The sequence below is a fragment of the Ursus arctos genome, unplaced genomic scaffold, assembly GCF_023065955.2.
Source record: "Ursus arctos isolate Adak ecotype North America unplaced genomic scaffold, UrsArc2.0 scaffold_12, whole genome shotgun sequence".
In the NCBI taxonomy this organism is placed as follows: Eukaryota; Metazoa; Chordata; class Mammalia; order Carnivora; family Ursidae; genus Ursus; species Ursus arctos.
In genome coordinates this window covers 50,848,619-50,992,797 of record NW_026622786.1, presented here as the reverse complement: position 1 = coordinate 50,992,797, position 144,179 = coordinate 50,848,619, and the positions used below count along the sequence as shown (strand labels likewise).

The 144,179-nt window shown below is 39.4% G+C and overlaps 2 protein-coding genes across 11 annotated transcripts; one reads left to right on the top strand and one right to left on the bottom strand.

The window, feature by feature from the left end:
• Positions 1-27,265: 27,265 nt before the first annotated feature.
• Positions 27,266-108,299, top strand: IL12RB2 (interleukin 12 receptor subunit beta 2). 7 transcript variants are annotated; one of them, XM_057310575.1, is made up of 17 exons: positions 27,277-27,390; positions 28,856-28,954; positions 38,820-38,931; positions 40,460-40,747; positions 47,602-47,716; positions 48,658-48,842; positions 50,066-50,208; positions 51,525-51,675; positions 61,091-61,170; positions 78,484-78,703; positions 86,474-86,674; positions 91,126-91,224; positions 91,315-91,473; positions 95,835-95,972; positions 98,762-98,852; positions 101,268-101,367; positions 106,364-107,288. In XM_057310575.1, exons 3-17 carry the CDS (start codon positions 38,856-38,858, stop codon positions 106,904-106,906), a joined length of 2,589 nt encoding a protein of 862 aa, XP_057166558.1. In that variant the 5' UTR covers positions 27,277-27,390; positions 28,856-28,954; positions 38,820-38,855; the 3' UTR covers positions 106,907-107,288. The 7 variants fall into 7 exon arrangements, with proteins under 7 accessions (XP_057166561.1, XP_057166562.1, XP_057166560.1 ...); XM_057310577.1 differs by lacking the exon at positions 28,856-28,954 and having other exon boundaries at positions 27,272-27,390; positions 105,279-108,299; XM_026497847.4 differs by lacking the exon at positions 28,856-28,954.
• Positions 108,300-116,998: 8,699 nt separating this feature from the next.
• Positions 116,999-133,559, bottom strand: SERBP1 (SERPINE1 mRNA binding protein 1). Of its 4 annotated transcripts, none has more exons than XM_026497850.4 (8): positions 132,502-133,559; positions 128,636-128,786; positions 127,621-127,761; positions 127,419-127,508; positions 126,757-126,831; positions 123,915-124,092; positions 120,536-120,709; positions 116,999-119,223 (listed from the first exon to the last, which is right to left on the bottom strand). In XM_026497850.4, the coding sequence occupies exons 1-8, from the start codon at positions 132,812-132,814 to the stop codon at positions 119,167-119,169; spliced, it is 1,179 nt and encodes a 392-aa protein (XP_026353635.1). In that variant the 5' UTR covers positions 132,815-133,559; the 3' UTR covers positions 116,999-119,166. The 4 variants fall into 4 exon arrangements, with proteins under 4 accessions (XP_026353635.1, XP_026353633.1, XP_026353634.1 ...); XM_026497848.3 differs by having other exon boundaries at positions 126,757-126,876; positions 132,502-132,942; XM_026497849.3 differs by having other exon boundaries at positions 126,757-126,876; positions 127,419-127,490; positions 132,502-132,942.
• Between the last annotated feature and the right edge of the window lie 10,620 nt (positions 133,560-144,179).

Below are 144,179 nucleotides of genomic sequence, written 5' to 3'. Positions count from 1 at the left end.
AATGAGGAGATTAGGATTTTAAGAAGCTGCCAGCTGCCACGTATTTGCAGGTTCTTCTTTCCTTTTTTAGTATTCATTGCACATTCCCCTCAATGTGCTACTTTGAAGATTGCATTTGATTGAACAGAGGCGGCCTATGCAGAACCCTGTGAGGGACTGGAGGGAGCTTGCTGAAGCCCAGAGCAATGCAGAAAAGCAATTGTAATGCAAAAAAAAAAAAAAGACAAACCCAGAAGCGCTTTGGAAACACAATACATGATAGATTCAACCTATCTTCATCACTTCAATGAAATGTTCATTTTTAAAAGCCCTCTTTAAAACTCTCCTGTTTCTTAATTTCCATTTTGTTTCTTTTGTTTTACTAAGCAATGGAAATCCTCATTTAGCAAAAAATTTGCCAAAAGGAATATAGAACTACAAATATACCTGCTGTTGCAAATAGGTGGACTAAACTTTCTTCTTTTATTTTCCCTTTAAGTGCTTGGATTAAGTTCAATCAGGGCTTTTGAATTTCAGATCTACCCCATGCCAACTGTGTAGACCTTGGGCAATCACTGGAATTTCGGGTGTTCTCTCCTTGTCCTATTTTCTGGGACAGGGATACTGACCTTGGTGTACCTTGCTAAAAATTACTTGATTAGCTGACCCTCTCTGCTTCCTGCAATACTTTCTTCACTTCACTCCAAGGATACCACAAGCCCATGACCTCTTTCTCTGACCATTCATTTTCAGCCTCCTTTCCTGCTTTCCCCTAGTATCTCTGTCACATAAACATTGGAGACCCCACAGCTCAGACCTTAGTTTCTCCTTTGGTGATCTCCTCAATTCTTGTGGCTTTAAGCACTATCTATCTACACATAATGAAAACAGATTAGTCCAGCCTCTATTCTGAACTCCACTCATTCAACTGTCTGTCTGACATATCCCTTTACACATCCTCATTGCCTGAAACACCCATATGAGATGACCTCCCAAGCCTTCTGTTCTCAAAGACAACCCCATCTCAGTAAATAGTACTGCCGTTTTTCCAATGCTTACAAATCTAGGTATTATCCTTGACTTTTTTTGTTGCTGTTGTTCCCACTCTTCATGTCTACTCTATCAGGAAAGCCTATCCACCCTACCTTCAAAACATATCCAGAAATTAAATCACTTCTTACTACCTCAACTTGATCACCCTACTTTAATCACTGTTATCACTTCCCTGGGTTATTGCAAAAGTCTCCCTAAGGTTCATCTTCAACAACACAACTGTATGTACCTAGATAATCCTGCTAAAACAATACTTGTCTATTTAAAACCTGCCAGCAGCTTCCTATCCCACAAACAACAGCAGTCATAGTCACTATAGTGATCTATGAGGCCCTACCTAGTTTGCCTCTGTCTCACTGGCCACCTAGTAAGCATCTCAGGGCCTTTGCTCTTGCTATTCCTTCTTCCTGGAATGCTCTTCCCCTGTATCGTTGCACTGCTCACGAACACACTACCTTTAGGCCTTCCCTGATCACTCTATCTAAAATTGCAAGCTCCCACCTCCAGCCCATATTTCCTACCCTCCTTTGCTTTTCCTTTGTCAAAGCACTTGCCACCACCTAAAATTAAGTACGCTGCACTTTTTAGACATTAATCTGTTCACTGTCACCTACTACAATATAAGATCCAGGAGGGCAGGAATTTTGTCTTCTTTTTCTTCCCATAAATCTTTAATGCTTAGTACGGTGCCTGCCGCATAGTGGGGTGCTCAACAAATGTTTGTTAAAAGAATGAATAAATAAACAATGGTCTGATCTATTAACTCCATCTGCTTCACATGAGAAGGAAATCAATATTACACGAAGGTGTCCAAGAACTTCCAGACCTCAGTGTATTTTCTGAGGCTCTTCCATAACACTCTATTATTTTATCACCATCATGGTTGGTTCTCTCTAAACCGCCACTGTGTTAATTGATGAGAAGGCAATAATACAACGTAAACATAAACATTTTTCCTTTCAACTGTGAAGTTTTCTTTTATTCCTTAGATCATTTCAACATGACAGTTTTTTCAACCACCTTTTTTACTTTTGACCAAAACTGTTATTTCAGAGATGCATATGGCAAAGTTAACAACACCTCAGTGTGCAAACAGTGTCTTTCATTTCTTCAGGAGGAAAGGTTTCGAGCCACCACACTAATTAGACAGCTCTCTGGCTGCTAATCGGGGCCAGATGAATTGTGTGATGTATTAAAGAAAATGAGCAAACAGGGGTTTCACCTTACAGAACATTAATTAAATAGCTTACTCCTAAAAAACAACAGCTGAATTCCAAAAGATTGGGTAGTCTCATAGTTGCTAGGAACTTTGGCTTAAGGAAATGTCAGTAAATTCTACCTAAAGTAGTCAACTAGAGATAATGCATAGAATGTACTTATTCACTTATTTGTTGTTTCAAATGCTATCTAATTGTGTTTCAATATAGAAAATCTTCATTATCTAAATGAAGCTGGGGTTGGCTTGGTGTGTGCAGGGGGCAATTCTCACTTTCCTGACTCCTAGTCCAGATCTCTTTTACAACCTACAGCAAATTAGCTGTTTAGAAATGGACCAGTGGTTCTCATTTACCTAAACATTAGAATCACCTGGAGAACTTCAACAACAAAAAAACACCAGAGCCTGCTCAACATGCCAGCCTCATCGATACTTTTTCATCAGGGGTATTTTATGCACTGTCAGGGTTGAGAACCACCCACTTAATTGTTCCTCCTTATGAAAAGAAACTTTTTGCCTTTGTTCATTATTACTTACCAGCAATTCTTCCATCACCTCCTCTTCTCAGAGACAACAGATGTGGATCAATGGAAGCCCCTCCACCTCACTATACCCCATTTACAAACTTGCATTCACCCATCTTCTCTCCTTAGTTCCACAAAAAAAAAAAAAAAAGAGGTACATGTTTTCCTTGGCAGGCTGATGTCTCCACCTAGCATTGGACTCCTCCCCTCATCTTGTGGCTCCTTAGGGACTGGCTATGGGTATCGATTTACATATCATACTCATCTTGTTCCCATTTACCAGAATCTGTCTCATTGTAAATGTGGTAGAGACTTCGACTTGTCTATTCAACACCCATTCTCACATTCTCACTTACGAACAGCACTCCTCCAGTAATGAAGCAACAATGCACCCCCCTAAAAGACACATTTTCCAGCCTCCTTTGCCCCTAGATGTGGCCATTTGACTCAGTTCTGGTCAATGAAATATACATAGAAGCTGTTAGAAGGATTTCCAGGAAGATTTTTTTAAAGGGGGAGGCAGAAAAATGGATAAATCTTTTCCCCTCCCACCTCCCCCTTCCTCCTTTCTGACTGGAAATTGGGCATAATAGCTAGAGCTCCAGCAGCCATCTGGGACAATTAGGTGACCTGGAAATAGAAGCCCTACACTGGGGATAGTGGAGCAGAAAGGTGGAAGAAGGCCGTGTCCCAGATGATTTTGAGGAGCTGTCCTGGAGCACTTATCTCTTACTTTCAGATGAGACTAATATTTTTATTTATGTGTTCATTTATTTAAAGATTTATTTATTTATTTAAGTAATCTCTACACTGAACGTGGGGCTCAAACTCACAACCCCGAGGTCAAAAGTTACATGCTCCTCCAACTGAGGCAGCCAGGTCCCCTGAGAGTAATGTTTTTAAGTGACTATAATATTGTTGGTCCTGCTATCCATATCTGAATTAATCATAATGGATGCAATAAGCCATCAGAAATTATTTTTTCAAAGAATGGATGGAGTACAGCCCTATGGTGGTCATATATGCCCTCCCCAGTTCCCCTTTTCTGGAAACGACCCCTTTCCTTCTCCATGTGTTCCTTTGCTGTCAGCATGGTCAGCTGGCTGCAGTTGATTGGTGTGAGCTATTGCCATCCAGTGTGGATGAGTCCTGCCCCAGGACTCGCCTCTGGTCATAATAGTTGGGCTACAGGTGCACACCTTACCTAAGCAGGACCAATCAAAGGCTCTCCTCAGGAATTTTGGAAAAAACAGAGACTCTCTCCAGTGACGGAATTTTAGATTTAAAGTTCAGAAGCTGTTGTCAGTCATGTTCTTCTCTGTGTGGTCAGAATAAAAGGAAGATGTTCTGCAGATATAGAGCAAAAAGAATAAACCAATGAACAGAAAAGGGCAAAGAGGAGACATGGAATGGGAACCCTAAATGCACCTGAATCCCTGGTTTTAATTGTTAATAAGGTTCAATCACCTTCATGACTTATATGAGAAACCTTTATCATAGTCTTTTTCTTAAGCTTCTTAGAGTTGTATTTCTGTTACTTATGATTGAGAGTCATATTATAATCCCCTAGAATTAAAAAGAAAAAAGCTTTGTATTTTGCTCCTAGAATCTATATCACTTTCCTTTAATAATGACTAGCAATGATGGCATTTGTTTTATCTTGTACGCTAATTTACCTGATATTGAATAGGGACTATTGCACAAAGATGTATTTGATGTTTTCAGTAAATTGATACTGGGGTGAAATCTCAAGCCGTCCTGAAAACTTCTCCCTACATCAATTTCTTTGCAATTACAGACAGGGGAATTGGCAATAAATGCAATTCAGCAGAAAGAAAACACCATAAATTTTAAAAGCCTGTGAAGGACCACTGGATTGCATTATCACCTCATTACACACCCTATAATATCCTATAAACTATAGGATAAACCTATATACATCCTATACATCCTATAAACTAAAATAGAAGTCAAGTTCTAATGTTTTTGTTTTTATAAATGTATATAATTGTTATCTTTCCATCTCAGTAATTATGTCTGGATAAAGATATTGGACGTTATCTGAGAAGAGGAAAATCCCTTTAAATTACATGACTGAGTTTCAGAATATAAGTAAAGAATGGCTAACCAAAATGTTCAGGTGAAGTGATGCAAATTTCCTTTTCTATGCCGACATAAACAAAAATCTTTTGCACGGAACCAAGTTTTATGTGGTATAACATGTAAAAGAGAAAGCACTTTATCTGTGTTTGCATAGGAACCAGGTAACTTTGTCATAAACTGGGGAAGAAATGACCTAAGTGTCACCACCCACGTCTTCTGGTGTGAATAGACTTAAGGGCTACTAGCTGCCATAAAACTAAATCTCAGTGCACAAATTGAAAAAAAAAAAAAAAAGTAGCTGCCGTAAATGAGTTCTACAAATTCATACCGGGCACTTCCCATGCCTTACTTAACTTCCCAACAACTTGTGAGGCATTATCATCACCATTTTACAGCTGAGGAGACTGAGTCAGACTGAACATAGGTCACCTCACTCCCACCACGTCCCTCACTTAGCACTGTGTCCTACTGTGAATTCCTCAAGATATGGGAGGTGTTGTTTAAATTGTTTCTTTAACATTTGTCATGCAAGGCTAGAATCTTCTTCTTGGTAATAATAATGTGTACAGCACCAAGAATATAGCAGTTACTCCAAGAATATATTAAAGTCAGCAGGTATGTGTGAAAGAGGAATTACAAAAGGCACACTTGTGAAATATTTTCAGATTCACCAATAATAATCATTTAAAATCTAGGCTTGACCACCAAATGCATCACATGATTCTGAATTGAATCCTGTACCAAAGGCAAGTAAGAGGCGAGATTTGTTGTCAAGATTATTAATTAGAACATTCAACAAAATCTTAATACAAACTGTAGATTATTTTTTAAATGCTGTATCAATGTTAAATTTCCTGCATTTGATACCTGTACTGTGAATACTTAAAAATGTATCTTTATCTATATGAAAACACACTGGAGTATACCTAAGGGACATAATATATGCAAACAACCTGTCTTAAATGGCTTAGCAAAGAAGTTATAACAAACAGGCTTCCAGTTATGGAATGAATAAATCATGGGAATAAAAGGCAGAACACAGGGAATATAATTCGTGATGTTGTAATAGCGTTGTATGGTAACACACGGTAGCTACACTTGTGAACATAGCATAATATACACAGAAGGGCAATTACTATATTGTGTACTTGAAACTAATATAACATTCTGTGTCAACTATACTCAGATAATGTTTTGGGGTTTTTTTGTTGTTTTTTTTTTAAACGAGAGAAATTGCATCAAGAAAAAGAGGAAGGGAGGGAGAGGATGAGAAAAAAGTGACAAAATGTTAAAAATAATTTAGTAAAAGGTATATAGGAATTCTTTGTATGTATTGTTTTCATGATTTTTCTGTAAGTTTGAAATTATTTCAAAATATAAGGTTAATAAAAGAGCACTAGGTTTTGACCTAGAGTCCTGGATAGAGGCTCGGGTTTCCTGTTACCCACCTGAGTAGCATCTGTCATTTCACATAACCTCTCTGGACCGTGCAAAACACAGAAGTTCTGTTTTCAATGTGGATTGGCTTTCCATTATAGGAAATAGCTCATCTATTCCCCTACTTTCAGTAGTTTTGACTTTTTCGCTATTACTAACAGTGCCGCAGTGAGCAGCCATATACATGGTTCCTTGTGCTCATGTACAAGCTTGTACATGTACAATCCACATGTATCAACAGGCATAAACTCAAGAATATAAGAATGAGTGAAAAAAAAGCACACTGCAAAAGGATACATTGATACGATTCCATTTATAAAAATGTTCAGACATTAAAATACATCATAAAAGTATAAAAACATACACTGGGTTGATAGACACCAACTTCACCATACAGCTTACCTAGAGGGGAGGGCAAAGGGAGGGAACGGTAGGGTGGGCTTCAGTTCTATCTATAATGTTTTATTTCTTAGAGACAGACAGGGGGAGAGAGAGGGAGGAAGAGGGAAAGAGAGAGGGATAGAAAGGGACTCAAGGAGGGAGGAAGGGAGAGACAGAGGGAGACAGGCAGGCAGGAGAGAGAGAATGTAATAAAAGGGTTCAGCTAAATAATCGCAGTCCCTTCCAGCTCTAATGATCTATATTCAAGTTAGTTTTGTTACCTTAACAAACCTTATAAACTTTAGCCTGTTTATGAGTGTGTATAGACTTAATATAACAGAATTCAAAGAGCACATATTGAGAAAATACTTTATGCAAGGCATTGAGCTACCTACAAGGTAGTCAGAGATAAATAAATTTAGTTTGGAATGTTTTGAAGGAAAAAATAAATATCTGATATTGTATTAAAGGAAAAATGTTGGTTAATCATTTCCTTGAGATAGTAGAACTCAAGCTACAATTAAAGGTGAAAAAGAATAGGGGTGGGAGGAAGGGCAGGCATTGGAGAAATGCTTTTAGCCATGTATTCCTGATGTAAAAACAGGAGCTTTTCATTCTTAGCATTGTTGGCTCAGCTAACTGCCCAAGGAAGTTACAGCCCAAAAGAAAACATGTTATTACACATTGAAATTGACTGGTCATTTATTAATGGCTACAATTGAAAGGCATGTTTTGAAACAGCAGAAAAACATAAGCAAAGAAAAAATATTTTTGATCCAAGACTGGTATCACTTAAAGTAAAATGAAAGGGAAATTTGGTAATTATCCACTGAATTTCTATAACTTGATAACCAACCTGGATAGTTCAAGTAAAAAATGCACCTACTGGTGTGTGTGTGTGTGTGTGTGTGTGTGTGTGTGTGTGTGTGAAAAAAATGGGCAAGGCAGGGTAGGCAAATTGGAGTAAGTTTAGAATTGGGATAGTTGGAATAATTTCAGTGGGCTCTGGGCAATAAGGGTAGTGTTTAGTTGTCTGGTACTGGGACATGAGATGGTTTAAGGCAGGGGAAATACTGTCTTAACGTGTGGGAATTAGATAAAATTATGTTTGGAGATATGGGCTTTGGATTAATTGGTGTTATGGACTGAATGTTTGTTCCTCCCCCACTCCAAATCTGTAGGTTGAAGCCTTAATCCCCAATGTGATGGTGTTTGGAGGTAGGAGCTTTGGAAAGTAATTAGATTTAGATTAAGTCAGAAAGGGGGACCTACATGATGGAATAAGTGCCCTCATAGGAAGAGGAGCGAGAGAGAGAGAGATTTTTCTACACACACACACACACACACACACACACACACACACACGGAGGAAAGGCCATGTGAGCACACAATGATAATGTAGCCATAAACAAACCAGGAAGAGAGTTCTCACCAGGACTGGAATCTGTTGGCACCTTGATCTTAAATTTCCAATCCTCCAGAACTCTGAGAAATAGATGTCTGTTTTTAAGCCGTCCAGCCTGTAGTATTTTGTTATAGCAGCCTGAGCTGACAAAGACAGTTGGTTTGTACATGAAAGGAATGTTTTTAGGCAGGTTGTTTACTATCTCAGGAATCAGTTAGTTCTGGGAGGGTCAGTCTCTCCCTGGATCCCCAGGCCCCCAAATGCCAAAGTAATGTAAGATACAGAAAATGAAATACATGATTAATGCATACAGAGAGAAGTTCCCAGAAGCTAAAGCAGTAGAGAGAAGTTGAGAGAGAAGGAGACAGAATCTGAAGTTATCTTCTTTCTTTTCAGAACCAAATTTATTAAAAGAATAATAAATTTCTTGATTATTTCTCGTTTACCCCTCAGCAACTACAATTTGATTTTTTCCCTTACTTAAATCTAAAAAATTCCTCTTATGCTGATTACTGACTTCCTTGATGCCAAATCCAATTGAAACTTTCATTTACATCACCTTCTCTGCTAATCCTTTCCTTTCCCCTTGCCCTCCACAGGTAGACTTGTGTTGGTGCTCTTTTTGTACCTTATGGAAATTTTGATCAAGCACCTTAAATATTTCATCACACATATTTGCTTGTGTATGTACTCTCTCTATTAGAATGTAAGCTGCCAAACTTTGAGTTTCTATTCTTAATGTTTACAACTGCTTCTATTTTTTTTTTATCTAAAGATTTTATGAGAGAGAGAGAGAACAAGCAGGGAGAGCAGCAGGCAGAGGGAAAGGGAGAAGCAAGCCCCCCACAGAGCAAGGAGCCTGATGTGGGACTTGATCCCAGGACACTGGGATCATGATCTGAACCCAAGGCAGACACCTAACCGACTGAGCCACCCAGGTTTCCCTACAACTGCTTCTATTCTTAATGTTTAGAACCTAACACAAACTAATCTTAACTTAGAACTTAACACAGACTTAACCTTTTACACATGAATTTAATGACTAAAGGTATTCCTTTGAAACAGAACTTAGCATTTTGGATGTTCCTTTCCTTCTAGCTAGTTCCTCTCTCAGTTTCCACGGTCTAATTCTCTGCCCCTACCTCTCACTTCTTCTTGTCTATCTCATATTTTCACATCCTTTATTTTAAAAAAAAATTCATTTATTTATTTTAGAGAGAGAGAGAGACAGCAAAGGGAAGGCCAGAGGAAAGGGAAAGAATCCTCAAGCAGACTCCCTGCTGAGCACAGAGCCCAACACTGAGCTCAAATCCAGGACCCTGAGATCATGACCTAAGCTGAAATCAAGAGTCAGATACTTAACCTACTCAGCCACCCAGGTATCCCACATTTCCACATCCTTTAAAGGCTAGGTCCCAAGAACTTTATAAAATCCCTGGATGATCTCATATACTTTCATGTTTTCAATCACTACCTTCATGATGATGACCTTAATATCTTAAATATTAGCTAGATCTCTCCTCAAAGTTTCAGGCTTGTATAGCCAGCTGCCAACTAGACATCCCCCATCATACCCTCAAACGGTCTCAAACTCATCATCTCCAAAGATGAACTCAGGTTTCTTAATCTCCCAAGCTATCTTAGACTCATTATTTTCTGTGACATTCCATGATGTCCTGGTCAAGTCTTAGAGTATGTTCCTAAATGTCTCTTAATTCCGTCCTCTCCTCTGCATCTCTCTACCAGACTTGCAGAGTACTCATTCTCTCCTTCCTTCAAGTCATTCTCCTCTCTATTTATCTTAAAATGTAGTGACTTAAAAAGAGGATGAGGTCAATGTTTTCAGTCCCTCAACAGTGTCTATATACTTCAGGATAATTACACTTCCCTAAACATAACATACCCTTCCTTTATCCTCTCTCTGAAAGACCCTTCCCATATTATCAGCCTGCCAGTCTCTTGTCCATGTAATCCTTCAATTATCTTTGATGAGTGCTCTTCATGTGCAAAACACTGGGATCTATCTCCGCTTTTCACAAGATGGCCACTTTCATAGAATTTATTTATAGGTCTCTTTTTTTCCTCAGCTTTACTGAGGTATAATTGAGAAATAAAAGATATTTAAAGTATACAACATGATGATTTGATACAAATATGCATTGTGAAAGGATCCCCCCACCATCAAGTTAATTAATACATATATCATCTCACATATTTATCTTTGTGGGTGTGAGAACATTTAAGTTTACTCTCCAAGCAAATTTCATTATGTGTCTCTTATCTCTTCCTTGTGGGTTTATCATAATCTTCAACCTATACCAGGCATTGAACAAATTGTTACTAATGGAATGGATGGATGAATCTTTCATGGGTCCTCACAAAGGACAAATGAGTATCTTCCCAATCTGACTCACCTTATATTTCAGCTCATTTCCCAGCACCCTAACTCATGAATCTTATTTCACAGAAATATTTCAAACCTTCCCAAGCTCAACGTGCACTTTGACTCCTTATTCTAACCATCCTATTCCATCTCCATGGATGGTCTCTCCACACTCCTTGGGCCTACAAAGTTCCTATTCATCCTTCTAGACCCACCTCAAGTGTTACATCCTGTGCAACTCTATTTTTGATCCCTTCAAAATGAGTTAGATACTCTTCTGATTATTCCCATAGCAATGCATACATTCTAAAACTTACTCTCGCACATATGTTGTGGGGTCTTTTGTAAATATATCTTTATATCTGTTTTCTTTACCAAAATGAGAAAAGACTGAGGACATGAAATGTTTACATATCTTGGTGTTCTTAGCCATTGGCACTGTAAACCAAATGAATGGTTGCATGGCTAAACAAATGTTCAAACATAGACTTTAGGAAGACTAAATTGGCAAAAGAGTAAATAGAATTAAAATACAAAGACGATAGGGACGCTTGGGTGGCACAGTAGGTTAAGTGTCAGACTCTTGGTTTCAGCTCAGGTTGTGATCTCAGGGTCGTGAGATTGAGCCCTGCATTGGGCTCTGCGCTGAACTCAGAGCCCCCTTAAGATTCTGTCTCCTTCTCCCTCAGCCCCTCTCACTCATTCTCTCTCTCTCTCTCAAGTAAATAAATAAATCTTTAAAAAAAATACGAAGACAATGAAGACCTGAATTAGAATGCTGCTAGTATTGATACAAATACTAAGAATATCAAAGTGTCAAGGTTAAAAGGATTTGACAGTCAAGCAAAAGTTAAGAAGGAGAAAGAAAAACAAAATTAATTGTAGGTCAATTTTAGTCAGTTATGCACCTCCGAAAATCTGAAGAATGCTAAGGGCATTCATTCCTTAAAAAAATGCACATATGTTCATTCACAAACTTTTTTGCACTTTAAATCAGGAGATTCCTTTCCTAAACATACCCCACTCAAGTTCACACATCACTACTTTAAAGTTGTGAGATTAGATGGTTTGGAGAATGGTGACACAATTAACTAACCTACAAACAACTTGAAAAATAGCTGGTTAGAGGAGTGGAGGGGAAGTTGGGTTTTGAGAAAACAGAAGACCTTAGAGTTTGCACGGTTTTGACACCCTTGGGGAGACCCTTATGGAGCATGTGTAATTTCTAAGAATGCTGAAGCTTATTTGAATCCTGAGGCACTGCAATATAACAGCAAGTTACTTAGAAGTTAACCCAACTGAGCACCTAGCTAATAAAACTTAACTTTTTTATGCACCTTCCCCAACAAAGTGAAAAAGATCAGCTTGTAGAATATGCAAAAGAAAATCATTACTTTAAAGGCTAATTTAAATTATGAATCCAAATAAGCATTTCTTTATGAGAGAATTGGTAGATACATTCCTTCATCTTGAATATCAGGGTTTACTGTGTTGAGTTTTAAATGCTAATGGGCTGCAGAGGCAAGGACGTTCATTAGATAGTTGAAATAATTATTAGAAAAGAAACTGAAATTGAGATACAGATTTGAGTGTCATTCCTGCTGAGGAATGAATTTCACATACCTAAGTATGAGATTACCAAGTGTGATAGGCAGAATTCTACAATGGCCCCATGGTTCCCGCTCCCTTGTATTCACACTTTTGTGTAATCCTCTCTCCTTGGGTGGAGCCTGTGACCTATTTCTAACCAATAAAACATGGTAGAAGTGATAGGTTATCATTCCTATAATTATGTCACCTTATATGGCAAATGTGAAAATATTTTGCAGATGTAATTAAGGTCCAAAATCAGTTAACTTTGAATTAATCAAAAGGGAGATTATCTTGGATAGACCTAACCTAATGAGATAAACCCTTTCAACGAGGTACTGAAGCCCTTCCTGAGTTCAAAGAAATTCTCTCCTGCTGGCCTTGAAGAAGCAAGCCATCATGAGTTCTACAGCTGCATGGAAATTAATCCCACCAACAATGCTGTAAGCTTGGAAGAGGACCCCAAGTCTCAGATTATACCACAGCCCTGGTCAACACTTTGGCTGCAGCCTGTGAGAACCCAGCTGAGCTGTACCTAGACTACTCATTCATCACAACTGTAAGGCAAAAAATATCTATTATTTTAAACTGACATCGGTGGCAATTTGTGATGTAACAGTAGAATACTAACACACCAAAGGAAGAAGAATATGGAGAGAACCAAACAGGACTGAAAAAAGTTCTGTCAAATATACCTACATCTGAGTGACTGGGAAAAGAAACAGGGAAACTAATGGCAATTAAAAAGAGGTGGTTGTCTTAATTTGGACTGCTATAACAAGAATATCAAAGACTGGGTGGCTTAAACAACAAATAATTCTCACAATTTTAGAGACTAGAAGTTTGATATCAGGGTATCAGCATAGTCAGATGCTAGTAAGAGTCTTTTTCTTGGTTTTATCACAGTGAGAGAGAGCTTGGTCTCTTCAACCCTTTATAAGGTACCAATCCCATCCTGGAGGCTCCCCTGCAATGGCCTCATCCAAACCTAATTACTTCCCAAAGACCCCACCTCCAAATATGATCACATTGGGGATTAAGGCTTCAACATATGAATCTGGGGTGAGGAAATATAAATATTCCATCCACAGCAGGTGGAGACTTCCAGATAATAATATAGCAGCTGACACAGGTTTGTGTCTCTAAATCTAAACATGCAGAAATTCTAAATATATTTTTTTAATTGTTTAAAATACAGAGCTAGGGGCGCCTGGGTGGCATAGCGGTTAAGCGTCTGCCTTCGGCTCAGGGCGTGATCCCAGCGTTCTGGGATCAAGCCCCACATCAGGCTCCTCTGCTATGAGCCTGCTTCTTCCTCTCCCACTCCCCCTGCTTGTGTTCCCTCTTTCGCTGGCTGTCTCTATCTCTGTCAAATAAATAATAAAATAAAATAATCTTAAAAAAAAAAATAAAAATAAAATAAAATAAAATAAAATAAAATAAAATACAGAGCCAGCAATACCTAATTGGAAAACACAGTCAAAAGATTTCATTTATAATAGCAAGAAACAATAAAGTAAGTTGGAATCAATATAATAAGTAACATCAGGACTTTACGTAGAAAATTTTAAGTAAAAATTATCTATAAAATAACCATAGCATACATATAGTTTGAGATTTTAAAGCACAGAAAGAATGAAATATTATTTAAAAATTCCCTCCCACCCTTCCCTAGCCACTTAATTCCCTTCTCCAGGGGCAACCACTTTTAGTTTCTCATGCATTCTTTCACAGATATCCTAAGCATATACAGGCAAATGTATATTTTTCCTAATTTTGCAAAATGACAGCATAGTAGAATGCTTGGCACCCCACTTTTCTTCACTTATCAATATATCTGAGGATAATTTCATATCCAGACATATGAAATTGCCTCATTCTTTTGAAGTGTACCGTTGTATTCCATTTATACAATCCATTCCCTATAAATGCAAATTGGTACAAACAATGCTGTTGTGAAAAATCTCTGTACCTAAACTGTTTTCCACAATTTCATGTGTAAGAATATCTCAAGTTCAAATTGCTAGAAGAGGAATTGTTAAGTCAAAGGGTATGTGCATTTAAAATTTTGATAAATAAGCCAAATAGCCCTCTGTAGAAGTTACACTAATTCACATTCCCACCAGCAATGTAGGCCTGTGCTTGTTTTCTCCCAATATATTCTCTCCTCAGTGTTTTTTAAAAAATTTTATCTTTGTCAATATGACAGGTGAAAACGGTCTCATGCAAATGGCAACCACAGAGAGATACCACTTCACATACACTAGGATCTAGGTTATAATCAGACAGATAAGAAGTTTTGGTGAAGGACCCTCATACACTGCTGATGGTAGAAATTTTAAATGATGCAACTACCTTAGAAAACACTTTGGCAGTTTCTCAAAAATTTAAACATGGAGTTACTATTAGATCCAGCAATTTTATCCCTAGGAATATGCCCAAGAAAAATGAAAACATATATCTACACAAGAATTTGTATACGAATGCTCATAGCAGCATCATTCCACCAAAAGACATAAACAACCAGAATGTCCATCAGCTGATGAATGGATAAACAAAATGTAGTATAACAATACAAGAGAATAATATTATTCAACCATGAAAAGGAAAAGAAATACGACATGCTACAACACAGATGAACTTTAAAAACATTATGCTAAGTAAAAGAGGCCAGCCACAAAAGACCACATTTGATTCCATTTACATGAAATGTCCAAAATAAGCAAATCCAGAGTTACAGACAGTAAGTAGATAAGTGGTTGCTCAGGGTCAGATGGGATGGAGGGGTTGGAGGGGATGGCTAAAGGTTACAGTGTTTCTTTGGGGAGTGAAGAAAACAGTCTAAAGTTGATTGTGGGGATGGTTGCACAACTCTGTAAATATACTAAAACCACTGAATTATACACTTTAAATGACTAAATTATATGGTACATGAACTATATCTGCATGTATCTCAAATTGTTACCAAAAAATGGTCTCAGCATAGTTTTAATTTGCATTGCTATTATTAAGTGTGAAGTTGAGCATCTCTCCATATATTTGTTTGCCTTTCAGTTATTCTGTGACTTACCTATTTATATCCATTACTAGTTTTCTATTCATTTTTTTCCTAATCAATTTATTGTTCTTTGTACATTTTAGCTACATTGAGATGCTTTACAGATTGGCAAAAATTAGAAAGTTGGTGTGGTAGGCAGAAAAATGCCCCCCAGTCTACATTCTAATCCTCAGAACCTGTGACTGGATTAGGTTAATGGCAAAAGAGAATTAAGGCTGCAGGTGGAATTAAAGTTGTTAATGACTTGATCTTGAGACAGGGAGATTATCCAGGCAGGCCCAATGTAATCACAGTGTCCTTAAATGTAAACAAGGAAGGCATAAGAGAGTGTCAGAGTGATATAATATGAAAAACACTTGACTGGTCACTGCTATCTTTAAAAATGGAAGGCAGCCATGAGCCAAGGAAAGCAAGTAGACCACAGAAGCTGGGAAAGACAAGAAAATGGATTCTCCCTTAGAGTGTCCAGAAGAAAATGCAGCCCTGCCAACACGTTGGTTTTAGCTCAGCAAGACCCATTTTAGACTTTTGACCTCCAGAGCTGTAAAAATTTGTGTTGTTTTAAGCCACCAAGCTTGTAGTAATTTGTTGCAAAGCAATAGGAAAGTAATACAATGACTAATGTAAATTCTGAAAAAGATGAGGAGAAACAGATATCTTCATATATCACTCATGTGAATGGCAACTGGTACAGCCAATTTTGGAGAGCAATGTTGTGGGACTTAGTGCAACTGAAGTGTGTACATCACTTATGACCCAGCACTTCTATTTCTGGGTATACACCTCAGAGAAACATCCACATGCATGCACAAGAGACATACAAAAGGATGTTTATTCTTCGGGTATTATTTGTGGTAGCAAGGAGCTGGAGGCAACCTAGAAGCCCATTAGTACAAGTACGGATGTGGAAATTCGGGTTATACTTTTGATGGAATACCATGCAGCAAACTGAAACAATGCACCAAAGCTACTTGTAACAACATGGATTGATCATAATTTTATTTCTCCTTAAAACATGTTTAAAGAGGAATAAAATTCTTTTTAAAGATATTTAATTAAAAATGGCATAAATTTATAAAATAATACCATTCGCTTAAATTTTAAAATAGAAAAATGTTACATATTTATCACAAATTCATACGCATATAAATAAGCACTAGGAATATAAATTGGAAAGACATTATGTAAATGAGGACATCAATGGGGTGGGAGGGAGAATAGAACGGAGATGGAGGTTAAGAGAGGAAAAAAGGCAACAAAACAAGGGTGCCTGGGTGGCTCAAATGTTTAAGCATCTACCTTCAGCTCAGGTCATGATCCCAGAATGATGGAGCCCCACATCAGGCTCCATGCTCAGCAGGAAGTCTGCTTCTCTCTCTCCCTCGCCCACCACCCCCACCTCATGTTCTCTCTCTCAAAGGAATAAATAAAATCTTTAAACAAATAAAAAGACAAAACAAAAAGTCAAAAGGGGATATGAACAAGTCTTACCAAAAAAAGAAAGAGGACTCAAATGAAATCAGAATGAAAGAGTAGATGTTTCAACTGATACCAAGAAATACAAGGAGAGTGCATCAGTAATCAAAAACCTGCCAACAAAGAAAAGTCCAGGACGAGCTGGCTTCACTGGTGAATTTTAACAAATATTTAAAGAACTAATGCCAGTCTTCAAACTTTTCCAGATAATAAAGAGGAAGCAACATGCCAATCTCATTCTACGAGACTAGCATTACCCTGATACCAAATTCAGACAAGGCCACTACAAGAAAAGAAAATTACAGGCCAATATCCCTGATAAACATAAATGTAAAAATCCTCAAAATACTAGCAAATCAAATTCAACAATACATTAAAAGGATCATAGACATAATCAAGTTGGATTTATTCCAGGGATACATGGGTGGTTCAACATTTACAAATCAATCGATGTGATACACCATATTAACAAATGAAGGATAAAAATCATATGATCATATCTCAATAGATTCAGGAAAAACATTTGACAAAATTCAAGGTCCGTTCATGACAAAAAAAAAAAAAAAACTCTCAACAAAATGAGTATAGAGGGAACATACCTCAACATAATAAAGGCAATATATGACAAGCCCACAACTAACATCATACTCAATGGTGAAAAGCTGGAAGCTATCCTCTAAGATCAGGAACACAATAGGAATGCCCACTATCACCATTTTTATTCAGCATAGTACCAGGAGTCCTAGCCAGAGCAATTATGCAAAAAAAGAAACAAAAGACATCCAAATTGGAAAGGAAGAAGTAAAACTGTCTCTACTTGCAGATATATTATATATATAAAACCCTAAAGACTCCACCACAAAACTGTTAGAAATAATTAATGAATTCAGTAACTTTGCAAGATACAAAATCAATATACAAAATTCAGTTAGGTATCTATACACTAGAGACTCTAAGAAAACAGTCCCACTTACAATTGCATCAAAAAGAATAAAATACCTAGGAGTAAGTTTAATCAAGGAAGTGAAAGACCTGTATACTGAAAATTATGACATGGGTGAAAAAAATTAAAGAAGACATAAATAAGTGGAAAGATATTCTGTGTACATGGATTGGAAGAATTAATATTGTTAATGTCCATACTAACCAAAGCAATCTACAGATTCAAAGCAATCCCTATCAAAATCCCAATGGCATTTTTCACAGTAATAGAACAAACAATCCTAAAATTCTTAAATTTGTGTGGAACCACAAAAGACACCAAATAGCAAAGAAATCTTGAGGAAGAAGAACAAAGCTGGATATATCACACTTTCTAATTTCAAACTATATTACATTATAACAATCAAACATAAATGAATAGCCACACGCAAAAAAAAAAATGAAACAAGACCACTATTTTACTACATGCACAAAAATTAACTCAAAATGGATTAAAAACTTGGACATGAGACCTGAAATTATAAAATTCCTAGAAGAAAACATAGGCAGCAATTTCCTTGATAACAGTCTTGGCAATAATTATTTGGATTTGACACCAAAAGCAAAGGCAACAAAAGCAAAAATAAGTAAATAGGACCACATCAAACTAAAACGCTTCTACAAAAGAAATCATCAAAATAATGATAATGAAAAGGCAACATACTGAATGGGAGAAAATATTTGCAAGTCATATAGCTTATAAGGGGTTAATATCCAAAATATATAAAGAACTTATACAACTCAGTACCAAATTAATAATAATAATAATAATAATAATAATCTGATTAAAAAATTGGCAGAGGATCTGAATAGACAATTTTCCAAAGAAGACAGAGATGCTCAATAGGCACATGAAAAGGTGCTCAACATCACTAATGGTCAGAGAAATGCAAGTCAAACCCATAATGAGATATCACCTCACACACATGTTAGAATGGCTATTAATAAAAAGACAAGAAATAACAAGGGTTGGTGAGAATTGGAGAAAAGGGAACCCTTGTGCACTGTTGGTAGGGATATAAATTTCTACACTATGGAAAATAGTATAGAGTTTCATCAAAAAATTAGAAGTAGAACTAACATATGATCCAGTAATCTTACTTCTGGGTACTTAGCTGAAGGAAACAAAGACACTAACTCAAAAAGATATCTGCACTCCCACGTTCACTGCACCATTTTTTATAATAGCCAAGATACAGAATAGCCAAGATACAGAAGCAACTTAAATGTCCATTGATGGATAAATAGATAAAGAAGTTGTGGTACACAGACATATGCCAGAATATTATTAAGCCACTTGCAACATGGATGGACCTTTAGGGCATTATGCTAAGTGAAATAAGTCACACAGAAAGACAAATACTGTATGATATCACCTACATGTGAAATCTAAAACACAAACAAATACTGAACTCATAGCTACAGAGAACAGACTGGTAGTTGCCAGAGGCCAACAGTGGGTGGTGGGTGAGATGGGTGAAGGGGGTCAAAGGTACAAACTTCCAGTTATGAAATAAACATGTCCTCGGGATATAATATACAGCATGTTAGTGAGTAATAATACTGTATTGTATATTTGAATGTTGCTAAGATAGTAAATCTTATAAGTTCTCATCACAAGAAAAACAAATTTGTAACTATACATGGTGATGGATATTAACTAGATTTATTGTGGTAATTATTTTGCAATATACACATATATTTAGGCATTCATCTTATACATCTAAAATGAATATAATGTTATATGTCAATTATATCTGAATAAAAAATTATAAACATACACTTTCCTTGATGCTGAAATTCTATTTCCAAAATCTTATGAAATAGCCACATGTTCATAAACATATATCTAAGCTATATAAAGAGTTTTTCTTGCATTACCATGTGTAATAATAGAAAACTACAAATAAAATGTCCATTAGAACGGAAACAGTTCATGAATTGTGGCTTATTTGTACCATAGATGTAATGAAATTGCTTAAGAAAAGTATGAGGTAGATTTAAATACCTTGACATGGAAGGAACTCCAAGATGAATAATGCTAATAAAGGAACAATACATAGTGTATGGTCCTAAGTAAACTCACACAAATAAAGGTGTATCTTTGATAATACAATGAATAGAAGTGGTCTAGAGATTAAAAACTGTTAATAGTAGACCCAGGTCAAAGTTGTGTTTGCTTAAAACTTTGCACAAATTGAAAAAACAGAAAGCGTCACTCTCAAAGTATGGTATAAAAGGACTGATAGAGATGATGAGAGAATGAAAATCTCCCTAAACCAAAGGCTTACAATTGATGAGTTTGCGATGGGGATGGGGAACAAAGGGACTTTTCATATTGTCTTTCACTCTTCTGTATTCTTGAATCTTGACCAAAAAAAAGGAGGGGGCTGATGTATTAATTGTAATAAAAGGGGGGGTAGGACTTTAAAAGACAATTGCATGCTGTGTACTTCATATACTAACAATTATACTCAATACAATTCTATACATCTAGGGCAGGGTCACCAAATATTTTCTATAAAGGGCCAGATAGCAAATATTTTAGCCTTTGTAGATCACATAATTTTTACAATCTCTAGGGTTTGGTAAACTAAAATATTAAATGGGCAAAGAAGCACAATTAATGTGATTCCTAAGTAGGAGAAAAATCAGACAATAGAAATAAACCTAGAAATAGCAGAAATGATAGAAATGGAAGACAAGAACTTTACACAACTATTATAAATGTAATTGAGGATTTAAATAATAAGACATTTGGAAGCTTATAAAAACAATCAAATGGAACTTGTAGAGCTGATAAATATTTTGATATCTTATACGAAACTAATTGGATGCATTTAACAGATTTGACACTGCAGATAAAAGAGCAATAAACTTGAAGACATAGCAATAGAAACTATCTGAACTAAAGAAAAGAGAGGGAAAGAAGCTGGAAAAAAAAAGAACAAAGCCTCAGTGAACAATATAAAGCACTCTAAAATTATGTAATTGGAATCTAGGAACACGAACAGAAGAAATATTTGAAGAAATAATGTCTGAAAAATTTTCCAAAGTCAACAAAAACTAAAAAAACTAACCAAACGAACAAAAATACCCCACAGATCTAACAAGCTCAACAAACACTAAGCAGAAACACCAAAGAAACCACACAGGAGCACATCAAAATACAATACTGAAAATCAGTCATAAGAAGATCTCGAAGGGGTTGAGAGAAAGAAAGACATTACATACAACAGAACAAGATGAGAGTTCCACTGACTTATCTTCAGAAACAATGCAAGCCAGAAGACTGTGGAATAGTATCTTTAATGTGCTAGGGAGAAGAAACCTATCATTTCATATACAGTAAAAAATTCTTCAGAAATGAAGGTTAAATAAAAATATTTTTAGACAGACAAAAACAGAAAATTTGTCACTAACATATCTGCACTATAGGAAATGTTAAAGGAATTTCTTTAGAAGTGAAATGATACCTCATGGAAACTTTGATCTCTATAAAGGAATGAAGGGTGGTGGTAATCATAGATATGTGGGAAAAAAAACTTTTGTTTTCTATTTTTAAATTTCTTCTTAAAAGATAAATAGTTAAAACAGAAGTAGTAACAATGTATTGTGGGTTTGTATCATATATGAAAGTAAAATGTACAGTTGAAATAGCACAGAAGATATGAAGATAAAAGTATATTGTAAAGTTCTTAAATTACACACTATTTGAAGGTACACTGAGATAAATTGATAATACATATTTGTAAAAACTACCAGACATATGAAAAGATGTTTGTAGTGAAGTTTAAAATAATGAGATACCATTTCTCATCTGTTAGATTGATAAAAATTACAGAAGATAGATACCATTCACTGTTAGTGATAATGTTGTACACTAGTATGAATGTGAATCACTACAATTTGGATAAAAATCTGGCATAGTCCATTAAAGTGAAAAAGCTCATACTCTTTGATTCAACAAAGCATAAGTGAGATTCTATTACAAACAGAATTCTATTACAAACAGAATCTATCTATTCTATTACAAACACATAAAAGTTCCACATATCTGTGTATGTATATGTATAAAACTATTTTTATTTTGGTGAATATATTATATTCTTATTTGGGGGAAAAGTAAAAAACAAACAAACCCTAAAGATCTATAAATAAGAGAATAGTTAACTAAATCTTAGTACATACACAGTATGGAAAATTATAGCTATTGAAAACAGAATTAGATCAATTATGTATATTATGGAATGAAGTTTATGCCACGTGGTAAAGAAAAACAAAACAAAGACAGGTGGATAGATAGATAGATGAATAACAGCATGGCTCAATTTTTGTTTTAATGTAGGGGGGAAGCATATCATGCTTTTATACACCTATAAAGGCATGAAGAAAAATGTGGAAAGATTCCCACAAACTATTACTTTTGGAGAAGAGACTGGAGGGGAGAGGAGAAATTATTAAAATTTGATATTACTCTATTGTGTATGACTTGCAGAAAAGGACACTTAATTGAGATTCTTCCTGTCTCTGTTTTAGCAGAGATCCTATAGGACAAAATCAAAAATCCTAACACATCGCCCAGTAGATCAGACCAGTGACTTCTGGCATCTCACATGGTTCTTCTTTACAAAGGGGAGCATTCTCTGTTTCTGTTCCAGCACTTCACGTTGTGGGAGGCGTGTGGGGTATAGTATACATGTATTTTGGGATTACAAGCAGAAGGGTCATATCCCACTAGGTAGCCAACGCTGCTCACTTCCGAGAGCTTGGCTCTGAGCTGGTTGCAGTGACAGGACAGGATTTTGGCTGTTTCACTTGGGAAATCAGGGACTATCTTCTATATATGGGAACCACGGAGCGAAGGCATATTTGGAGCCTCAAATAATGAAATACAGAATAGAATGTTAATGCTCACTAAGTGTCCATGTTCCAGAGTGTTCTTTGTTAGGCTTTCATTGAGGAGCTCTATAACTAACTAACTAACTAACCAACCAACTAACTAACTAACTAAAATTATGTGTGGTTTTGTGTAGAAATATTTGCGAGAAATTTGTCCTTTGTGAAACACTCTCCTCTTTATAAGAATGTAAAAAACACTTTCCCTTGGGCCACCAAAGTTCTGCCTCTGTGTTACAAGGCATTATGTTGTGGAATCTGTGACTCCTATATAACTCCTGCGTCTCTTAGATTTAGCTACTGAGAATAGAAGAGCCAGATTGCAAATCAAGTTTACATTGTGTGGGACCTGTGGTTGTCAGTGTTTTAAATTTGCCTCATGTCTCACTTTACTCCTAATCTTTATTTTCATTTAATAAGGCCAATGGCAACCTTGAAACCTCTTGAATATACATTGCTCTTATCCAAGACATGGCATTTTCCAAGTGGTTTGTTCATCTGTAAACAACATCTGTGCTTGCTAAATGTCAATTGTAGAAATGTTGCAACTCTGCATTTTAAGAATCTTTGGGGATTACTAATAATCTAAGAATCTTGCACTACAGTATTTTATTTAAGCCTTTCAACATATGATACTACAAATATGTTTAGGAGCTATATTGAACAGATGAATAATTAAGTGAAAACTTTTAGAAATGAAACTTTTGCAAAGTGAAGCAGCAAGGGTGAATAATTAATCTTAGATTCCGATCCCCTTATTAAAGTAAAAGGTTCAAATACATCAAAACTTTCTTACCAAGTTTAACTGGTACCAGCATTTGCCTGATGCCCTAAATCACTCTGTTGGCAACCATCTCTTAGTACTTATTCTGACAAATGACACACAATTGTCATAGCACTGTATGAGTTAAGTATTTTTAGAACTTTTGGTATCAACAATGAAACAAAATAGATATGAAAAGGAATGGAAAAGTACCAGAAATGGAAACTGAAGTAGTATTTCCTAGAAAAGTCTTTGTCATTGTCACTGTGGTTATTCACTTAATTGAACTTTTGATTTGCAAGTACATTCATCTAACTACAGCTTTACAGAAGGCCATTTCACACCCATAGACTTAACTATCATATTAGGTTGATATTTTGGTTTGTATGTTAGGCTCTTGTTTCATTAGGTTTTCTCCACTACTTAGGGCTTATTCTCAGAAACACAGAAGAAAGATTTTTTTCTAACGACACAAGCAGCCCCTGATAACAGACATGCATCTATTAGGGAAACTCCCAGATACTAAAAGAAAGAGGAGGAGGAAAAGGAAGAGAAAGGAAGAAAGAAAATATAAAGGCCTCTACAGTCTATCAAATAAAGAACAGTTTAAAAAAAAAAAAAGGATGGTTAGATTCTATATGGAAGGGTCACCGGCTTGCTAAGAAAAACTACGTATAATTTTCCAACTACTTTTAACTTGAAAGTTTTGAAGATTCAACACCACTTATAAATTTCGTGAGCAAAGAGAGTGAGATCTCTCTAGAACAAGTCAATTCAGCTCAATAAACATTTGCTGAGCACCTGTCATGTGCCACTCACTATGCCAGGTGCTGAAGAGAAAAGAATAAGCAAGACAAATGTGGACCTTGCACTAATGGAGCTTAAAACACAGGGAGGGAGCATGATGGATGAGACAACTGCTGTTATCAGAAACTATTAGCACAAGTCTTCCCTCACTATTTAACCCTAATTAGATGATATATTTTTCTTAGATGTATAACTTCTTAGACTTAGATGATAACTTCTCTAATAATATTTATGTAAGATTGGTCATCCTGTTTATTTGCATCTAGGGAGAAGAAGAGAATAACGAAGGCCATCATTGTTGCCTGCATCTTATTCTTATAATTTGCTTTGTTTGCTTAACAATCAGATTCAGGGGTGCCTGGGTGGCTCAGTCATTAAGCGTCTGCCTTTGGCTCAGGGCGTGATCCTGGCGTTCTGGGATCGAGCCCCACATCAGGCTCCTCTACTGGGAGCCTGCTTCTTCCTCTCCCACTCCCCCTGCTTGTGTTCCCTCTCTCACTGGCTGTCTCTGTCAAATAAATAAATAAAATCTTTAATAAAAAAAACAACAAAAACAACAATCAGATTCGAGTCCTTTCTCCAATGCCTTCATCCATTCTTTTAAAGAAAATGGCTCAGGTGCATTTGGAACACCATCCTGTATCTGATTTAGCAATTCTGTAACATGACGCAATTAGAATGTTTTACATTGTGCACTCCTTTAAAAAAAGAAAAATTTTATTTATTTGTTTGACAGAGAGAGAGAGAGAGAGAGAGGACAAGCAGGGGGAGCGGCAGGCAGGCAGAGGGAGAGGGAGAAGCCAGCTTCCCAATGAGCAAGGAGCCCAACATGAGGCTCAATCCCAGGACCCCGGAATCATGACCTGAGCTGAAGGCAGACGCTTAACCAACTGAGCCACCCAGGCGCCCCTATATTGTGCATTCCCTAGGGAAAAAAAGGATTGAGAATACATTGCCAATATATGTTTAGCTGTTTTTTTGCTTCCTTATAAATTTTGTATATACATAAATAAATATGTATTGCAAATATATATTTACTATATATATAGTAAAAAGTACACAAAATATAAATTAAACTTTAAAATGAGATAAAGAATAAAATACATTTTGGAATAATTTATTAACTAAATAAAAGCCTTTCTTTTTACTAAAAAAAAATTGAAAAAATAAGCCAATCCATGAATTGTACGAGTTTATTACTAACATTTGGTTACCATAATTTTACTATCTCTGCCTTTGATTAGTTGTCCTTCAGAAACTACTGCATTTTCCTATTTTTTTAACAAATGGGTTTAAAATTTGCTGAACTACTCAACTGAAACACTGAAATAGGATAGCAAATTGTTTCCAAGATTTTTTAAGCATTTATTTTTGTAGGTGACAAACATATAATTTTACTAACCCACCCCCCCCCCCCGGCACACGAAGTAATGGTAACATCTTGAAATATCTGTTTTCAAATGTTCTCTTCATAGCACCTTCTCACTCAGTGTTAAAATGTTATCTTTACCTTGAAGAGACGGTGATTTTTTCAGAAAAATCTCTTCAGTAACATATTACTGAGAGATGCACAACATTACAGAAAAGTTCAGCAAATTTAGAATATTTGTCTTTTTTGGTGAAAAAGATAAATAGCATAAAAAATAACCCAGTTTTTTTTTCATATGGTATTTCTAGTTTAATTTTTTAAAGAGTCTCCATACTGTTTTCCACAGTGACCGCATCAATTTATATTCCCACCAACAGTGCTCACCGAGTACTTTTTTTCCCACACCCTTTTCTTTTTTTTTTTAATAATTTTTGTTATATTAGTCACCATACAGTACATCCCCAGTAAAAATAACCCAGTTTTAACTAAGATAACTCTTTGACTTTCTTGCAAATGATTTTCACAATCATTCACCATCTCACTACACAGTAATGTTAAGATTCTACAACTTAAAGTTTTAATTTTTATCAAATTATTTACGGAGGCAAATTGCTGAAGTGTGTAAACTACAATATGTCACCGTCTCATAAAAACAATCTAGTGTACATTGCTAATTCTAAAATGCACTTTTTTTTTTTTTGTATTTAACATATTCCCAATTTGGGAGTCTGAAGCCTACTGTCCAAACAGTAGGGAGATGTGGTTAGCTCTGCAGAAGCTCAGCAAACGGGTTGGTTTTAGTGGACTGGAAGAATAGCGCGGGGACAATTGGGACACTCTTAAGAAATGCTGCCTTATTAAAGCTCTTCTGTCACTGAGGATGATGCTGGGTGAAACAAAAAAGTGATCAGGAGTGTTGGACTCAATGTGAATGCATCTGAAGAATATTTTAACCGATTTATTCTGCTATTTCCTTTTATGAATGAACAAGAGTGTTAGATAATAAATACGTATTTCTAAATAAACCTAAAAGGGACATTTCAATAACATTTTAATCAAAAGTGTATTAAGTGATAAGAATGCATGTGTCATAGTTTATGTGACAGTTCTTATTTCTTACCGGTACATAAAAATGGTATGTCGCATAGTTCACGAATTCCTGGATTCAATAAATATTGTCATAAGTGAAGGGCACTGCTGTCACCCCCTCTGCATTTTGTGCAGCTTTCCCTCTTCCCTCAAAACCCTACTTACAACATACCGAACGTGGGACTATTTAGGGTCAGTGTCATGCCATCTATTAAATGTTCATGTCTTCTTTTTTTAGATAGTAGACCTAAATACAAGCTCCAGTGTTTTCGCGAGCCCACTGGGGAGAGCGTGGCACCAGCGTGTGGTGAGAGCGGGCAGCCCAGAGCGCGCAGAGGAAGAACCCCTCAGAGGAAAGTTCTCTCTAATAAGCGTCAACAAAGTGGCTCCTCTGTGGCTCTGCAAGCCGAGGACACGGTTTTGTCGTGCTTGTCATACCCTGCACCTAATTCGCCGCGCCAATTCAGTCAGTCCGCGCTCAATCGTACGCGAAAGCTTTACTGTCCGCCTTTTGTGGAGGGGGAAGGCGGGTGCGGAGCGATAATTACCTTGCTCAAGGCGACACTGGGAGCCCACCGGTGGCAGGCCCCGGCCCCGGCCGGCTGGGAGCGCGGCGTGGAAACCGCAGGCGCCGGCGGGGCCGGGCGTCCGGCCGCTGAAGGGTGCGGCCGCATCCCCGGCTCGCCACCACATCCGCGAACCCTGGCGGCGCCGCCGCGCCCACTCTCGGGGTCTACCAGCCGCGCGCCGCGGACCCGGATAGCGCAGGGCGCGCGCTGGCGGCGGGAAGCTCGCAGCGCCTGGGGCTAGCGCGACACGTGCGCCCGGAGCGCCGGGAGCGCCGGCTGAGCCGCCGCCCGCAGACCCGCGACGCGCGGTGAGTGACCAGTGGCTCGGCTGGGGTGGGGGCACCGGGGACCTCGGGACGCGGACCTAGCGGGGTGTCTGAATGCCTGGGGCTTCTGTGCCTCGCTTCTCCCGGGAGGCTTGGCGGCGAGGAGGGCCGGGGGGCGGGGGGCTCTGCTCATCCAGGTGCTCACTCTCTGGGTGCTGATGTGCACGTGAGGGTGCCAGGTTGGAGTTCGGCCGGTTGGAGGGGAGAGGGCGCTCAGACTGAGCCTCCCAGGCGCTCCCTGGGGCAGGACGAAGAATGGTGGGCGCGTGGAGCAGGAGGGCTGGCGTCTGGGAAAGGGCTGAGGGCACCACTCAGGGTTCAGTCTTGGTCCAGGCCCGCAGGCGTGACTCGGGCTAGAAAATAGGCCTTCTCTGACTAGAATACTGGGGAGTCTTAGTCTGGCAGAGGGAGTGTACTGCCCCACAATGGGCAGCACTTTCCTGTGGCCTCTGTAGACAGACGCGGAGTCACTACCTGGCCAGTTAGTTACTAGTGGAATGTTCTGGGGCAAGCCAACTGGCTAGCCACTGGCCAGACTCAATTTTCTTATCTGTGAAATGTCTTTAGGAAGGTCCTTCTCACTTAGTTAAGGGGCGCTAAATATAAGCATTCTAAGAAACTAAGTATCTGCATGATTAGATCGACACCTGAAGCATCTTACTAAAAAGACTTTTCCCAGGTATGTCTAGAGAATAGGACAAAATTAGTCTTTATTCCTTAACTCTGGATAATTGTTATATCCCTTACATGTATATCCTGTGTGGATAAAAGTCTTTGTTGAGCCCCTACTACGTACCTGGCCTTTGGATATATACTGTTGATTCTTTAAAACTGTTGATTCTTTATATGATTCTTTAAAAGTTGGTGAAGTTGTTATTAGTATTCTCATTTTATGGAAACTTTCACACTTTCACAGAGATGGTAAGTTACAGGTTTCTGGCTCCAAACTCTGTGCTTCTTGCCTTTGCACCTCTAGGCTCATAACATTATATCCACTTCCACTTGGACAAACACTACATTTTCATTTCCCATGAACTTTAGAAATGGTACAGTGCCCTATTTGACCAGAGCGGCGAAGAGCTGACACTCTTCTCCCCTATGGTATTGTAAAATCCTCAGTCATTACCAGTACTTTGTTAGGCATGAAAGGCTCTGTAAGAGTCTGCAACATTCCTTTTTGATGTGTCTTGTTTCTTGAATGTCATGATGATTACATGGGATGGTTAATTCCCAAATTTTGGCGAGCTCTGAATCCTGTGTTAGAATGAGTTCTAGGCTGAAAAAAAAAATCTAAAGCATATGTAAGATTTTTATAGAAGAATCCTCTCCGTAGATGTTGCATTATCATTTCTCAAGAGTGGACTTATTTTTACATTACTACACCTGCTTTGTTTTCTGGTTATCTGTCATCTTTGTAATAACACTCAGCACTGCTCTCAACTTCTAGATGTAAATTTGTGCAGACCAACATAAATAGAAAGCCAAATCCCAAAGAAGGCTTGTCCAGTGCCCTTTGCTCTTGGAATCGTGGTGCTCTTTGCTAATGGTAACAATGATTTTTTTAAAGATACAAATATGTATTGAATAGCTATTATGTTCAAGACAGTGTGTGGCACTGTAGTGACTATAAAGAAATGAAAGATGCAGTTCCTGTCCTCAAGATGTTAAAACGGTTTGGGAAGACATTAATTATGAGAACACTTAGTATGTCAAGGATTTTAGGTGGCATGAATTCACCTATTATAAAGGAGGTATGGGATCTAGTCTTGATCAAATTAATCTTTCAGTGATAAGCAGAAGAATAGGCAAAGAGAGGGGTCAAAAAGCAAGACTGTCCCTGAAAAGGAAATGATATTATCCTTTTTCTTATAATAATAATAGCACATAATAATATTTATTGAGCTCTTGTTCTGTACCCATTACTGTAATAAGAGCTTCTTATTTAACCCTCACAATAATCCTGTGAGGGAGGTGCTATTTTTATTCTCATTTTACAGATGAGGAAACTCAAGTATGGAAGGTGGTTCTAATTTATCTAATTTTGAATTTACTTCTGGCTTTTCTTTATTATCTTGGTCAACTTACAGACTTGCCCACCTATAGAATTGAGATACCAGTAGTTACTTTGTATAGCAGATGACCAAATATTAACAACTCAGTTATATGCTTTGCATTGTATTAAATTGCTAAGTAAATGCCTATAAAAGATGATTAAGATTAGAATCTTAATTTACATCTCTTTTACAGTGGTATGCAGAGGAAGAGGTAAACATTGAGTAAAACATCTGGCAGAGATGTTGAGACATGGGGTTGTTTGTGTAGAGACGTCAATTGAATTCTTCATTTATATAAGAAACCTTGAGGAAAATTGTGGGATGATGATCACTTGTCTTAGCTCATCCCACCCCCTGTCACTAGCCTCCAAATATCTTCAGTTGCGAAATTCTTAGAAAATTCCGAAAACAAAGTAATTGTAATGTGTTTTAATATTTTTGATGCCTCATAGCACTTTATGAAAAGACTAGGTGATTGATGCTACAAGATGAAGCAAAACTTGCCAAGATTTCCCAATACCCAAGGTCCAAAGATAAATCTTCCACCTCCTGCCACTGTCCACAAATAGAGACTTCAAGACGGAGGATGTCCAAGGAGAGACACTTCCAATAAACCAGGGAAGAAAATTTTAGTGAAAGAGGTTTAATTTTCTCAATAATTTAATTTTCATTGTCATTTTTCAAACAAGGAAAAGAGGGAAGAAAGAGGGAAGAAAATTTTAGTGAAAGAGGTTTAATTTTCTCAATAATTTAATTTTCATTGTCATTTTTCAAACAAGGAAAAGAGGCTTTGAAATGTGAAGTTACTTATGATGGTGACACAGATAAAAGTAGAAGAACCAGGATGGCACCCAGTTCCTCAGGCCCTAGACACTGTGCTCTTTCTAGTACGTCATCCTTCCTGAAAGTAAATGGCTTATTTTATTTATAGCTCTAGATCAATGCAGAGAGTGAAAATAGAGAAGGTTGGATTGTTAAAACTTAATTGAACAAGTGCTATGAAAATTGTTGGCTTTTGGAGCTAATCCAAGAAAGAGAATAGGAAACATAACAACACTAGTTGATTTGAATGTACCTTGTTTCTTCAAGACTCCATCCGTGTCTTGTTTCTCCTTTCTTTATTTCTTTTTTGCAGTTCTCTTGTGGGAATGCTTATTCAGTTTACAAGATAGTTCACACTACAAATGATTTGAGGGTTGGAATGATATAAGATTCCCTAATGCATTTTAAATGTGATTTGTTTACACACCACATTTCAAAAGCCTATTATGTCCAATGTGATATATCTGAAATGGAAATAAAGACAAGTAGAATTGGCAGAACATTTCAGAAAAATATAAAAGAAGGGGTAAAAGGGTAAGGGAACTTTTGTTAAGAAAAATGATGAAGTAGGGCACCTGGGTGGTTCAGCTGGTTGAGTGTCTGACTTTTGATCTTGGTTCCAGGTCTTGATCTCAGGGTCGAGAGTTCAAGCCCTACATTGGGCTCCGCATGGGCATGGAGCCTACTTTAAAAAAAAAAAAGAAAGAAAAAGAAAAATGATGAAGAGGTCATAAAGAGGGAAAGGAGAAAACCCTTTAACAGAAATTAAAAAAAAAAAAAGACCAAAACTTCAGAAGTCTTGTGATTTCAAGCAAGAAAAGAATGTTTCTACGTATAGGTGAACTTAGGAATACAAATGCTTACCAGTGAGATGAAAGAAAATTCAAGAGAGCCTTAGCAGGTGTGTAAGAAAGGAAAACAGTGTCTGTCCCGTCCAGTTTGGCTCATGTAAAGGGTGTTGCGACTATTGGGTAGAAAAAAGAAAAAGCAGAAAGGGTTGAGGTGATGTTACTTTCCTTGCCCATCACACCACTAACATAACATCATGAAGAGGCTGATTTGATGATTAGGGCCTGACAGGCCAGCATTTGTCCATGTTATGCCTTGTGAAGTTTTTCACCAAATGGTAGACTCAGAAGGAAAAAGGAAATAATGCTTCAGTCAGGAGACTGTTCTTTTTCATGACTTAGCTCATGAAAAGTCATGGAGAAGGTTGGCTCCAATGGCTAGGTGGCAAGTTATCTACTTGGTGGATATGATTACCCTTTCCCATCCTCATAGTGGAATAGATCATTAGAGGTGGTTACATATTGCGTATATAGTTTTTATGTTTGTTTGTTTCATCCTCTTTTGAGAGAGGGAGGAGGGTATCAGAAATAATGATTTACACTGAACTCTACCTCTGAAACTAATAATACACTATATGCTAATTAACTGAATTTAAATTAAAAAAAAAGAATGAGTAGTTAAACTGATTATGAGTGGTATTTGTTGACTAACGGCTTCATTTTAGGGTAAAAATATAAGGAGCACAGCACAGGTTTTAGCATTAGGATTTTTTGGCAGAATAGTTTTGAACTATTTACCAGGTTGCCCTTAATCATCAATATGTCACTTTTTGATAGAACATAACCATATCCTGTTATATATCCATGAAGCAAAGCTACTGTAGATTCAGTAAGCATACAGTCTTTGTTTTTACTCCAGTTTGATATTTTTTAAGCCTCTTACCTCTTATTTGGAGGTGGTTCTCTGCTCTATAATAAATCATATAATCTCAGCAAAAAGAAAAGAAAAGAAATAATGATTCAAGCTTCTGAAAATTAAAGCATCAGACATCATAATTGCTTTACTAGTGGGTATCATAAAGATTGTATTAATGTGCGTTGTGCCGGGAATATAGTAAGAGATCAACAAACTATAGCATTAGTATTAATGGTAGAGTTAGCGTTAGCACTATTTTTAATATTATGCTGCTACTGTTGTTACCGATCAGGAGCAGTCTCACATGCTAGAGGTAATGTTAGATTAGAAATCAGGAAACCTATGTTGTTTTTGTTTTTGTTTCTGTTTTAAAGACGATGTTCTAATTTTCCATTTACTGAGAGATTACTTTTTTTTTAAGATTTTATTTTTTTTGACAGAGAGGGCACAAGCAGGGGCAGTGGCGAGCAGAGGGAGAGGGAGAAGCAGACCGCCCGCTGAGCAGGGAGCCTGATGTGGGGCTCAATCCCAGGGCCCTGGGATCATGACCCGAGCCAAAGGCAGACACTTAACCGACTGAGCCACCCTGGCGACCCAGGAAACCTATGTTCTGATCTGGATTCTGCTATTAATGACCTTTGGCAAGTCCCATCTTTTCTCTAAGCCTCAGTTTATCTATGTGTAAAATGGGGAAGGTAGAAGAGATGACCTCCAAAGTGTTGTCTTTATACTGTCCTGCCACCAGTAAGACATGTCTGTAAGTAGCTTTGCCGGCAGAAGGGAAGGATTTTGTACTCTGCCTCATTGAGTCAACTGGGTAATTAAGGACGTTCATTTGTAAGACAGGAGCCTTAATGCACATCTAGAACAATCATTTGGTGGTTCTGCAGTGGCCCAGACTCAAATGTCAGCTGTTGGGAGGGGAAAGAAAGTAGCAGGACCATGGCAATTAATAGCTAACATTTGAAGTTCCTTCCTCCTCTGCCTTATTAAATTATTTGATAGCTAGGGTTAAGAATAAAGGTAGCCTAACATATGATTTTCTTTTTTACCTAGTTTAACAAAGCATATAATTCCAGTACAGTGAAGGTCATAAGTGATTTTAAAAAGAAATGCAAAAGCAGGACCCAGAAGGGAAAATGGGAGCTAGCCTCAATGGTGTGCCTCCTTAATTCTAGGTATTCTCCTGGGTCCATCCCACTATCATATTAATCTTCCCAATAACTTTGTATAGTTCCATATTACTGTACCCACTGTAAGAAACGGCACTCTTACAGTTAATAGCACACAGTGGGACTGAGATTCACTAGCCTTTTTCTTTTCCATAATACCATGCTGTCCCTTGAACTTAACATGGTGCTACAGAAGAAAAGTAATGTGGAAGTAGAAAGTGCTCCTGCCTGCATGAAATTACCACCTGTGGTAAGGGTTTTTCCTAGCCTAGTAAAATATGATTTTGCAGTAGTGCAGATTTTGTGCTTCTTCCTGGAGCAGTGGGGAAAGAGACTCACTGAGGGGTTGCCTCTGCCTTCCTGCCAGTTGCTATATTTCTGGCTGGTCCTTATTCCCCTCACTGAGACATTGTTTTCACTATTTGGAAACTGTCACAATTTGAGTGATGAGTCAATGACATAGAACACTCTTTGATTTTCTGATTCAAGATGGAGTTGTAGTTTTAATATCAACCCTCTAGGCAGGCTGCCTGAAAGATGTTTACAGTTGATAGGAGGTTTCATTTTATTGGAAGATACCTCATTTACTTGAAGGTCTTTGAGGTTCTGAGTTTCTTATAAAAGGAGAAAGTATTTTACCAGGTATTCAAAGAGAATGAGCAAGTTCATGTTTGGATAAATGTACTATATAAATTGAACTTTATCCTCTATTTTGCCTATTTCATATGGTGTGTGCATGTGTGTGTGTGTGTATATATATATATATATATATATGCGTGTTTCATATATATTTCTTATATACATATTGCATATGTATTTTATATACACATATTTCATATTTATACATTTAAAAATTCTTATAATAACTAATTAAATATTTTGATATTAAATATTTTACTTATTTGGAGAATATCATAGCTCCATAAATTGCAGTGCATATGGAAAGATACCCTGTAGATACCCCTTGTAGTCAGGAAGCAGATGTGTAACTATTCATTCATAATTCAGTTTTCTTCTAGTTATCTTCTAGTTCAATTCATAATTTCCTTTATGCCAGAATATTCCAAATTTTGATGAAGCAACTAAGGAAGCAGTAATAAAGAAAAACTTGCTATTAATGATGTCAACCACAATGTGGCAGAATCAGATTTAATGTAGTTGTAATGTAGTTACATTAAACTAGAAATAAAATAGATAAACACAGAAAAACTATTTAAGTTTTGTTTAGTTCAGCATATGCCTATTATGTGCCATAAATTGTGGGCTCTGCTCATGAGGAGTTTGTAAGCAAATGGAAGAGACAGACGGATACCTAAATAAATTAGTTCTAGTTAATATGGCAGGTGCTAAGATATGAGGATGCCAGGATGCTATACAGGAGGCTTCAGTCTGACCTAAAGACATAGCTAAGGCTTCCTAAGATTTGACGACTTCTTTCCTTCTCTACTGCTGTAACTGTGGTCCACATCATCATTTCTTACTAGGTATCTGCGATTGCTTTCTAACTGGTCTGCTTGCTTCCACTCTGGCCCCCATAATGAAGCCTGACTAATTTTTTTTTTGTTTTTTGCCTTTGCATGTGTATATTTAATGTAATTCATACCTCGTAACACCCCCAATTAAAACTCAGTTAGGTAAATAAATAAAACCTCGAATTAAACATCAGTGATTTCCTGTAGATTTGAGAGTAAAATCCAGGCTCCTTTCCATGGCAAACAAGCCCATAGTAGATCTGGCTCCTGGATTCTTCTCCACTTCATGTCCTACCATTCTCTGATTGCAGTCACTTCCCCTGCCACCCTGATCTTTTTTCTGTGCCTCACCCATAGCCAGCTATTCCTCTGCCTCTAGTCTTCATCCTGAGTCTTCATTTGGTCTGTGCCAGTCTCAGCTCAAGCTTCACTTCCTAGAAATGCCTTCATTGACTAGCTTCTCTCCTCTCCAGACTTCTCTCCCCTTAGCTTCTCTTATGTTTTTCTTTTATCATTGTCTGAATTTATTTGTTATTTATTTCTTTGTTTTCTGTCTCCCTATTCCAGATTGTTGGTTCCATGAGAACTGAAATCCTCTTTGCTCTATCCCTAGTTCCTGGCACATAGCAGCTGCTTAATACATATTTGTTAAATGAATGGCTGAATAAAAGGGTTCTGAGCTGAGTTGGGATGGATGAATAAGACTTAGCCATTCCAAGAACAGTGGAAAAGTAAGAGAATAGAATCGGCAAAGATACAGAAGCATGCGTTGGCGTGAGATATGCAGGGAAAGTAAGCAGCTCAGTGTTACTAGACGATAGAGTGCCAGCAGAGAGTAGAGGTAGATGTAGTTGGTAATAAAGGCAGGAATTAGCTCATGGAGGCCATTGTCTGCCATGACTTTGGACTATATGGTTTAGAGAAAGGAAACTGTCAGATTTCAATTTATATCAGTTTTTCTTAAACATTTTTAACCAAGACCAACAACAAATACATTTCAGGGGCGCCTGGGTGGTTCAGTCAGTCAATGTGTCTGCCTTCGGCTCAGGTCATGATCCCAGGTCCTGGGATGGAACCCTGCGTTGGGCTCCCTGCTCAGTGGGGAGCCTGCTTCTCCCTCTCCCTCTGCCTGCCACTCCCCTGCTTGTGCTCTCTCTCTGCCATATGAATAAATAAAATCTTAAAAAAATATACATTTTATATTTTCTGTAAACTGAGAGCCACCCCCAGATTCTAGAGGCCATCACATTCCTTGGCTCATGGCCCCCTTCGTCCATCTGCAAAGCCGGCAGTGGCAGATCCAGGCCTTCTCATATCACAGCTCTCTGACGGAATTTTTGCCTCCCTCACCTACTTTTAAGGACTCACTTGATTAGATTGGGCCCATTTGGATAATACAGGATAACCTCACCATCTCAGATCCTTACTTGTATTCGCATCTCCAAAGTCCCTTTGTCATGTAATGTAATACATTCACAGGTTCTTAGGGATTAGGCCATGGACATCTTTGGTGGCCATTATTGTGCCTACCACAGGGATGTTTATAGGGAGTTTTTTATAGCTCATCTTCTTCCCCTTCCTCCCTTTTATCTTTCTTTTAATAAGCATTTATTAGGTACTCTTTCCTAGTGCTGATACAGCAGTGAGCAAGACAGCCAGTGTTCCTGCTCTCTTGGTGGCTTAAATTCTAGCACAGAGATAGAGGACAGACAAGTAGTCAAGTAAAAGTAAACACAGTAGTTATAGACTGTACCATAAAGGCAATAAAAAAGGTGATGAGTAGAAAGTAACTGGGCAAGACCACTTTAGCTAGGTGGTCAGAGAGGGGCTGTCTGAGGAAGTGACACATGATCTGAGATCTGAATGGTGTAAGTCAGTCAGCCACTAAGAAACAGAGGAAGAGGATTCTAGCAGAGGAAATGGAAAGTTCAGAGTCTCCGGGCAGCAAAAGACATGTCTTATTCAAGGAACAGTCTGAAAGCCAGTGCAAATGGAGCAGAGTAAGCAAGGCAGAAAAAGTTGAGCAAATGATGGTGGCAAGACAGGAGAAGTGAGGCCATGCAGTGCCTGGAAGATCATGTGCGGTAAGGATTTTGGATTTTATTCTAACAGCAAAGGACATATTAAAGGGTGTTAAATAGTGGTGGTATGAAACAGGTAATGTAATCTGATTTATACTTCTAAAAGGTAGTCACTATGTGAAAATGACTTAGAAAGGGGTAAGGATGGATTGGAGAGATACACTCCGGGACTACTGTAGTCATCTTGAGGAGAGATGACAGTCTTTTGGACTAGAGTGAGGACCGTAGGAATGGAGAGAAGCAGATTGATCTCTGATATATTTTGGAGGTAAAATTGATAGGACTTAGTGATGGTTTGGTTGTAGGGGATGGGAAAGAGAGTGGGATCAAAGATGACTTCTAGGTTTTTGAGCAACTTCAGTTATTTACTGAAATTAAAAAGGCTAGGGAAAGAACCAATTTGGGGAAGGGAGACCAAGAATTCCAACTGATCATGTTAATATTGAGCACTCTACTAGAGGTCTAAGAAGTGATGCAAGGAGACAGATTGGAGCTTAGAGAGATGTCTGAGTAGAAGATATGCATCTGAGAGTCATTAGCATACAAATAATTTCTAGAGCCAGGTGACTGGATGAGATCCCCTAGGGAGGGAGTAGAAATAGAGAAAAAATGTCTTGAGTGAGCTGAGGTCCTCCCAGAGTTGAAGTTCAGGAGGAGGAGGAAGAACAACCAGCAAAGACTATTGAAAAGGTGCTAAATTTTTTTGGAGCTTTCCTGATTAATGGCTAGGCTAGAGGTAGAAACGTCAAAGGAGCAAATGGGGACATTTCTATATACCCACTAGAAGCAGTACTGTTGTATCGCTAGCACTTAACAATGTGCCTGGCACATGAAAGATGTCCTATTGAATGAATGAGTGAATTTTTTTAAAAACGGCCAATATGGTCTGGCTTATCATTTTTTTTTTAGAGAGATTTTATTTATTTATTTGACAGAGAGAGACAGCCAGCGAGAGAGGGAACACAAGCAGGGGGAGTAGGAGAGGAAAAAGCAGGCTCCTAGAGGAGGAGCCTGATGTGGGGCTCGATCCCAGAACACTGGAATCACGCCCTGAGCCGAAAGCAGATGCTTAAGGACTGAGCCACCCAGGCGCCCCAGGTCTGGCTTATCTTTAGGTATGGGAGTAAAAGGTGAACATTTGCATTGGCTGGTTCCCAGTGGCCTAACATCACAGAAATTTCCAGCCTAATTTATGGATTCTTGGCCTACTTTTAATAGAATTTAGAGAATTTCCTAATGAGTAGTAGAGCCATTCCTTAGGTTTAAATTTGGAAACAATCAGAAATCACCAGTTCATATTTTCTGAAACATTCAAGATAGAAATATGTAGTAAAATAAACAACTAGTGAATAAGCAAACAAACAAGTAAAATCGACCTTTTGTAGAAGACTCCAACAACTCCCTTTCTTATGACCAAAGAGATCAGTCTTTTGCTAAGTTCCAGGAGAGGGGTATGAGCCACTTTTTAATTTCCTGTTACTTCTAGAAGCACATGAATAGCTCAGAAATTCTCATTATTCGTGGGATTTAACACCACTATGTTTGACTATGTTGGTACAGCCCTGTTTGGAAGAAAAAAATTTTTGTGTGTGACTGAGGCTCAGAGGTTAAATAACTTGTGCACAGTCTCAAAGTTCATTTTTATTTTTACTATTTTATTTTATTTTACATTATTTTTTTAGGGGGTTGGGCAGAGGGAGAGGAAGAGAGAGAATCTTAAGCAAGCCTCACATCCAGCATAGAGCCCGACGTGGGGCTCAATCTCACAACCCTAAGATCATGACCTGAGCCAAAATCCAGAGTCAGATGCTTAACCTTAACCAATTGAGCCACCCAGGCATCCCACAGTCTCAAAGTTCTTAAACCCAGTTCTAAAGGACTCCAAAGGCCATCTCTCTTCTCCCACCCTTTGCCAACACCAAGAAGCTTAAGCGAATGGGGGTTAGAGGTGGCTAAGATTTTCAATTTACTAGTTTTAAAAGTTACTTCATTAAAAAAATCTTAACAATATAGAGAAATTAAAGGGGCATTTTAAGTCCTGAATGATGTTGGTTCTGGTATTTTCTGAATATATTTAACATGAATGAATTTGTCTTCTTTTACAAGGAAAATTACAGAGGTGTATTCCCGAGTTGACTGTTCATGGCACATACAGTTGGAGGGTGCTCATTGGCACTTATTTTTATCATTGTGTTGTTGTTGGTTAAAGCAAATATAGGTAAGATATTTCTATAATTGAATCTGTAGAAGGATTTGCGGTTTAAACTCTCAGTTACAGATGAAATATGTATTTGTGGGAATTGTTCTGGTAGTTGGTCTTTTGTAGTCAGTCTACTCTCATTTTAAATGGGTAAGTCTGGTTCCTGCTCTATAACTAATATGCATTTTATTTAAATTATGCTAATATATGAGTGCAGTCATATAATTTCTCCTTAAAAAGTGGCTAGGCAACCACACAGCTGGCATTGTGCATTTTACTGAAATGAAAAATGATAGTGTACTTTAACAAAGGGTATGCATGGGTGGATTCAACTATGCTAAAAAAATAATGGCTGACATTTTCCTTGCCTTTTCTTTACTGGGAGCTTACAATTTTACTTCCTAGCTCATTACAGTCAATGAAAATCAAAGAAGCAGAGAACAGACGTATAAGTAGGATGGGAGGCGAGAGTAAAAGAGAGTGACTTAGTTTTAGTTCTGAAAATAAAAAAGACTTTTTTATTTAAAATGAATTTTTAGTATTTCCTTTATTTGATCTAAATAACTTTTTTTACCAATTTCTGTTTAGTGTAGTTAATCAAAATAATCTTGCAATTACCAAAAAAAAAAAGACTTTCAGTGGAGGCTTTCCATCACATCAGAAAATTCAGGGCAAATCTATAATTCTGAGGTTCTTTCATTGGCAGAACTACCAAAAACTGTTCATTTCTAATTAGTTGTCACTTATTTACACAAAAACTTCTAGAGAATAAGAATGACCTCTCTTTTAATTAGTTTAATATGGTATCTGGCAATAAATAAATAAATAAGTAGACTCTTTTAAAAAGAATACATTCATGTAATGTCATATTAGCTGTATCGGGTTATGGTTCATCTAGCTCAGGGTCTTGAATCTTGAAGGAATACCAAAGTGTGGCATGGGGGACCTAGTTTTCATCCTTGATGCCAACCACAAACATACCAGAGCCACTGAATATTTTCTTTTGTTATAAAATAATGTTATAGATTATATATACTTTATACCACTATAGCAAGAGAAAGTAGTATTCCTACATCTACCCCTTAGAGTTTGTAATAGCCTTTTAAATGGTCATTTGTTTTTGTTGTTTGTTGCTTTTTTTTCCTTTTTGCTCTGAGTCTTGAAGTAAGCCTTATAAATCAGAAATGGGGATGGAAGCAAATGTGATTTATTGTGGGAAGTACTTTTCAGTAGTCTGGTGAGTAATTTGCATATAAGCGAGATTGGTTTTTCCTGGTCTTCTGTTCCTGAGTGTTCTTCCAACCCTATTTTCTTAGCACTCTTAGTCTTACTGTTTTAAGAACAATGCATCTTTTAATTAAAATACAGTTAGACTTTAATGTGGTTGCCTTCTGTTCTCATTGTGTATCACCAATATAGCCAGAGCAATGTGGGTTATTTATATTTCCATGATTTGATGGGATTAATTTTACCCTGCTGTTGAGAATCACACAAACCCACCATTTTGAAATGGGTTTCTGACATGCTGACTTGTGTCTTCTTGCAGATGCATGCAAGAGAGGAGATGTGACTGTGGAGCCTTCCCATGTAATTTCACTTGGATCAGCTGTCAATATTTCATGCTCTTTGAAGCCCGAACAAGGCTGCCCACAATATTCCAGTTTAAACAGGTTAATCCTCTACAAGGTTAACGAAAAAATCAATTTGCTGCATGGTCACTTCCTCAGTTCTCAAGTCACAGATCTTCCTCTGGGTACAACAGTGTTTTTCTGCAAACTGGCCTGTAGCAAAAAGAAGGAATTGCGAATATGTGGGGCAGAGATCTCAGTTGGTGGTGAGCATTCCATTCTGAATTCTTAAAAACTAGTCATGTTTTGGTATTTGTCATGTGTTAGACAGACATCCAAATATAGGGCAGTGTTCTTTTTTCTCCTGCCACATGGATATATTTTATCTTGATAGCAATATGAGCACCTCAATGTGAGAAATCCAGAAAGCAATAGAATTGGGATCTCATTTCATAGTGTTCTCTCTCTCTCCCCCCTTTCCTCCCCCATTTTTTTTTTCCCTCTTAAGACCAAGGACTTAATGTCCTTGGACTCCAGTGGCACAAAAGAGAATCTCTACAGCTGAATTGTCATGCCTTCTTGATCTATGAGAATTTGTTCAAAGCTACAGCCTCCTAAAAAGAAAAAAGAGATACCTTTTTTGACTTATGAAGCCCAGGTTGACTACACAAGAATGAGCAATTCTCCTTTCCCTAACTTTATAGTCCTTACATCCACATTCACTCCTGATCACTGGTTATCATACTTAGCAGAGGTTAAAGGAGAACTGGATTTTCTAGAAAACTCCATGAGGCAGAACAGATGCTTTGTCAGAAGAGTTGAGTTATATAGTCTCAGGGAAGCAAGAGTGAGGGAATGAGCCAGAAAGGACCAAAGCAAACACAAGGAGGTCAAATTACGGAGCTGGCCACAGCACAAACAGAAAATACAGCTGGTTGCTTGGTCACTAGGGACATTCCCAGAAAAAAACATATGGGAAGATACAATGACAGGGAGAGAGAACAATTTAACTGTCATTGGTCAAAGTTCACCCATAGGGTATCAACTCCCCTACATGCTGGCTTGCACTGCTGGTCCCTCCAGGAAGCTGCTTGGAAGTAAGAACTAAGACATCAGAGCTGGCATCTATAGCATGAGCCACAGTGCCCCGGGTGAGCCCACAGTATACCTGCCTAAAGCTTGTAGACTGCAGCCCACACCCTTAGCCTTGAAGGCTAGCCAGGCAAGCTAGTGAGCATGCCTGGGCTCTGAGTCATCCCAGGACACTCTGTGCCTCCATGGTTCCAGAGAAGTTCCGGAGTGGCTGGTAAGAGGCCTGGGGAAAGTAGGAGGACTGCAGGCTGACTGACCAAGATGCAAGGACAGAGCCCCTGACATGAAAACATGATACAGAGCTCAATGAGACTCTTTTCAGCAAAGATCCCTCTTTGCTGAACCACTTTTCTGTAACCTATAAGGATATGGTTGGTGCTAAGCAATCTTGCCAGAGAGCCATCAGAAGCTCTGAGCAGAACACCAAGCATACAGCCAAATGAATCATTGGAGGCTAAGGAGACATAAACCAGATCCAGGCCTCCTCTTCCCATTCGTGGCCTCCTATTCACACCACCTATGGGTCATGTATTCTCTGGTCCGACTGCCTGTGGTGTCCTAAAAGGAGCATGGGCTTTGAAGCCAAATCCTCTCACTAACAGTGTACTGATAGGCAGTTTCAATTCTCTGAGCTGCAGTTTCTCTCTCTGTTATCAAGATACTAACACCTACTTCATAAGATGGTTGTAGTGATTAGATGACACCTGGTATGCAAAGTGTTTCATCTAGTACCCAGCACATAGAAGGCACTGAGGTGATAAGCTCTAGGGTGGAGGTTACAGCTGTCTTGGCTCTTCTTCCTGTGTGCAGCATGTTGGGTACGAGTCCATTTCCCTTGAAAGAAAGTACAAGACAGTGATAGACAAATGAAAATTTCTCTAAAACACACCATTGGTCTTCACCTCTTTTGTCCTCAGAACACCTGAATGTTTCACCCAGGTAACTCGCAGTCTTGGTAGACCAATGTTATGTATTTGTGTTGGACGTTCCCAGACCTGTGATGTTAGTTGCTGCTGATGTTTTTGTTCGTATTTATTAGGCTATGATAGCTTTGGAGGTCAGTATTCTTGCACTTGTCCTTAGCCATCCTGTTCCATTTCCTACCTTTTCTCAGGTATGTTAAGAGTGCTGCAACCCCTTTCCATTTGTAAAGTTTCCATCCAGAGGGGCGCCTGGGTGGCTCACTCGGTTAAGCATTGACTCTTGATATCAGCTCAGGTCTTGATATCAGGGTCATGAGTTCAAGCCCCACCTTGGGCTCTGCACTGGGTGTGGAGTCTACTTAAAAAAAATGTTTTTTTCCATCCAGAGTATGGAGATGCATTTGTGACAGTTTGCAGCCACAGAAGACCTAGGGAGATGGTTAAGAGGATCTGTCATGGTGCAGCTCAGTTGGGTGGTACTGTTGGAATGTTGCTTGTCCAGTGCGCTCACGTGGTATCCACACCATCAGTGGCTGCTCTTTGAGCAAGTTTAGCACCTTAGAGGTGAAGGACTGACTGGAAGCAACACCTTTTTCTGAGTATGGCTAGTCATTCCAAGAAAAGACGCAATGAATTTTGGTTTCACCTAGTATAGTAAGCTTAATCTTATCAGTAAGGGAGTAAACAACCCCTTTTCTTTTTTGTGATAGTGGTATCCTTTTTTGTAGCACCATTGTATATCCTGAGAATGCTGTCATAAAGTGGGCTGGTTTTTCAGAACTGGGAATGGGTAATTGAGCCTTTTCTTCCCAGCCCCTCCCTGGGCTTGGGCGGCTCTGCTACCAAGAGCTCATTCATGTTGTGTAGTAACTAAGCAATCAGTGCTCTAGCTTAACCTCACAGCGTTGATCCACAAACTACTTAGAAAATCAAGGTAATAAATGAAAGACAATGGATCCTTGCTTGGTTGTTTTCAATATATGCTTCACTGTTGATATTTCTGAAAGCTATTTTTCTAAGACAGTTAATGTCCCATAGTAAGTAGGGCTTTTAAATACAATAGCAACCATGGGGCGCCGGGGTGGTTCAATCAGTTTTTCTCTGAATCTTGATTTCAACTGGAGTTATGACCTTGGGGTTGTGGGATTGAGCCCCACATCGGATTCCATGTGGAGCCTCCTTGGGAGTCTCTGTTCCCCTCTCCTTCTGCCCCTCCCCCGGTTGTACTCTCTCTAAAAAAAACAAAAACAAAAACAACCATAATACTAGTAACAATTTATTATATTGCAAGCTATTTTAATTTTCAGAGGCTTTGATTTCTGTCCTTTTTTTGGTGTCAGCTGTTATACACTTGTATTGAAGAGAATGAGATCTGGTTTCACCTGAGACAGATAGTTTCTGCCAAAACCATGTCCTGGGCTGAAGTAGACACCTTGATTTCATGGTGTGGGGACCTCATGTTGGGAAAGTTGACTTGACTTTCAGTACAAGCTGTGCTCTTTAAAATGAGAGTCTCCGCAAAATTTTAGGAGTAGAGGTACAAGTGAGAACTTAAAGGTGCCGAATGCTTTATATCTCATTTGGTCATCATTACCCCTATGAAGGGTTAAGGTGATGATGGTGGTTTGAACACATGTATTTACATTGATTCCCCTGAAATTAAGCCAACATGCAGTAAAGAAAGTTTTCTAGAGGCACAAATTGTAAAGGACAAAAGGGATGGGAGGCGAGACATATCAACAAACTTTTGGAAGCTGGAAAGCAGGTAGACCAGTGATAATTGGCTTAGCCAGCAGCTGGCAATGAGAAATGTCTTGATGCAACATGACTGAATGCAGAAGCTCCCACCTCAGAAAGACTCAGAAATTAGTGATACTATGTCCTTCTGAGAGTGAGGGTAAGAATGGGACCAAAAATGAGAGATTTGATTGAAAAATCTGTTTGAAAAACAGATTGTCAGATCTCTTTCCCAATTCCATGTAGCTAGACATTCACTGCTCTACTACTCTGGTGTAAGACTGGAGGCTTGGCATTAAAGGGTCACTAAACTAGTAGCATGCTGGAAAACGGAGGGGATTAAAGGAACATTTACATTCAGCTCCCTTCAGCCCTGTACCTTCCTCCACTCATTAAAATATCCTTTTCTGGGAAATCTGATAAGTCCGAGAGGAAATATCTAAAATTATTTCCAACATAGGTTCCCAAGAAAACCTCACCAGATCACCTTGGGGTGAAACCCAGAGTCAGCAAACACTTCTCAGCTGACACACATGCAGAGCTCCAATCTGTAATTCCGTGCCTCACTCCTATACATGAGTAAAAATATAACAATCTGGGGAAAATGTCTACTATGAAAGATAGAAACCAGAAGAAACATAGGAACAAAGCATATAAGCTAGGTGGAAGAAATAGAGTGTATTCAGGGAGATGAAATGTTAAAAAACAAAAACTATCCTTATACCCTCAGAAAATTACAAGAAACTATTGCATACAGAACAAAAAAAGGATGGTGTGTGGAAAGAAAATACTCAGAGAATAGAAAACATTGCCCCTGAAGATAAACAAATGAAAAACTTAATAGGAGGGTAGATATATACACTGAGGAGGTTTTTCCTTGAGAGTAGAACAGAAAGACCAAGAGCTTAAAAATATAGAAGATAAGGTATAAAATTAGAAGAAGATCCAACCTATAAAAACTGGGGATTTTTGGAAAGGAAAACACAGAAGAGAATCAACAGAGAAATAATTCAAGACTATTTCCCAAACTGAAGGATATAAGTTCCCAGAATGTATGAACTCTGAGAATCCAGAAGAGAATAGATCCTCATTAAGCATATCCTTGTGAAAATTCAGAAGAGTGGGGACAAAGAAAAGATTCTACAATCCTCTGAAGATTAAAAACAGTGGTTCAGGAATCAAAAGGGCTTCAGGCTTTTTTTTTTTTTTTTTAAGATTTTATTTATTTGTCAGAGAGAGAGAGGGCATAAGCAGGGAAACAGCAGGCAGAGCAGACAGAGCAGGCAGAGGGAGAAGCAGGCTCCCCGCTGAGCAAGGAGCCCTTCCTGATGCAGGACTCAATCCTAGGACCCAGGATCATGACCTGAGCTGAAGGCAGATGCTCAACCAACTGAGCCACCCAGGTGTCCCTGGCTTCAGGCTTCTTAACAGCACCCTAGAATGTAGAAGACAGCAGAGCATTGCATCCAAAATCCTGGATGAAAATTCTTTTCAATTTAGAATTAAGTACTCAGCCAAAGTATCAGTCAAGTGTGAGGGTAGAATAAAGACATTTTTAATCATGTTCATAATATTTCCTCCCTGTACCCTTTTCCAGGGAATTACTGGAGGATGTACTCCACCTACACATATAATTAAATCAGGGGAGAGGAAAGAATTGAATTTAAGAAACAGGAGATCAAACGCTGGAAAACGAAGGCATTTCCATTATACTAAGGGCTCGCAATATCAGAATAACAGCTGTGTACCAGGCACAGAGGCAAACCTGTCTTGTTGGATAGTTCCCAATGCCCCAAGAAAGAGGTCTTCGGGCAAATGAAACAGCATTTGAATATTTGAACAGTGGTTCAGATAATTGGCTTGAGTTTGGAATTATATTAATAATAAGAAAACTAATGGAAGAACAAGACAGTTTTTTACTGGCTCCAAGATAAAAACAAAAAAAAAGGTGTATAGAAAGTGGGAAGTTAATGTAGTAGTCTAAGTGGATCCCTCATAAGTAGTTATGTATACAGATATATACAGTGTATATATGCATTTAACCATGCTCAAAATATTTCCTTCCCTGAACCCTTTCCCAGGGAACTGTATACAGTGTATACAGTGTGTATATATAGTTCATATATATTCAATATAAGATATACATATTTCATATACATGTATATGTGTGTGTGTGTGTATATATATATATGAAAGAGTCTTCTTTCAGGAAAAGAAAGTTTATTATTTCATTAAAAAAAACTATATGAGCTACCTAGTATTATACCGATTTTATAGATGAAGAAACTGGACTTCTGAGAAGTTAATCTGTCCACTATCACATAGTGGGCAATTATTGTGCCCGGGTCTGTGATGTTTGCTAAAGACAACAACAACAAAAAAAGCCATTTATTCTACCAATTACAGGTTGTTGTTTTTTGTTTTTTGGTACAGACAATATCTAGGACTTCAGTGGTATAATTGTTTTATCTCACCCAAACGAAACATCTCTTACATGTGGGTCTCAGTATTAGAATAGAATGAGATGAATGAGTAACAGTATTTTCTCTTACCTCCACTAAATCTAAGAAACTCCTAGCTTTGGGTTTACCTCTGACTATAAAATGGCTTAATTTACAAATACACACCTTTGATAGAGGGGACCTGGCCTGCCTTGTACACCTTTGTGTGTCCATAGCTAGCACTATGCCCTTGGAAGGTACTCAGTGTCCATGTACATAAAGAATCAGTTTATAAATACTCATAAAGTGTTCCAGGTGAAGCTGCAGAAATTAGGTTTAGCTGGTACAGTCCAGTAGGACACGCCTAGGGCCAGTGGGTGGAATGTCTTGGCAGCAACTATCAGGTCTATGAAGAGAAAGAGACCCTAATCTTTAGAGGTTTCTAATATTTGAATGGACTTCACTCTAAATAAGTAAACTCATCATCACCAGTGGTAATGGAGCTAGCATTGGATGTTCACCTGTCAGGGAGAATGGGGGAATGTGGTGGTAAAAGCCTCAGACTCAAATCAGCTACTCCTGGGCTGGAGCCCTGACTCTGCCACTTCACAGTTTTGTAATTTGGGACAAGATAGTTATCCTCTAAGTCTTAGTTTCCTCTTCGATAAATTGAGGATAATAACAATGAATACTTTATGGAGCTGCTGTGATGCTTCATTGAGAAAAACCTCATATAATGCATAGGACTTGGCATGTTGTGTTTGATCCATATTCACGATTGTTATTAGAAGACATTCATGCCTTGGAAGCAAATTTGAACGTGATGAAATCTAGACATAGGGGAAGTATTGTTATTGCAAAATAATGCGATTGAGATATTAACTGTGTGCTGTTTAAAATATGAGGTTTTGCATTTTGTTTTTAAAGTTGTTCCAGAACAGCCTCAAAACTTATCTTGTATACAGAAGGGAGAACGTGGGACTGTGAACTGCACCTGGGACAGAGGAAGAGACACCCATCTATATACTACGTATACTTTACAGTAAGTGAGAGACTGTATTTTTGCAGCTGGTTTGTAGGTATTATCTTAAACTACACTTGGAAATATCTAACAGTTTTACTTTTATCGGAGAGAAGAAGCAATAGACATCTCTAGGTAATTAGGTACTTAAAAAAAAGAAAGAAAGAAAGAAAAGTCTAGGGTTCATCAATAAAACTGACCCATTTCAGTTAGAGTGTGAGAACTAAGGTCTTGGATCTGAGATCTCACTTGGAATTCTCTTCAGGGCAGCTGAGGCCCATGTTGTGGATGTCCCTCCCTGCTCTGAGAGGGTTACACTGGCTGCATTATAGCCTTTCCCTGTTTGTAGTTGCAGACACTTGGGGTCATAATATATAAATAGACTCATTCTTGTGGTAGATTTCCATTAGCTTTGGAGGAGTTTCTTTTTAAAGCACCTTTGCCTGACCCGAAAGTCCACACAAAGGAGAGTCTGGGAGAATCTGTTCCCTGGAGTTGATCCCGTAATCCCATCCGAAGATCCAGCTGGTTTGCCCCATACCTAAGTGAGCAGGAAATGGGGAAAGGACGTGGAGCCCAGGGTTTCAGTCTGTACTAGAAGCTGGCCCTTCTGTGTAGAAAATGCCTAGCTGGCCGTGGATCCTTTGTATAACAATTAGATCTGCCCTGAGGAGCCAGGATGCCAGCCAGGGTTTTGGGAATTTAGGTAGTGTAGGTCTGGTTACTTATCTACATGAACATCAGAAAGTCTCAATCCTACTGAAAAAGGGGAAAGGGGAGAAAATATAGTCCTATTTATGACCATAGAATACAAATATTCCCATAATGTATCCTCTAGTAATAAGACTAACCTTAACAAAATGTCTAGAATTTAAAATATTTGAATTTTCTATTCCTTTGTACTAGAAGGAGCAAGTAGCTCATAAAGGATCTTGCTAAACACAATTGTCTTTTATTTACAGGTTAAATGGACCAAAAAATTTAACATGGCAGAAGCAATGTAATGGTCATTATTGTGACCATTTGGACCTTGGAGTCAACCTAATCCCTGAATTGCCTGAATCCAGCTACACAGCCAAGGTCACTGCTACCAATAGACTTGGAAATGCTTCTTCGTTTCCATCCACATTTACATTCTGGGACATAGGTACATTTTATTTCACTTTTTGTACATATCATTCATTGGTATATGGACATTATTTTAAAAATCACTTGAATGTTCTATATGTGACTGTTTCAAAAGGGACAGTGTCACAAGGAATAGATATGACTTTGATGCAAGTGAAAGAGTGCATGATCCTAGAACTTTATAGAGATGGTTGTACAAAACGGAATATTCAACCTTATTCTCTCCATTGGAGAAAAAAGAGCTCAGTCCTATGGAGTCTCTAGCTGCCAGTGATACCACTTGCGTGAGGACAGGGTTCTGCAAGGTTATTCATAAAGCTCAGTGTAGGCACTCCTCGGCACAGGTGTCTTTTTATCCCCATGGTTACCCCACTGTTCTGAGATGGGCCACCTGTAGGCCTGCTGGGCCAGAGCAGAGGTGCCAACTATCAATAAAGTGTATCCAGGTACATTAAATGCATCTTGCTCTGAGAATACCTACGTCCATTCCTCTCATCACCTTGGGAGCTGGAGTGAGCCAGTCCCAGCACATTTCTGAGCAAATATAATTAGCCCAGTTGAATCAGAGGCCCATCTCAAGCATCCCCAAGTTCTGACCATTACAGGTAGGACTGGGCTTCTGGCCTGCCTTAAGTTCTGGCCTTATACTGCGCATGTCTCTGCCCTCTTCCCACAGCCCCTCTTTGCACACATACTGCTATGAGTCTTGTCATAGGCATTTACCATACATTTTCCTATCACACTTCTCCTCATCTTACCTTCCATTTCTTCACATTGACTCTTCCACTGTAAGGCACCTTCTTTCCCTTTTATTCTTTTCCTGTGTTCTCCATTCCTCTGCCCCTTCCATATGACCTTTTCCTACCAATGTTTCTTCCCTTTCGGAGAGGTGATCACCGCTAGCCACCTCTGCCTTCTCAGTCATTGGAACTCTCAAGTTTGGCACATTGGTTTTCTTGATACGTTGGATTAAATGCAGTCGACACTATCACTAATGTTGGAGGTAGTTTATTTGGTAAAAATGAAGGTAGATTAAGGAGAATTATTTTAGTTATTTCATAGTGAATCAACCTTTTTCTTCTCTGAAAAGCCAGGGGTTTCTCTCTTATATATTTCACCAACTTAGTGGTCATGTATCTTTGAAATGAGTTTTGTTCAATTCTTTCTAGCTCATGTCAAAACAAAGGTTATTTCCGATTGTGGAGCCTGAATCACACTTTTTTTGTTTGTCCTGATTACCAGTGAGGCCTCTTCCTCCATGCGACATCAGAATCAAATGTGTAAACGCTTCTGTGAGCAGATGTATCCTTCAGTGGAGCGACGAGGGGCTGGTGCTGCTTAATCGACTCAGATATCGGCCCAACAGCAGCTGGTCCTGGAAAATGGTAATGGTTTTGAGAGTAAAAGGAAAAATCAGGGAGGGGCTCTTAATATCACTGCACAGATCTCTGTCTTTTCATGCCAGCAAAGTACTGGGTTTGAGAATATTTAGCCCTAAAGTACACACTTGAGATGGATCAGATAGTCATATACACCTCTGTTTGCTAAGAAATATCTTGAATTTTGATCACTGATTCTGAAGGTTTTTTTGAAGATTTTATTTATTTATTGGAGAGAAAGAGAGAGCACAAGCAGAAGGAGAAGCAGGCTCCCCTCTGAGCAAGGAGCCCGATGCTGGACTCGATCTCAGGACCCAGGGATCATGACCTGAGCCAAAGGCAAACGCCCAGCCGAATGAGCCACCCAGGCATCCCTGATTCTGAAATGTTTTTAGCCACAGGCTTCTGCAAACCAATATTAATTTTCTGTGATTTATTTCTAGTAAAGGATTCATTTCACCTTGTTATGCTACCCCTCCCTCTGTATGACTTTTTAGTAATTTTTTAAATATACTTGAAAGAGGAATATTAGGGAATGTCTGTTGAGACTTACACGGAATTTAATATTCCAAAGATAAAGATGCACACTTTGATTTCATGTTAGACATTAATTTTTTTACAATTAGATTTTAAGATTATAATTCCTTTTAGTATTTTGTAAAATATAAACGCTTATAATAATAACAAAATGTAAGTTCCACATATAGCTGAAACTCAGGAGAAATATAGTAATTTTTTAATATAATTAAAATTTTCTTTCTGAAGCCAGTTCTATGTCTGTGTTAAAACATTTATCACATTGGGGGCTCCTGGGTGGTTCATTTAGTTAAGCATCTGCCTTCAGTTCGGGTCATGATCCTGGGGTCCTGAGATCGAGCTCTGATCTCTGCTTAGCAGGGAGTCTGCTTATCCCTCTCCCTCTGCTCCTACCCTTGCTCATGCTTGCTCTCTCTTGCTCTCTTTCTCTCTCAAATAAATAAGATCTTTAAAAAAAATCATTTATCACATTGTAATCGTGACCAAATAAAGATAATCTCTAGAAAATTCTCCAAGGCTGTTCTGAAAAATGGTATTTTTCAGCTTGTTTCAGGATCCCCCTTGGGGCCTTTATAGATGGGTTCCTAGACCCCAGAGTTTGTTTTTATGAGAAGCTAATTCAGATTAACATCATTTGCATTCAATAACCCTGTCATTGTGTTCTCAATGAATGACAGATATAAAAAATAGAAAGGGTTATCTACTCAAGTTTCTTGCCTATGTGTGTCAAAATTCTTTATTTTAATTTTAATAGACCTCTTAAAAAAAATCTTGTCTGATTCAAGGTCAGTGCTACAAATGTCAAAGGAAGACATGATTTGCTGGACCTGAAACCATTTACAGAGTATGAATTTCAGATTTCCTCTAAGCTACATCTATATAAAGGTAGTTGGAGTGATTGGAGTGAATCGTTGAGAACACAAACACCAGAAGAAGGTATGTGTTTTAAAGAGGGGAGTGGGAGGAGAGGGAGGAGAGACAGGAGGGGGAGAGGAAGATATAACGATTTCCTTGGAATAGGATCTCTAAAGTACTGGTACTGAACCAACAAGTTAATTTAATGCATAAATTGAGTGCATTAATTAATAAGTCAATTTTGACATTAGCTTAAGTACTGTAATTGTCCAGGGCGATATGTTTATATTTGTAGGCAATTTTTAACATGCGGTCAAGTCCTACTCTTGCTTGTTACATGTTGTCATATTGGTTACAAGCTGATGCTTCAGTAATGTTTAGTTATAACTCCATTTCTGTTTCTCTTCCTATCTCAGGAATTCTCTCATTCCACAAAACCATAACCAGTAATTTCATATCTTTATGAAAGTTAAAACTTGATACATTTTTCTATGAAAAATAATTTTCTATGAAAATTAAAAGCTTGAAAGAAGGTGTCCTCTGGAGACATAACATTTTAAATAAAGGTTAACATCCAGCAAGCCTCTCTCCTCCAGACATCATGGCACTGCAGCTCATCACTCCTCTGATACTTGTTGCTCCAGTGAGGGCCACCAGATTGCCCATAGCTACGGAAAGGATATCAAATATAATTCTCAGTCTGATGGGCTTTTCTTTTTGGCAAGTATAGGGAAGACAGCTTACGAGGTGCAATCAAACATTTTATTGGAGCAAAATTACCTGTATGAGCTTTATGCCAATATTAGCAAATCTTTGGATACACAAGAAGAAGCCATCTGAGTAAGAGTTTTTAACAGCACTCATTTAGTGACATACTATACAACTTTTCTCGATCTGTAAATTTGGCTCAGAAAAGAAATTGTTGTCATATAATCCATTGCTTATATTATGTGGAGATTCTGAAGTACTAATGTGAGAAAATCTAAGTGCTTATTTGTAAAATTTATGGATATGTGTGCCTGTAAGTTAGTCTCATAAGTTACATTCATTTTCCGTGAGCTGCTAATGGCCTTTGAGTGCTGATGACACTTATCAGTGATACCCCAATGACTTTCAAGGACCCGAAGTATTTATTAATAAGATATAATACCCAATAAACAAATTATAGTATAATTGTGTATTCTTCCTTTCTTCTGTCAATTGCATTTCTGTATTTTAAAAAATATTTTAAAATAAATCCACCCAACAAATTATAATTCATTCCCTCTCATTTTATGATATAGATCTCTTAATGTTGAGCCACTTGTTCCCCATTTAAATATTTGTCATTTTTATAATCCAGAGCTTACTCTTTTTATAATTTTATTACACATAGTCAAAGTAATGTATTTTTTAAATACCTCATGGGTTAGACTTTGTTTATATGCCTTACAGATAAAATTTTTGAAAATGGGCCATATTTTATGTCCAAGGCCAAGGTAGTTAATAGGCTGAGAACTTTTTAAGTTCTATCACATTAGGCTTAACTATAAACCAAGGAAACTGTGGGCTTGTGAATTCTTGTCATTCTTACTGACGTTTAGTAATGACCTGTTTGGAGATGTGTGAAGAGGATTTTTTTTTTTTAATGTCTATCTGTTGAATTAAAAACACTCCAGGGTAGGGCAGTAACTTCCTCACAGCCCCTAAAACAAACCACTATCATAACAATGAGTGCAGCAGCTTGTCATGGTTGTGAATTCATGGACAGTTATGAATTGAACCAAGGAACTGGCTCGTTCAGAGTAATCGCAGGGGTTTGTGAAGAAACCCATCCTCCAAGGTACCAGGTTTACCAAGCTCTGCTGGCTTCCTTTCAGTGTCTGCATTTCCCTTGTCGTGTTTGATCTTTCTGTGGGTTTATGCAAGACCTCTTCCCTCTTACTCTGAGCAGCATGGTTTTCACCCCTTACCGCTGTTTCTGTCATCAGTTTCTTTATGAAACACCAACTGATGTCACCTAAAAGGTGTGAATTTTTTTTAGCACTTCTTCTTTTTCAACTTTTGACTGTGTACGCATATGTAACTTGGCATTTAAAAAAATTACTAGTAAGCTTTTTTTTTTTTTTTTTTTTTTTTTTTTTTTTTTAGTTTTTAAAACTGTGAATGACCTTACGATAGAGCTCTTTGTAACCTTTGCTGCTCCAAACTCAGAGCAGTGTTCTCTCCTGGTGGATTGGGCACAGTTATTTAGATCATGTCAGCAGAGAATGAGGGCTTTATTTACTCCATATGGCCCTTTCCTATGTCATTAAATTCAACTTCTGTCATGGTCCTCCATGAAAAACACTTTTTAAATGGCCACTAAATGAAAAGGAGGAGGAAAGAACTTGCTTTCCTTTGTTGAGGAGGACAGTCCCTCAGTATCTATCAAAAGCAGGCCTGATTCTGGGAACTGAACAACCATATTTTGACTGTAGTGGAAAAACATTCTTGATTTTGAGCTGCATGGCCTCCAGACATGCCTGAGAGTATGCCCAGGTGTTAGGGGAAGGTGATTCCCTCACCACTCAGAGCACCCAGGAGGAGACTCCAAAATAAAGATGAACAGGCCGTTCCTTAGAGCTGTGGTATCAATCAGGTGTTTCTGTCTGCTCATTCGCCATTTTTTAAAGTCTTATTTACATGTTTTGAAACTTATACTCTACTATGGACAATTAATATGCTCAAACTCATGCCAGAGCAGTAAAGGAGTATCCCTCCCCCATCATAGGTGATTGGTGAGAGACCCCCAAAGGGGAGAAAATGCAGGGTTACCAGTTGCAACCACCCCTTCTCAAGTTGAGACGCTAGGCAATTCACTCAGTCTTTTGTAATTCTGAAATATTGCCAAGATGGGTTAATTTAAATGAAGAGAAGAACCCTGACCCATGGTAAGCATTCAGTAAATTTAGCTGTTGTTTTCTTCATTTGAAAAGGAGCTTGTTCAAGGTTCCAGAACTAGTAAGTAGAGAAGCCACGTTTTGAACACTAGGTCTGTTCATTGCATAGCCCAAGCTCCTTGCTTTGCACCCTTCAGTTACCTGGCTCTGAGAAGGCCAATTAAATGCTAGAGGTTATTTTACCATTTTGGTTAGCAAGTACTTCATAACAGTCTAGTGTAGGGGTCAGCAAACATTTGCTGTAAAGGTCTAGACAGTAAATATTGTCAGCTTTGCAGACCACATCTCTGTCACAAGTACTAAAATCTGCTATTACAGTGTGCAAGCAGCCAATGACAGTGTATAAATATGTAGACAAAGCTATGTTCCCATAAAACCTTATTTATGGACACTGAAATTTGAATTTTATGTAACTTTCATATATCAAGAAAAATTATTCTTCTGTTTGCGTTCAACCACTTAAAAATGTAAAAACAAAAAGTAAAAACCATTGTTAGGCCACAGGTTGTACCAAAATAGGGAACAGATTTGGCCCACAGGCCGTAATTTGCTGACTCCTAAACTAGCTAAACTTGAATATATCATATTTGTGTCTTTCTGCTTAATGCTTGAGAAAATGAGAATGAAATGTTCTTAGCCTTTGAAAGAGACTTGCATGCAAACATTTTCATTAGAAGGAAAATGTTATGTTTGAGATCCAATGACAGTCTCTGCCCTCCTTTCTTTTTTTGAACACCTATCCTGGAAGAAATCAACGTCTGGGCTCAATTATTTGATAAGTTGGTGATTATCCCAAAGAAAGAAATGCTTTCCCTGTAGCCTTCCAAGCAGAAACCAATGAAAAAAATACACTTCCCTAGATGATCTGTGAGGAAGGTGTTTGTGTATCAGGAACTATCCTAGATGCTAGGATAGATGATAACTAGTCAGATCTTCAGACTCAAGGGCTTATAGTCTATTTTGGAACATTAGGGAAAGATCCCTGAAGGATATGACTCCAAGAAGAAATGCAAAGTTCAAAGGGAATCTTGTGGCTGGCCTCCCCTCACCTGGAACATATGGCTTCCAAGGTCATTGCAGTAGAAGAAAGGAGCTAGTTTCTCCTTGAAGTACTAGATTCTTTAGAATTCTGTGAAATCTCATATTCCTGGATTTTATTCTGCTTTATTGGCAGTTCTTCTTGGTCCCTTGCTGGTCATTTTTCTCTTCTCAGTATCAATCCCTATGGCTCCCTTCTTTTCCCAGGTGACCTTATCCAGTCCCATGGCTCTAAAACTAGACAAACAGATGATAGAGAGAAGATAGATAGATAGATAGATGATAGATAGATAGATAGATAGATAGAAAGAAAGAAAATATAGTTTCAGTCTTCGACTCCCTCTACATCTTCAGATTCGTGCTCCAGTAGCCTATTCCATATCCTACCTAGATATCAACAGACATTCTGAACGTCACATAGCCTAGACAAAACATCATTTTCTCCAAAGCAAAATGTTTCTAAAATACTTTGGTTTCCATATTTTCTATTTCAGTAAACAATACCACCACCTTCCTAGTTACTGAAGTCGAAAATCAAGAAATTATACTTAAATTCTCCTTTTCCCCCATTCCCCTATATCAGCACTTGACTCTCCTAAACAATAACAAAATCTGTTCATTCCTTCTGTTGCCAGTATGATTATCCTAGTTTAAGCTACTTTCTCCTTACAAAGGATAACAACAAAATGAACAGTTATGACATTCAACTTAAATACTATAAAATTACCAATATATTCTTACCCCTGTCATGCCTCCCCAGAGGTAATATTATCCTGTACATTTATCAGTACTTTTCTCATAGCTTTCAGAAATGTATGTATCTCTAAACAATAATTAGTTTTGCTTGTTTCTGAGCTTAATCAAAATTATATACTGTAATGCAACTTGATCTGTCTCCCATCACTCTGGCACAATGCCTCCACTAGTTTTAGTATGGATGAAACCTCCCCGCTTCTATCAAGAAACAAGCTCTTTGCTTGTGACCTGTGTTTTTAAAATGTTAAAAGCTTGGGGCACCTGGGTGGCGCAGTTGGTTAAGCATCCAATGCTTGATTTCAGCTCAGGTCATGATCTCATGGTCATGGTCTCAGGGTCATGAGATTGAGCCCTGCATCAGGCTCTGCACTCAGCGGAGAGTCTACTAAGGACTCTGTCCCTCTCTCTCTGCCTCTCCCCTGGCGCACACACACTCTCTCTCTCTCAAATAAATAAATAAATCTTTTAAAAAAAGTTAAGGGGTGCTTGGATGGCTCAGCTGGTTGAGCGTTTGCCTTTGGTTCAGGTCATTTTCCCAGGGTCCTGGGATCAAGCCCCACGTAGGGCTCTCTGCTTAGCTGGGAGCCTGCTTCTCCCTCTGCCGCTGCTCCCCCTGCTTGTGCTGTCTCTCTTTCTGTGTCAAATAAATAAATAAAATCTTAAGAAAAAAATGTTAAAAAGTCATGTTTCTTAAAAAAAAAAAAAAGGAGAGAGTCCCCAACTATGTCAAATCCTGCTGAGAAGTCCAATGACGTAAGAACAAAGAAGTGACTATTAGATTTGGCAACACAGATTCACTGCCAACCAGAGGCAGTGTCAGTAGAATGATGGGGAGACGATCTCAGGTGCTGTAGGTGAGGGACTAAACACAGGACAATTCACAGCTCTTCAAGAAGTTCTGTAAAGTAGAGCAGAGACGCAGGGCAGTAGCTGGAGCAGGATGAGGTATCAGGAAATGCTTTGCCTGGTTTTGTTGTTAGGATCAGAGAAAATTCAGTGTATTTTCAAGGTAATGATAAGATCTCAGCAGAGAGGGAGAAATTAATGATGCATGAGAAGTGGGGGAAAGGTCCTTGATAAAGCAAGAGAGGATGGGATTCAGCACTTGGGTTAAGGGGTTGAACTTTGATGGCAGTAGGGGTGCTATGTTTGGGAATTGATGGTGAAGTTTGGAGGTTTCCATGGTGGAAAGATGAGAGAATCCCTGCCTGATTACTTCCTTTTGCTCAGTGAAGTATGAAACAAAAACATCAGTTGAGAGAAACCTATCATTAGAAGTGGTCAGGTGGAGGGAATGACAATACTAGCTACCGGGAAGGAACAACCTGTGGATGGTGGCCCTTCATGACTAGTAAAAGCAGTGACAGAAAGAAGTGGAAAGAGAGAGTGAACCACGTGTTAAACATCATTAATCAAGAAGGAAGAGGAATGGGGGAGTCTGTATAGGGTTTCCCTTGCAGACATAGCTGGTGATAACGTCTGAAAATAAAACTTGTTTAATCAAGTAGATACTTGTAAGATCTGTTTGAATCTAATTGTTTAAAACTAGATTTTGGATAAATGGATCATCCCCAAAAAGAGCTCATGAAGGAACCAGGGCAGCGAATACCTTATCTCTTCCTTGCCCTGCTTGGAACATAAGTTGGATCAAAAAATTCTCCTGTGTTGCCTTTAGTCCACTACCTGAAACATCCCAAGATAATGCCTTTTCCATATTCTCTTTGTGTTAAATTCCTCATTTTCACTGTTCTTGGAAATCTTTATACTCCTCCTTACTGCCTGTGAAACCTCCACCAAGGGATTGCTTTCCACCTGTGATTCAGTTGCTCTTGTCCACGTTCCTGCTCTTGCCTTGGCTTTAGATATGGACGCTCATCTCAGAAGCACATGGGTTGACTGATTTGTTTGCCACACATACTGGTTCATAGAAACCCAGAATCTTGGGATTTTGGCGTTGAAAGCACCCTCAAGGTCATTTAGGCCAATCTCCTGCTTAATTTAGGATCTTTGTTTTTTTTCACACTGGGACTCTGTTCAACCCTAGAGTTTCCCCGTTTATTATATAGGAGGTAGTTTCATCTCAGGAGACCTGACTTTCATTTCTAAATATTTGTATTTTTAATCATTTGTGCCCATTTGTTTTGTAATCACTTGAACATTGGCCTTTGAATTTTTTTTTTTTCTGGCCTGCCTATAATAGTTTTATCTGCCTTTGTTAGATAACACTGAGGTTAGGACTTCAAGTGATTTTGTGTCAGTTGAATGTCAAAGATTTTCTTTAATATCAGCTCTTATGTTGCTTTAAGCAGCAGTGGTTTAACACCCCTGGTCATGAAATTTTACACTTTGAAACTCACACAGATTCAGCTAATGATTTCTCTCCCATAGAGGCTAACACTGCAGGTGGGCACCATTAAAATTTCAGTTTCACTTGCAATTTTTCCTTTGAAGAGACTGTGATTCTAGAATTCAATTCTTAGCTCTGTAGTAATCTGGTAGGTTGTAGATCTTTAATGAGGCAATGAGTGTTCCTTTAAATTTTTTACCAATATGTAATTAACTGAGACATTAACACTAAAGAGTCAGCTGACTTTGACATTGAGCACAACCAAGTTTCCAAATCCTGATTATGTAGTCAATGTCTGGATTATCTAGTTTTCTCAGATCTTTGCTCAATGTGGTGAACTGTAATGGAAGAGCAGGGTCTTTGGAAACAGTGAAACCCGGGCTCAGCTCCTGACTTTGCCATTTACCAGCTCCAAGTGTTCTGTAGATCTTTAACTTTTGTCAGCCTCCTTGTCCTCAGCTCTAAAACAGGTGTAGCCACATGCACCCCCTGCATTCATTGTGTGACTATTAAATGAGATAATGTACAGTATATGAAGTGTCCAGATATTTCCTGGAACATAGTAAGTGGTTGATAACTGTCAGGTCCCCTTTCCTTCTGTTGCCTGTGCTTTTTTCCTTTTTACATCTGGACTAGTAGGAAAAAAGTCCTAGGCTTGATTTCTGGGTCGCTGTTCATAATCCTGAAGGATGGAGAACATTTTCAGAATGTATTTCTTGTCTTTAGGTCCTCACTGCAAGGGTAGAAGTTACCGCTAGTGGGAAGAGAGGGGAAGAAAATAGGTGAATGTTTAGAAAAAAAACAGAAAGGGAAGAGGGGGAGAGAGGCAGGAAAAGGAAGTGACAAAGGAAGAGAGTAGAACATGAAAGAGCACCTGTTGAGGGTGGAAGTATTGTAGAGAAATTGTAAGCCTTCTCAGAGCCAGGTAACTGCAGGGTGCAGAGCAAAGAGCTTGGGCTATGCGATGAAACAGACCAGTGTTCAAAACCTAGCTTCTCCACTTACTAGTTCTGGGACTGCAAACAAGCTCCGTTAGTTCTCAGCACTTCATTTTCTAAATGAAGAAAACAGCAACAGCTAAATTTACTGAGTGCTTACCAGGATTCTTCTATTCATTTAATTCTCACAACAGCCCCATGTGACGTATAGAACTATGCCACTCTTTCAACAGATGAGGAAACTGGCTTAAGGTCGTGGTTAACATTGTTCAAGATTGCAGAGCTGGGATTTGCCCATAGATGGTCTCGCTCTGGAGTTCACACTTCAACCACTGCACTAGAGCTGCGTACATCATGGCGGGGGGGGGGGGATGGGGGGAGGAGGACATGGGAAGTAACTGTGAGTGGGCCCCCACAGGACCTGCCCAGAGTATGTGCAGGTGCATGTGCTCCCTACCCTTCCTTCTTTCTCTTCTCCTCTCCCTGGCTTCTTGTCCTCTGTTTTGCCAGTGGGACTTAATGTTCTGGAAACTTCCATCTGGTTAAATGGAACTTGCCACTCGAGAAGGAACCCCTGTGCAGCTCCATCTCAATACACTCTAAGTGTCAGTGTAAACAAGTCACATTGGTGCAGTTGAAGACTGTTTTCAAGGGCTCCTTCTATGAATCCCACCCCTGACTATAAATCAAGACAAATCTGAAAATGGAAGAAATAAAACTATTTCACCCAATCACATGGGTGCACACACTGTCTCTTACACACATAGGAGTTGATTATTCAGTTCCTTTTCTAATCTGTTTGATTGACTTTTTCAAATTAAATTAGGTCAGCCTGTGTTTTAGCATCAAGTAGCTAATATTGCCTGAATTGTCCATTCGTTCATTCATCACCTAACAAAGAGTTATTGGGAACCTGTTACATTCTAAGCACTGCATAGGTATGAGGGATGTTAAGATGAATGAGATAGGCCTTCCTTTCAAGTAGATCGTTGCCTAATGATCATAAAACCAAATAATTATGCCACAACATGGTAAGTTCAGGAATGAAAGTGAACCCAGAGTTTATCATTTGTATTTTACATTTTTACAGGGTCAAAAAATATGTTCCTTATGATTTATGGTTTTCTTTTTCTGTTGAGAATTCTTTCTGCATTCCAACAAAAAAGAAAGAACCACACATACTATCTTTGAGTTATTTTCTTAATACATATTTTAAGAGTAAGTTAGTAATCTAATTTCCTCATCATCATTTTTTAAGATTTGTTTTTAAGGTAACCTCGTATTTTCTATGGCCAACAATATACATGTTCATTGTTTAACAAAAAGAAAGCAATACTGGGGCATGAAGAAAATTGAAATTGTCCTATAATCCTACTCTCCCAGAGTTATTTATTAAATAAGTAATTGCCTTTGAAAGGTTTTATATTGTGTATCTGTGGGTATATATGTGTGTGTGTGTGTGTATACAAAAATATGTTTTTTCCCCTTCAAAACAGAGCCTACAGGGACATTGGATGTCTGGTACATGAAACAGCACATTGACTACAGTAGACAACAGATTTCTCTTTTCTGGAAGGTAAGTTTTCAGTGTCAATATAAAGTTCAAGAGAATTATATATTTAATTTTTTTTTGGTCTTATTTTGTTTTTATTGAGATATAATCGTTATATAAAAATAATTATATTTTTGAACAATGTTTTAAGGCCAAAAAAATAAGTTTTACTTCCGTAATGGCTTTATACAAGGCTTCAGATATTTAGTTGGAGCACATTTTCTCAGTGATATCCTCATGACACTTGACTCAAGGTCATTTACTTCTGCCACATAAGGGTGAGAGCTCTGATTTCTCTCCTCCACACAGCCACATCGTTTCCCCATCCACCTCCATCCCTTCCCATCCCCAGGCATGTCTGACACCACCGCAGCATTTCTTCTGACTCTTGCCCCTCTCAGCCGCCCTACCTCCCCTGCAGACAACATGCCCAGCAGTGACCATGCCACCTTATTCACTTTTTTGGGAAATTAAAGATGGGAAGTGTGTGGATATGGATATTCAGGAATGTATTTTCTACAGTCACCAAAAAGGGAGAGGGTGGAAAGAAGGCTTCTCTACCTCAAGAACTAAAGTAATAGTAGAAAATAGTGTGAACAGGAACAGAAAGGTGCTCTTCCTCAGGAATAGTAGTAAAACAGTGGTGACTTGAACAACCTTCCAGAAAACAGTGAGGCCTAATGTTATTACAGGATGTGAGAGCTTCACAAAGTGCTGAGATCTGGGGTGGTTGTTTCACGTAATCCTTTAAAAACCCTGTGAGGTAGGTACTAGGTATCCCCACTTAACAAATGGAAAAACTGAGTTAGAGAGAGGATGTTCTTCCTACAGTTACCCAGTTACTAAGTGCAGAATTGAGACTGAAACCCCATCCAGACCTCTTTCTGCTACATCATGACTCATCTTAATGAAAAGAAAATACTGGTTGAATTGAACTCCTGATTGGCATGCTCATAAGAGGTTTTCAGGTGAGCTGCACGCCTCTATACTTCCCCAAGCCTGCATCCCTCTCACCACACCTCTTCCAGTTAAGGGTAAATCAACAGTTTTGGAATTATGAAGCTGATGAGCATGAAACCCGAACAGTCAGAGAAATGAATATAAAGTACTCTGTTGGGGTTAGCATGATAGAGTTTGATAATTGCAATCTTCTTCAGTTTTAAGAAATGAGCCGGGCAATAAATGAGCTCTTTCTCCCTCTTTTCCTTTCTCTCTCACATGCACACAAAATGTCTGGTATGAGACTACTATAAATAGCTTGGTGAGTCATAATCAAGCTCTTCACTCTGAAACTAAAACTGCAGCTTAAAATTTATTTTAAAATAAAGCCATGTTTAAGAGCAAGACAATTCTCAAAGCAAGACATTTAGAGCAGCCATAATTTGTGAATATTATAGAAGAAGCCAGCTCAATTCTTGGCTGTTGGTTTTCATTTTCACAAGTAAGCAACTGGTTAAAACCAAAATTCCTTCTTCCATAAAGATTCCTTTTCCCCAAATGTCCTCAGCGGAGATCTGAAAAGATATACTGTTTTAGTTCCGATAAACTTTTGTTAGCCACAGGTAAGGGTCAGCCTACGTGCATATGCAAATTCTTCTCTGCTTCTCATTTTAATCTTGCCCCTAATCCTTGAAAAGCCTAAATTCTAAAGTGAGGTCTTGGAATTCAAAAAGACTTCAGTTCTCTTCTAGTCCATCCTTCCTGTCATAACATTGCTCCCATTCCATCCAGGACAGACAGATACCTCTGCTGGGATCATCTGGGACAGGGAGAATTCTACTTTGTAAGCAGTACATGCTGTGGTGGACATCTCTTACTGTTGGAAAATTTTCCCTTCTGGGGCGCCTGGGTGGCTCAGTCTGTTAAGCAGCTGACTCTTGATTTTAGCTCAGGTCATGATCCCAGGGTCCTGGGATCAAGTCCTGCATCGAGCTCCATGCTCAGTGGGGAGTCTGCTTGAGGATTCTCTGTCCTTGTCCATCTGCCCCTCCCCCAACTCATGCACACACACACACACACTCTCTCTCTCTCTAAAATAAATAAATAAAACTTAAAAAAAACTTCCCCTTTTGTGGAGCCAGAATTGTGTGTGCTAGACTGGAACTGGCTTGAATAAGAAACCAAAAATGTAAATACTAGAAATTTCTACAACTTGGCACTCGATGGTGATCAAGACAGGACACCTTCAAAACCTTCAGTGACTATCCAGCCTGAGAGGCTCCTTAAGGAATGTTGGATCTAGTCCTCAGTTTTTCAGGGCCATTACAGGATTAAGCCCTTTTCTGCAAAATCCTGGGCTTCTTCAGTGGCCCCAAGTAGGCCATTTACCTGGGAGTGGGAGTAAAAGACTGACCAGAGTTACTGAGATGAGCAGGCCTGCTTTGGACCACGAACTACAGAGCCTAAGAGCCAGAGGGAATGTAAGCTGTGTGCAGTCCCACCACTCATGTTACAAACAGGTCTAAGGGAGATGAAGTGACCCCAAAGTGAGGATTTCAGGTACTATGGTACTTGCTGCTGGGACACTTTCCTGAGCAGAAATCACTGCTCCTTCTGTCTGGAACCCCCTTCTGTCCCACTCATACAACTGGGGATTCCTCACACTACTCTCAGGCAGGCTTGGGAATTTGATGGGATGGTGCCATGACATAGGGACTCGTCTAAATGACAAACTAGAAAGAAACGCTGCAGCCAGATCGGGTGCTTTGTGGTGGGGCCCAAATCAGACCTCACTGGGAAAGGAAGCAAAGACGTATGTGTGTGGTGGCTTTGTTTTTTTTTTCACTTTGATCAGTACTGGGAAACCCAATGAGAGGGACACCCTGCCACTGCGGAGAAGGGGATTTCAGGTCTTGGCACCAAAGGAAGCCCCAGGTAAAACCCCATTAGTCTATGAACAAAGTGAGAACATGTTTCTCTAGCAACTGGGGAAATGTGAGATGACCTTTCATTTTTGTAGGATGTTTACATCAGAAGAGAACAACTTGGTGCTGAATGGGTATAGCCTGTGTATGTGAGGGTGTGAAGTATGAATGTAGGTGAGTGTGAGTACGTATGTGTGAGTGTGCGTCTATGTAAGTGATGTCTGTGCGTGTGTGTTGTAGTTGTACGTGAGTGCAAAGGCTAAGTGTGAATGTGTGTGTGAATGGGTGAGTTTTTTATGTTTGTGGGGTGTGAGTGTAGGAATGTATGTACGTATGTATGAGTATATGTATATATGTATATATACTCATATGTATATATGAGTATATGTGTCAGTGTGGGTGCATGTAGGTGAGTGTCTTAGTCCATTTGGGAGCTAAACAAAATACCATAGACCAGGTGGCTTATAAACAACAGAAATCTATTCCTCACGGTTACGGAGGCTGGAAGTCCAAGATCAGGTGTCATCACGGTCAGCTGAGGGGCCTCTTCTGGGTTGCAGACTTCTTGTTGTATCTTCACATGGCAGAAGGGGCTAGTGAGGGGCGCCTGGGTGGCTCAGTCGGTTAAGTGTCTGCCTTTGGCTCAAGTCAGGATCTCAGGGTCGTGGGATCAAGTCTCACATTGGGCTCCTTGCTCAGAGAGTGGGGAGTCTGCTTCTCCCTCCACCCCTCCCCCTGCTCATGCTTATGCTCTCTCTCTCTTTCTCTCTGAAATAAATAAATCTTAAAAAAAATAAAAAGAGGAAGGGGCTGGTCAGCTCTGTGGGGTCTTTATAAGGGCACTAATCCCATTCATGAAGCCTCCACTTTCATGACTTAATCACCTCCTAGAGGCCTTACCTCCTGATACCATCACACTGGGAATTAGGATTCCAACATAGATGTGAATCTTGGGGACACACAAACATTCAGACTATAGCAGTGAGTGAGTATGAGTATGTGGAGGGGGTGTGTATGGGTATGTTTGTGAACGTGTATATATGAATGTAAGTGTGGGAATGTGTTGAGAGTGAAGGAGACCTTTGCTTTGTTGTTCTGGTTCTTACCTATTTACTCTGGGTTTCTCCTGAAGGGTTTCTTCTGAAAGTTCTGTTTCCTCAAAAATATCTTGTGCTTTTTTTTTTTTTTTTTTTTTTTTTTTTTGCTGTAGCTATTTTTAAGACAAAAATTCTTTCTGTATTGAAGCCAAAAAGTACAACTTAATCTATGAAATAAAACAAAAATACCTAGGTATGTTAAAACAATAAATGCAATAACAAGTAGAAAGTGTTGCTCTGTCACAAAGAACCCCAGTGTTATGTTAGAGTCCTTCCCAGGGGCCTTTTAGCCTCCTCTCCCTCAGATTCCCTGTCTCTTCCTTCTGTGCAAAGTTTCGTATTATTTCCTTTGCTTTGATTAAGCATTTCAATCCATGATTCCAATACACCATTCTTCCACTTAACACAATATGTATTCTTTAAGAAGAAAATCACCTTGTAGGTAGGTAGATAGATAGATAGATAGATGATAGATAGATGATAGATAGATAATGTATGGAAAGATAGGACAATGGACTTAAACCATATTAACCTTTCCAGTTTCCTCTGTTAATTTCTTAATCATGGCAGATCATAAACTTTCTGAAATTGTGTTTGAGGCCATGGATCTGGAAGAGAAATATGTGTTTATAAATGAAGCCAGTTTCACTATATTTATCATCCATTCCCTGGTATTGGACACTGTTGCATTGCCAGGGTATGGAAGCGAATAAGGCAAATGCCGTCCTCGGGTGCTTGAGCTCACAGACCAGCACAAGGACAGAGATGGGGATGATGAGGGCACTCAGCTGTCAAGGAGCAGTTCGAGATTCAGTTGGGGGGGATGATGATCAGGGTCAGCCAGGAGAACAGGGGAATGGGTGAGGGGTCACAGAAGACCTCTTGCAAGGTAGTACTGGAACGGACCCCAGAAGAACACGTTAGCTGGGACAAGGGTGAGAGAACACTTGGTAGCAGGTAAAAGATGTAAAGGGTCACTGTAGTGAAGCACCATCCCATAGAAATATAAAGCAAGCCATAAATGAGAGCCACAGGTATCATTTAAAATTTTCTTGTAGCCACATTTAAAACATAAAAAGGTGGAATTAACTTTAATAATATATTTTATTTGGCCCAATTATGTATGGAATATTATCACTTCAACATGTAATCAATATTTAAAAATTATTGATTAGCTATTTTACATTCTCTTTATCCTACTAAATCTTTGAAAGCTGGCATGTCTACTAAGTGCCCGTGGGTACAGTGGCTAAGAGCTCCCCCTCCAGAGAGCAGCACATCTCAGTTACGCTTCAAGAGCTCCGTGGCTGCGTGCAGCCAGCAGCTCCCTCCTGTAATGAACAGGGCGCCTCCAGGGCCTTCACAAGCAGTAGAGAAGAGAGTTAGGCAAACTCGGTTCCAAAAGTGGGGGGAAGATTTGGTGGGTTTTACTCATTTGCTAAATGAAGTAACTCATTTGGATAAACAGCTACCCTCAAACCACAGACGGCGAGAAGAAAGAGAAAGTAACAAGCCTGGTACACCAGTTCACAGCGGAGCCTCAGAAACGCTGCTGTGGCCAGAGGCAGCCAGAGGCAGCTTCGTTAGTACATCCCCTTTGTCTCTTTCTCCCTGTATCTCTCTGTGCTGCATGAAGAATATTCCAATCCATATCACATTGCACTGAGGGGATGTGTCCTTTGGCCTCCTCATATGAAAGAAATCTAGTAAATGTAGGAAAGTATTACTCGTAATCTGATTTATATTGATGTAGAACAAAGGTCTATCATAAATCCACAGGGAAGATTGGCTGTCGGGAGCCTGAGGCCTTTATATAATTAGAGGAGGCGTCCAATCTCAGAATCGATATTTAAATACAAAAGCAGCAAATGGGAAGGTTTTGATAGTTTTGTTGTAATATTCAACTCTGTCTCCTTCCCTTTCCCAGCAGGCTGGCACAGCCTTTCTAAGGTATTTTTAGAAAGAACAGGTTGTTTTGCCTTGCTTACTAGTCATACATGTTATACTAGCTGTTATGTAGGGAATTTCAGTTGGATGTGAGAATGTGGTCAATGACGAAGATAAGAACGTGGGTAACAGAGAATTAACAGAAAATAGAAAACAGAGATGGAAGGGGAGTTCAAGTTTTGCTCTGACAGTTTCTGTTATTTTGATGTTTTTCTGCTACAAAATAAGGTAGAAATCATTATGTCAGGGTAACTAGCATGAGGTATTAGTATCAGTTAAATAATTTCAGGGTAGCAGAACACCTGGGTATCTACTGAGTGCTAACATGACAGCAGTTAAGAGTTCATCCTCTAGGTAGAGCTGTGCTGTCTGGCTTCAAGTGGAAGCTTCACCACTTACTGGCTGTGTGGTTCTTGAGCAAGGTGCTTATCCTCTCCGTGCCTTCCTTGCCTTACGAGTAAAGTGCAGATAGTAATGGTATTTACCACATGAGGTGGTTGTGAAGATTAATGAGAGAATCATGAAAAGTGTTTGTTAAGTCACTAGAAGGCAAACATGGTGCAAGACGCCAAGGACACAAAGATGGCTGACAGGCGAAGTGGGAGGACAGATCCACAGATAGATCACTTCAGTACAGTGATTTTTTAAAACTTCCAGATGAGGTTGCCTTTTAAGTTGCTCCTTCAGTTTGGAATGGGGTTGCTGAAAACAGTTATGAGTTCTGAAATCAAGGTACCCAGGCTTAAACCCACAAATTATATGTACTTTGTAATCAACTGTATGACATTGGTGAGACTTCCATACAGAGCCGTGGTGGGAGCCGAGTCAAGATGGCCTGGCTCTCCATAGATTGATGGAAGAGTCATATGACTACAATGGGAAAAGTGCCAATTAGGATGATTTTTATATTAGAATAACCAAGAGCAGGGAACTCACCAAGTGGCTGACATCTGCCGTGCGCCAAGCACTCTTTGAAACCGTTTGCCTCCCTCAACACATTGCATCCTCCAGTAAGCCTAAGCTGTACATAGAATTATCCTCATTTTACAGATAAGTAAATTGAGCCTCAGAGAGGTAAAATAATTGCTCAAGGTCACACAGCTGCTGTGTGGTGGAGCAGGAAAGTGAACACTCTGCCCTAATAAGAAAAACTAACCTCGCCCCTCAAAAAGTCTTCACAGACAAAACTGTGACATATTCAAATTCCCCAGCTTTCTAAGAGGTCTTGATTACAGACTCGTCTTTGATGTAGGCTTAGTTCTGACAGATTTTTGTGTGTTTGTTTGTTTGTTTGTATCAGGGGAACTTCAGAATAAAATATCAATTTATGACAAGTACAGTAGTTTTTTCTTTAAGTACTAATAAGAAATGATTTATCAATTCGCAGAAACACCCTTCCTCCCATATACTTAAAAACAAAACAGGGGTGCCAGGCTGGCTCAGTCAGTGGAGCATGCGACTCTTGATCTCAGGGTTGTGAGTTTGAGCCCCATGTTGGGTGTAGAGATTACTTAAAAGAAAATAAAATTTTATTTTATTTTATTTTATTTTTTTTTGTGTCACAAAAGTTCTAAAGGTTTATTTATTTTTTTTTATTATTATTATTTTTTTTTAATGATTTTTTATTATATTATGTTAGTCACCATACAGTACATCCCCGGTTTCCGATGTAAGGCTCAATGATTCATTAGTTCTGTATAACACCCAGTGCACCATGCAATACGTGCCCTCTTTACTACCCATCACCGGTCTATCCCATTCCCCCACCCCCCTCCCCTCTGAAGTCCTCAGTTTGTTTCTCATAGTCCATAGTCTCTCATGTTTCATTCCCCCTTCTGATTACCCCGCCTTTCTTTATCCCTTTCTTCCCCTACTGATCATCCTAGTTCTTATGTTCCATAGATGAGAGAAATCATATGATTGTTGTCTTTCTCTGCTTGACTTATTTCACTTAGCATTATCTCCTCCAGTGCCGTCCATGTTGTAGCAAATGTTGAGAACTCGTTCTTTCTGATAGCTGAGTAATATTCCATCGTATATATGGACCACAACTTCTTAATCCAGTCATCTGTTGAAGGGCATCTCGGCTCCTTCCACGATTTAGCTATTGTAGACATTGCTGCTATGAATATTGGGGCGCATATGGCCCTTCTCTTCACTACGTCTGTATCTTTGGGGTAAATACCCAGTAGTGCAATGGCTGGATCATAGGGTAGCTCAATTTTTAACTTTTTAAGGGACCTCCACACTGTTTTCCAGAGTGGCTGTACCAACTTGCATTCCCACCAACAATGTAGGAGGGATCCCCTTTCTCCACATCCTCTCCAACAATTGTTGTTTCTTGCCTTGTCTATTTTTGCCATTCTAACTGGCGTAAGGTGGTATCTCAGTGTGGTTTTGATTTGAATTTCCTTGATGGCTAATGATTTTGAACATTTTTTCATGTGTCTGTTAGCCATTTGTATGTCTTCATTGGAAAAGTGTCTGTTCATATCTTCTGCCCATTTTTTGATTTGTTTATTTGTTTCTCGTGTATTGAGTTTGAGAAGTTCTTTGTAGATCTTGGATACCAGTCCTTTATCTGTAGTGTCATTTGCAAATATATTCTCCCATTCCGTGGGCTGCCTCTTAGTTTTTCTGACTGTTTCCTTGGCTGTGCAGAAACTTTTAATCTTGATGAAGTCCCATAAATTCATTTTATCTTTTGTTTCTCTTGCCTTTGGGGATGTGTCATGAAAAAGGTTGCTTTGGCCGATGTCGTAGAGGTTGTTGCCTATGTTCTCCTCTAGAATTTTGATGGATTCCTGTCTCACATCGAGGTCTTTCATCCATTTGGAGTTTATTTTTGTGTATGGTGTGAGATAGTGGTCAAGTTTCATTCTCTTGCATGTAGCTGTCCAATTTTCCCAGCACCATTTATTGAAGAGACTGTCTTTTTCCCACCGGATGTTTTTTCCTGCTTTATCAAATATTAGTTGCCCAAAGAGCCGAGGGTCCATTTCTGGGCTCTCTATTCTGTTCCATTGGTCTATGTGTCTGTTTTTGTGCCAGTACCATGCTGTCTTTGTGATCACAGCTTTGTAGTACAGCTCGAAATCCGGCATTGTGATGCCCCCAGCTTTGTTTTTCCTTTTCAACAGTTCCTTGGAGATTCGGGGCCTTTTCTGTTTCCATACAAATTTAAGGACTGTTTGTTCCAGTTCTTTGAAAAATGTCTTTGGTCTTTTGATCGGGATAGCATTGAAAGTGTAGATTGCTCTGGGTAGCATGGACATTTTAACTATGTTAATTCTTCCGATCCATGAGCATGGAATATCTTTCCATCTTTTTATGTCTTCCTCAATGTCTTTCAAGAGTGATTTATAGTTTCTAGAATATAGGTCCTTTACGTCTCTGGTTAAGTTAATTCCAAGGTAACGTATGGTTTTTGGTGCTATTGTAAATGGGATGGATTCCCTAATTTCTCTTTCTTCGGTCTCGTTATTCGTGTTTAGAAATGCAACTGATTTCTGAGCATTTATTTTGTATCCTGCCACGTTACTGAATTGCTCTATAACTTCTAATAGTTTGGGAGTGGCTTCTTTTGGGTTTTCCATATAGAGTATCATGTCATCTGCGAAGAGAGACATTTTGACTTCTTCTTTGCCAATTTGAATACCTTTGATCCCTTTTTGTCGTCTGATTGCTGTTGCAAGGACTTCTAGTACTATGTTGAATAATAGTGGCGAGAGTGGGCATCCTTGTCGTGTTCCTGATCTTAAGGGAAAGGCTTCCAGCTTTTCCCCATTGAGAATAATATTTGCAGTAGGCTTTTCATAGATGGCTTTTATGAGATTGAGAAATGTACCTTCTATTCCTACACTCTGAAGGGTTTTAATCAGGAAAGGATGCTGTATTTTGTCAAATGCTTTTTCAGCATCGATTGAGAGGATCATATGGTTCCTGAGTCTTTTCTTGTTGATATGATGTATCACGCTGATTGATTTGCGAATATTGAACCACGCTTGCATCCCAGGGATGAATCCCACTTGATCGTGATGGATAATCCTTTTAATGTATTGTTGGATTCTATTAGCAAGTATCTTGTTGAGGATTTTGGCGTCCATATTCATTAGGGAAATCGGTCTGTAATTCTCCTTTTTGATGGGGTCTTTGCCTGGTTTGGGGATCAAGGTAATATTGGCCTCATAGAATGAGTTTGGTAGCTTTCCTTCTGTTTCTATTTTTTGAAATAGCTTTAGGAGAATAGGTATTATTTCTTCTTTGAATGTTTGGTAGAATTCCCCAGGAAAACCGTCCGGGCCTGGAGTTTTGTTATTTGGAATGTTGTTTATCACTGACTCAATTTCTTCATAATTAATTGGCCTGTTTAAGGAATCAATTTCTTCCGGTTTCAATCTTGGTAGTTTATAGGTTTCCAGGAAGGATTCCATCTCTTCCAGATTGCTTATTTTATTGGCATATAGCTGTTGATAAAAATTTCTAATAATCCTTCCAATTTCATTGGTGTTGGTCGTGACCTCTCCTTTTTCATTCATAATTTTAATAATCTGGGTCCTTTCTCTTTTCTTTTGGATAAGTCTTGCCAGTGGTCTGTCAATTTTATTGATTCTCTCCAAGAACCAGCTTCTAGTCCTGTTGATCTGCTCTACTGTACTTCTGGTTTCTGCTTGATTGATTTCAGCTCTAATTTTGGTCAGCTGCTTCCTTGTGCGTGGATTAGGCCTGTCCCTCTGTTGCTGTTCCAGCTTCTTGAGGTGAGAATATAAAAACTGCATTTTAGATTTTTCTATTCTTTTGAGTGAGGCTTGGATGGCTATGTATTTCCCCCTTAGGACTGCCTTTGCAGTATCCCATAGGTTTTGGACTGTTGTATTTTCATTCTCATTGGTCTCCATAAATTGTTTAATTTGATTTTTGATTTCCTGGTTTATCGAGTCATTCCTGAGCAGGATGGTTCTTAGTCTCCAAGTGTTTGAGTTTCTTCCAAATTTTTCCTTGTGGTTGAGTTCCAATTTCAGAGCGTTGTGGTCTGAGAATATGCAGGGGATAATTTCAATCTTTTGGTATCGGTTGAGACCTGTTTTGTGTCCCAGAACATGGTCTATTCTTGAGAATGTTCCATGGGCATTAGAATAGAATGAGTATTCTTTGGTTCTGGGGTGTAGTGTTCTATATATATCTATGAGGTCCAACTCGTCGAGTATGACATTCAAAGCCTTTGATTCTTTGCTTAGTTTTTGCCAGGGTGTTCTGTCTATTTCTGATAGTGGAGTGTTGAGGTCCCCTACTATTAATGTATTTTTATCTATGTGTCTCTTTATTCTGGTTAAGAGTTGGCTTGTGTATCTTGCTGCTCCCCTGTTGGGGGCATATATATTTATAATTGTCATATCCACTTGTTGAATACTTCCCTTAAGAATAATATAGTGCCCTTCTGCATCTCTAACTATAGTCTGTAGTTTAAAATCCAATTTATCTGATATGAGAATTGCTACCCCAGCTTTCTTTTGAGGTCCATTTGCGTGAAAGATGGTACTCCATCCCCTTACTCTCAGTCTGAATGCATCTTTGGGTTTGAAATGAGTCTCTTGTAGACAGCAAATGGATGGGTCATTTCTTTTTATCCAATCTGCAACCCTGTGGCGTTTTATGGGATGGTTCAAACCATTTACATTAAGACTGATTACTGAGAGATATGATTTTAATGTTGCCATGTTGCCAGTAAAGTCTTTGTATTGGCTGTGACTTTCTGTTCTGTATCACTCTTGGGGCCTTTTTACTTTTATAGAACTCCCCGTAATATCTCCTGTAGGGCTGGTTTCGTGGTTACAAAATTGGTTAGTGACTGGCGATTCTGAAATGTCTTTATTTCTCCATCAATTCTGAATGACAGCCTTGCTGGATAAAGGATCCTTGGCTGCATGTTTTTCTCTGAAAGAGCTTTAAATATGCTCCCCCAACCCTTTCTCTCATTCCAGGTCTGTGTAGACAGGTCTGACGTAATTCTGATGCTTTTGCCTTGGTACGTGAGAAATTTCTTTGCCCTGGCCACTTTCAATACTGTATCCTTGCATCTAATATTTGCGAATTTCACTATGACGTGACGTGGCGTAGGTTTGTCATGGTTGAGCTTGGGAGGGGTCCTCTCTGCCTCTTGGACACGAATGTTTGTTTCCCTTGCTAGATTAGGGAAGTTTTCAGCTACAATTTGTTCAAATATCTCTTCTAGACCTCTGTTTTTCTCCACCCCCTCGGGGATGCCGATGATTCTAACATTGGATCGTTTCATTGAGTCAGTAATTTCCCTTAACCTACATTCGTGGGCGTGGATTTTTTTAAGACCATCTTCTATTTTCATTTTTTCCTCTATTAGCCCATCCTCCAATTCACTAACCCGTTCCTCTGCTTCTGCGACCCTGGCCGTCAGAGCCTCTAGTTTTGCCTGCATTTGGCTCATAGAATTTTTAATTTCTGTCAGGTTCGCTCTCATTTCTGTCCTTAAGGATTCTATATTCTCAGTAACCTTTTCGTTAATAGTTTTTTCAATTCTACTCATCATTTTGACCATCGTTACTCTGAATTCCATTTCTGATAATTTGGTTACATCCATATCCATTATTTCTGTGGCAGAGGCCACAGACTCACTGTCTTTTCTTTGCTGGGGGGGGCTTCTCCTTCTTGTCATTCTGATGAAGAGAGGTTGCGGGGTTTCCAGAGCCCAAATTCTTGACTGGGTCCCAGGCCGTGCCCCTTGTTTTATAGGGATCTTAGGGATGTGGGCTTCTTCTTTAAAGATATTATTTATTTATTTATGTGGCAGCCAACCAGCAAGAGAGGGAACAGAAGCAGGGGAGTGGGAGAGGAAGAAGCAGGCTCCCAGCGGAGGAGCCCGATGAGGGACTCCTTTCCGGAACGCCGGGATCACGCCCTAAGCCGAAGGCAGGCGCTCAATGACTGCGCCACCCAGGTGCCCGGGTTGTGGGCTTCTTGATTTTTCAGCCTGTGTTCTGGGGGAGGGGCCTGCCGCGCCGATACTCAGGCAGCCATGTTTGGGTAGAGTCTCGGCATCCCCTGCGAGGGGGGATGGGGAGGGGCACTCCCTGAGCCGGTATTTCCAGGCTTTTGTTCTCTGGCGGCTTTCCCTGGCGGTTTGCTGTGCCTCTTCTGAGGGTCAGAGCAGCAGCGGCCGAATTTCAGCCTCTGTCACAGAACAGAGGGATTGCAGCCCGTTCTCTACTAATGTTCTGGCCACTTTAACTCTGTTACTGTTGGTGTTGCTCAACCCTGCAGCGTCCCGGGATGTGCGCCCCACACCCGGCGTCCCAGCCCTCACTTCCAGGGCCGGCGCGTCTCTGTCCTTTGTGTTTCTAACGCCGCCAGCCGCCAGCCGCCCCGCGCGCGCTCCGGAAGCTCCCGGTCTCAGGCTGGATCCAGTGAGCGCACCGGGATTCCGGGGTTCCGTGAGATGCCTGGTGGCGCGCGCACCCGGCTCACGGTCTCAGTCTGCTGTTTTGCGGGTGCCGTCCGCGAGCCCCGCCCACTCCCCCGTGCAAGTGGCTGCCGCTTCCCGGCGCCAGAACGCGGCGGCTCCCTCCCCCTTCCGTTTATCTTCCGATATCTGTGCGCGGTTTCATGGCTCCCCGCTTCGTACCTCAATACTCAGCGCTGGAGATGTTCATTTGTAGAGATCCAGATGCGTCTTCCTGCATCTCAGGCTGGTTCCGTGGTTGTTTAGGCTGGTCTGGTACCTATCCAGCTCGACTCGGAGGACCGGCTGAAAACGGTGTCTCCTACTCCTCCGCCATCTTAACTCCTCCCAGAAAATAAAATTTTAAAAACAAAACAAAACACAGAGGCCTTACATTCTGACATGAACCAGATTTTGTCCTATCATGTCCTATATTCACCACATTAGTTTTGACACTGTAAGCGTTTTCAGCCAACAGAGCTCTCACAATAGTTCTATAAGTTTGCTGCTCACTCTTTGCCTCTCAGACAAACCTAAGTCAGAAAAGCTAAGTGTACTAAGGTTAGATTTCTTGCAGAGCAGAAAGAAAACTGATTTTTCTTTAGGCAATAAGACAGCTTTTCATGTCTTGCACACTCTTACCGGTAGGAGAGGGTGACAATGACAGTAACACTGGCTCGACACCCCTTTCAGCACTGCCCATAAAGGTACAAAAATACCAGGGACACCAGACACATTCCGGACAGCACCTTCCTCCCTCATGCCCACCAGGGGGCGCACGAAAATCTCACCTCTCTTTTCTGTGGCTACTACTTCAGTCAGTTTCTTAACCTCAGGACAGGGAGACATGAGGACTAAATGTGACAGTAGAAGTAAATCTTCTGACTCATGGTATGGCCCAATAAATGATAGTTTCTCCCTATCACCCACCCAAATATATAAACATTAGAGTAAAAGTAAGTTCATCTGGAAAGACCCAGCTGGCTCCTCAGATGGCAGTTCTTCTGGGTTCACAGCTAGTCTCCTTGTGACCTAAGGCCTGTTGACTCTGGAATAAAAGAATTCTGGATCTCCACCTTCCCAAAATTGCTGACCTGATGTCTGCTGTTGAAGCTCCACATCAGAGTGTACCTCAGCCTCACAATTAGACAAGCTGCTGTCCAACTTTGGGCCAGAAGGGTGACTGAGGATTCCAACTATGAAATATCATGCCCTATGGTGACCGGTTCATTGTCGCAGGCTTGCCAGCGTAAGGAGCAGCACATCAGAATAGAGGGATCGCTAGTCTAAAGTCAGGATCCCTGGGTCCCCTCTCAGCTCCTCTCTCTGTTCCTTGAGTGGCCTTAAGCAAGTCATTTCATGTCCTGGACTTATTTCCTATTGATAAAATGAAACGTCAAATTAATTGTTAAACTGTAGAGTCCTTCCTGGTTCTGTAGTTCTGTGATGATACTCCGTTACGTCAGGGCCAGTATTATCCAGAAGTGATGGATTAACATGCATTATTTGCAAACTTTATGTTGCTATTTTTTTAAACCAAATTAAACTGCTTTCAGTTGCTTTAGGACACTACACCCAGCTGGATAAATACCTGCTTTCCTATTGGCTGATTGGGTTTTTTGTTCCATGGACCCTGTTGGACAAGTTAGGCCCGTTTTCAAATTGGTGAAGGAGACCAATTGCCTGAAAGATGTTAACCTTTATCCCAAAACTTGAGCTTGACATTTTATACAAGCATAACTCATGGGATACCATATTTATTTCTCTAACTACCTTAACTCCATCTTTACCTTCTCAATGATATTTTAAAGTCTAAAATATGAGATGAGCAGAAAATGCAAGGTTTTGGGTCCAGGCCCTTTGCTACCCTCTAGGAAGCTTCACTACATCTCTTACTAGATCGCTGTAGTGTGTGGTGTGTGGAAATCAGCGAGATTTCCACAGCAGTCACAAGGCAAGTTCATCGGATCCAAGATGACTTGACATTTTCCCTTCTTCCAGTGCTCTATCATAGGATTGATTGGGATTGTTGAGGTGTCTCTAAGAGACAATGAGAGAAAGGTAGTAAGGGCTGATTTGCAAGGTGTTTTGTTTTTTTTCAGTTAGGGCTCTGGTTCTTCATTTGTCGGAGTAAGACGGAAGCCCCTTGGGTTCCTGGCAAGAATGGGGAGCTTTGTGAGCTCAGTTAACTCTTGAGAAGTGCCTTAAGGAGAGGGTACATGGTGTGGGGGTGAAATAATAGTCCTATCTCTAGACCTACAGAGGAGACAGAGAGAATGGTTTGAGAAAGAGTTGAGGGAATGGTCTTCCCTAGCCAGCTTTCACTTTAATTTATTCTGTTTTTCTCCTATGACAAAGAGCATGTTTATTAATAACAGTTCAGAACACTACAATTTCAAAAGCAGACGCTTACTTTAATTCACACAACAGGTCTATAAGATTGACTGTGATGGACAATTAAAATGCTAACTTTCTTGGTTCCTGCCAGAACACAAAGATGTCTTCTAGGGAAAGGCTGAATGTGCACCCAAAAGAGCCTTAGCACCATGGTACTCTGGTGCATTGACCATGGTTTAAGATCCAGTCCTGGACTTTGTGGATCCGGAAGAGCACCTGGGATAGGACCTGCATTAATCAAGTTCCCAGAGACTGAAATATAAAAAGCTAGATGTTCATGGATTAATTTACAGTGAGGAATGCAGCTGTTGGGCTACCCAGAAGGCTTGAATCAGCAGATAGGAACATTCTCTCTCAGCATGCTAATTATTTCAGAAACTAAATTATCATCAGAAGGCCAATTTATTCACTTAAAGTGAAAAATACAAATTTTAAGTGAAACAGATGTTTATGTTACTCCAGCCTCTCCTGATAAATAAATACACAGGAAACCAAATTATTAGAAGATTGCTTAAGGGGTAGGGAATCCGAGAAGGGGGCATTTGCCAGTCCTAATGTGTGTCTTTCAGCACCTGAACCCATAGGAGGACTAGCCTTGCCAAGAAAACCATCATGCTTAAGTCTGACAAGCTAAACTGTCCTCTCCCTGAACTAGACAAGGATGGGCACTGCCCTTGGCCACTCTCCATTTTCATTGGTTCTGTTTCCCATTGGTTCTGGTCCTTATCCAAACAGGGTTACAATACAAATAATTAGTTTTCTGCTTACTTTCTGGGATTGCTCCCAAATTATCTCAATTGGAATTTTTGCAATTCCAAAACTCATTAGTCACACATTTATAAACAGTGTCTTACTTTTCTAGCACAGATGGCTAATCCAGCTCACTAAGTGTGGATTTTACAAGTTTAGCTCTTGAAAATCTCATTTTTGATTTAATGAGCAGCATTACACTTTCTATATGAAAAGTTGTGTGTGTGTGTGTGTGTGTGTGTGTGTGTGTGTGTGTGTGTGTGAATGTATGTGTAGGGGTGTGTTTCACAGATTGAGAAATGGAGATTCAGAGGGGCCAAGTGCTTTACTCTGGGTCACACAGCTAGTGGTGCTTGGTAGACCTATTTTATCAATAGGAAATAAGTCCAGTACATGAAATTACTTGCTTAAGGCCACTCAAGGAACAGAGGGAGGAGCTGAGAGGGGAACCAGGGATCCTGACTTTAGACTAGCAATCCCTCTACCAATGAAACCCAGATCATCTGAGTTCAGATTCCACTCTTATTCCATTGGATGTAACTGAGGTTTCTACTGTTAGGAAGTTTCATTTTGAAGCAAGAAAGGAAAATCAATCTGTTTTTAAGAATTAGCTTTAGAAAATGTTAACTGACTTTTTTTTCCCCTAAATGGTGGTCTTGGGTGGAGGCATCAAAATATGCAGGGGAAGAGATAAGAAGATAGAAATGAAAAGGTCACTCCTATGTTATCTTCTGCTGCGGGGGGCCATTAAGTCCAGCCACAAAGCATCTGGCGACTTTGTCTGGGAGTAAGTGGATGTGTTTTGTTGCAGAATATGAGTCTATCCGAGGCAAGAGGAAAAATCCTCCACTATCGCGTGACCTTGCAGGAGGTGGCAGGGGGGAAAGTCACACTACAGAACATCACAGAACACACCTCCTGGACCTGGGTCATTCCTAGAACTGGGAATTGGGTTGTAACTGTGTCTGCAGCTAACTCAAAAGGCAGTTCCCTGCCCACTCGTATTAACATAACGGACCTGCTTGGGCCAGGTAAGTACCAACTTTCCTTTAATATCGCCTATGGGAAACTGTGTCTTACTTATCTCTTGTCTTCCACAGGCTCAGCCGAGGGCCTGGCATGAGCTGCACAGGAATTTAGGTTTTGGAGCCAGAAGCCTTCAGAGGCTCTTTTGCACTTACCCTATGAGTAGCCTTGGACAAGTGAATTAACACCTCGGAGCTTCAATTTCCCCCTCTCTAAAGTAGGGATTATATTATCTGTCTTGTAAGTCATTGTGACATTAAATACAGAGAGTAATACATAGCAGGTGCTTAGCAAATGTTAGTTAAGGAAATGTTAGTTACATTAAACTGAACACTAATAACTGGCTAATCTTTCTAGGCGCAAGAATAATCTGTGTTGTCAAGTTCTAGGAAAAAAAATTCTACACTTACAGTCAAAACATATTTTAAAACCAATAGTATTAAAATGAAATTCTGGCTGTAATGAAACTGCAGTAAAACTTTTCTATACTACAGCTCTTTATTACACAAATTCAGATATTTATCCAATTATCTACATTGAAATCTCCCAGCTAGCTATCCACATTTTATAGTTGCATGCTCTGAAAACTCATTTCTTGAGATAAAAGCTTATGATTAGTCAATAAAGTAGATATAAATGCTATTTCTCAATGTCAAGATCATTGGCCTAACTTTTCCAAAAAATGCCTTATAAAACTATAATCAAATCCTTTCTTAAAATTCAGTGGAACAAGTTTATCTACATATGAGTCTAGCAATCATCGTTTGAAAGAAGCTTCTACCCAAACATGATTATTTTATATACACTGTTAAATTTTAGTTATATATCCTTTCAGTCATATATTCATAAACATAGAGATGGTAGAGTAGATAAAAAACACTAGAAGAAAATACAAGTAAATACTGATGTAACTTGAGGTTGGTATATGAGTTAGGACTTGCTCTAAGGAGTAAGGGTTGCTCTTACCAGAGGCCTGACTACAGTGGCTTATTAATTCTCTCACATAAAAGAAGTCCAGAGGTAGACAGTTCAGGGCTGGTGTGACAGCTTGGTGACATTATTAGGATTCCAGGCTTCTTCTTTCTGTTTCCTCTGCCAAGTTGGCTTCCATCCTCAACATGGATATGGTCCAAGATGGCTGCCAGAGCTCTATCTCCTTTCTTCTAGGAAAAGAAGGAAGAGAGGAGGGCCCACCCTTCACCCTTGAAGAGCTTTGCTCCAGGTCACACAACACACTTGTAGTCAATGACTTGATCTGGTCACCTGGTCACACCCAGCTGCAGAGGAGGCTTAGAAATATATTTCAGGCAGTGATGCTCCCTTTCTAAAAAGGAGAGAATGTTTGGTAGGCAACTGGTAATCTGTGACTAATGTGGGTAGGTACCCAAGGCACAAACCTGAAAAGATGAATTAACTGTGGGGAAAGAAAGCTCAAATTCTATGAATAGTAAAATAAAAAATTTTTAAACACCATAAACAAAGCCATAAAAATGTAAATAGCAGTTTAAGAAAAGCATATATCACATTTTTGGCAAAAGGAGATTGATTGATTACCTATCTGTTTATCTTTCGATCTATCTACTTTTTCAAATAAATAAGAGATCGGAGATATGAACAGGCAACTAAAAATTAAACAGAAAAGTAGCAATAAAGATATGAAAATACGTTCGGCCTAACTAGCAATCAGTGAGAAGCAAATTTTGAGAAAAGATGAGAAACCAAATCAGACTGAGAAAGAGTAAGTAGAATTAGTATAACGCATGTGGGTGAGTGTGTGGGGAAAAGATATGCCATACCCTGCTGGTGGGTATGTAAATTGGTACAACTCTGAAGACAATTTGGCCATATATAACTTTAAATCCTAATGTATCTTTGACTAAAAATGTTTACCATTAGAAATGCATCCTCAGCAAATGATAAGTGCTTAAAAGTATAAGCACAAAGATGTTTGTTGAAAAATTTTTGAAATAGTGAAACACCATGAACAATCTAAATGTAAAATAATAGAGAAGGGACTGGTTTAATATATCATGACTCTCACCTGCCTTAACCCCACACTGGGTTAAAGTGATGTTGTAGCTATGCTTTTATTGGCAAGGAAGGATGCACATAATAAGTAAAAAGGTAGGCTTTCAATAGTATATATGGGATGATGCCATTTAAAATATGTATTTACATGAGTACACATTTTTTTGCATGGTAAAAAATCCAGTAGAATGTATGTGGAAATGTTAGTAGCAATCATGACTGCGTCATGGGACTACAAGTGATTTTCTTTCCCTTTTGCTTTTTATATTTAAAAAAAAATTTTTTTTCTGTGGGTAAGTGCTGCATATATAGTTTTTAAAGTGAATTCTGTGAGGGAAATTGAACTCATACCACTATTTAGTATCCTGCTGTTGTTAAAATGTAGCATGTCAGAATACCTTACTTCTTCAGATATCGCTGCAGATAGGTCTTGAGGCTATTAACTCCATGAATTTTCTGGGTCTGTTCCAGGTGCTTTATTTAGATTTGGTAATGACTTCTCAAAATGGCACATTCATTATGTTAGAGCTGGCCTCCACTTTATCCATTCAACAGTCATTTACTGAGCATATACTACATAAGGGAGCTAGAATCCAACAACTAGGTTAAAAATACTGTTGAGGTCCTCCAGTTATATTCAGTCACATGGGAGGGACAGACATAAACAAGGAAACTATGGTGCAGTATAATAAGTGTGAGATTAGAGGGATGCCCAGGTAACCAGGAACAGAGGAAAGATGAAGCATGGGCCTGGAGAGGATGCCTGTGACTGGGGTATGGAGGCAACATGTGACTGGGGTATGGAGAGACAAGTTGGTGGGAGCCAGGTGAGGGAGTGGAGGTGTGTGGGCATGAGGGTTTGCTTTAAATAAGATCTGAGCAAACGTGCAAGTTGAGGAAAAGAATCAGGTAGAGAAGAGTTTGGAGATAAAGGGGAGAGAGGAGTTAATTAATGGATTGAGGTCCATGGGGAGTGGGAAGATGATGAAAACCAGTGTCAAAGAGAGAGGTAAGAGGAACACCTGTTCCTCCCGGATTTGACAGGTGTTGCATAAGGATGAGGTTCAATAAGGATGAACATGCAGGGGAGGTAAGATAGGGTAGTACTTGAACTGAGCTGTAACTAAGAGGGTCCTGGTCCTGGAAATCTTGGAATCTCAAGGGTCTATTGTCTCTCCTAAGACCACATCTTAACCACCTAATACAAACACCCAATACTCTGTGTATCCCAGAGTGACATGGAGGGCACATTGGCAAATTACAGCATCCCATCTTTGAGTGCTCTTGTCTCACACACATTCTGAATGATCTGTAGGAATAGCATAGCATGATTTTGTCTCCCTCTCTTTCAGCGTATGTTCACACTACTTACATATATAGCTTTCCTTTTAGGAAAGGAAAGTAATGTGCCTCCCCCTCCCCAGGCAGAATTATGTTGGTTTTGAGAAAGTAGGGACAACTTTGTTGTAAAAAGCACCTGCCACAGCATTGCCTATAAAGAAACATAAGAGTGATTTTGTTGGTTTACGATGAAAATCGAATGTGTGCTCAACCCTGCAGTCAACAAGTAAAAACGTGTTTAATATTTCAGACCAGTCCCTGTGCTCAAGAATTCCTGAAACTACGGGAAGAGTCAGAAGCCAGTACAGTCATAAACAGAGACCCACACAGATGTCAGAAACAGAGGCCCCAGGAGGTGAAGGAAATTAGCCAAGACCATACATCCAATTAGTGGCAGAGCTGGACCGAAAAACCAGGCCACCTGTCTCTTAGGTGGGCATGTATTCCAAATACCTTATGAATTTCATAACTCTGTTCAGAAGCTCTCGGGGGAAAAGGAGATGGAAAGTTGAATGATTGAGGCTAAAGAAATAATTTTGAAAGGTGACAGAAAGAAGGTGAATTGTTAGCAGAGTTCTGAAGGAGAGAACGTGCCCTGGCAAACATCATGGGAAGGAAATTCAGGCTGGTTCCTGGTAAATAGGATGACTCAGACAGGGCAATGCCAAGTTGATTTGCTTAGCTCATTGCTTTCTTTGGAAAGAAGGGCTCTTTGGCTATTTTAGCCCGTCACCTGCCAAAGGATACTGGAACCTATAGGCGCTCAATAAATATTTACTAAATGAATGCATTTCATTCTCAAAAAAAAAAAAAAATCTTGTGGCATAGCCAAGATATCCAGTACCAAGGCAAATGAATATAAGGGAACCCCTAGTGGGGAATTCCATTCCCTGGCAGAATAGGCAATGCACAGGTTACAGGTTCTCACCACCAAGCACAATTCTGAGGATGCCACAAGAGGGACAGGATAGATGGCTGAGTGCAGTGGGGAATAGTGATACGGGGGAGCACTGTGGTAGCACTTTCTGTTTTTACTACTTCTTCTTGCTCATGTTGCCCTGATATGATCATTGATTGGACATTTCTGCTATGGAGCAGGGAAGCCCAGAGAGCAGAACAGAGTAACTTCAGGGAAGCCCTGACACCTAATTGTGGAGGGGGTCTGAGAGCAAAGAGTACCTGTGAGCTGGCTGGCTCTTGAGATTTCTCCTGCCATCCACCCCATGTGCCCAGCAATTACAAAAGAGAGTAACAGCCTCAATTCCCCATGAAGAGCAGTGCCAGCCATAGAGGCATGGGTAGGTTCTGAAGGTACCAGGTGTAACTCAGGGAAGCCTGGGGACAGGTAGAGCTCAGGCTACATCCCTGCGTAGGCTCTCTGGCCTGGAGCTTTCCACCCTGAATAGCTCCTCCTCCCCACCTGAACTTGCCTGGAGAAGCACAAGCTAAGGGAAAACCTTCACTCTCCTCCCACAGAAAGATAAAGGCCAAGGCTGCTGAGCAATCCAAGAAAATAACACAAGATCCCAAAGGAGAAAATTAGGAGAAACTGAGAGGCACACATTCTGGGAAAAGCAACCTGTACCGTAGGAAATCTCACTAATGCAACAGAAAGAATGAGAGTTTAAATAAGCATAACAAGTATCCTTAGAAAGATTAGGGAGGATGCTAGAAACATAACTCAGTCAGAATTAGATGGTTATGAAAAGCCCCAAATAAAGAGATTCAGTATGGAAAGTTCGTTGTTGAAATCAAGAACGCAGCCAATGGGTTGGATAGCAGAAAGGACTCATCTGAAGACTGAATGAGTGAGCAGAAGATTGCGTGAGAGTCTCTTCCAAAAGGCATCCAGAACGGGGAAAGAAGTCAAAACATGAGAAAAGTTAAAACATGGAAAGAATAGAAAGAGAAGTTATGACAACTACTTAAAAGGAGCCCCAGTACCAGAAAAAACTAAATGAAGGGGGAAAATACTTGAAAATGTTTATAAAAAATCTTTCGGTGGCGTATACCACGCTGGTGTACCGCTCTGGAGCGATGTCAGCAGCTGGGCAGGCTGTGCGCATGTGGGGGTGGGGAGATTACGGAAAACCTCGCACCTTCCAGTCATGCTGCTGTGAACTTAGCACTTCTCTAAGGCATAAGATCCGTTTTTTAAAAGTTTCTGCAAAAAAAGGGGGGGGGAGAGACGAAAACAAATTAGTGCAGAATGATCAACAGGATTGACCCCAAGAATACAAAGATGGATCAACATCAGAAAAATGTATTAACGCAATTCACCACAATAATAAAAAAGAGAGAAAAGGGATATGTTTTTAATGGATGTAGAAAAGTATTTGGTGAAAAATAATATTTTAGTAAATAAACAGTACTTTATAGAAATAAACCTATTGGAGCACTATGAAGGAAAAAGAAAAATTTTAGTTTTTAAAGACTTTCTACCGAAAACCTACAGCAAATATCATCCTAATAAAGATAGGTAGGCACATTCTCTTTAAAATTTGCAACAAGATAAAAACAAAAAAGGAATAAAAGATTTAATTTAAAGATTGGAAGGAGGAGATATTTTACGTGTGCCGCTAATAAGTTTACTACATGGAAAACTCAACAAGGGCAATAGATAAATTATTAGAACTAATTAGAAATTTTAGCAGGTTCGCTAGAAATAAGAATAACACACACAAATTAATGGTAGGATAAGTGGTAGAAAATAAGATGCCTTTTAAATTGCAAACTCAAGGTATAAAGTGTCTAGGAATTAACCTGTAACAAAGAATGGAGGAGTTGGGGCTTTTAAAGAGGACCTGAATAATTTCAATGAAACAGTATACTTATGAATGGAACAATTTAACAATTCCAATAAAAAATACCAGCTGGAATTTCTGGGGACTCTGATACACTGATTCTAAAAGCTATATGGAAGAATAAAGTGTCATGAATATCCAGGACCACTTTGAAAAATGAAGGGAAAAATGAGGAAGGGATTTTACCAACCAGGTAATCAGACATCACAATACCTAGTAATGTCAATAGTGTGTTCTAGCAAAGAAGTTGACCCCAGACATGGACCCATGAATATATGGAACTTGGTATATGTTAGGGATGGTATCACATTTGCAAAAATCGACTCACAGTATGGAAAGATACAATAAAATCTATTCCCTTAAAAAAAAAGGCTTTTAGCTAGATTTGGATTAAAAATTTAAATGGGGGAAGGTAAAACCAAAAGCCAATAGAAGAAAATGTAGTTGAGTATCTTTGTGATCCCAGGATGAAAGAATTTCATAAACAAGACTCAAAATATACAAGCCATAGATAAATTTACCTACATCAAAGTAAATATTTATGTGCAATGAACACATCATAAAGTTATCAGGGAGTTGAAGGAGTGAAGTATATTTCTAGTGCTGAAAACTAATGATTGATATCTAGAATATAAAACCTATTTCTGTAAATCAGAGAAAAGACAGGAAACTCAACAGAAAACATGAGTTAAGTATATGAGCAGGGAGTTTACAGAGGGGGAAGTCAGATTGCTCGTAATATATAAAGAAAAGCTCAGCTTCATAAGAAATTGGAAAACGATTTATAAAAAAAAAAAAAAAAGATACCAGAAAACCAAAATAAAACCGCAGTTAAATGCCCCTTTGCATGTACCAGATTGGCAAACATTTGAAAGTCAGAGAATACCAGCTGTTGGTGGGGAAATAAGAATCCTCATGCTTTTCTTGTTGGAGTGTCAACTGATTGGCTATTTTAGAGATCACTCTGGCCGTGTTTAATGAACGAATGTGTGAATTTACTCTATAATTGAGTAGCTCTGTGCAGATATATCCAGAGACATTCTTGCACAGGCACACATGAGGACATGCAAGAGAATGTTCATTGTATCCTTGTTTGTGTTAGCAAGGAGTTGGAAGGATCCTCCTCGTCGTCACTTGGAGACTGGACAGAAAGAGGTGTGAGGTAGCTGTTGGAAGGAATGAGCTGGATTTACATATAGCAGCAGGATGGACGTATTCTGAAATATAATATTGAGTGGGAAGGAAAAAGTAAGAAAAAGCATTAAACTTACTCCCAGCACGTTTCATGGAAACACAGAACACAAGCACAAAGCCACACTAACTTTCAAGGATGCATAGATCTCTAAATAAACATCTGGGAGGTAGATTAGAAAGATGCATATGTCACTACAGCAGGTACCTTTGGGGACACAGAAGTGCAAGATGAAGGGGAAAATAATTCCACAAATAACCCTGCACAGGGGTCCTTGCACTTAAAAGAACAAATCTGAAGTTCTTAACGAGAAATTGGTTCTTCGTAAAATTTTGCCGGAATGAATTGTTTTTTATATCTTTATCCACCTGTGATTTTGTTTTTGTGCTTCCCCCTTTTTCCCCAAAAAGGGTTGCCGGCTCCTCGCCAGGTGTCTGCAAACTCGAAGGGTGGGGACAACATTATGGTGACGTGGGAGCCTCCAGGGAAAGCTGCACCTGCTGTCCAGGAGTATGTGGTGGAATGGAGGGAACTTCATCCCAGGGGTGGCACGCAGCCCCCTCTGAACTGGCTGCGGACTACCCCCTACAATGTGTCTGCTCTGATTTCAGGTACTTAATTGTTCACCTTTTCGAAAGCTTTTAAGTTCACTTTTTTTTTTTATAAGAAATCGCAGTTGGGAACCCAGAACCTTCTTCAATTATAGGCAGCTGCATAAAAGGGACAGTGGTGACCTAGAGTCCTTCAGGACAGCACCTTAGAATACAGCACTGCAGCCACAGAAGACCAACTGATTGACCAAAAACTCTAGTACTTATGGAAAATTCATGTGCCTCACACAGAACCATTTAAGACAAATGTATCATTGAACCAAACAAGCATGGCTGAAAGTTAAGTAGTAACCAGTCAGTGTGATGGGCACCCTTCATTTGGGAGTTTATGTAATTCTCAGAACAATCATATGCAGTGAGTGTTTAATTATACCCATTGTACAGATGAGGAAATCAGGAGATCTTTCATTCTCAATTCTGCTGCATATTATTTGTGTGATAATAAATCCAGAATTATCTATATGGTAATCAGCATCTCAGTCCTCAAATCCAAATCTGTCAGTGGTTTCTATCAAGTGATAGAAAGCATCTGAAAAGATATTAAAATGATCGGACAGAACTTCGTCAGTGTCACTTTTAGGAAAAAGCTTAGCATAGTAAAAAGTGCAGGTTCTGCAACCAGACTATCTGGGTTTAAGCCCTGTCTCTGTCACTTAAGGCTGTGTGACCTACGGAAAATTACTTAACTTCTCTCTGCCTCAGTTTCCTTATCTGTCAAATGAGGGAAATAGTAATACTTACCTCGTTGGGTTATTGTGAGGACTAACTGAATAAATGTAGAGAAAACATTGTGAACAGTGCCTCATGCATTTTAAGTACTTGATAATTTAGCTGTCACTGTTGTTATTATACTTGATAGGGCTAAGATTCTCATAGGTTTCAAACTCTAAATTCTATAATATTTTATGACGCCATGGCCATCATTACACCTGCCTGAGACGATACGCATACCCTGCCTATGGAGACAAGACAAATGAAATGAGGGGCGCCTGGGTGGCTCAGTTGTTAAGCATCTGCCTTCGGCTCAGGGCGTGATTCCAGGGTGCTGGGATCGAGCCCCGCATTGGGCTCCCTGCTCCGCTGGGAGCCTGCTTCTTCCTCTCCCACTTCCCCTGCTTGTGTTCCCTCTCTCTCTGACTTTCTCTCTCTCTCTCTGTCAAATAAATAAACAGATAAATAATCTTTAAAAAAAAAAAGACAAATGAAATGAGCAGAACACAGCACAAAACAGTAAGTACGTGAGCTAGCCCTTAACCATGGATCTCTTTCACAGTTTAGCTGTTCAGACTTCTAGTGGGTTGTGTTCAGTTGTCATCACTACACCTAAAGATAGTGTTGTCTAGATAACCCAGTGAACATCAGAGGAAGATGAACAAGTCATTAGGGGTCTGGAACTTTTAATGTGGGAATCATTTAGGGGCAACTGGGTGGCTCAGTTGGTTAAGCATCTGACTCTTGATCTCAGCTCAGGTCTTGATCTCAGGGTTGTGAGTTCAAGCCCCGCACTGGGCTCCATGCTGGGTGTGGAGCCTGCTTTAAAATAATAATAGTAATTGTAATAACATGGGAACCATGTAGCCTATAGAAGAGAATTCTAGATGGGGGTGAGCAGTTTGATGGCTGTTGCTGGCTTTGATGTATACCTGAGAAAGAATATGTGTCCTTTGTTGCTCTGGAGAACAAAATTGAGTCCTCCAGATGGAAATTATAAGGCAGATATCAGTTCAGTTTTGAGAAAGAAATTGCCTTACATGTGATAGTCTCTAACAGGACAATCAAGTGGCCCTCAGGGTGATGCATTCCCTGTCCCTAGATTGTTGCAGTAGAACCAACTTCCCTTTAGGGCTCTTATGCCCATCAGATCAAATGAAACAGTGGATAGAAAAGACATTTACTGAACTACAAACTGCTACAAAATTGTAAATGCTTATTATAAACTATATTAGGATTGACCTCTGTGAGATAGTTTGAGCCCTGTGGTCCCTATAGTTTCTTCCTTTTAGAATTTCTGTAATACTACTCGAATACCATAAAAGAGATGACAAGAAAGAATGTTTTGCATATTTAGGGAACTAAAACATTTTTAAGCATTTTAGAAATACTCATTTGAAATCAGTACAATACTGGGTAAAATAACTTCATTAATTAAAGCTATTCCCCTGCTTGAAAACACTGTGGGTTAGCTATTGATGTTACATTCTGGAAATAAACACTTAAAAAATTAAGTAATTCATATGTATGGATTCAGTATGGCACTCTCCAGTCAGTAAGGTGACTCCGTGCCATCAGATCCTGACCAGCGCTTTCCCAGCATCTGGCTGGGGCAGCATTGCGTGTTCTGGAGTATGTTGTGGAGGCCAGAATACAATCCAGCTCTTGGGTTATAGGTTGGTGGGGCCTAGGCTAGAGACCATCAGTACTGTCTTTCGTGGGTAAAAATGATTCTGACCACATAGAGCCACTCCTTTTACAAATAGGTAGAAATCCGTAGGTATCTAGAAATGCTTTCCCCAGTGCCTAGGCTATTTGGGTCCCTCTTCTGCATGCTCCCACTGTATTTCCTCTGTGATCACTCCTCATTATTGATCATAAATGTGTGTCTTCTCCCATACTTATTAGGTGAAAACAGCTTTCTGCAAAAAACGCACCAAAGAGGTAGTTTATAAACATGGAGTCAGAGCCTTTGCCCAAGGGTGCCAGGTATATATGTATGCACAGGAGTAGTGGGAAATGAGCCCGGAAGTTGGGGCCAGCCTGTAGAAAGAGATAAAGATCTTAGGAATGTGGACGTTGTGCACTGGACAGCAAAGCTGAGGAAGTTTTGAGATGAATTTTTGAAAGCTAATGATTAGGGCGTGTATGTGTAAGAATTAGCCAATAAAACAGGAGTCCCTAAGGTCCGAACCAGGGAATAAGCTCGTTAGGGCTCTCCTCTTCCTGCAAAGGGAAATGTCAGCTAAGTTGTGGAGCCCTGCTTTGTTCCCTCCTCCTTTAAGGGTAGGTGGGGTGTTCACAAGAGGAAGCCCACAGCCTCTGCCCTGAGCTCAGGTTTTGCACGGCAAAATGCAACGATACTATTTGCTTAATGAGCTCATCTGGAATTCCCACACCTGCACAAGCACGGTGGTTGGTCGGCTACTTGCAGGACTAGAGACAGCAGCCGGGCCCAACCCTCTCCCAAATGAAATATGATTCCATGTTCCGTGTTGCCCTTTCAGCTTCTGGGTCTGCATGCCACCGCGAAGAATCTTTGGATGACTGGACTAAGCTGTCCTTTTCTCCGTATCACTTGATTCATGAATACAAATGAGAACTCACCATGGCATGGGTTTGAATCTCCTCGTGGTCTCTTCTGACAGTACTGGTTGCACATCTGAGCTTTATGTAGGGTACTTGCTGGACTATTTAAGGGACAATGGATTTTCATATAAAACATGATTGAGTAAATTATTCTGTGATATAAAATTCCTCTTCCTCAAAAATGAAATGTTAAGCCCTCATCAATTGTCGGTGGAGGGGACCCGATCTGCCTACGGCAGGGCATTAAACACTGTGGGAGAGAGTCCTTACGCTGACCATATGCCCTATAGTTGCCTGGTAGGGATTCTCTCTCATTTCCCTTTAAATTTCCTTGGACATTTAAAGATCTGTCATGGGCAGTATCTATGAAAAGGGCCTTTTCTTTACAGGAAGTAGAATCTGAAACTCATGGAAATAAGGAGTTTTGACAGGAATGAGCAGCTTGCCAGCCAACGTCATGACGGACAGAAAATTGCAAAGTGTGGCATTTTAAAAGCTAGGAAGTAGCATTAACATTCCCAGGTGTCTTCTAACCTCCCGGCTGTGAAGCAGGTGTAATCTGACTGGAGCACGGAGGGGAACGCGGGGAAGGAGGGACAGAAGGAGAGGTTGGATTGCCCTGAGCGTGCCCAGTTAGTCTCAGCCGCATGGGGCCGATCCTGCTAAGCATGTCCGGAGTGAGAAGAGCTGTCCCGGTTCTGTGACTGCAAACCGCCAGCCGCACTTCTCTGTAAACAGCAAAGTATTTGTTTGTAGAAGTCCGTGAGGTTTTTTTTCTTGAAAGTGAGTTCTGTTTCAAAAGCAGTCTGTGTGGTTATATTTAAATCTTTGTTGGAAGTGCAATAGCTTTTGTCTCCTTAATCGTGATGACCCTGGAAAGACACTTCAGGTTGGCCTGTCTGTTCACCAGGAGGTGAAGTTGGGAGGTGGGAGCAGTGGCTTCCAGAAGCCATCAACTGGCAAACCGGATGCTGAGATTTCGTGACCTAGGTCACCCCTTTACCCTCAGTCCGGACTGTACTTGAACTATCTTCAAACTAAAGAAAGCAAAGAAGTGCCTTGAATGCATCCGTATCAGATACTTAACTGTCTCCCTTTAGTGACTCATACGTGATGCCAAACCTGTTGTAAGAACTCCCTTTTCCCTGCAGAGAACATAAAGCCCTACAGCTGCTACGAAATCAGCGTGTATGCGCTGTCGGGGGACCAGAGAGGAGGCAGCTCCATCCGGGCTAACTCTAAACACAAAGGTGAGTCTTGACACTTTTTGCCAAGTTTTGCTTTATTTCAACAGTTTGGATTTGGAGGGTGACGAAAGCCTCCTGTGTTCTACTTTGCAGCACCACTGAGTGGCCCCCACATTAATGCCATCTCAGAGGAAAAGGGGAGTGTATTAATTTCATGGAATGAAGTTCCAGCCCAGGAGCAAATGGGCTGCCTCCTCCATTATAGAATATACTGGAAGGAACAGGACTCCAATTCCCAGCCTCAACTTTGTGGTATGTGTGAGAAACAAATGCAGTAGGGTCTTTTTTATTTAGGTGTCGGGGACACGTAACTACACGCATGTGCATACTTACAGGTGCTAGCGCTGTGAGTGGCACGTAGTAGGTGCTCAGTAAATATTTGTGAAATTAACTGAATGAAGAAAAATAAAATATCTAAATGCACACATGCACACAGAGTTACTGAATATGTTATGTGCCAAGCAAATTGAAGAAGAGAAGGTAATGGACTAGGCTCTCAGGAGCTGCTCACAGGGGGAGATAGCATTTCAAAAAGCAATAACAGCACTTGAATACTATCATATAGACCCTTGAGGTTTGCAAGGGTTGAGTTGGGAGAAATTTTGAATCCCCACATTTGCAAATACTATCATAGCATATTATTTTCTCCTTAAAATGGGTAAAATACAATACAGTTTAAGTAACTTCTTATGACCTATAATTATTCTATAACTCTGAAATGAAAGCAATTAAATTTTGGCTGGGACATTATCTCAAATGATTTCATCTCTCATTTATGTCGGAGCTCCAAGTCGCTTGCCAGATTTGATGTTCTAATCTTTGATTTATTCAGAGTCGTGTTTTTTTTCCTGGCTTGACCTTCTTTTTATTTCATAAGCAGCTGGCTTTCTTTCAGGAGCATTTATCATAAAGAAACAATATTTTTATTCCTTCATGAGAGCTCTTAGGTCAGGGAGAATGCAGCAAAGCCACCCTGAGATGTGGGTACCAGCTGCCTGCCAGAGTGACTTTTACCTGGGAAACTGTACAGGGTGGTCCTTTCTCTTGACCTTAGAAGATCTTCAGTATTGCTTTTCTGAAAGTTATGACTCTTGATGCTAGTTAATTTTTATTATATCAATAATACTTGCACGTGGTAAAAAAACATTCAAATCGTTCAGAAAGCTATACAGTGGAAATTCTTCCTCCATTCTTAGGCTATAGCAGTTCTTCACATGTTCTTCCAGAAAAAAACTTAATGCACTTGTCAAGCATATATTTGGGATCATCATCTGTATTCTGATCTACATCTCGCTTTTTACCTCTCAATAATATATCGGTCCGCATCAGTCCGTATGGGTTTGCATCATTCCTTTTAACAGCTCTATAGAATTCTATTATAAGGCCTTGCAAGCAGTCACTTAACTAACCCACCATCGATAAGTAGAATCTATCATTGAACAGGGCTGCTTCCTACTGGGCCTGTCAGGGTAAGTCAGTTCGGAAATGCACCTGAGAACCTGATGACTTCATTGACCTCTTTGTGGGCCATTGGAGTTCTCTGTGTGAGATGTGCTGCTTCCCCCCACCCCAGCTGTCATTTTAGCAGAATTTAAGCCACGATGCCTATTAACAACCAACACAGTCAGCTGGTTCTTAAAGCCACTCTTGTACGTGTTGGAGAAAATCTCTTCCTTATTTTACTACGAATCTGATGAGTCTAAAGTCTATGTAAGGGCATTTTAAGTTTTATTTATTTATTTAGTAATCTCTACCAACTTAAGACCCTGAGATCAAGAGTCATACACTCCACGGACTGAGCCAGCCAGGCGCCCCTTGTGTAAGGGCATTTTAAAATAAGTTGAAAGGGGGTGCAGATTCACAGTCCTATTTCACACCACTTTAAGTTTCCTTTTGTTCCGGAAGCACTTACTGATGAATTAGACCTGCCCCTAACTTCAGAGAGCTCGCGGTCCACCGAGGGAGACGGTAGATCCCTATTGTATTTAGCAACCAGAAATCATTAGCAAATCCACAAGTACAGTTTCTAGAGACGGGTAGAGGGCTGTAGGTTGAGGACGAGGGAAAAAGACCCCAAGAGAGAGGCATCACACGCAGAGGAGGAGGATGGAGGGCCAAGGCGGAAGGGGCCCTGTCCTCTGTCTCTTGGGGCTGCCCCCGAGGCAGCTGCACGAAGGGGGCATGGGGAGCGCAGTAGGAGCACGTGGTGCTGCCGGAGCAGAAAGGAGGGGTGCAGCTGGGGTGGGCATCTGCATTTTCGTACCTTGCACAGGGGATTCTGTTGCGCAGCCCCTCCTCTGAAAACGCGCCGATACTGCCACGGGCACCAAGAGCGCGTGTCTCCACCTGCGCACACGTGCGTTGTTACTACCGGGCTGTTCTTGTCAACGGACTCTAAGCATCATGAAGGAAGAAGCCATGGCAATTTGCTCACCGTTGTCTCCCCGTACCTGCAATACAGCCAGGCATGCAGGAGGTGCTTCGTACAAACAGTATTTGTTGACTGACACATGAGTGACTACTGCCCCCCACTTTGGTAAACCAATGTAGATTGTTAGGTTAGAACTAGTTTCCAGTCCGTGCAGCTGTTTTGTCTGGTAGCACTTGACCTTCCTACCTGCAGCCTTTCAAAGGACTGGCAGCTATCCCATCTTCCAAAATGCTGCCTCCTTGTTTCACCACCTCGGCCTAAAGTTTCAGACCCCTGCGGATTGAATGCCCCCCCCTTTATCTCTGCTGGAGGTCACACTCCAGACCAGGCAGCAGAACCAGTATTTCTGGCATGACTTCTTTCTCCCATTACTCAACACAACCTCTTTTGCTAGCCAAACTTCTGGCGCCATCACCTGCCTCACTGCTCCCTCCACAGAGTTAATATTTTTGTTCTTCGTGTGTGTGTGTGTGTGTGTGTGTGTGTGTGTGTGTGTGTGTGTTTGCATGTAAACTTCTTTGGCCCAGCAAACCATTCAGATCCCTTCCCTCCTATTCTGAGGTCTCAGAGCCGACGGTGCCTTCATGCAGTCGGACAGTTGACTCTGATGCTCACTGATGCTTTGCTGCAGCAAGATGAGCAGAAGGTCTTTCCAAAATTAATGTTTTACTCTCCTGCCTCAGGAATAAGGAGAGATTTTTGAGTTTCATCATACTGCTTAAGTCTGGGCAAGCAACTTCATCAGGTTAGAGTTGGCTTGCCACTTTCCACGTGGTACTTTTTTCGCAACAGGATGTTGAATACAGAAATTGCCCTGATAGTCACAGCTGTTAAGCGATCTGCTCAGGCTTCAGCCCCTTTGCGTGGAGTGGCCACGATAGTACAGGACTCCTTCTTGCTGGTTACCCATAGTAAACAGGGGTATGGGAGCATAAGAGGTCTGTTTTCCCCACTGATGCAGATTCTGTGCCTTTGTATCCTTGGTGACTTGTCCAGAGCACAAGCTCAATAAATATTTGTGACTGTTGAAATAAGTTTAGCAAACAGGAACGTTGTCTGACCTGCCCTGGGGTTTGTGAGCTGGTAGCTGATATTGAGGCTCAAAGTGCTGGGTTCTAGTTTCCACCTGGATCACCAGCACAGGCACGCCTGAAGAGCCCGCAGGCTGCTCCTGCCCAAGTTCTGCCCTTGACCTTGTAGCCCCCCTGCCCCCGCATCCCCAGCTTTTGAGAAGTCACTCCAAAACTCACAGCCAGCAGATCCTGGAGGAGATTGCCTACGTTCTGCAAGAGGAGAAAAACAACATCAGAACCCAAAATCTTTCCTGCTGAGACTCTGCAGGGGTGTTGAGAGCAAAAGGGACTGATAGGCTAGGCTTAAACTCCTGAGTAAATCTAATCTAAGTACAATTGCTCCCACTTTTAGATTTTATGTCAAATTAAAGTAGATCATCGTATTAAACCCATTAAAGACCCGTGTCCAGAACCTACCAAAAAAAGCAGAAAATCAAAATTAATGTTACTTAACTATTTCATTAACTGCTGAACTTAGCTTGCTTAAAAATTCCATTGAAAACAATTTGTGTATTTAATTGCCTCCCCAAAAGTTCTCAAATATATCTTAAAATGTTGGAAACATTGTAGTCATAGGAAATGAAATGAGTTACTACAGCTAAATAATTTCAGAAGCAGAATGGTAGGGGCGCCTGGGTGGCTCAGTCTGTTAAGTGTCTGCCTTTGGCTCAGGTCATGATCCCCTGGGATGGAGCCCCCCTGGGTGTCCCTGCTCAGCGGGGAGTATGCTTCTCCCTCTCCCTCTGCCCCTCCCCACCCTTGTGCTCCAGGGAGAGCAGGCATGCGTATACACTCTGTCTCTGAAATAAAATCTTAAAAAAAAAAAAAGAAACCAGCAGAATGATAAAAGTTCTTTCAAAAGATTTTACCACAGAAAATATATTTAATTATTTAGGTATGCTGTGAAGTAGGACCTCCATAAATGACAGTATCTAGGGCCAATTAAAGTATTAAGTACTGATGAATTAGAACCATTTTAAAACCTCAACGTGCTTTTCTCTTTCAAATTAAATAAAGCATAACAACAGCAACAAAAATAAGTAAAAGCTCGCATTCAAATATTTCCTTTAATACGTGTCTTTCTTCTTTTATCTTTATCCTCCTTTCAGAAATTCCCTATAGGGTATCCCTAAATTCACATTCAATAGACAGCCTGCAGCCCAGAGTGACATATGTCCTATGGATGACAGCTCTGACAGCTGCTGGTGAAAGCCCGCCAGGAAACAAGAGGGAATTTTGTCTGGAAGGTAAGAAGCAACTTTAAAGGTGGTGTGTCCACCCTGGATTCCTACATGGGTATACACTCCCACTACGACTGGCAAAGAGATGATCACAGTTTCTCTAATTCATTAATTACTTTCTCGCTGCTACCCCTTTGCACTTGCTGTTTCCTTTAACTGGAGTACTCTACCACTTCATGGTCTGCTTGGAGATAGTACCTACTTATTTTTCAAAACTCAGCCTGAATGTTTCCTCCTCCAGGAAGCCTTCCCAAATGCACCTCCATAATTCCTTCATAATGCACTACATTTGACGCCTGTTCGAAACTCTGAATCCAATAGGCAGGAACTGATACCTGTTTATCTTTGAGGTCTAGTACGGTGCCCGGCACATGGTACTTGTTCACTAAATATCTGTTCCAATGGCCAATGGGAATAATCTCAATAATAACCATAGCAGCTAGTGCATATCAGATAGTTACATGCAGCGGTCATTGCGTTAAGTGCTTTGCATACTGTATTTGTTTGCCGGGGCCCTTGTAACAAAGCACCACAAACTGAGTGGCTTAAATAATAGAAATTTATATTCTCACAGTTGTGGAAGGTGGAAGTTCAGGGTGTCAGCAGGGTTGTTTCTTCTGAAGTCTCTGAGAGAATCAGCTCATAGAATTCCCCCTCCAGCTGAGGCGCAGTCTTCGGTGCTCCTTGGCTTGTAGATCTCTGCCTTTATCTTCACCTGGAATTCTTCTTGTATGTGTCTTCGTTCAAATTTCCTCTTTTTATAAGGACACCAGTCATACTGGGTCAGGGCCACCCTATTACACTCTGACCTTATCTTAACTAATTCCACCTGCAATGATCCCATTTCCAAATACAGTCACTTTCTGAGGTCCTGGAGGTTAGAATAACATACGGTTTTTTGTGGTGGGAAGACACAATTCAGCCTGCATAACACATACTTTTACTCATTTAATCCTGACCACTGCCACGTAAGGTGTCTGCTTTACACGATTGTACCTGGCCACAGTACCAGGAAGCACTCAATTCAAAAATGAATAAAGGAATTAGGGATTAGGATGCCTTTTTATAAGGCCCAGAAGGTACAGAAAGATTACCCAAAGTCATGGAAGTGGCAAGTGGTAGAATGACAATTCAAACTCAGGTTTTAGTGACCTCGGTTAAATCGGAGTGTATAAAGAAGGGACATAGCTCACATGGACTTGCCTCCGCAGGCTAAGTTGTGCTCTTCTCTTGGGCAGCACCTGTCTGTATCTGCTCCGAGCATGAAACCAGCTGTTCTTGCTCTGCAACCATCATTCAGGACTTTGTTGTTCTATGCCCCGTACTTCTCCGCTGGGAAGCCTGACAAACCCCATCCCCTAGTACCCCGTGAAAGCTAACTGTAAGCAATTAATTGGATTAATGACCCAGCATCTTTCTACCTGTGGTACCCCAGACTTGTCCCATCTGCCCAGGAAGGAAGGAAGGCAGATGCTACAGAAATTTCAGATGGGGCTGATTGTGCAGAGAGGTAGCAAAGCTGCCTGCGTCAGCTCCCCGCCCCCCCTTCAGCCCTGGTGGCACACATCTCTGGGGGGCTGGCAGGGCTGTGGCCTCTCATCCTTCCCTGCTCATCCTCCCTCCCCTGCCCCCAACCCCACCTGTCCTGCACACAGTTAGAAGAATCTTTCTGCAAGATGCCTGCTCCACGCTGACAGTCGGCCTCCTGCGGCACCCGTCAGTGGTTCCCCAAGGGCCTTCAAGCCGGAATTCAAACCGCTCCGTCTCCAAGCCCTGTGTGATCTGCTCCTGTTCATCTGTCTGGCTTCATCCTCTGCCACACGCTCATCATTTATCCTGGAAAGCAAGGCCAGACTACCTGCGGTTGCCCGACAGCGCAGCACTGTTTCTTCTTTCCATGCCTTCGCCTAGCTTTGTCTAGTCTGCTTCCCTAACTTGTCTGCTGTGCTGGCTCCATCCTTCAGATCTGTCGCTTTTCACATCGTGCCGTTGGGAGAACATCCTGAGCTGCCTTTGATGTCATTTCCCATGCCGATCCCTGCTACACTGCCTCTTACGTGCCTTTTTAAATGTATACCCCATGGCATCATGGTTTGTTTACATGTTTACACATCTGTCTCCCGGACTAGATTCATGGCTTAAGACAGCAGAGCCCATGGCCTAGTGACGTCTGCATCCCAGCACCTAAGAGGGCCTGATGCATTAATACTCAATAACTGGATGAAGTAATGGAGAATCCTGACACATAGCTGAGTACACATTCATAGCAAGGAATCCGAACAGTTTCAAAGACCCTAGAAAGACAGAAGGCTTTTCCAATGGTTTGGTAAAACCAGTGATACCATTTCTCAGGGGCTGCTTCTGTTCAGATACATCACCATGTGCTTTATATGTACCATCACTAATCTTCACAGCAACCCGTAAGGTAGACGTCATCATTCACCTTTTATAGATCAAGAATCTGAAGTCCACTGATCCCGTAGCAGTCAGCGGCAAAGCCAGGACTAGAACTCAGGGCTCCCAGTTCCCAGCCAGCGCTTTGTATACCACACCCCCTTCTCCTTCTGCCCCTGTTAAGAGGAAGGAGCCCTTGTAAGGCTGGAGTCCCTTCCTTAGAACCAGAGAGCTGGTCCCCTTAGGGCCCCTTCTCCCTAACCGAAGGGACAAAAACAAGTTGGCCTTGTTCCTGAGCCCAGCTATCCAGTAGCTGTGGGGAGGTGCCAGAGGGTTCACGCAACAGTATTTTTAGATGTTCGTGGCAGATAACTCAGTCACAGGGTTTGCTAACTTTTCAGGTAAAGCCAGTTGGAGTGTGTTTGTGGCACCAAGCATTTGCATTGCTGTCGTCATAGTGGGCATTTTCTCAATGCGTTACTTCCGGCAAAAGTGAGTTGGTTACATTTTCCAATTTCTGTAACTTTTTTTTTTTAAATGATAACAGCTGTTGCCACTATGGGTCAAAGAAATGGGCTTTCTCAAACATTGCTGGTAGCAGACTAAATTTATTCAACTTTCTTGGACAGCAGTATATGTTAAATTTTTTGAAAAAAAATAAAACCTATGATCTAGCAATTCCTAAGTAGAAATTTATTTTAAGTATAAGTATTTGCAGATATTTAGTGGCAAATATGTTCACTGAATTATTGTTCATTAATGGAGAACTATTTGAAAGAACCTACTTGCCCAGTGACATGGGACTGGTTTCCTACATCACAATATCTCATGCTGTATGGCGTATTATAGCCATTAAAGAGATAGAAGAAAATTAAATGGTATAATATTTGCAATATTACATGTTAAAAAGGTTGCAAGGAATTACACAACTTCACCTTTTAAAAAGTACATACACACACACATACCCATATGCAAGATATATCAGCTAGCATTAAATTTGCTTCTGTATAACATAAAAAGCCGATTATAGGACTTAAACTGGCCGGCAGTTTCTCACCCAAGTTAAGGAAGTAAACTCAGGTCGAGGACTGGTGTAGTAGCTCTGTAGTCATCAGGGATCTAGGCTCCTTTTGTCATTTCGTGCCACTGTCCTCTCTTGGCTTCCATCCTCAAGCTCACTTCATGGTCCAGTGACCACAGCCATCATGCCTGCATTCTACAACTACGGGGGGGAAGAAAGGTGCCCACACTTCCCTGTTCCGGAGCCTTTATGTGAAGAAGTCAAGACACTTTACTGAAGAAGTCAGGACACTTTTGGTTACACCTCATTGCCCAGAACTTGGTGAGGCAAGGGAGACTTAAAAATTGTGGTCTTACATCTGGGCCCACTGTCATCCCAGTATATCAGGGTCCTCTTCCTAAGGAAGAGGGTAAAGGAGTATTGGGTAGTGATTAACACTCTCTAACCCAAGGATAATGCACCAAAATATTAATGGTGGTTCTATCAGGGGCTAGAATAACAGGTGATTGTAGTTCTGTTTAACTATTTTCTACAATTTCTTTAAACGGGTATTATTCTGTAAAGAGAATCTTCTAATGAGTTATTCAATACAGAGATTTCTTCAAATGTGTAAAGAGAAGAGGTCAAAATAAAACTAGCTCAAAGTCATTCTACTAGCCATTGAACTTGTCTGAAAGGCTTTACATTTATTGAAGCTCCCTTGTGTGACAGATACTTCAAAGCAGCGCTCTCTTTAGGTAAACTTTGAAAAAGTTTAATTCAAATAGAGTCAAGCAGGATCAAACTCATCTTCTTGAGGGAAATATTATCAGTTAGGGTGAAGACTTTTTTGTTAAAAAAAAAAGTCACCAGATATATGGCTTTAATAAAATAGTTTCTCTCCCATAGAACAGTCCTGAGGTGAGTCATCCAGGTTGGTTGGCAGCTGTGCTCCAGTCATTAGGGACCTAGTTTTCTTCCACCTTATTGGCCCACCATCCCTTGGGCACTGTCCTCATCTGCATGATCTGCTCACATTTGTTTGGAGAAAAACCCGTTACGTGGGCCTATCTCTTGCTTCAAAGGGCTAAACCTCCATTCTTATTAAACATCAAAGCTTTTTAAAGCTAGTTCTTAAAAAATGTTTCATATTAGTTTTGAATTTTTTAAAAATAAAAGTTTAAGTCACATGCATTTATAAGAAACATTTTTAGGACTTTTTTCCTTCCATGTCATGAAAGTAATGTAAACAATTTTAAAATATTTTCAAAAGCCCAGAAATGATAAAGAAAAAAGACCCATATTTCTTCTATCAAATACAACTACTGTTAACAGTTTGGATTATTTTTTTTTTTTCTAGGCATTTTTAAAAAATACAGTTATGTTCAAACTACTTATGCCATTTGTATATTGTTTTGCTTTTTAAGGTTTTTTTTGTTTTTGTTTTGTTTTTACTTTTAGCATAATAGTTTACCTGTTACTGCGAACACTTTATCAACATTCTAAACTAAGTAGTAAGCTCCCCACGGACAGGAACTATGTCTTCTTGTTTGCTCCTCCATCCCCAGTACGTGGCATGTGCTCATCACTCGCTGGGGCTTCCGTCCATGTTTGCAGAATGAATGCATGGCTGGATAGTGACAGCTAAACATTACACTGAGTAAAAGTTTCATAGTTTATTTAGCAAACCCCAAACAGCGGCATCATGAGTCTATCATCTATCCAAACTCCACAGAAAACTAGTCTAGCCTTGCATGATGCATCATCTTTCTCCTTCAGGGTTTTTATGCTACTCATTTGCATACCCCTATACTGAACCGCCTCTACAGTGAAATCAGTGCACTAAGAACCAATGCCTCCATGCCACTGTGGGCACACTTAACCAGATGTCATTTTTTTATCTATAGGGTATTTGTTCTTCTTTCGGCCCTCAGACCTCAGTGGTGTAGTAAAGAAATTCCAGACCCAGCGAACAGCACCTGGGCCAAGAAATATCCCATCGTGGAGGTAAGGTTATAAAGCCTTACTGGTGAGTTGATGGGATTCCAGTGATGCAGGTTTCCCATTCTAGTTACAAGGAGACCTAGGTGCTTAGTTCCTATGGATAAGATGGAGCCCCTGTGCTAGGTTACTGAGTCACCACTCCTATGCACAGAATTTTCTGAAGCTTACGACCAAAAAGACCCATAGCTTTTCATTCCTCTCTCTGCCTTATGCTCCCCTCCTCACCTCAACTACTTCAAAAGAAATTTAAAAAGCAAGTATTTTTGCCATTTGCTGAGCACTAGCTTGACTCATCCAAATTCAAGAGAATTGGAGTTTTACCGTGACATTTCCTGTCCTGAGCATAGAACAGATAAATAGAGCTCAGACTATTTTGGTGTTGGCAGAAAGCCAGTAAGTCATTCCATTGTGTAAGGAAAAGGTTTTCAAGAAGGAGAGGCTGCTCGGCTGGCAGATGGGAGAGCGGAGACTAAAGGATGAGAAGGGTACTGCCGCACAGCCCGAGGAAGTGAGAACAGCTCACGTGGGCAAGATGGTCATCTTGGGTGGGTGTTCTGGGAGTTGGAGGCATCTGAACATGGAACAAGACTGTGCATTTCAGGGGAGCAAAGGGGAGAAAGGCAGTATGCCAGTATTCTTCCCATTGCCCAGCACCCTGGCAGCCCCACACTCTCCCTCACACCTCATAGCCATTCTCCTCCAAGATTCTCCTCCTCAGTTACACAGCGCATTCTCTCATCCACACCCTTCCTCAGGCCAGAAGCCAGTGGTACCAGCTGCTGCTCAGAGAGAGAGCGGGTTTCAGCCATGTCTGCCTCAGTGGGAACTGAAGGCACTACTGTTAGTGCCTTTGAAATAAAGTTTGGGTGCAAACCCCACCTCTGCTACTTACTATGGTGGATGGCCCTTGGGCAACTTGCCTGATGAACTGAGCCCTAGTTTTACCCTCTGTACAGGAATGGACAGTATCTCCCATGTAAACTGGTGTGGGGATTAAGTAAAATGCCGTGTAACGCACATGGGTCATACAAGGCAAAGGTGGTTCACTTTCTTCCCAGGAAGACTCACACTTGACATATTTCACTATTGAGGTATTTTGTCCCTATTAAGTTACAATAGCAAGAACAATAACAACAGTTTTTATATATGTAGACATATATTTAATTATATGTATATGTCATATACATGATACATAATTATATATAATATAGTATATAATTGTATTAAGTAATATATTCATGTTTATATATATTTATCTGAGGCATACCTCAGATTTATTGGTTTAGTTTTGAACCACTGCAATAAAGCGAATATTGCAATAAAATCAAATGAGTTTTTAGGTTTCCCAGTACATATAAAAGTTACGTTTATATTACACTGCAGTCTATTAAGTGTGCAGTGTACTGTCTAAAAACACAATATACATACCTTAATTTCAAAATCCTTTACTACTAAAAAATTCTAATCCTCATCTGAGTTTTCTGCTAGTCATAATCACTGATCATATATCACCATAACAAATATATTAATGAAAGAGTTTGAAATGTTGCAAGAATTACCAAAATGTGACACAAAGACACAAAGTGAACAAATACTGTTGGAAACATGATGCCAGTAAACTTGTTTGAAGCAGGGTTGCCACAAACCTTCATTTTGTAAAAAACACAGTACCTGCAAAGTGCAATAAAGCCAAGCATGATAAAATGAGGTATATCTGTAGCTTTTATATAGCAGGCACTTTAAAAAAAAACCTCTTTCATGCATTAAAATCTAATCCATACAACAGCTCTAGGAGGTTGCACTATTATCCTCATTTCAAAGATGAGAAAACTGAGGGACAGAGGACTAAGTAACTTGCCCAACACTAGTTGGCTAGTAAATGGTGGGTCCTGGATTCACACACAAGTAGGATGTTCTATCTGACATTATATTGTATGCTCTAAAAGATCTTTAAGCATACAGTGAGGGGAGTGTTTCTAGCAGTCAGCACCTCTGAGCTGAACAGGCTAACTGAAGAGGTATTCACACACTGGGCCCTAACTTGGTGGCAATCTTGTGATGACCTACGTGCTCACACTCAATAAGGATGCTGTTGCCGGTGGCAGAGATGATTCAAATACGAGAAGCTGCATCATTTGAGCTTTACGATCCCTCTCTTCCAATGCTGAGATTCCACAGTCCCACGTCCTAAGAGCCTGAAATAGCACAGTGGGAAGCATCTCTGGGTCAGTCCCGGACACATGGCTCCCGAACTTGTAGCTTTGGCGTCATGGTCTCTGTCTGCCTCTGGTTGGGAATGAGGAGAAACAGAGGCATGCAGGGCCTAGGAAAGCCGTAAAAACCTAGAAGAAATGCTAAGACAGACACACAAAGGTTTAGAGACATTAACACAGGGAAGAGATAATAGAAATTGCCATTCATGTGTCCAAAATTATATAGTGTAAGTATGTTCATTGTAGCATTATAAATAGAAGCCAAAAAACTGGGCATAATATAGCCTGCCACCAGGGGAGCAGATTAAACGTGGGTACATCCATACAACAAGATTTAAGCAACTACTGAAAAAAAGAGAGAGATCCACATGTCTAAAAATCCCTAAGATATTTGAAGGTGAAAAAAACAGTTTGTAACAGTTGTCTAAAATGGGTTCTCATTTGTATAAAAAGGAGGGAGATTTTATATACACACACAACTGCAGCATGTGTAGAGGGTATTTCTAGAAGCCTACATATGAAACTGATAATGCTGGTTGCCTTTGAGTAGCGGGTTGGAGGTTAAGAGGGTCACTTAATTTTCATTACAAAGTTTCTTCAAACTCTAACAAAACTATGTGCATATATATCTTTTGCAAAAATAACTGGTAAATTAGAAAATAAAATTTAGCTTAAACATGGCATCTGTGATGATGGCCTTGAGGCAGCCTCAGAACCCCGTGTCACTTGACCCCTGAAGTGGGTGGACTGTTTTTAAAGACCCAAACTGCTCTCCTGGTAATAGGCTGAGGCAAACATTAGAAACAATATTCTTTCACCTCCAACAAAATTCTCAGAATTCTGAGTTCCCAGGCCTTAGCTCCTGTGCTCCCTTACCACTTTTTAAGATGTGTCTAAAATATAACATGTCTTCAAGTTCTAGAGAAAAGGCCAAATCATAAAGGGGATCACTGGGATGTTCTCCATTTTGAGTTTGTAGAAACTAAACCATGTCCATGAGGTACCTGAACTAATGGTGGTCTCAGAGGCCTTACCCCAGGACTTGTTAGCCAGAGGCCCTGCTTTGTACAAGCTCTAAGGAGCAGGCTCTATCAATACTGTCAAAGCCTTCAAGAAGGCATAGCAAATGCCTCACCTTATGAAAAAAAACAAACCATTTTCGCATCCTGTGTAGTCTCTCCCACACCTGGGGTAACAATGCTTTGTTAGCTATGCTTCCCCGAGCTAAAGACCATCTACCAAGCCAGACCATTGTGCCACGGCCAGTTTGGGTAATGATCAGAAAAGAGCACACTCCTAAAAAAGAAACACACACTTACCCTCCAGCTTGTCAGTGTCCTTTGCGGAAGTCTGTCCTGAGACAGCACCATCAGTCACTTGTTGGAATCTTGCCATGCTCGAGGAAGAAGGGGACATCAGAGGCCAATCCAGACCTAAGCACTCTTACACAACTTGGCATTTGACAGATGAGCACAAAGGCCAGAGAGGTTGATGGAGTTTCCCCAAGCTGTAGAGTTTCGGAGTTGGGACTAGTTCTCAGGGTTTCCCCTGTCTAAGGCTATTTTTTGTCATCCTACCCCTCTCTTAAGGCATGAATGATCCCTGATTGTAGATGGTTTATGGACATGTTAAAAAAAAGAAAAAGTGACAGTATAAAATATCATGTGCCAAGAACCTGAAAGTGGTTCTTTGCTGTTGTAGGAGTCCAGTGGAGGAAACAATCAGGAGGGGCTTCATGAGAGAGGAAGAGCATCAAGCAGGAAATGGTGCAGCCAACAAAAGCAGGGTGGAGGTTGGCAGTGGAAGCGCCCAATGTGGTGGTGGCACTGAGAAAAAATGTGTTTAAAAAGACCAGGATGGTGTGCCTGAAATAGTTTCTGAATGGAGACATGAGGAGGTAGAGGAAGGTGCAAGAACCTGACTACCAGTCTAAGGGCTAGAAGCTTCACTGCACATGTAAGTCTAGATGATAGCGGCTTTGGAACTCTGCTTCAGAAAGAACAAGCAGTCAGTGTGAAAGATAGTTTTGAGGGGTAGGTAGAGCCCAATAAAGCACAGAAAGAGAAATGTTCATAAAGCACTTGGACTCAGGAATCCACAATAAGATAGGAAAGAATTAGGACATTGACGAGCTAGTAACTGATGTGATATTGACAAAGAGAAGGCAGAGAAGTAGCAGACAAAATTAGCCATAGAGGAAAAAGAATTAATTACTCCAGTTTCCAGTTTACCCTGAACCTTTAATCAAAGCCCAAACTCATTAGCATCCTTTAAAGATCTCCTCATTAGGCAACCTCAGATTTCCAAAGCCTCAGTTTGCCTGGCAAAGGAAAGAACTAGCAGGTTCCAGAACAGAACAGTCCTCCTGGCCTGTTACCTCCCTACTTGGAAAGTATCTCTCTCAAGATTAGCTCTAGTGAGACTTCTTGAAAGTCTTCTCTGCCTCCTCCCCCAGACAGGAGCAAGCCCAGCCTTCCCTTTGCACCTACCTCGCCCTCTATCCTGGAGAAATAGCTAGTGCAGTTGGACTCCTCAGAAACAGTCTGGCTGAAGGTTGAGCAGAGTCGCTCCCTGGCTGGGGGGTTGAGGAGTCCATGGCTCCTGTCTCTCTTCCTCCCTGACGATGTTGACTGCTTCACTCCTGTCACAAAGGCAACGGCCCCCAGTGTCCCACCTTGAGCCAACTAGGCAGTGCAGCCTTCAAGGCTGCATAACCCTGGAAAAGTCAGTTGTCAAGGGCTACTTACGTAACATGGCTGTATGAGCCTCTTCCTCCCCTTTCTCAGGAGAAGACGCAGCTGCCCTTGGACAGGCTCCTGACAGATTGGCCCAATCCTGAAGAACCTGAGACCCTGGTCATCACTGAAGTCCTTCATCAAGTGACCCCAGTCTTCAGACATCCCTGTCACCCCAACTGGCCGGACAAAGGACAAGGAGTCCAAGGTCACTACACCTCTGAGGAAGACACAGGGTACAGTGCCTCAAGCCTACCACCTTCAAAAGCTCTCATAGCAGAGACAGGACAACTAGTGGATCTGTACAAGATGCTGGGGAGCAGGGGCCCTGACTCAAAGCCAGGACACCTAGTCAGCCCCTTGACAGCCCTCCCAGTGGACTACCTTCCCACCCATGAGGGATACTTACCCGCCAACATAGAGTATCTCCCTTCACATGAGGTTCCTGTAACTGACCCTCTGGAAGAACTAGAGCCTCAGCACATCTCTCTCTCTGTTTTCCCTTCAAGTTCCCTTCACCCACTCACCTTCTCCTGTGATAAGAAGCTGACTCTGGATCGGTTAAAGATGGGGTGCAGCTCCCTCATGCTGTAAGTGGTGAAGCTTGGAAAGTCAATGTGTTCCCAGGCCCCAATGAGTCCCACTTCCCCAGTCCCCTGCTCCAGTGGTGAACACCTCTGGGTGCTGCCATCAGGTTTGCAACTAGAGGGCAGATAGGCCGCTCAGGGTCAATCTTGGGAACTGAGAATTGGCTTTAACCCGGATACCTCATCTTGCCTTCTCCAGAGCCTTAGTATTACGGTTAATCCTTGAACAATGTGAGGGTTAGGGGCACAGGCTTAAATCGGTGTATTTTTTTAGTCCCCAGAACGTTAACTGTTGGCCTGATGACCACTCTTATTGATAACATATTTTGTTGTATGTATTATATACTGTATTCTTACAATAAAGCTAGAGAAAATGTTAAGAAAATCATACGGAAAATGTATTTATAGTACTGTACTGTATTCACTGAAGAAAATCCACCTAAATAGACCCGCACGGATAAAACCTATGTTGTCCAACGGTCACCTGTACACTGTGTGCACCTAGACTCCAATCTGGGTTCCTGCAACTTTCTTGGCTCTGTTGGCTAGTAAAGGGAAAGGGCAGAGTGGAAACCAAGGCTCTTACTAGCAATCACTAACAGTCCAGGGACTGCTCATGCAACAATTTATAAGGCAGCTCCTACACAGCAGGTCATACACCTGGGTCAGTAGCATCCAATAGGCCTAAGGTAGAAATGTTATATTTATCTTCACTGTTCAATGCCGTAGATATGAACCACATTGGCATGTGTGTAGTAGTGATGAGGAAGTAAGTGGTTTTGATTGTAATTAGTCACACATGGCTAGTGGCTACTGTATTGGAGGGCACGAATCTAAATGACGGATACACTAGTAAACATTACAGGAGTTTTCAGAACAGATCAACCCAGTTTTACAGATGAAGACATAAAAGACCCTCGTGAACACCAATATAGAAGGCCCCCCAAGATGGTCATGAATGTCCTTGTGAAAGCCTACACAAATGTACCTTTTTCCTATTTTATCTTCACCCTTTCAGTGAATCAAGGGCAGCTGGATGATGGAAAGTTACCAGAAACCTGCCCTGAAGACCCTGGGCCTCTAAGACCCTAACCACTAATGTTATATTTGTGTCACCCCCTTCTCTCCAAGGCATCCTGTTTTTCCTTTCTCAGGAAGGCTCTGAGTTGGTCCTCAGACAGCTCAAGTTCAGCCTAGAAGATAATTCTCTTTTTCTCAACATGAACTTTAACACATGTTTTACTCATTTAAAGCTGGCTTGTCACCATCCCTTACCCCATCACTGCCTCTATCTCTTCACTATAGGCCCTTCTGCAAAGGTGGTAGGGAAGGCTTTCAAAATGCTTAGCGCCCTTCCCAAAGTAACAGGCTGTCAAGCCCCGGGCCCACCCCTTACCCTGACTTCAACCCAAACACTGGCACCGAGACAGTGTTGGTTTACCAGATGTCCCTCAGAGCTCTAGAAGTTGAAATCATGAGCATTTGCTCTGCTTATTCATGTTTAATTCTTTATCTATGCTCCCTGCCACTCCAAACATCTTTAGTTTCCTCAGGCTTTCTTTGAAAAGCTGAAGTTCCTTCCTTACATCTATTCTACTCTATTTAGGTGCGGAGCAGCACCCTCGCACATGGCTTCTTGCATCTCAGCAGCCTCAGTGTTGGCTTGGCTATACCCAGGATGTGGTGCCCCATGTTTGACTGTTTATAAGTCATAACAGACAAGGCCACCTCCTCAGAAGCTGGCTAACTTATCACCTCTTGACAATGGGAGCCAACTTCCCTTCTTGCAGTACCTGCTTTACCTATTTTGGATTTTCTTTTGATTGCCTGACATCCATCTTAGTCATTCATCCCTTCCCCGCTTGGACCCAACACCTAGCTCCAATCCCCTTATTACCCCTAGACCCTTTCCCGTCTCCAGGTGATACTGCATTTGTTTTCCTAAAAAAGTAACAAAAACAAAAAAAAATTTAAAAAGACTTCCTTGACCTCTGAAGGCTCCTTTTATGACTGCTGAGGTCTCATCCCCTCAATGCTTCCCTAAGCATGATGTCCACACCACTTACTTCCTCTACTGGACTGTAAGACACGAAGGCAGGAACGATGGTAATCTGCTTCCCCAGCACCATGCCTGGTTCACAGTAGGCTGTCAATAAAAAGTAAGAACCATCACCTGCCACTGCTTTCACTTGTTCCTTCTGTACCAGAAGCCAGTCTAGCTGTGCCTGCTTCCTCTTTATTGGGACAACTGAGTTTGTATTCTTCATTCCCAACATTCTACCCTACTGTTCACGAACAACGTTGCTATAGAATACTTGTAGCAGTAGCTCTTATTTTGAAGACCTCTTTGAGCTTTAGCTGCTCACTCTGCCAGATAAAATATCCTCTTTTCATGAACAGCTGAGGACGGGTAACCTTGTTCTGCCCTTGCCAAGTAGTTTTCACAATCCCCTCATCCTGCAGATGCAGTCAAAATACCAAATCAGGTTGCCTCCTTTAACCAGGACTAGATGAGACTCATGAATATTCATACGCCCAGTTTTTATTACTCAGGAAAATTAGCTATGATTTTAATCCTCACTCCTTCTGTACATCCCAAAGCCCAGAAATCTCTGCTCCATTGAAACACATCAAATTCTCTAAGGCCTAAATACTACAAATAGAGTCCAAGTTCACTCTAAGTGGATTCATGGGAATCTTCACCACTAATTCTTGTGTACAGATCCTTATCTTAAATTGCCCCTTGAAAGGGCCCTCTTTCCCAGAAGCCAGAGATTCTATTTCCTGGGCCTCTGTCTTCTTTTTTGGCAATAAAGTCTAACTAGTGTTATCTAGTTCTTTCCCCTTTACTGACTTTTCCCTTCCATTCTGTCCTAATTTCTCAGCTTCCATTAATAGCCCACAGCTGCAACTCACCAATGCCCTGAGGCCAGTGAAAGACATGCCAAGCTAGGCACATTCTATTCTAGTCAATCCCTTCTGTGTGATTCTTGGTTTTTCTCCATTAGCCTTTTTTTCCTTCATCTGATAGTTGTGATCTGTTCCAATATTGCAGCTCAAACCCTCCAAAAGAACCCCACTTTTCTCTTCCCAATCTGAAGGACTCCTGGACATTCATATTATCCATCCTATGAAAGGCTGATAGGTGAACTCTGAAGTAAAATCACTTCTCTAGAATAAAGGTCTCTTCTTCCCACTAATAAAAGATAAGCAATTCAACAACTGGCTGTCAACGTAAAGGAGTCCGATCTTTACATCACAGCCTAGATAAGAATAAATCTCCAGTTAAAACTTTGCAAAACACATACACCAAATTAGATAAAAATATCTGCAATATATGCCCAAAATAACTTAGGTGCTCTTAAGAGATCAGTATAAAAGCCAACACTAAAGAAAAATGGACCGAGTCAACTCACAATACATGTAAACTGCCCAAGTAACATGAAAAAAACAATCACCTGTAATCAAAGAAATGAAAGTTAAATATCATTTTTCACTTATCAACTTAGCAAAATCAAGGGGAAAATTAGCCAGTATTAATCAGAGAATATGGTGCTCACAACCAGGAGTGTTAGCTGGCTCCTTTCTGGAGGCAGTTGGGCAGTAATATTCAGTAAAATTTGAGTAAGTAACTCCACTCCTAGCAATGTAGACTAAAGAAGAGTATAAATATCGTAAATTGGATAAAGGACTGATCACAGCATAGTTTAAAATGGAGAGGGGGCCTAAACGCCCTTCAGTAGGGACCTGCTTATATCATAATCCATATAATGAAACACTCAATTTCATGGAGTTTGAGTCTACCAGTTTTAGGACACACCATTACTTTATGTTCTGAGTAGGAAAAACTGCTAATTAAACTGTAATATTCCATCAATTTCTATGATGGACATTCCCCCACCATTTTAACATGCCTGAAATTGGAATGGATTTTAGAATTGCTGAAAAGCGTACTATACAGTCTTCATAAAAGTATAACAATATTTGACATGGAAATGGTCAGTTACAAAAGGCTGAATAGAATCATCTCACTCTTATAAAATCAATGCAAACACAAAAACAACGCAGGAAGAATATACACCAAAATGCTAGTGGTTATCTCCAGCCATAGGTTTTAAAATTACAGTTTTGCATTCTTTTCACCAAATACTCATTATTTTTATAACTGCATAAAGTTAATAAAATAAGAAGTATTACCAATTTCTTTCCGAAGACTTGAAACGGTGGATCTAGAGAGAGACCCTACCGAGCACTTTAAGCCCATGCCGCCTTCATCCTCCACCGTGTCTGGCACTTTCACTGACCAATAGTACTCCTGTCAGAGGGCATAGCAGAAAAGTAAAAAAGGCAAAGTAGATGACACGCTCGGTGAGGGTGGGGGTTGGAAATTTTAGGGTAATAATTTAAATGATGGATCTTGGAAATACTAAGTTTACATCACAAGCCAGTTTTTCCCAAACAGACATTTTAACAGGAATAATTATAACATCTAACAAAAGTCCTTAGTACATGCAGTTTTGAAGGGTGTAATGCAGTGCTCACTCTGACTACAGAGATGGGGAAACAGATACAAACTCGTAAGTCACATAACTAGTACTTGAAACTGGACAGTCTTGTTTCAGAGCATAAGCTTTACTCTGTAATTCCTTCCTATGCATGACTGCTCTACAAATTTACATCAGCTGGGGTTCTGACTGTAGTTGACTATAATTCCATAAAAATCTTTGATGTGTATTTTTACTAGGTAACCAAAAAATGGCATTTCCATACTTCTTAAGTTCTAGATTATTGGTTCTTGAGAAATCTACCTAAAACATGGTAAACCTTAAATGACCAGAAAAGATCTGGCACTCCTGAATTTGCAAACTTACCACCCAGCTATTCTAAATTCTATAATAGAAGGCACAGGTAGGAAAGGAAGTAACACTCCCAGTAAAGTCCATTATTTTAAGGAATTGGTAAACTGAGTATTTAAAGCTGTAAGTATATTATGCCTTTTAAATAGAAAAATAACCAGAGCTTTCTCTTAATTTCTCTTTAATACCTATTACCCCACCCAACTTACCTATTTTTTTCCACATACGAAGGCTTTCTTGGGGCTGCATTTGACTTAATTGTGTTGTGTATGTGAATTGCTGAAACATAAATGCCCTTCCTCCATTCTGTGGTAATTGGTTCTACATTTTGCTAGTGGTCATTTATTTACGGCAGCAAAACTATTCTTAAGTTGGTTCTGCTGAGATTTCAATCGCATCTCTAAGAGACAAACTTATTAAATGTGCTGTCATGTGTTCCCTTTAAAAGTCAATTCACGCCTCTTTTTAATTTCCACAAATTTAAATAATTCTTCCATAAGAGACCCCCTTGCCCTAGGCAAAAGAATGTTAGGTGAGGTTCAAAATACCCTTCCTTGTCAATTTCAGACATTTGATTACCTGTAAGTTAATAATAGGACCCCAAAGGAATACTGTAGTAACTATTAGGGAGTTTCTCGGAGAATAAACTGTTCTCAAAAGCCCTGAATTGTCACTGATCAGTCCTGAACACCCCAAAGCAGGATACTTTTACTAGTTCAAAAAACTGCGAAAGCATTCTTTTAATGTCAGATGAAAACCCCTAACCATAAGACACTTGTTTTTTATGAAAGAAAATCTCAATTTACCAGCTAAAATGGCAATCATAGCAGACAATGTGGCCTATGTTAGGCTGAGGGCACATTTCTTGTGCCACCTAAACTAAGGAGCCTGGCGATTCCATCCCCAGTCCTCCCCAAACAAAAACTCTCAAGGTGAAAGTAGGGTGTTGCAAGATTTTAGAAACAGAAATCTTACTTTATTCCATCACAGAGAGTAAAAAGATCATCTGCCATCTTTCCACAACACTGTATAAAATACTTTTTCTAAAAGTTTTCTCCTTATAATTACAACTTCATTATGACTAGATTCCTTTGGATTCCTATACACTCCCTTTAGTTTACCCCTCCTGGTCTATGACAGGGTCGATTTCAAAGCAGCTGCAAAGAGTTTTTAGAAAACACTCACTTTGACCTGCTTGCAACTGACTAAAATTAACTTGCAAGGATAATTAAGAAAGTCATTTCTCCAGCTACAGATGCAATCTTCAAATCAATTCAGATTTCTTTCCTCTAAAAATCTGCAGTTATTTTTAAAGTCTAATAACTCTTAAGTAGCAAGACTGATGATCCTGAAAAAAAAGGGGAACATCCTTGCCCTCCTGTAACTGGGATGTGCTTATTTCAGTTCTTCAATTAACAAACAATATATTGGCAATTTTCTCTAAATAAATCTGGCCCATTTTCTCCTGAAGGGAACATATTCTGAGGATTATTTCACTTAGCATTACACACCATCTAAACCCCTTCTCTACTTCAGTCAACATGACTTCCAAGAGTTCTACCATGACCCAAGAAGTGTGTGTGTAAGCATGTGGAAGGCCAATCTGTTAAAAACTTCGGTTTACTGGGTTTTGTTAATACAGTGACTAAATGCCACTCAATCTTCAAGGGATACCATTATGAATAAAATATACCTGCTCAATTATGCTGATTTCCATCCTAGTGACCAGTAACAGGTCTTAAGAGTACCTTTATCCAATCCATTCTTCTCATGCACTCTTCAGCTCTTTAGACTTTAGCACTTAAGTAAAACCTTGGTAACTATGTACCATAAAATCATGCTGGAACAAAATTATCTAGTTTTTGTTAAAGTTCTTCCTTTACTGGAAAAAAAAATAGTGTGGAAGCTTCACTGAAAATTCAGAATTTATAGGTAAAAGACAAACCAACTCTCTCTCTCTAAACAGAAAAGTATGTTTAGTTCAATTCACCAATCATGAAGCCTAAACATTTTCAGCCATGAAACTGGAAGTTGGCGGGATGGGTGGGTGGCGACAACTACCATCTTCTTTGATGTGTTTAGTCATCAATTTCCACAACCACCTCTGGCAGTCTGAGCACTCTGTGTGGCTGCCAAACAAAGCAACATTTCACTATGGATTATTACACCCAAGTGTGAAACAAAGAATTCAACAGGTTTCCAAAACAAAGTTTTTGACATTATTCATCAGATAATAAATTTTAGGCCCAAGGTAACAAAACTCCATGCGGTCAAACGTAGAGAACCACGTTCAGGTAGACCACTATATTTATAAAGAATCTTCATGCTAGATAGATGAAAACCAGTGCCATTTCTTCAAATTAAGACAACTCTTTAAGTCCTATAATCTTTAAATCATCAGTCACAACTGCAATCGAGGTTAATATAATCAATACTGTCAGTTCACCAAGTATCAAAATCCTGAATATTAACTAGCCCTTTGCTCTCCACATTTCTATACCAATAACACTTTATGCATCTATTTAAGAAATAAAGCCATATCAAGAGCAACTCTCCCAACACCGGGTATCAGTTATCCAAAATAGGTTTAAGAAATCCATAATTCATCAGAATTATCAGATATTAGTAATCACCTGGTTTCTTTTATGTCTTCCAAGCACAAAGCTTAGCATACACATAAGCATACTAGGAACTACCACACCCTGCCAAATAGGCGGCAAAAGGGACAATGTTACTAATTTAAAACACTTAAGTACCTACATAATTAACACCTCAAACAAAAACATAATTTGGTAATTTCCTAACTTGTATGGGTCGTTTTTCATCTTTTCTTTCCATTTAGAAACGCACAATTGACTCCTAGTTATTTGTGAGATAATCAATGGCACAAAAACTAAATTCTGCCCAAATGAATATTCTCCTAAGCTCTGAGAAATGCAGTCATCAAGAAGCCAGTCCCAGCTCAACCTATGGGGTTAATTAAGACATTTGTTGCTCAGCATCGGGCTCCCTGCTCAGCGGGAAGCCTGCTTCTCCCTCTCCCACTCTCCCTGCTGGTGTTCCCTCTCTCGCTGTGTCTCTGTCCAATAAATAAATAAAATCTTTAAAAAAAAAAACAAAACAGACATTTGTTTTCTCACCTATACGAAATGTTCACAACTCTCACCTCATGGGAAAAACCAGTTAGAACAGTTTAGCACTGACAAAGTCTAATATATAACGCTGAACATAAAACATTAAACTGTAATCACGGCATTAAGCGTACTCTTACAGCAAATTTATACTTTCCTAAGTTTTCAGTTACAAGTTATATAATCTTTTTTAAACTAACAAGACCATCTTTACTAGAGGCTACCAGATATCTTGCCCTTCTTCTGACTATAGAAGAGGTATTTTAATATACTTCTAACTTCACAACTTCCCATGGGGCAAGAGGATTTAATTTGTACCTAGAACTAAATTATCACTTAAAAGAACTCTTGTATGTTGACCTGGGAATGATAGCTTAAGATCAGGAGTCAACAAGTATTTTCTATAAAGGGACAGTTGTTTTATGATTTGTGTGCTACATCCATCTTTTGTATGGTAGTAATGGTTTTTTATCCTTTAAAAATGTGTAAGTATTCTTAGCTCATAAACTACAAAAGCAGGCCAAAGGCTGAAGTTTGGTGACTCCTAGCTTAGATATAGAACTTATTTAAACACTCATTTCCAATGCTATCTTCCTGAGGCCAAAATCGTGATAGCTTCAGTAATGCATCTTTATATCCTCATCATTTTCTGAAATTAAGTCTCTCATCCTTTAGACAATTTTTCTTTCCTTATATTCTTTGATTTAGTGATTCCTCTCAGCCTTAAACAGGCTTACTTCAATCAGTCCTTGAACATCATCTCTATTTAACCTAAAAATCAAGTGGGATTTTCAATGTGAGAGAATGTGTTTATGGTAATCCTAGACTGAGCAAAAAGAAACCACCCAAAATCCTAAAAGCTGCCAGTCAATATAATCTTAATGCTAAAACTTCGACAATTTTGCAAATCACATCGATAGATTAGTTCACTAATTACTAGGTCTGAAAATTTGTTAAGATCATTTTACAACTTGTCACTATTCTGTAAAGTGTACCACTAACCACACTCTGGGCTTTCTCCAGTTAACTTGGAGATGTGGCTTTTTAGACTCACTAAACACAGGTTAATTTCAGAATTAAAAATGTATGGGTTAAAATCTAAGTATTAATTTACTTTCTTTAGAAAATACAATTTAAATGTACCTGAGAGCTCTAGATTTTGCAAACCAGTTACTTCAAAGTTGGGACAGACGGCCATGAATACACCTGATATAATCTTACCTTGAAGTCAGTATCATTCAGGTTCCAGCAGCTTCACACTTGTTTTTTAACCTTTTAATATTTGTTGGTTCCTTCTACATAACACTAGTGCTCTTAAAGATGTATTTTAAATATCCAATACATAATATTTAGACTTTGTATGCAACTCCCTAATGGCACAAAATTTTCCTATTTCAGTGCAATGACCTCTTAGAAAAATAATAAAATCAGAATGAGTACTTAATACTCTCCTTCCAAACCCATAGCTAGAAATAAGCCCCAAGTATATTTACAACCCTGGAGATGATGTGTCATGCTTCCATGTTTAAAATAAAACTGAGTAAATTAACTAGATATGTAATACCTACTGCACATTTTAAAATTTCTCCTAATTCCACACAGGTCTCCAAAAACTACTGAACTAAAAAAATAAACTAGATTCCAATTATTTCAATGCAAGTTGAAAATGTCTTAATAAAAGTATCAACTCTGGCATTATTCCCATGTAATCAAGATATATGCTCATTAAACATTAAATCAGCCACCACTATTATTTAGAGATCTGTATTAAGGGATTTTTTAAGTATTATATCATTTGTTTAAAAAAAGAATGGCATTCAGTATGGTTAACCTTCACACTCAAAATGTGATTTGCTAAAAGAAATGCCAGTTGCCATGTCAGTCCTTGAAATTCATTTTACAAGTTAAAATTTCAACTTTCTAATTGTAGTAGGTTTTATCCCTTCCAAATGTGATCCAACGTCCTCATAACAAAAACCCCACATACACAAAATCTAAATCTAAGGGGGAAAATATGAAATATGATCATTATCTTATGGGTACACACACAGGCCAGAAAACACGTGACGATAAATGGGCTCCTATTTGATTGTTTTCATGACTTTTAAGAAGTGAGCATGAAAATAAAATCTTTATTTTCAGTTATTACCCACCAATAAGAGAAAGTTAGGTTCACAGTTTTAGCTCTTTTAACACAAAGTGAACTAGGAGGCAAATTTTACATCCATCAGATACAACTAATGGACCAACTTTTTAAAGTCAGGCTATCTTGAAAGCTTGCAACATACCAGATATTGCTGTATTCTCTAGTGACAGAATGCCAGCAATGGCTGACACTAAGTAGAACTTGTGAAGTGTTTTTAATAGGAGGTGTTTTCTATATGTTGCTAAAAATTAAGAGGTTTATAAACATGTTACATGTCCAGAAACAAGTTAAGATACTTGGAAGTCTAACCACAATGATTTCGGAGCGTGTATGTTGCAATCTCAAGAGGGGTCAATAGTCCATATGGACTAAATTAATACTTGCCTCTGGGTAGCAGGTATGTTTGTAAATATAAAATTATATTAGACATTAGCACCAGTGCAGAACATGCTCAGCATCATAAGATCCAAAACACCAGCACAGAAGTTTATCCATCATTAAAAACCAATTACCTCCTTCCTAAGATGTCAAACTAGCAGGTAACTAGATTAATGAATCTAATCCAAATGAATAACTCTCATACTGTACAATCTCTTTTAGAAGTATACGGGAGAATGAGTCAGCTAAATAGAAGACATTTTATGATTTAAGATCTTCAATATTTCAAAACTGGACTTACCATACAACAGGTAGAAAATACTGAGTGACAAAAGATCTTTGATACTATACATGAAAATTCCTTTCCTGTTTACTAATAAATGTGGCGTAAGATTTAAAAAAAAAAAGATCCTAGAAAATCTGTTGATAATTCTCTCCAAGTATGTTTTAGTAAGTGGTGATGCTCCCATTCAAGGAATCCATTAACCTAATTTTCTAATGGAGGAAGAGGTAAAAATACTTATCACTTTCTGTGGAACAGTTATCTATCAACTTAAGACCAAAATTAACAGCAATACAGGAAATTCGGAAACAGTAAGATTTTTGGTTTATATTTCATGGACGGTGCTGCTGTTCCAACCTTATAAAGTAAAGCTGTCTGCTTTCCAAATTCCAAAAATTAACATACTCCCCCATCTTACCATACAAACCAGTGCCCTTTGGTTTCTTTAGAAAAAGGAAGGGTTAAAGGGTTGCTGATTATGGAAGAACAATTTTGATTTGGGACCTTCCATACACACAAATCATACTGAGTGGCCAGACGCTTATTTTACAGAACAGTTTAAGTATTACGCAGCAGCCAAATCAACTTGTTCCACCCACCCTTTGGAGGGGAAAAAACCCAACACCCATAAAACTACTTCACTTGATAGGATGTGTATCAACAATAAGTAGCTTAAACTTTCACCAATAAGGTGTCCAATATGGTTTTTAAAATGGGAAAGTCACACATTTTAAAAGTAAATATACTTGAAATTGTGAGTCAATTATAAATTTGAACCTAATGAACCATGCAGGAGCAAGGGTTAATAAACCAATGTGCTTTGAATTTGTTCAAGTACTGATATTTCTGTATATAAAGATTTAGCATATATAACAGCTATCATGAGAAGTGAAAAAGATTTTCCCCAGAAATGAAAATATTAAAACTAAGTTAAAATACATAAAGTAGTATTAGTATTCCACACAGCATAAAATTTGACAAATCAAAGTTTACATGACCCAGTTGACCATGTGTGAAAATGCAAAGCAGGTATTAAAACTGATATTATGTCCAATATTTAAAACCAGTTTGTAATTGGGAGAACATCTAAATCCTTAATTAAAAAACACAAATGAAGTGAAAGCTTTAAACTGGTACACACTGTTCACACCTATATTTCAAGTTTGGAAATGCATATTTGCAAGCAGCAATACAAAAGTATTCATGAAGAATGCATAATCTCTGAAAATTATGAAAACATCCCTGCTACCAATACATTTCTAAATACAAAACTGACTACCATATTGTTACTTCTGTGTAGCGAGAGAAGTTCATTTTCAAAACAGATAAAATTCAGTCTTTAGGTGTGAATGGTATGAATGACAGTCTTTTTTTTTTTTTTTTTAAATTCTTAAGTCGTTTGGGATCCTTAAGCATGCAAAACCTCAGATGGGAGGGTCCACAAAGGAACCAGGGTTGTCTTATGGCATCCAGTTAAGCCAGAGCTGGGAATGCCTCAGGGTCATCTACATCAGGAGCAGAAGCACTTGACTGAAAAAGAAACAAATCAAAATTAACAATTCTCAAATCTTGGATTGCCACTGTCTACATTTATACACATAACTTTAAAATACTAAGTAAAAATGTGTCAAAAATGTGCTTTACTGTTATGGATCAGAACAGGACTATAATTATTTGCAATGAGCCTTGTCCTGAATGTCCATCAAGAACTATTCCTTAATAACATCATGGGTTTAGTTTTCTAATAAATCACATAAGTAGATCCACATGGCATATGTATGTGGATTTGTTGTTTACTATTATTTTATTCTCCTCACTTGCTAAGAATGGCATCAGTTTGAAAGCAGGCTAAGAAACCTATTACATGATTCATTCATCAACATTAGAAAGGGACCGAACTGCTATTTATAGTCAAAGAATAACAACAAAAACGTATTGAAAGATCCATATACACAACATTGGCCTTTTAAAAAACCTGATGGCTCAGAGGAAGAAAAAGAAATCACCCCGTTATTACTGGCAACCATGAAATCTGTATTAAGCTACCACTATAATCGAACATCGACTCAAACGAGCAGGTAGGTCCCCAATTTACACATCAGGTGTTGAGAATTCAAGGACATCATTGTTTCCTAGCCAGACCACAAGAGACAATGAACTTACCTAACCCAAAGGTTACTGCTAATACTTTGAAATATCTAGTCATTAACAGCATATACTTTGGCATCAAATAGATCAGAATTCAAATTTATCAATTACTAGGGCTTCTATAAAAATATTTAAGAACTTGTTTGTGTCATACACATTGTACAAGGCATTAAATTATAAAAGTAGGACAAAAATGAACCCCAGCTCTCACACCGCAGTTAAAAAAAAAAAAAATCAAGAAAAAAGAGTGCCAATAACCATCCAGTTAGTGTCACACAATTATGGACACAAATGCTATACTGAGACCTAAAAAAGCAGCAGAGTCAAGGTAAAGGAAGCAAGTAGACCTCAGCCAAAGCCAAGAGTTAACCTGGTTCCCTGTACCTAAATTTCCTCTTCCGTAAAATGGGTACGTCAACGTAACAAAAAGAATTAAATGTCACAATACATAAAATAGTTAAACTAGCATGGCACCATGACCAGCACCTAGTACTCAATAAGCACCTAGTAAGTAACTCAATAAACAGTGATAACTTTACTAACAGAACTAATGTGCTTTAATTTCCTGAATTGTAAATATAATTTCTTGAAGGTCTATCTACTTTTTCCGTCTATCCCCAAAAGGACCTAAGGCACTGATTTACCAAAGAGGTCTTCAAATTACTTGAAAAAGTGAAAGAATTCTTAAAATTACCTTGTCAGTTCTGCTGCCACGGTTTGGACGTCCACCACGCCCACGGCCACCTCGTCCTCCCCTGCCACCACGTCCTGGGCGGCCAAGGTCTCCAAAATTGATCTCCAGCTGAGACGTTATATCATTTGCTGGCTTCCGGAAATGATGGTCCATAACCGAGTCTTCAGCGTGAGCCTAAAAATTTAAAAGCAGGCCATGGGGTTATTAATATGAAAGCAACACTGCAATATCTAAATACTGAGCTCTCTCTTAAAAAGACCAAAAGTCTAATCTGCACTTCATGTGAACAAATGTATCAACAAATGATAATAAAAAATATCAATGCCACTAAAGGTAACATAGAAGGCTTGGGGATCAGCTATAGTGATCTTAGAGGAAGACCTCCTTTCACTTCTCTTAATTTTAAAACTACAGTTGATATTGGCAAGTCTTGATGAGAGGTATATAATCAAACAACTCGAGTGGCTGGGCCCCATATGAAACCTACCGAATCATAGGAGTGAAGTCTGGTTAAGTACATTTTAAATATATCCTTCAGATTAGATTCCAATATGAACCTCTGATGAAGACTTTTGGATAGATGGCATATGAGGTTTCTACTGGTGATTAATACTGAATCACTTTTTAAGTTATAAAGAAAACTCTGGCTCTGTACTCTTCCAGGTGTGACTTGGGGAAAGAAATCATGTATAAACTTCTCAGAATGCTTTTCTGTTCATGTAACAACTATCCTGTGTTCTTCCCTACAAATTGGAGAACTAGATTCAAGTGAAACACAACTTTACATCAGGGAACCTTAAAAAGCTAAGCACAAATAAATGCAAGCCTTAAATATAGACAGGTAACCTTAAAGTCAAAATGTTTGTGAAATCCAGATCCTCCTCTGTATTTATAAATAAGGTACACCACCTACTCTGTAAAAAAACAATAAAGCCAGACAATTTTACACTGCTTAATTCCTAATTTCTTCCTGTATAGCTTAGGATAAATAGGTTTTAAAATCTTCTAGTTGGGGGGCGCCTGGGTGGCACAGCGGTTGGGCGTCTGCCTTCGGCTCAGGGCGTGATCCCGGCGTTGTGGGATCGAGCCCCACATCAGGCTCCTCCGCTGTGGGCCTGCTTCTTCCTCTCCCACTCCCCCTGCTTGTGTTCCCTCTCTCGCTGCCTGTCTCTATCTCTGTCGAATAAATAAATAAAATCTTTAAAAAAAAAAAAATCTTCTAGTTGGATACTTTTCTTACACTACTTTAAAGTATGTTTTAGTTTTCCTAAATACAGGTATAATCCTTTTCTGAAGAACAAACATTTTGTTCTAAATCTTGTTAACACTACACCTGTAACTATTCCTTAAATTACCAATAAATTTTGTATTTTTATCTATGTTCACCCCTTTAATTGTCTAATATCCAAATAAATGGTCATTCCTCAGTGCTAAGCCAACCTAATTTAAAGGCAGTAGAAAGTTCTTATTTTAAATTAATGTTTAAATGTAAATCCACAAAACCACTAGCAAAATCAATTATACATACTAATTGTTTAATTCTTAAACGTGTGCTATTGTAAGGCAACAATGTCAATTCATTAATTAGAACCATTTTATAAGTTTCTAGAGCGCAGAAGCAAAAACACCTAATTGAAACACCTCAAAGGTTTTACTACAGTAATATATAATACACATACAGTAATACAGAAAAAGTTTGGATGTTCAGGGGACATCCCTTTAAGGCAACAAATAAATCTGCGAAGTTGTTTTTTTTCCCCCCAGAGCAGTGAATGATAATCAGGAAAGAAGAGCTCTGGCTTCAGCCCTGTCAGTTTAACACCTTAATTCGGTTTTCTGTTTCTGAATTTCTTATTTTCTCTACTTCTTGTTTTGAGGATTAGGATATGTAAAAGAGAAAGAGTACTTAAATACACAACAAACCTGAAGACCTACACATATTCAAGGACAAGACCATTTATGCCAATAAGGTCAGCTTTAAACAAACAGCCACGTCACAAAGGCAACATGAATCCAAACTAAAGTGGCTTGATAATTAAAACATCCTGGTTTCAAAGTTATTCATAACCAATTTCACATTTTAATTTTCAAAAATTTCTAATCATATATATCAGTTTATATAATAATTACTTCTGAAAAGCTCAATGTAAAACTGTGATACCTAACGTGATGTCTACAAAATGCATAAAGAGACTTCAGGGAGATAAGAGACAAGAGAATTATGTAAAATATATCAGTATTTTGTGTATGTGTCTTGTTCTGAAGAAAAGTTCTGTCAAGACCCCAAAAAAGGTACATATAATTGTGTCAAAGATGCCTGAGTAAATCTTTTCCATATTAACCTAAGCAGTTTAATCAGCAGTACAAATTAACAGTCCCCCCAAGATGAACTGTGATGGTTTCTTTAATCAGGAATACTTTGTTAACCCAGATATACAACTTTATCTGAAAGAATTAAAAAAAATAAGCAAAAGCATTCAAATGAAGCAAAATTTTTTTTTTCCTACAGGACTTGGCACTTAAGACAATGTCCCCATTTATATTATTTTATGGAGTCAATGTTGTTTAAAAAAAAATCATCTCTAAACCTAGAATAATATTTAAGTCTCTTCAACCTTAATTTTATTTCAAAATGTTCCATGTTTGTTTCACAGCTATTTAAGAAAATTAACATGCAATATCTCATTGAATCTTATTACAGACTGCCTTAATAACATTTCAATTTAACTTTATGATTAAAATCTCATACTTGTACAAGCCCTAAATGATGTAGCAGTAAGCCATTCCTCTAACAACCTGCCCCAGGGATTGTTACCAAATCAAAAACCACCACCACCATGTCTTTCTCAAGTATTTTCATTAGTAAATTAATTTGCTAGTTCTTATAAGACATCAGTCCTCAAAAAGGATAGCATCATTCATTGAAAAATCTTGATCACTATAAATGACAAAGGCAGAGAGTTCGAAAAATTGAACACTGATGAAGCCACTCTTTTAGCTTAGGTTAAACCACATGAAAATGCAAACCTTTCAACTGATTCAGTTAGGCAAGATTTCTAAAAATATTATCACAACTTTGAAAAGACCTACTTTATTTCTAAAACACTAGTAATTGTATGATACACAACTGACTGCTTTCTAAAAAAAACAACAAAACCACCATATTAAATATATTGTGGATTGACTGAAGGACTACCTTTCTTGAAATATACAGTAATGCAGTTTTTCCTTTCTGAACAATTTATCTGCTCCAAATGCTCCCATGTAAAGCTTTTATCTTTTATCAACAGATTATCCATGTGATATTTTAAAACAGGAAGTACAAATACAATTCAATACAAATCTCAACATTTTCAAACACCACAAAACTTAATTTTACCTCTTCACTCTTTGACTTATGAAGAACAAATCCCTTCTTCCACTGCCCATCAGCACCTTCATTTGGTTTTCGGATATTAAATTCTACTTTTGCCCGATCCTTATTTTGAATAGCTTTCCACTCATCCAAAGTCATTTCTTTTGGACCCTCTTCCTTTACTTCTTCAACTTCGTTCTCCCTGTGAAAGCATATTTGTTTTATAGCTATTAAGGGGCTGATAAAATCGTAACTTATAAGGAAGAATAACTTCTTGGCTTGTTGGTAATCCCAGTCTTCTGTCACCCAATGCTTAACACATAACTTGGTGGAGGCTAGGAATTCAGTGCTTATTCAATTAGTGAAAGCATGGATAACTGAGAAATATACAATTCGAACTTCATGAACTATGAAATCAACTATCAGTAGTTAACAACCTTGAACTGTCTTTACCCAAAATACACACTTCTTAAAACTATACTGCTTTAAAACTGTACCCTTATGTGATTTAAGTATTTGACCTAGCTTCTCCTAAAACACTTTCAATTTCCGTAATTCTCCACGATATAGAACTTATTATTATAACAGAAATAAAAGCAGTCACCTAGGATGCCTGTGAACAACTAAAATTCATATTCTAGAATATGAAAGAACTGTTCCTCTCTTTATCAACTAACACTTAATGGCAAAATAATTTTAAAAGCCAAGTTTCCACAAATCCAGAATCCTGTATACTCCAAACCAGCCTGTATATGGACAGGAGAGACTGTGGTTTGACTAGTATTAGAACCCTCCACAAAACATATCAGTTTCAGTACTTAATACTAAATTAATTATTTCCAAATACAATTCTCAGGATATAGCTGTTATATAATACCCTTTTCCCTTTTTATAAAAACAAAGCATGGGCCTAGGAATCCATTATTTTAGTCTAATCTCAACTTGCAATTGTCACCAAACAAGTTGTTTGCTATTCTGGGAGCCCTGCTTCCTTCCAAAGATAGCAGGTGATTCAGTTAACCTTAGAGCTCAAATATCTCCCTTCCATGCTACTCCTCACTGTTTGACAAATCCTATCTTAAAACTGCCCATACCAAGTTTACATTTAATTATTGAGATCTTGGCTATCAATATCAAGTCCAACTCTGTCACTTTACAAATGGGAAAACTAAGGATCAAGAAAAGGTCCTAGTTATTTTCAAGTCACGACACAGCCAAGAATAGAACTTGGCATACCTTTACCACATCATGAAACCACACCTACCAAAGGTGGTTGTAAGAATCAAATGAAACAAAAAAGAAGTTCTGGGAACAATATATTAAGGGAGTTAATCAAAGTTCAGCCTGTGCTTAAATTTATACTTCCACATGCAAGGTATAATGCTATATTCAGATCCTCCCTACTCTGGAGTAAAACTAAAAACTGCTCTAATGTCAACCATCTTGATCTTCTTTAGCCCAAATATCCCCAGTTTCATTCTTGGGTCCTAAGAGAAGGATTTGTTTGCAACATGCTGTCAATACATCATTTCTTCTGATAAACAGTTTTCATCTTTGCAAATCACTCTTAAGGTCATTTAAACATGGGCTCTTTATTAAAGGAACAGTTCTGTTAGGAGTTGTGAAGTACTTCTGTTACTTTAAGGTTCATTTCAGTTGCTGATCATAATTTCATTGTGTACACTCAAAATTATGATTTCCTATTACCCCAAGTTCAACATATCACTTAACGACTGAGCCACCCAGGTGCCCCTCAAGTTCAACATATCACTTAATACCATGTATTTTTATCTACTCTAATACTAAATCAGTTATTATTCCTTCTTCCAACAAATCCATGGAATATGATACTATTACCAATAGTGGTCCACTATAGGAGCAATTCTGGGAGAAAAAGCAGAAAAGCATCCCTCCCTGACTGATTTAAATATGCTCTGGCTAAGAATTACAAACCCTAAATAACTGGTAATTTAAGACTCTAAGCCACAATCCTATAAGAAATGAACGGCATATAACTTCTGCTTGGGTTGATGGAAACTAGAGGAAGGCATTAAATTATTTCTACCAGCGTAACTTGTGGCTTTGCAATTCTTCCATCCTTGAATGAAAACTTCAAAACCAAATCTTACGCCTAAAAACTCAGAAAATGAAAAGGATTAAGAAAGCCAACTGAATTAATAACATATTCTGTTATTCTGTTATCTTGCTCTCCTCATACATTTTAAAACAAGCCAATAATGCCACGTTCCAAATCCTATGTTGACGGAAAAAGAAACTTCAGATGGAGAAATTTTAAAACGGTCACATTTTCTGGTTTTAAACGGTCTTAGAATAAAATTTATATAGTTGAGTCCAAATTACTTTGAACTCTGTGTTCTAAATACTATCTCTTCTGTCAACCATTTGGTCTAATTTTTAGAAACCCCCAACTTTAGCCTCCAATTCCCACCTATTCAATGTCTCTGGACAGCTATCATCACCAGGATTAGTCATTGTTTAACTTCTCTACCAAGTAAGGTATAGATAAGTAAAATGGAGGACATCTTATTCCTATTCTCCATTCTCACGTCAAATAGTTAATTTTTGTTCCTAAAGAGGTATTACTAAAATATGTTTTTTCCATTATCTTTTCAAAGACAACAATAATTTAAACTAGAAATAAGCATTTCTATTTTTCAAACCATTATAGCCCAATATATGAATGTGTAAAGCACTCTTCCAAATATTTACTATTTGAGGAATTCAGGTCCAAGTCTCCTGTCAAAAGCCATTAAATGCTAGCATTAAACCTGTATGTTATTTTCTCGGTAGAAACCCAAATTGCTTCCAGTGCTGTGGCATCACCACTATACATAAAACCACTTACTTATTTTCAGTGTCTGCAACTGGATGCTCTTCACCTTCAGGTGTTTCCTCAGTCACATTTGATTGATCCAAGTCACTGCAATTATAAGATATTTGTTTCTGAATGTATTTTGGGGACTCTCTAAGGAAAAAAGAAAAAGAAAAGCATCTAGGTCCATTTACATGTAGCTTAAAGATTCTTTATACAATTTTAAAATCTTCACATTCTAAGAGTCTTTTCTTACTAAATTTAGTTCCTAGTAGACCTCTGAGAAAATAATTTAAAAATGCATACTGATCCAAGTTATAGTTCACGTACTTTATTCAAAAAGTAGCAGGACAGAGTAGCTTGCTTTAAGACAAAGCTTTACCAGCCTATCAAATTTTTGTATGACCACAAGGGTCGATAGCTACGATAGGAACTATTAAAGACACACAGAAAATCAGAATACCCAAATGAAAAGAAAAACTGACATCACATGTATTTAAATATAGAAAAACTGGTCATGTGACATATTGTACTCAAACATATCCAACAAGATATTACAAGGAAGTAGCTGAGATGAGAGCATCTGTTCTTGTCCTAGGGACAAGTAAAGTATAATAGTTATGGATAAACTTTTAATAAAGCGTAAAAGCAATCTTATTTAAATATTACTTATTTTAAAAAATCAGAATACCAACGTTAATTCATCTTTGACAGTTCCCCAGTTGTGAGATCCGCTACCTCCACGTTTGTCCTCATGCTTCAGGCCACTGTAATGTGAAAAAGAACTAACAAAACTGAGTTAACATAATACTCTTTAATTCTAGAAATTCAAATTTTGTTTTATTAAAGAAGTAGATTCACATGTAAAATTATAATAAAAACCAATAAAAGACTTACGATCTATCACTTCCACTATGCCTATCAAATTCACGTTTGCCACGAGAATCAAATCCATCTCCTCGGCCCATTCCACGTCCACGGCCTCCTCGACCTCTTCCAAGACCACCACGGCCTCGGATAGGCCGGTCAATAATCGGTCTACAGCAAATAAAAAATATCATATACTTCCAAGGTTTCCAGGGGAAAAAAAGAAGGGAAATGCATCCAAATGCTCAAATGTAAAAACATATTTACTGGCTAATAATCCAATGGTTAATAAACACCTGTTTTAGAAAACTCAAAAACAGTCTACTTCTAAACACATAAAAGTACTCAGAACTAGGAAGCTCCCCCCAAACAAGAAATTTTTGCTTTCTCTAAAACTTTACTACTAGTACCTGTACTTTTTAAATGATTTATTCATATTATAATCCAGTAAAACCACACTACAGCTCACCAATATACTTCAAAATTAAAATAAACACATCTAACATGCATAATGAGTAAAAAAAACACACCTAACATGCATAATGTGAGTAATATGTTTTGCTATAAACAATTACCCAACAAGACTTTCCTGCTAACATCAGAGAAAGGAAACCAAGGAAAAGAAATTGTCCATCAATTCAACTGAAGTGTTTCATTACCAGAAATCCAAGACTGAACACTAAAAATTGTTACCAAAATGTTCATAGTAGAACAATGCATACACTCAGATATTTATTTCTCTGAAAAACATAAATGTACCAGCCAGACTGCTACCTGGCAAATTATGCCCAATTTATAGCTTTGTGTTAAAATATGACTACATAGGGGCGCCTGGGTGGCTCAGTCATTAAGCGTCTGCCTTCGGCTCAGGGCGTGATCCTGGAGTCCTGGGATCGAGCCCCACATCAGGCTCCTCTGCTGGGAGTCTGCTTCTTCCTCTCCCACTCCCCCTGCCTGTCTCTCTGTCAAATAAATAAATAAAATCTTTAAAAAAAAAAGACTATATAAACTGACAAAACATGAAGAGATTAAAAACAAATCTTGCCTATCAACTGAAAATTCTCCTCCTTCACCCTTTTCTTCAAGTGGCTTTTCAAATCGTCGTTCACGAGGTGGTCGCCTTTCTGGTCTCCTATCAATTATTTTCCCTTCACCCTGCAGCTGTTGATCAGGTCTTCTTCCAACACGTCTTATTCCTGAAATGATAAATAACCTGCATAAGCAAATTATTTTTGCAACACAAAAAAATTGGCAGACTACTGAAAGATCCCCCCCCAAAGCTGCTATTCTTTCAATCCAGTTAACTAGCACTTGCTGCTGAAAAAGGCAAAAACTGGGCACTTTTAAAAAATATAACAAAATACCTGAGAACTTGTTTCAAACTTCTATTTAGTTCGCCAAATTATGCCTCCCCCACACTCAGGTAAACCTGAGCAGTCTCTGTACCTGACTTGAAAGTCATCTGGGTAGCCATCATTCCTCTCACTTTTCAAGATGCCAGTCTCATAATGTAAAATTCTAACTTTTAAGAAATTTTAGGCATGGTACATTTTGGCTTTAAAGATACCAAAAAAGATTAACACCAGTAGCCATTCATTAATAATACCCAAGCAAATCAACACACTCACCAGATAAGGACCCTCAGAAAAACAGTGAAGACCGCACTATTTTATATGATCTGGAGGAAATAAAACTATAGTAAAAAGTAGAGTGACAGTTCTATAAATTACAAAACTGAAAGGAAACAAACAGCATTGAGAATTACATCTCCATTGTTTCAAACAACCAATTAACCAGAAAAAAGTACTGTTTTCTTATTATTTTTATGTGTGTTCACATATGTATCCATCCATATCCATACATACAAAACCACACAGACTAAAAAAATATACTGCTATGCAACCACTAGGCAATAGTCCAGTTGTTTTATTATAAATGGAGAGTTTTTTTTTTTTTTTGCCTTAACAGGTATCTTTGTTTCCAAAGGATCTTTAAAAACCACACACACACACACACACACACACACACACACACGGACCCCTTTAAAAACAGTATTTAATAGAAACTTGTGGCACTAAGTGATGGCTGAAGCATTTACTGATTTCCCCCTGTATTACTTTTTTCCTGTTAGTGTCTGAGGCCCACAAAGGCAACCAGTATGCATTATTGGCCTTAAGGATAAGTAGATACATTCATGACTGTATAATTTCAGGTATGCTCTAATTCCTAAACCGTAAGTTCTGACAAAGTTAAAAAAAAAAAAAAAAGACCGAGGAATTGGTTTTATAACAAGATCTTAAGTTGATTCACTGATTCTAAGGAAGTGACCCACCACCAGGATACATCCCATCATTCGACTGCTTGTAACTGAAGTCAAATGGTAAATACCAAACTCTTAAATGAAATTTTAAGGTCCATTCCACATAAACTCTCAGGACCGACCACAAATGTTAAATCTTTAGGCATCTTAAACAAATGCTGTCACAGGTATAGTGTACTGGGGTGGAGCTATGGAACCGGTCCTTACAATAATGATATCCAAGCCAAACACACCCAAGTGAACAATGGCTTCCTTCCCCACCCAATATTCATTATTATGCTTACAGAACCTAAAAAATTTACTAAATAAATTCACCCAATAACTGACATTTAAAAATTCAAGCTTCTCTTAATCTATTTACCTGTACTTGCAAACTCACTAGATTTCAGGCTTTCAATAAAAAAATTAAAAAACACCTTGTAGTCTACACTTAAGTGATGTTCTGAAGTGTCAGTTCTCAAATTCTTCAAATGGACAAAACACAAGCTACAAAACTCCTATTAATATTAAATACGTATATCTAAGGTATGTCTAGTATTTGCCAGCACCTATATCTAAAGGCAAAGAACACATCACCAGGTAGCAATTCTTTCCACTACAAGAGGTAGGGAGACTTTTTACAGTCTATCCGTCTCCAAAGCCCAGACCATCAAATGACAGGTAGCAGGATCTGAAAATGAAATTTTTTTTTTCATTCAACACTTTTCCTGTATTTAAAAGCTTATGCTTTATGCTATTTAAGGTTAAGAGTGCTTTGTATTGCTGATCTAAGGAAGATGGTGACAGGTAATATGGAAGTTTTCCAAAGGGAAAAGTACTGAATGGTGAACTTTGTCCTGGTTATAAATTTATGAAAGAATTCCTCATCTTTAACAACTTAAAATACTAGGTTCCAGGTTAAAAGCTTACCTCCTCAAAGATGGGCTTTATGATCAAAACAACCGCGGCTTAAACCAGGCTTCATGCTTTGAGCATTCAAAATGGGTGAAACACATCTACCTGGTACACTTTAGATTTATGTATTAGACTCAATTTTTTTCATGCACTTTTTTTCATTAGTGAGATCAAGGAGGTAAACCTGAGCAAAAATAATAAATAACACAGGCCTGTGTTCCTTAACGCGGAAATTAAATAATTATTCAACCGAGCTACCGGTTGCTTCAAAACTTTGATGACTGAATAGATATTTGGTCTAAACGATGTACACAGGGCTTTCCAACACTCCAACTTGTGCTTCTCCCCAACCTGTAATTTTAATACAAGAATTCTTTTGTTTTATTCACCACATAGGTTCTTCATTCCAACCATCACAGAAGTTCTGCATCAAAAAAAAAAAACACAAAAACAAAAACCTAAACTAAAACCTAACACAACTGCTGTGATTTTTAAAATTAGTTGAATGCTACGGAATTCAACTAAAACTAATGAGAAACAACTTCTTTCAGGAGCACGTGGCAATAAAGGGTAATTTCAACTTTCAACATAAAAAGGCAACTTTAAAGATCCAGAGCTTAGATCCTACACCTACTTGCTACTGATCACGTACACTTTTTATCCTCAACTGTTTTGCTTTTTCGCCCACCAAAGAGGACAAAACACTAATTAGAAAATGCAAAAAAAACCAACCTCAAGACAATCCTGTGAAGTTTACAGTGACCTCTGGAAGCAACTATTACCCGCCAATGAATCCCGACCATGCTTCACGCACATGTGGAGAAAAAGCTACAGACTCAAAAAAGAGCTCTGCTGTGGCTAAAGTTGTGACAGCCTCTGCACTCAATTCAACACGAGGCCCAGGCCGGGCCACCATATGAAATATTAAGTGCGGGGGGGGGGGGGTGCCGGGAGAGAGGACAAGCCTCAGAATTTCCTGCAATAACCAGTCTTCGTTCACAATTCCCGCTTCTGCTTACCACAGTGTAACCAAATTTCTCTTCTCAAAAGCTTAATTCACTCCAGCAAGTTAGTGGTTTTTAATAGTTGAAGTGATGAGGAGGGACAATAAGGCACATGTGGCACCCGAAACAGTAGCTCACTCCACAGAACCTAGAACTGGCTCAGGTGCAAACTCCGACCTCCAGCTTTTCACTGGGGGTACTCCGCGCCATCGTGGGACAAGATGGCAGGAGAGAAGCCAACCGCACCCCAAAGCAGCACGCCGAGGGAGAGCTCTGAGCAGGAAGAAGCTGTGGACCCCACGCTTCCCCCTAACTACAAAAGCTTAAGTGGCCAGCTTCCCCGAACCTCGGTCCATGCGCTTGCCCGCCAAGGAATCCGGCGGGAAGGCAACAACCTCCCACGATCGCGAACACGCTCGCGGAGCAGCTTATCTCTGGAGCACGCTCCGCGCCTCAGAAACAGAGGCGGGAAGGGGGTGGCTCCACGATCCTTGCAGGTGGTTTCAACTTGGGGCTACCACGCTCCCAGCCACCTTCGTGGGACCTGGCTTTTGTCGTGCGGGGGAAAACGTGAGGAAATCGGCGGCAAAGTCTCCCGCGGACACTCGAAACTCCAGAAGCAAGTACTAGCCTTAAGTCCCCTCGCTCCTTCCCTCCATCCCGGGTCTCCTCCACCTTCTACCACAGCTTTACCTTCTTTCTTAAGCGCCACGGGCGGCTGCGTCTCCTCTTTCTTGTCAACCACGCCAACGTTGGGGGGCAGCGGGTTCTTGCGGTCTTTCTGGGACTCTTTACGCAGCTGTTTGCCTGCCGCGTTGGAGTTGGTCTGGGCTGCGGCCTGAGCTGCGCTCTTGGCCCCAGGGCCCCCAACGCCGCCCCCGCCGGCTTCTTTTTTCTTGTTCTCTGCTGCCTTCAACACCTCAAAGGGGTCCGATTCGTCGTCAAATAACTGGTCGAATCGGTTGGTGACCACGCAGCCGAAGCCTTCCTGTAAATGCCCAGGCATGATGGTGGCTCGCCGGCGCGTTCCTCCACGGATTGCAGCGGGCCGCGCCGAGCCAAGAGCGCCTGCTTCAGCTCTTCCCACAAGATGGCCGGGCCGAGAGAGGGGGGCCGTCTTCTCTTCCGGCGCCAGGCACACATCCGGGAGCAGCCAGCTCCGCACGGCACTATGGGGTATGTAGGCCAGAGTCGCTTCTCCTGAGGCGACTCCCAGGGCGAAGACTACAATTCCCAGAATGCATGGCGTGACAACTCTTCGCGCGCGCCTAAGAGGCGGGACCTCACGGAGGGCGTGGAGCGTGCGAGCTGAGGGCGGGGAAGCGCGGAGGTGGGCGGAGTTCTGCCACCTGCTCTTGCCACCCTTAAACTCTCTGGGTCTCGAGCGGCGCTGCAAACAGGAAAACGTGAGGGCGTTTTTTCGCTCTCGAAAGTTCTCTGTCTTTGGTTTTACTCACCCCGCCTCTGTCCCTGGACTAACTTTCCCCACCTCCCGGGGAAGGTCAAGGTGATTCTAGATTTTACAACTGGGGCTCGCAAACTTCCAGGGCTGGGAGGGTTGCTGAGGTACCTCACTGGCCTCCCGAAGGCACGTCCCGATTCCAAGTTCCAAATCCCTAGCTGCTCAGGTGCTGGAGTCGCCTTCTTGCACCGCCAATAATGAATCGAGACTCTTCTGTTTAATGTGAGGAGGAATACGCTTTCTCTCGCGGGGACACAAACTCGGTTAGAATTAATCAAAAAGACAAGTTGAACTATCGCAGTGGAGTGTTGCGCGCGTTTCCTGAGTGTTGCGATGGGTGTTTTAATTGCTGTTAACTCCTAACAGTGCAGCACTAGCTAGACACTGGGCAAGCCTCGAAAAGCACTGTTTGTACATTTTCTGAAGTCTGTCTGTTGTCCTTTAGTGTCCGGCAAGTTAAGGATTAGGTATTAGTAAAATGTGCTCAAGAAATAGTATTTTAAAGTATCCGGGTGTGCAGGGTGCTGAGAGATGCAGTGAGGGGAGGAAAATATGTCAGCAAATTAATTGCCATTACTAAAAGCATTGATATTAGTTGAGAATATTAAGATCCGTTAAGGTAACAGATGTCAGTGCGCAAACATATTTGGTAACACTCTTAAGTGTTTAAATATATCACCATAATTTTTCAACCTTTTCCCATTTACACAAAATAGAAAATGCAACTCTATGTTCCAGGTGCTATGAATAACCTTAATTTTCAACAACAACTTGGTAGGTAGGTAGTTTCCTCTTTTCACAGCTGATTAAACCATTCCAGAGGCGAAATGAGTTACCAAGTTCACACCTCTTTAAGTGCTAATGCCAGGAGGTAACCCAGTCTTCTAACTCCACAGTGAGTCTGTTGGCATTAACCTTTAAATCCAAACTCTGCCTTCTGATAGAAGTCAGTCCATTATTAATTAATTTCCAATCTTTAATAAGATTTAAATATTGTGGCATGTCAGACAGGGTATGTAAACATGGCTGACTCTAATCTTATCAATTTCTGAGCAGATTTTAAATCAATTCCTTAACAGGGAAAGTAAAAGAGTCATAGTTCAGGCATGCGGCAGCAAGCCTGTTGGTTTTCTAGTTTCTAACTCCAGCCCCACTCCTCAAAGTCACTTATTTCTCTGTTGTCTCAGTCCCTGCCACACACACTCCCATTTTACACACACACATCCCACCCCCTTCCACAAGCTCTGACTCTTGTGGCTCCCACCAAGACAAAGGACAAGGAGTTTTTGACAGTACTTTTTATGCCCCTTTGAAAATACCTCAGTTGCAATCTCCATGCTTTAACAAACCCTTCCTCTTTACCATGGACTGTTATTTGCATCTTTGAGACATCTGCTACAGCTCCTCTTTACCTCTTTCAGGCCACTGCCACAACAATAATAAGAGCTAAAACATGACAATTTACCTTGTGCTTAGTGCACTTTACATATCTGATTTCATTTCACCCTTCTATCAACTCTGTGAGGAAGTTCATGTATTCCCTTTTTGAGGTGAGGAAAATGAAGTACAAAAAGAGACTAACTGGGAAGTGGGGTAGGCCTATACTCAGGAATTTTTATCTTATGTACAGATCCCCTGTTTCCTCAAACAGATCTCTATAGCCAAGTGTTATAACAATAAGAATGTTTACAGATAAGCTACACAGAGGGGAATTGTATGGCTATGAATTTACTTATGCTTCTTAGAGAATTTTACTTACTAATATAACATAAAAATAAGAATAAACATTTGGAGAGAAATTTGTTAAGTACTTTCAACTTGTTCTCTCCCTTTCTTCTCTCCTGGAATTTTGGTTAACCCAGGAAAGTTTTAAAGCCCACTTTTAAAGTATACAAATAAAGCTCAAAATGGCAATTCTTTCACACCTCACAATCAGTTATTATTTTATAAGTAATTATTTTCACTAACGTTTCCTTTCTCCTGAGAAATTAAAATAGTCCTTAAACATAGAAGCTCCTGCTGCTCTCCATAGAAAAAATATTGGCTGAATAAACCTCAAGGGAGGAGGAAAGGAGACTTCTTGGCAGATTTGTTACTCAAATTAAAGGCTTTAGTTGTAAAGTGACAAGTGATAAGATACCACTGATTAGAAATGTAGCCTAAAATATCAGGACTCTGTAGCGATGCTTGAATCACACATTGTTCTCTGAAAAATATTCATGCAACTTCTAAGCTTTATCTTTAGCAAGCTCTCTAAAGAGTTTTCTAGCACTAAATGCTGAAAACTACCCAAATATCTTGATTAAATGTTGAATACAATTACCTAATGTTAACAAAACTGAGAATATTACATATCGTTCCAGTCCTCACTGTTAGGAATTTAATACTCAATTCTCAACCACATTACGACTTGCTTCTACCCATTTCTTAATAATTTCAATCACCTATCACTAACTATTGCTGAATTAAAATAATAATTGCTTACAACTACGGTAATTTGAGCATTTACTATGCTCTTCACATCTTATGCTAAGTTCCTCACATGATTTCCTTTAAATCTCAGAACAACATTATGAGGTAAATAGTATCATGACCTATACCTCCCTTTTATGTATAGGGAAACTGAGGTTAAGTGCCTCTCCCAAGTTTACCTTGCCTGAGACAGTTCAGTCAGTCTGATCTCACAGCTTGGGCACCCAACTATTATACTTATGAGGGACATGGCAGAGGGAACAAAGTCTTTCATCTTTATATTGCTGTTACCTTTTAGCAAAGTACAACTATTATTATAACACTTTGGGGGCACTAGATATAGGCAACACATAAATGTAAATAAAAGACTCTAATTTTTAGTGTACTCTAAGTATATTATGCATTTTTAAAACAAAAGCAATAAAGGTGGTACTTGTGAAGAAAAGGCAAATCCTCTGTGTCTGAGGATGCATTGCTAAGTATAAAATTGCAAGTCTATGCTCTTGCTAAAGTTAGAATATCAAAGCTAAAAATAGAAATATTACACTCTCTGTTTTGCCACTTCAAACTTAACTTTGAAGTTTGATCCTCTTAATTTTAAACTTCCTTTCCTTTTATTCCCCTGCATTATACTCTTAAAAAAAAGATTTACTGAAATATAATTCATATGCCATATATAATTCACCCGTCTGTCTAAAGGTTACTATTCAAAGTTTTTGGTATACTCACAGAGTTATGCAACTATCACCACTAGCTGATTTTAGAACATTTTTATCACCCCCCCAAAAGAAACCAATACTAATTAACAGACACTCCCCATTCCCTCCACCCCCAGCTAGGCAACCACTAATCTACTTTCTGTCTCATAGATTTACCTATTCTGGACATCTTATATAAATGAAATTATATAACATGTGGTCTTTTGTGACTGACTTCTTTCACTTAGCATAATGTTTTCCGGGTTCACTCATATTGTAGTATGTATCAGTACTTTATTCCGACTGGATAATATTCCATTATACAGATAGACTACATTTTAATTATCCATTTGCCAGTTGATGGATATTTGAACTGTTTCTGCTTTTTGGCTATTGTGAGTAATGCTGTTGTGAATATTTGTTTACAGGGCTTGTGTGGACATGTTTTCATTTCTCTTGTATATATATATATATATATATATATATATAATACACATATATATAATTATATATATATATAATATATATATAATTATATATATATATAATATATATATATATATATATATAATTTCTCTTGTATATATATCTAGGAATGGAGTTGCTGGGTTATATGGTAACTATGTGTTTAACATTGTGAAGAGCCAAACTTTTCCCAAGAGGCTTCACCATGTTACAATCCCACCAACAATTATGAGGGTTCTAATTCTGCACATCCTCGAATGCTTGCTTTGTCTGTCTTTTTGATTATAGGCATCCTAGTGAGTGTGAAATGCTATTTCACTGGAGCTTTGATTTGTATTCCCCTAATGGCTGATGATGTTGACCATCTCTTCATGTGCTTATTGGGTGTTTTGTATCTTCTTTGGAAAAAATCTATTTAGGTTCTAACTGGTATATTTATCTTTTTATTATCAGGTTATAAGAATTTTTCATATATTCTAGATTTCAAGTGCCTTATCAGTTATATGATTTGCAAATGTTTTATCCCATTTTGTGGGCTGACTTTTTACTTTCTTGGCAGTAACCTTTACAGCATAAAAGCTTTTAATTTGATGTGGTCTTTTGTGATGAAGTCCAATTTATCCATTTTTCTTTTGTCACTTGTACTTTTGTTGTCATATCTAACATGGCTTTGCCTAAACCAAGAGCACAAAGATTTACATGTGTGTCTTCTTTTATGTCTTTTTATTTATTTTCATCCATGTCTTCTTCTAAAAGTTTTATAGATATTTTTATAGTTTTAGCTTCTATATTTAGGCCTAGCATCCATTTAAAAATAGTATTTTGCTTCATGTATTCCCCTTCCTTTCTTTTATTTTTTATTTTTAGGTAGGCTCCAACCCAGCGTGGAGCCCAATATGGGGCTCAAACTCACCACCCTGAGATCAAGACCTGAGCCGAAATCAAGAGTTGGACACTTAACTGACTGAGCCAACCAGGTGCCCCCCCCCACTTCCTTTTAATTTAAATTAATTTTGAATATGTCAAACCAAAAAGAAGAACTTTAGAAGGAAAACAAGATACTGTTATTATTCATCTTATTTTGGACATTACATCCAATGAAGTTCCAAATGCATCTGTCTAAATCCCTTTGAAAATAGAAAATATGATTCACACTTAATACGAACTATTCATTCTAAGAATAGACATTTAATTCGACAATTATTTATTAAATATCCACCTGTCGGATATTTAATAGTGCGTTGTCAAGCACTATTCTGAGCCCTGAGGATTCTGTGGTGAACAAAACAGGTAAGGCTTTCATTTTCATGGAGTTTACACACTGGTGGAAAGAAACAGAGAAAAAACAAGTAAATAGATACATCAGTAAGATTATTTTCAGAATGATAAGTACTTTGAGAATGTAATACGAGGGAGGGACAATGTTTTGGATTACATGGTCAGACAGTCTTCTGAGTTGAGATCTGAATCAATGGCCAATAACACCAGCTTTGCAATGATTTGGGGGAAAAAAACCAAAAACAAAAAACAGCGAGCAAAGGAACAGCGAGCAAGAGACCAAGAGGTAGGAAAGAGCTTGTAGGTTCCAAGTTAAAAAACAAGAGGAAAACCAAATCTCTCTAAGTGTCTATAGGCAAATGCACAAGATTTGGGGTGGCAAACTGGAAGATAGTTCCTGAAGTGAATACAAACGTAATGAAGACCGTGTATGCCTCCAGTTTCTTATTTAAAGAGGAATCCTCAACTAACATGGTAATAAAGTTTAAAATTTAAATAAGGAAAATATTCTGTAATCAGAATTCGCTTTGTTATTCTAAAGAGGCCAGATCAATACATTCTTGAAATTTTAACCTGATACCTTAGGCATTGAGAGGGCAAAGGCATTCCCTACTTGATCCCGTGGAAACTTAAGGCATTTCTTCTTGATCCAATGGAACTTAAGCATTGCTTTTTTGTTTTTTTTAACTGAGCGAAAAGTTACCCCCTCTCCATATTCCAGGTGTTGTTGGCTTCTGTGAAGTGGATTAGAGGCAACAACACCAAACAAAAATTGCTGGCAGAAGCTTTTTTCATAGTGATATCACATTATTTATCAGGAATTACCGTAGAGCTGAGATAGAATATATCCAGGCGTTATCCCTAAAACTGAAAAATTAGAGATAATTAATTATAAGCACAATGCTCAACCATAATAAGTACTTAATAAATGGTAGCTATTATCTCAATAGCTTTGGCTGATCTTCAGTGATACTACTCTTGATTGCTGGCTGGAATCTCTTAGGTTTCTGCTGCTCCCAAAGGAAACAAATGGGAAGGGTGAAGGAGATGAAGCCTCCGTGGTTAATGTTTGCAGGAGGAGATCATATGTAGAAACTTTGGAGCAAGTTTCATATATGCAGAAATCTCAGGTTAGGCACAGATCCGGGTGTGAGGCCTACAAGCTCTTGCTGCCCACCACCACCACTGGGAGGTTCTTCCTTCCTCTAGTGCCAACTTTGTAGAATTCCGTTTGAGTTTATTAAGGGTATTCTTTTTAAATTTTAATCTGGGGTCTCTGATTGCCAAGAAATTGCATGCAAAATCTTGCATATTCCCAGGGTAGTAGTTACTTTCATCGGATCTTCTGAAGCATTTAAGAGTAAATCCATAGAAACAGTAAATAGATTAGTGGCTGCCTAGGGCTGTGGAGGAGCTGTGGGGAAGAATGGGCAGTGACTACTTACGGGTGTGGAGTTTCTTTTAGGGGTGATTAAAATGTTCCAAAATTAGATTGTGGTGATGGTTGTAGAAGTCTGTAAATATACGGAAAAATATTGAATTGTAAACTCTAAGTTGTGATGGTATGTGAATTATATCTCAAAAAAATTTTTTTAATAGTAAGCATCTAAGACATTCAAAAGATTAATTACCATTGCTGTCTGACATAAACTCCTGATCATATCTTATTTTCTAATCCCAGAAACTCACAGCTGTCATGTTCTGAGTGCCTACTATGTGCCAGGCCCTGTACTAGGTGCTTTGCATTTATTATATTATCATATAACAAACTTTGAGGGGGGATTCTAATTCACACTAAACATGAAACCAACAAATGATAAAACTGGATTTGAATTCAATTTCATCCAGCTCCAAAACCTCATGTTCCTTCTGTTATGCCACCAGTACTTCTCAAGTTTTTCCGACTAAGTACCCATAATAGCTAGAAGGATACCATTTTTGGGGGCAATGTACAATATTATTACCCTTCCATTCTGCTCTAATCAGTCATTACATTCTAACAGTTCTTCCTGTTATCTCCCAAACATCCCACTTCTCCCTCCCCATGACTAGCACTCCAATGCAGAGTATCTAGGCGTATCACTGTATATGGTAGCCCTGACTTCAAATTTCATCTGGTCTGGATTGCAGATCATATCATTCCTAGACTTGACAGCTCTTCCCTTATTACATACAGGGTAAAGTCCAGAACCCTCAGCAAAACACTGGAGGCCTTTGATAATTTGGTACTACCTACTTTCTAGCCTCCTACCCCACACACTCTAACCCTCAAACCCGATGGGACTAACTCACTCTACCCCATGCACACGAACATGCTCCATATCCTTTTTATATCTTACAATTCATGTCCTGTTCCAAGAATTCACTTAGCAAATTCCTTCTCATCCACCAGATCTCATCTTGAGTTCACTCCTGTAAGAAGCCTCCTCTGACCCTTAAACATCATGTCCTTCTGCCCTACCATGTGCTCTAATATTACCCCTTTCTACCTCATTTGCACTATTTACCACACTGCATTATCACTGTCTATTTACCTCGTGCAGTAGTTTGTAAATCTTTGCAGTGGGAGTGTTGTGTTTAGCTGTTATGCCCCCAAGTGCTGGTGCTTAGCACATAAATCTCTCTATTGAAGAATGTGCCCCTTATCTCCCATAGAATATAAACTCTTATTTCTAGTGCCTTGCATGCTTAAGTATCCTAACTATCTTTTCAGTGATACTTCAGGCATTTTGAGTATTTACTACGTGCCAGGCACGGTTCTAAATATTTAATATGGATGAACTTGTTTAAAACTCATAATAATTGTGTGAGGTCAGTGGTATCATTAACCCATTTTACATTAAGGAACCTTAGGGACAGAAAGGTTCAATAACAAGTGATGTGACCTTGAGCAAGTAAATGGCAAAACCACAATTCAAACAAAGTACACTTGACCCTTGAACTACACAGGTTTGAACTATGCAGGTCCACTTATATGTGGATTTTTTTCATTAACTACAGTATAGTACTCTAAATGTATTTTCTTAATGATTCTTTTAATAACATTTTCTTTTTATTGTAAGAATACAGTATATAATACATATACAAAATGTGTGTTAATCGACTTTTTATGTTATCAGTAAGGCTTCCTGTTAACAGTACGCTATTAGTAGTCAAGTTTTGGGGAAGTCAAAAATTATATGCAGATTTTTGACTGTGTGGGGATTAGTGCCTCTGACCCCTGAATTGTTCGATGATCAAGTCACTGTAGTCTGGTTCCAATATCTGCACTCTGACACTATGCCATGTGGCCTGTGTGTGTCTGTCCAGTGAGGGACTAAATAAATAAAATCCTTTCCAATTTCTACAGGAATAAAAGCCCAAGAGTCCTGAGCCTATTTAAGGAGGTATTAAGGAGCCTGTGTAAGGAGGCTCTTAATTTCTCCTTGATTTCATTGGAAAGGGTTGAAATACTGTGAGAACTTCAGGTACCTTCCAGGCAGTATACACAATGTTAAGTTAGCAGAGCCTGGGTTTGATCCCCAGAGCTGTGTAAACTTGACTCTCGTGATGGCCTGCTGTGGAATTAAAGGCCCTCCCATCAAACCATTACCCCACTTCATAGCCTTGTGTCTGGAGCTCAGTTCTTAACCTCTTTAACATCAGTTTCTCATCTGTTAAATAGAGATATCATCATTAGGATCTCTTAGGATTGTGAGGACTCAGTGAGTTAAAACATGCAAAACACTTAGAGCAGAGCCTGCAATTAAGTGCTCCCGGAAAGAAAAAGGAGGAGGAAAAAGTGTTTCCCCTTAGGGAGGGTCACTAACACCAAGTGGTCCTGTCAGTTGTTTGTAAATAGCTGCCAGCACCTTTTCGAAACGAGTAGGAAAGGAAGAAAAAGGATCCACACTTAAGTCAATTCTTTGCTGCTTTCCATCAATTTTGGAATTAAAGGTTAGGAGGAGAAGGCCATTGTAAACTTTTGCTAAAGGGAAATGTTGGGAGAAAACACAAATAATCACCTAGGGATTCTCCATAGCTCATCAAGAAGTGCCTGACCATATATTTATACTTAGAGAGTACCTCTCTTTTGAGGAATTTAAGTGGCTTTCAAAATTAGAACCTTTCTAGCGCAAGGGAATTCTGAACTCTGTTAATCATTTAATGGCTATGTTTCTGCCTTTCCCTCAATCACCTTTTTCTTCTTTTCCTCTCCAGCTACAAATTTCCCTCACAAACTACTTTTTAAGATGCATTTCTACCAGTAAAATCCCTGAGTTCTTTTTTGTTTATTTTGAGAGGAAATGGTTAAGAATGAAAGTAAAAGAAAACAGAGAAATACTCAGTCCCCTTGGCTGCCTGCCAGGAAAAATGCCAAATGTCAGAGGCCTTGCTGAAAGCTACCCGGCCACAAGTATGAGGGACTGGCCTACCACAAGATCATCCTCCAGGGGACTTTATACCAACAGCCTAAAAACTGGACAGCCTTGGGAACTTTTCCCTAGGAGGGCCTACAACCGGACTTGATAGTAAAATACCAGAGTCTTAAGCTCTCAAATCCACCACTAAACAAGAGCCTGGGATCTCAGGTTACATGCAAAGGATTTAGCTATGTGAATATTTTTCATTTGTCTGAGAGGCCATAGAGCACAGTGGTGAAATGCAGGCTCGGGTGCCAGAGAGACTTCGGTTTGGATCCTGGCCCACTACTTACCACCTTGGTGATTTTGAACAAATTGCTTATTCTCACCTAACTACTATGCCTTCATTTTTAATATTAGGAATAACACAAGATCCATCTGAGAGGGTTGTGGTGAGGATTAAAAGTTCCAACACAGTTAAGTACCCTGCTCAGTAAATGTTAATTACCACTACTACTAGTTTTGCCAGCCCTCAACCTTGACAGGTGGAAACCGACACCTCGTACTACTACTTCTAGGACAGAGGCCACAGGACCATACCACTCTTGGTTGTTTTCCTTATGTTTACATCAGTCAGTAACCCCAGAGGATTTGAGTGATTCTAAGAACTCAAGCATGAGTTTCCAGGGCAAAGGAAACCTAAAAGGGAGTAATTTGAATCAAGGTCAAGTGATAGATTTATTAATAACAGTGCCTATTTGAGCACGTAACACACTATTCTACCTAATCATCACAATAGCCCCAATGGGGGAATCATTACTGCTTCCTAAATAAAGACACTGAAGCTCTCAGAGGTCTACCTACCTAGTAAGTGGTAGAATTGGGATTTATCTGAGAATTATCAAACACCAAATCTTTTTTTTATTTAAAGATTTTACTTATTTATTTGACAGAGAGAGAGAGAGAGCGCACAAGCAGGGGGAGTGGCAGGTAGAGGGAGAGGGAGAAGCAGGCTCCCCACTAAGCAGAGAGCCCGACATGGGGCTCAATCCCAGGACCCTGGGATCATGACCTGAGCCGACTGAGCCACCCAGGTGCCCCGCAAACCTTCTTTTTCGTCTCTGCTATGAAGTCTTGATGCTGAAATCTTCAAGATTTAGCAATGTAATCGAGAAAAGCTCAATATTTTTACTCAAATGACGTGTGGCAAAAGCTCAAAAAGTCTCTCAGCAGTCCCTTACCCACCTCAAGATCAGAATCCTATTTAATGGCACACTTCTTAAAGGCACATGCTTAGTTAGAAGACGTTCTGAGCAAGTCCCATTTTAATTGTATTAGAAAAAGACCAAAGGACAGGGCCAATACCCTGAAACTGTCTTTTTACATTTGATAATGAATACCTACCCACAGGACAGAGCTTGTTGGAAAGCCTGAGAGACAGAGCACCCAAACAAAGAAATGGTGTGCCCTGAATAGCCCTTTGACAGAATGTTTGGTGTTTTTTTGTTTGTTTGTATTTTGTTTTTTGTTTTTTAAAGTAGGCTCCACGCTGAGCTTGAACTCACAGCACTGAGATCAAGTTCTGAGCTGAGATCAAGAGTCTGATGCCCAACTGACCCAGCTACCCAAGCACCCCAACAGAATATATTATTT

Coding starts and splice junctions, on each gene's coding strand:
- IL12RB2 (XM_026497847.4), top strand. CDS start 38,856: ATGGCACATACAGTTGGAGGGTGCTCATTGGCACTTATTTTTATCATT. Junction 48,843..50,065: donor ATTTACATTCTGGGACATAG/GTACATTTTATT, acceptor CCTGATTACCAG/TGAGGCCTCTTCCTCCATGC. Junction 51,676..61,090: donor AACACAAACACCAGAAGAAG/GTATGTGTTTTA, acceptor CCTTCAAAACAG/AGCCTACAGGGACATTGGAT.
- SERBP1 (XM_026497848.3), bottom strand. CDS start 132,814: ATGCCTGGGCATTTACAGGAAGGCTTCGGCTGCGTGGTCACCAACCGA. Junction 126,877..127,418: donor ACTGTCAAAGATGAATTAAC/GTTGGTATTCTG, acceptor TTTTTTCCTTAG/AGAGTCCCCAAAATACATTC. Junction 119,224..120,535: donor GTGGCAGCAGAACTGACAAG/GTAATTTTAAGA, acceptor TTTCTTTTTCAG/TCAAGTGCTTCTGCTCCTGA.